The sequence below is a fragment of the Diuraphis noxia genome, unplaced genomic scaffold (genome assembly GCF_037042655.1).
Source record: "Diuraphis noxia isolate RWA-SAM2 unplaced genomic scaffold, SU_Dnox_SAM2 contig0001, whole genome shotgun sequence".
NCBI classification, from domain to species: domain Eukaryota; kingdom Metazoa; phylum Arthropoda; class Insecta; order Hemiptera; family Aphididae; genus Diuraphis; species Diuraphis noxia.
In genome coordinates, this window is record NW_028301711.1 from 76203902 (window position 1) to 76348080 (window position 144179).

The 144179-nt window shown below is 29.2% G+C and overlaps 6 protein-coding genes and 1 pseudogene across 10 annotated transcripts; 4 read left to right on the forward strand and 3 right to left on the reverse strand.

The window, feature by feature from the left end:
• Positions 1-21199: 21199 nt before the first annotated feature.
• LOC107165792 (uncharacterized) lies at positions 21200-91382 on the forward strand. 2 transcript variants are annotated; one of them, XM_015514187.2, is made up of 22 exons: positions 21200-21713; positions 51920-52110; positions 58058-58519; positions 59307-59445; positions 59514-59686; positions 59834-59991; positions 60057-60285; positions 60431-60608; positions 60691-60839; positions 60900-61066; positions 61929-62130; positions 62229-62384; positions 62990-63160; positions 63258-63475; positions 63594-63705; positions 63772-64005; positions 64075-64239; positions 69307-69388; positions 69512-69587; positions 70496-70777; positions 74542-75087; positions 88301-91382. In XM_015514187.2, the coding sequence occupies exons 2-22, from the start codon at positions 51966-51968 to the stop codon at positions 88766-88768; spliced, it is 4512 nt and encodes a 1503-aa protein (XP_015369673.2). In that variant the 5' UTR covers positions 21200-21713; positions 51920-51965; the 3' UTR covers positions 88769-91382. The 2 variants fall into 2 exon arrangements, with proteins under 2 accessions (XP_015369673.2, XP_015369674.2); XM_015514188.2 differs by having other exon boundaries at positions 74542-75120; positions 88301-88439.
• Positions 91383-96590: 5208 nt separating this feature from the next.
• LOC149061729 (zinc finger BED domain-containing protein 5-like) lies at positions 96591-96977 on the reverse strand. Its single transcript, XM_089215090.1, has one exon. The coding sequence runs from the start codon at positions 96975-96977 to the stop codon at positions 96591-96593; it is 387 nt and encodes a 128-aa protein (XP_089071216.1).
• Positions 96978-109391: 12414 nt separating this feature from the next.
• On the forward strand, positions 109392-114909 carry LOC149061730 (uncharacterized). Of its 2 annotated transcripts, none has more exons than XM_089215827.1 (9): positions 109392-109944; positions 110073-110165; positions 110904-113135; positions 113196-113306; positions 113362-113672; positions 113734-113866; positions 113926-114102; positions 114196-114300; positions 114357-114909. In XM_089215827.1, the coding sequence occupies exons 1-9, from the start codon at positions 109785-109787 to the stop codon at positions 114836-114838; spliced, it is 3804 nt and encodes a 1267-aa protein (XP_089071953.1). In that variant the 5' UTR covers positions 109392-109784; the 3' UTR covers positions 114839-114909. The 2 variants fall into 2 exon arrangements, with proteins under 2 accessions (XP_089071953.1, XP_089071955.1); XM_089215829.1 differs by having other exon boundaries at positions 109394-109944; positions 114350-114560.
• Positions 114910-117306: 2397 nt separating this feature from the next.
• LOC149061731 (uncharacterized) lies at positions 117307-122825 on the reverse strand. Of its 2 annotated transcripts, none has more exons than XM_089215825.1 (9): positions 122274-122825; positions 122053-122145; positions 119083-121314; positions 118912-119022; positions 118546-118856; positions 118352-118484; positions 118116-118292; positions 117916-118020; positions 117307-117859 (listed from the first exon to the last, which is right to left on the reverse strand). In XM_089215825.1, exons 1-9 carry the CDS (start codon positions 122431-122433, stop codon positions 117378-117380), a joined length of 3804 nt encoding a protein of 1267 aa, XP_089071951.1. In that variant the 5' UTR covers positions 122434-122825; the 3' UTR covers positions 117307-117377. The 2 variants fall into 2 exon arrangements, with proteins under 2 accessions (XP_089071951.1, XP_089071952.1); XM_089215826.1 differs by having other exon boundaries at positions 117656-117866; positions 122274-122824.
• Positions 122826-123635: 810 nt separating this feature from the next.
• On the forward strand, positions 123636-126360 carry LOC149061732 (uncharacterized). Its single transcript, XM_089215091.1, has 3 exons — positions 123636-123711; positions 124901-125116; positions 125195-126360. The coding sequence occupies exons 1-3, from the start codon at positions 123636-123638 to the stop codon at positions 126211-126213; spliced, it is 1311 nt and encodes a 436-aa protein (XP_089071217.1). The 3' UTR covers positions 126214-126360.
• Positions 126361-130488: 4128 nt separating this feature from the next.
• On the forward strand, positions 130489-132237 carry LOC149061733 (uncharacterized). Its single transcript, XM_089215092.1, has 2 exons — positions 130489-131977; positions 132046-132237. Exons 1-2 carry the CDS (start codon positions 130489-130491, stop codon positions 132195-132197), a joined length of 1641 nt encoding a protein of 546 aa, XP_089071218.1. The 3' UTR covers positions 132198-132237.
• Positions 132238-140355: 8118 nt separating this feature from the next.
• Positions 140356-143825, reverse strand: LOC149061734 (uncharacterized; annotated as a pseudogene). Its single transcript, XR_016189309.1, has 9 exons — positions 143354-143825; positions 143189-143216; positions 142885-142943; positions 142750-142824; positions 142551-142682; positions 142121-142246; positions 141066-141328; positions 140811-140972; positions 140356-140507 (listed from the first exon to the last, which is right to left on the reverse strand). The product of XR_016189309.1 is annotated as an uncharacterized LOC149061734 (transcript).
• Between the last annotated feature and the right edge of the window lie 354 nt (positions 143826-144179).

Here is a 144179-nt window from a genome sequence, read left to right on the forward strand (position 1 = left end):
CCATGATGTTTCTGAAAACCATTTTGAAAAAACATTTTACGTATTATCAATTATTTGTAGTTTGTAGAGGTTATTATGATTAAAGTAATAACGACATAGTATACCTATAAGGTAACGGATATCAAATCCTGATATTATACTTAGTTTGGCCCTCCTCCTTCAACTGAAAAATCTTAGGAATTATGGCAGTAATGCCACTGAGTCTGAGGATTTTTAAGACCAGTCGTTAACTGAGTTCAAAACTTCATTAAATATTGTATTTTTATTTTGTTTAAAAAACTTCAAAATTTGAAGTATTGCTTCAAAAATAAAAATTACATTAAGCCGTCAATACAGTCAAAAATTTTTCGTGACAAATAAATACTTGAATCCTTTGATACATAAGTAAGATGGTTATTACAATGATATCTACGTTGTCTGCAATAATTGTTATATTTATAATATTATATTGTATTATAAAATATATTAGATAATAATTACATTCATGCTTTTTATCAGAGTAATGACTAACTGAATTACTTAAAAATAATTATTATCGTTGAGTATGAATGGGTGATTGATAGAACAACTCATATTTTTGAACGTATATGTATATTATTGTCAGATAAAATTGTATAAATAGCTAAATACTCATAACGTTATACCTAAATATTACAATAAAATACACAGTTGAAAAAAAAAATGGGCAAGTAGATTACCATTCTGATATGTAGTGGAGTTCGAGTGAAAGTAAACTGTCATTTAGTTGATCATTATTCATTACTATAATGTGTATGTTCAATTTTATTCAATAATAAATCATTGCAAATTATGAAAGATTCTATGTCAATACATTCATCACACCACTTAGAATTATATAACTTTATACCTAATAAACTAAAAGAAATGTTTAGTTTTAGGTTTAAAATATTAAGTTCTCGGATAAACTTTTAAAATATTCATAGTACGTAAAAAATAATGTATTATAATGTTATGATTATCGGTGTGAAGTCGGGGAAAAGCGGACTCAATTGAAGTCAAATTGTTTAATTAAAACTTTAAATATTTATGAGTAACAAAATAATTATTTATTTAACAATTTTTAGTTATAATAAATTAAAACTGTACATTTAATCAACATAAGATATCTATTTTAGTTTGTATGTATACTTTGACCAAAACAAAATTATTTTTGAATACGTAGTTGTTTTAAAACTGTTTTAAAAAATTCTCTTTCATTATTGCGATAGGTAGGTAAGTTTTCATTTTAAGCATTTTTTACATTTTAATTTAAAGTAGATACCTATACAATTTGTAAAAATATGTACCTACATAATAATAATAAGTAGCTAATAACAAATAAGTAAGCATGATAATAAGTAGGAAGAATATTACTAACATGGACAAACAATCGTGTTTAGGAGGTCACTATTAATACCTCTAACACCACGCGCGATATTGAAAGGGATGTATAGTATAGATGTGTTGTGTTGTGTTTTGTATTGTTTTTATTTTAACGTTATATTGGTAATTAAGTTAAAGCCAAATAACTTTGCACAGTTTTCCTAATTTTAAGTTTTAGTCCTACGGAATGGAATTTTGTAATCATACATGCGGGGAAAACCCTTAAAAACAGAAGAGCTATCAGGAGAACCCGTCTCTTTAGGACAAGATAATATTATATAATATCAAAAGTACCTTCTGCTTACTATTCAAAACTAATTTCGAGTATACGGGAGGCAACTTTCGACACGTACATACATACATTTCGTGACACAGGTCATGATGAAAATGTACAATGATCGTCGCTGCTCATCCGGACACAAACTATAGGCAAATCATTCAACTGTGTTAGACCATTCGTTATTAGTTTTATTTTTATTTCTCATATTGGTTATACATTGCTTAGTCAAACATCAGCTATAGGTACTATAATAACATAAATAACCAATAAGCGCACAGCATATAATATACTTGTTAAATATAGTAAAATTCCGTATTTTCGTATTCCAAATACATTTTAAAACTTAAATATTTAGCTGTAGTATGTAATTCAATAATTAAAAGTTTAAATTAATAATAACAAAATATATACTTTTATGTTAAATTTTGTAAGACTTTATCTGATAATTTTTTTTTTTGCTCAATTTAAAATGTTTATAAAGAAAACATAATTCGCACTTTAACAATTTCCGGTCTGAAGAACTCCATAAGCAAATAGATATTTTCCTATATATTTATAAAATTAATTTGGATATTTCTTAAATATTTTCGTTTAATTTGTACTTAAATTTTATTGAAAAATATTTTTAAGTAATTTTTCATTCAAGCATTTCTATATTTATGTTCAATTTATTTTTAACAATAAATTAGAGATAGCAAAAAAAAATTTCTATAATGTCGGTTACTTGCATGTTTTTTAAATAACAAAAATAATTCTTTTTTTTTTGTCAAGGAAGGTGATGTGGGAGATCGCTATTACCCCTAAGCCACTATTATTATTCGTAATTTATTTGGCGTTAACACGCACCTACTCGTTATTTTATTTAATCATATTTATTATGTGTTAACATTTTCCTCTGAAAATGGAACTTGAGACGACTTTGTAATATGTATATGATAACCAACCATTTATTTTGGTCATTTTTCAAATTACCTGAGTATTGCTTGTATTTGAGTCGCGACGTTTTTAGGTCAATGCATCTAATGGACATAACAAGTAGATCCGTTTCCTGAAATCAAGACTCTTATATTTTATCCCTTACTTTAAATATTATCATAATTCATTAGGATGACTTTGCGGGAAACGAACATTGAAAAATAACATTATGGTTTACCATAATTACTATAAAATATACGAATACAGTATAATGTATAATAGTAGCTGGTACATAAACTATTATATCATCAAAGTTCATGAAATATTAATTCTGTGAAAAGTCAAATTAAACTTTGTAATTATATTTATAATTTACATAATATATGCATATACTTACATAAATTGACGTATATAATATTTACTTTTGAGTTAACACATTAGTATTGACTCGATGATCCAAGTTATTTAATACATATAAATACCTATAAGTGAATAATAAATGGTTCAGAGTCAAAGATAAGTAAAACCAAATAAGAAGACTTATCGTAACACACATAATTATAATAAACATATTATTATGTTGTTTATAAAATAACTATACTAAATAATTTACTAAACTCGTATAAAATATTTATTATGCGGTGGTACCTCCTTACGAGCTACAATTATTTTCCTAAATATTGGATAACACTACCTATATTATGGTATACAGTTATATCCTTGAAAATTTTGACATTATATTTTGATATTATTTCAGAGATTTATAGTTGATAGGTTCCAACTAAGATAAACTAGAGTGACGGGTGAGTGCAGGTTAAGTCGAAATCAAATTACACCTAGGTACCGAGGTATATATTGACTAGATGGCAAACTGTGATTTTTTTATAGGTCTATTTGAGAAAAATGAAGGTATATCAACTATATATTATACTTATGTCCCATGTATACTTAAAAAAATTAATCAGTAATTTTTGTCAAACATATAATAAGATATTATGATATCTTTAAAATTAACTATGTACTTCAAAAACACGTATATGGTAGGTACCTATATTATTGCTAGTAAATTTCCTTAAAAAAAAAACAAACAAAACAACATTTTGAATATTTTGTTATTTTATCGTTGTATAGGTGTATAGGTTGTTTGTATATTATGTATTTAATTTATAAATATAACCATATAAAGTAATATAATCATAAAAATAAATATAATGAAACACATTATTCACATAACTATACCTATAGCAGAGGTTCCCAAACTTATTTTCCTCATGGCACATTATTATTATTAGGTACGAGGTACCTCCTAAAAGTTATGAAATACTTTCATTTCACTTTTTTTTCTTCTCGATAACAAATATTTTTAGGTCCGGAAAAAAACGCTGTAGACCAAATAAGCATTAAAATATTCACAATAAAATATTAAAGTAGAAATTTGTATTTTTATTTTACAGTTATTATTGTTTTCATAAAATAGTTACATCTCGAATAATATTTATATTTATATTATATTGATATATAAAAAGTTCAAAGTATAACAACGGCACTTCCTTTGGAAAATATTGATACATAATAATAGAAAATAAATCAATATTTTATTGAAAACGTAAACAAAAAAACAAAAAATAAAAAAAATAAATATTTTAAACAATTTCGAAAATTAAAATATCAATTACTATATTTTATTGTCCAACTACGCCAAGTCAACAGAATTCATACAAATGTATGCACCTAGGCTACCTATCAATCAAATAGTATGACATTGCTTTGCGTATAGTACTGAATAATTTTAGTAATTCTAATAATAGTTAGTAAAGTTATGAGTTAAAATTATAATTTTACATAAATAGCAAATATATTTTCATTAATTAAGCAGTTAAGGCATATTTCTTAATTTAATCTTAATTTACGTGCATATAATAATAAATAATATTTATTTCACGGTAATATAAAATATTCAAGTAATACAATATTTAAGTAATCAAACAAACTTTTTTGAAAACAATAATTCACCGTAAATTGATCAGTAAAAAAGGCTGTATTATTTTATCTTTTATTAATTATTTACAATTTTATTGTATATATATCAACTCCGTTGGGTCGTGACTGTTAACATTATTTTTATTATTACTCGTTTTATATGTACGCCACAGTGCAATAGGATTATATTATATCACTGTATTACGTGCACAGTTTATCAATTTATTTGTCTAATTTTGGTCAAAATATTATATTACAGACTTGACACTATTCGTACCTACAATATAATATTTAACTCTTTTTACTAGTTCTTAGTAGGTGCAGTTTATATCAGTTTTTGTTCCTATATAAGTATGTATAGAACTTCTGAGCCTAGCAAAAATTAAACACCGAACATAATGCCACAATAATTCAGAAATTATCATAAATACAATATTGCAATATTAGTTGTAATTATTATAATATATCATACACGCATGAATGAAAACAATTGGAATCTTGACCTTTTAAACATAAAACAAGAATCTCCTCGTTAGATGCGCATTTGGACGAATTTGCAGCGAGTAAAATGATATTGCATGTGGAAGAGGACAGTTGATTGAGTATGGTGATCGGGATTAGGGATTATTTAATGAACGATAGAAGCTCATTGCAATCAATCAATGTTTTCAGATAAAAGACTGAACAGAAGGAAGATGTATACGAACTATGACACGGGTGCAAGAACTTTAACTCAAAACCGCACAGGTGATTGAAAGTTTAATTGATTTCTGATTCAACGCTAACGCAAAAGAGTACAGATTTCGCATTAAAATAATTAATAACGAAAATGTACAAATTAATTTTTTATTTAACGACAATGTAAAGATATTTTTTTTAAAGGGTAGTTTTCCCATCTGAAAAGTAATGTTTTTTGTCAATCATTAAAAGTTAAAACATAACAAAACGATTAACACGCTATACTCTATAGGATATTACTATAAAGTATAAACTACTTAGTAATGTTTATTTAGTATAAGAAATTTTATGAGAAATCTTGTATTCAATTTTAAAAATTTTAAGAAGAACAAAAGGTTTTTTTATCAACGTTCATCGTAAAAAAAACTAAAAACTTTGAAAATTTCAAATATTCGTAAATAGTCCAAGAGGGGAACCAAAATATTTTCGAAATTTCGTAGCGTTTAGTAAGTGCTAATATAATGAGTATTTGTTAATAATATATAAATAGGTGTAATTTCGGATTTGTATTTCATACAATTTTAATTGAATTTGATTTTTGTTTAGTTTTGATTATCATCTGGAATCGTAATCAATTTTTCACGCTTAGACCATCGAACACTTTCTGGTCATATTGAACCAACCAAATTATATTACGCTATATACACTAAAACTGCAGGGCGCAGGCTGTCTATCATAGTGGATAGAATGAAATATTTTCGTTTCATATTTGATGGGTTAGGTAGGTATAACTTATAGCTGATGGTCCTCCGTACTGATGTTATATATTTAAAATTATTAATTAATGTAAAATACTAATTATAGGCGTATAATCAGACATCAGAAAACAATTTTAGACATCGGAAAGTGTATCAAATAAATAAAACTTTCCTAAAATGGAAATTATGCATTATATGGTTATATTAAACGTGAACTCGTAAGAGTTTGTTTTAAAAAAAAGAAATCTACAAACTCTTTAACATGGTGGAAATAAAATATAAATGTACCTATTATGAATTTTAAGTGAACAATGAAATAATACATAATAGTGTTCATATAAAACTCATGAAATACTATTATTAATGTCAACACAACCAGACGATCCTGATGTAGATATAAGAAAACTAGGTATAACTTATACAATTTTCTTAAATTATAAATGTATAAATACTTCTGCACGTTATGAGTTACTGATTTTTTTGTTTACATAATTTAGTATAATTATGAAAGTAAGTACCTATCCTAAACACAATACCTAGATATTAATTTTTCAATAGCTCTTCAGTGCAATTTTAAATTGGTTTTTCAAGTGAAATTATCTAAATAGTATCTAACTAATTTATCTAAATATAGTATTTTTATGGTTTACTTTTCATTTTATTATTCATAGTTATAGGTATTGAAATCAATAAAATATTGAATCGTTACCAAGATAAAAAATAAATATGCACTTTAAAAAGTACTGATTACTAACTAGGAGAATATATACAATATTATACATTAAGACGTATAAAATAAATAATTTATGACTTATGTGATACTGAATTAATAAATAATTATGATATTTTAAAAAGTAAGAATTTATCTATAAACTATAAAATAAATATTATAATAACAATCCAATTCTTCCAAAACAATTATTATAATAAATCGTAGTCAATCATAGTATAATCGCGATTCAAGGAACTCCTGTTACAATGTTATGTTATAACCCTTCTATATAAGATTAATATAGAGCGCATCGTATTATATATGTGTACACAATATTATATTTATAATGTACAGATAAATTTTTTTTTTAATCTTTCAAAGATGATTTTTTATAATAAGTTTACTGTGTACTGTTAAATAATTTATAATAGTATGTGTATGTTTAGATTATAAGTTTAAGCCATCACATCATGTTAAAGTAAAAACGTCAATGTCTGCATGTCACGACCGCTAACGTCAGTAGTATTTTAAATAATACATAAGCAATATTCGATCGTCACTGAAGCGACTATAAAATATAACGTTGTCTACATTTATTACTATCAAGACCCCCTGCACATAAAAAGTACAACCGATTGTGGAACAAAAAGTGTATATAAATGCTAACATAGCCATCGATCTGTTTTAATAATTAATAAACAAAAAACAGTATATAGACCTTTAACAATACAAAACAAGGGGGGGGGCTTTATTGATTTAGAAGAAAAAAATGAATACCGTACAACCATGATACTTCTAAAAGGATAGCAAATAAGTTGTAGTTTGTACTGTTTACTTTTCAAACTATCAGATTCAATTTGTCTCTACAACCATTTAAATAGTTAAGATACAATAATAATAATAGTACAATTAGTTTTATATACCGAACAGGGCATGAATGCATATCAGATAAGTCACGAGTTTATCATAATTTTATAGATCGTACGTCATTTAAATAGATTTTCTCAGAAAAATCATCGAAAAAATTGCTTAACTTGATAAGTTTATCACTTCAAGTCATCTGCCCAAGAAATTTATACTATAAAGTATAAATCTAATAATATATAATGGAAAAAAAGTAAAAACAAATATAAACCCTTAACTTTTTTTAAAGTGTCCCACGCGTTTAAAACATTAAACGTTTACGTCCAACAAGTTTATGCATTTAATGTTTTGATAAATATTTTTTACTCAATGAAATGATACATCCAAAACTTTTAACGTTTACAATATGACAACTACACGTAAATATTGTGATTCCTATTTATTTCAAAGTGATAAATACCTTTCGTATATCACAAATATTCAACTCGATATATAAAGGTAAATGCTGTACATATTTGTACATAATATACTGAAATATTTTGAAGTACCGATGGTCTAAGAAGAATAAAAACAAAATAATTACTTATAGCACTTTTTTTAATATTACACGGTAGATTAACTTTAGTTTTGATTTTAACATTTTTACCGTTTTTTATACATACATTTAATTTATTTATGATTTAAAAAAATACCAAGATACTTTATAATTTTTTGTGTAACTTAAATTTAGTGATAAAACTAGATTTAAAATGTTTGAGAGGGGTCTGTAGCCTATACCCTACCTGATATAACATGATATGTAACCCGTGGGGGCGTTAATCCCAAATTCACCGTATATATTTACTTAAAAATACAACAAAATTATACAAAAACAAATATTTATCTAGGTACTCGTGTTTTATTTTTCACAATTATAATATTGCACAGTTTGAGTGCATATTATACTGTAAGATTATGTATGATACTCGTACTATTGTACTGACATAAATAATTTTCTTAAAAACAAACATTGACATACAGCTAATGATATTTACCATATTTATCATAAGCAATAGAAAAAAATTATAAAATTGAATTATTTACCGAAAAAAAATAAGAATTATAGTTGAATTTTAAGAGGTTATAGTTTTAGGAAACAATTGAATAGTTGATTTTGAGGCCTAAGTCTCTTAAGCCTCCTAAGCTTCCCTTTAGTTCATACTTATACCCAAGCTTATGCTTAAATTAGTTGTTACGACTCTAAACAAATATATATATTTATATATATATATCCTGAATTACAGAGTATTTATTAGCTGTAAATGCATACATAAATCTTAAAACATTTTTTTAATAAAATAGTTGAAACGATACTCAGACACACTATTGGACTAGTCGTAGGCCCTAACAAAAAATCCTACTTTATTTTTTAATTTATTCACTAATTCCGTGTAATATATACTATATAGTGAACAGGAACATTTATAATTTACCATAGATACTACTAATAGTACTCAAGAATCATATTATAAACTATTTGTTTGAAATTGTTTGAAAAGTGAAGACAGCTATATTGTATTACCTTCTTTGAACTCTGAAGGCAATTGTTATGATTTATGCATTATGACTCATGAGTCATGACTGTCAAGAGGTGTCAATCGCTTTAAACCGTTTTATATTCCTCCTTCTAGTGTCTACGTTCAAAATCGAAATATAATGTTTAACAAATACAGTAGAAAATAAATTATCTGAATTATAGGTACATTGATATATAAAGTGAATGTTTAGTAATATTTAAATTTAAGATAGTTTTAAGGTATTTGAGTTTCATAACAAAATACTGCGTATTTATCCTCATAAATTACTAAACGAACTAAAAAATTTCTGCAGTCCACTCAACTAAATTTTTTTTATTTTTTCTATCTAGGACTTTAATTTAATTTAATACTTTTTCTAATTTCTCCAAGTGTACTTTAATACTGAGTATTATTATTTAATCATGGTTGTATTAAAAAAAAAGCTGTTACTTAATATCATTTTTCATTTACTTCACTACAAAGTTGGGTCGCTATTAAATCTTTCAATAAAGTTGTTAGGTATTTTAAGTATGTACTAATTTTAATATCGATTGAATTTGAATACTAAAATTTTTTTTTTATTCTTATACTAAATAGTAAATATTATGGTAATATATAATATACACATACCTTAATGCTTTTTATGTTTATGTCATGGAAAATTCTCAACGAGTGTACACACTATTTATTTTCACCAAGATAATATAAAATATGCACCCCTGTAATAATAAATTAATAACTAATAATTATTTAAATTTTATAATAAATAAACCACACTTCATAACACTTTCTAATGTTATGATTTTTAATCTTATTTATATAAGAACAAGGAATTTTAAGAGAAAAACATTTACTCTTGAGGAAACGTCTTCGATAAAAATGTTATTACAATATTAATAACAATTATTGTTTTGTTTGATGGCAATTCCGCTATATAAAGGTTATTAATCATAAACAAAGAACAGTAGCAATTTAATGATATAATATCAGGAAATTCGTGGAGACGCCCAAAATTAATGATAATAAATAATAATATACATACACCATTATACATAATTGTATAAGGTGCTTCTGCTGTCGGCTGACAGATATAATATAGACAGCTATAATATGGAGTTATCTGTAATAATTAAGATTAACCACATAAGTACGACAATTTATTATTATATTTATTATTTTAACCGATTGGCCGAAATGCCATAAATATATTAATCAATAATATTATCGTCATAAATCTTTTCTAAATAATTTAGAATATCAAACATTTTACCCGGAAATTGATTAGGACACATATGTGAAAGTATAACCTCGTAAGAAAAATAGCGATTCTGATAAATATTTCATTTTTAATATAATACATTATGCACAATGCACCGACATTATTAGAGGATAATCTGAAATTCTGGAATATTTTAATTATTTAAAAATTTATTTTTTTAAACACATAAAAAATAGGTAACCCCATTTTACACCTACCGACATTATTACGTAGGCTCGTAGGCATATAATAAATAAATCATATTATAAATTTATTTTTACATGCATATTTTTTTTTTACCTCGTTGTAATGACAATTTGCAGTAGCAAAATAGACTTTAATTAAAATAAATATTAATTCTAACCTAATAAAGTACCTACTTGACAATAAAATATGAGTAGACACCTACAACTCAGACGCCGCGATAAGTGTAAAAACGCACGATTTTCTATAAAACTGTCATCAATTTAATATGATAATTAATGCTCTCAAGTAACTTAAATGAATATAATTATGTTGAATCAAATATGTCAAATTGATAACGGATTTCACTATAATGTCGGTAACTACTTTATAAAGTACCTATAAGCACGATTTTAGTGTTACTCATATTGTCTAGTTGCGCGTCATAATGTTACATTTCTAAAACAGTACTAATATGGAACCCTTTTAAATAACAATTATTCATTTTTAAACATTTTTCTAATGGTATATTGAAGTAATTATCTACATGAACGCCGAATCACAGTACCATGGGTCCTTCTGAACCCAAGGGGGCCTTGTGGGGCCCTGATATTTATAAATATGTATGCATGATATTATATTAGGTATATCATTATTATTTTTTGTTTGTAGATTAAATTATAATTTAATACTTATAAGTACCAACCGGTACTTGATTGTTAGTACCTATTTCATAAGTCAGGTAAACGATCAAAGTATAGCACAAAGTCATAATATACATATAAGTATTTGTATATAAATTATTTATTTGCTTTGTAAGCTTTGTTTACACAATTATAACCAGGACTTAAATTGTGTGCAGTAAAAAACTTTACATCATTAAAAAAATATAAAAGCCTACGTTTATTTTAATCGTATACATTATGAATAATTTTGTATTAACTACTATAATAGTTATTTTTATTATTACAATAAATAATTTCTAATTCGATAACAACGAAACAACCCACATCCATTTTATAATTAATTAAAATACTTTAGGTACGTGAACGTACCTACATAGGTAATACATATATTTCCTTCTTTTTTTATGAAAAGGAAAATCAAATTTGTATAGCTATCTACTTGTTTTTATATTCTATAGGTGCCATGCGCCTACTTATATTTATTTTATTTCAATTAATATTTTATGTTTGTTGATAAATAAACAGGTGATCATTTTCTCACGAACCACTATTAAAACATTAATGTTTTTCGAAATATTTTTGTTACATGGTTTCAAGTCGTTACAAAACGATACATATTTTTAACCTTATGATTTTTTTTAAGATTTTTACTTTTTAAACTTACAACACACAGTTTTTATTTTTTATTCGAAAACAGAATATTTTTCTGAATATTTCGATACATAAAAATTGAATCTAGGATTAATAGTTTATAAGTTAAAGTATTTTAAAGTTTAGATGAGCGGTGTATACGGTATACCATACCAATCCACTCATCATCGGAATTAGATAATTATAATTTATACACTACTCGTAATTCAATAAAAAGTATTAAAAAAATCTAATTTAATAACATAAATAATCAAACAAATAAATTATATTTTCTATCATAAACATTAACCTAAAATCTTATTCATGCAAGTCCTTGACGTGAGATTGTTCATTTTCAGAAAAGCTACGTACGACTACGTAATACGTATTACTAAATGTTACGAAAGAAGATTCACTTCATGAGCACGTGCTGTCACCCCACGTGGTTAATATAAATATATAATTCTATACATTCATATAGTTTACATTGTTATAAAATGTTGAACCAACGTCCAACACTGACTTACCGTAGCACAGTATATTTCATGGCATAAACGAGATAAATAAAAAGCTTAAAATTAAAAAAAATGTCTAATATTTATTAATGGGTTAAAACTAGTGTAAGTATTTTGAAAATTCTATTGAGTATAATGAATGATAATTTAGGAAACAGTGGAATGTTTCAAGTTTCTTGAATTAATACTTTTTGAGATAGGTACATTGAAAAAACTGACGAGAAATTGATAATTTATGCAAGTAGTAGGTATAGTATACTAATTCGACAACATGTAAACTTCAGCTAATAATGTTCATAAAAATATTTGTGAAATTTGCTAGACTTTGTTTATTTTTACTTTTTATAAGAAAAACTAATATAGAATCTTGTATTCAATGTTTAACCTTTTTTAGCCCAAAACAAACATTTTATCATACCTAAATCAAATATTTTGAAAATTATTTTTTAACTATTATATAAATGATAACATGAATATTTGGTAAAAATTCAAGTCTCTACAGTCCTTTATTATTAAGTTAGGTACAGAAAAGAAAAGAAAAATAATTTTGTCGAAAGCTGATTTTCTGTAGTACTTCCGGTTTTTGCTTAATTTGTTTTTTGTTTTTTAGAATAATAATTTTACAATACCTAAGTCATTATGAAATCACTGAGAATATTTTAATTTTTACCTCCTAAATTACTAACTAGATACAATTTGGAGTCAGATACCAGAATTATTGTTCTACTATTCTCTTCAAAAACAAAAAAATATAAATAATTATTTAAAATAAATACACATTAATATAAAATCAACAAATTCTGAGTGGATCGATAAAACAATATCTTATTATTCGTTATTTAATCAAATGTTCATTGTTAAAATATTATAGTTGGGTTGTATAATTATAAATTATGATTAAATACTTCATTGAAATTTAAACTTTGTTTATAAACCACTTCAATACATAATTAAAACCATACTGTAATTATTTGGTGGTAATAACGATTATTCCACTATATAAGATATTATCCGTTAAGTTAGTCACCTAAATTCAAATTTTTATTTCAAGTTTTCTAAATAGTCACTCTTTCCTTATTTATCTATAAAAAATAAATTAGCCAGGTTGCACAGAGCTCTTATACTACTCTTAAAACTTTGATAACGTTAAAATTATGTTTTTGACGCAAAGTATCATGAACTTTGTAATGTAGTTTTAAATTGTATGGAATTTTAAATTATAGGATTTTTATAGTAATTATTAATTCATCATATTTTTTTCGTAAATCGCATCACTATATTTCCTTTGTGTTTTCTTTTAAGAATATACCTGAATAATTCTGAATTAATTGAATGGGTAAAAAAAAATAACTCTGTTATTATTATATAATTTAATATAATTTATAATGTCAAATTTTAAATATTATATACCTAAAGTACATACAATATACATATTATACGTGCCAATTATGTGGTGATATATTAATAAGTTTGCTTTCATTTGCCCATTTTTTCCCGCTAATAAAGAATTTATTAAAATTCTGGTATTTGGAATATTCAAGGAGGTGTATTCTAAGGACAATTTTCTTTAAATGAGTCATTATTTTTTCCTATAAGTTATTAATCAGATAACATTTTAAAAATGTTTATGAATCTAAATCGAAATTCAAACTAGATTTTTCATTTAATTTTATATACTAAGGACAATCAGCACATATAATAACTATAGGTACATATTTAGGTACTTGTAATAGCACCATGTGTGTTGAAACATTTTATGATTATAATAAATAAAAAAATAAAACCATGCATATTAAAGATATGAAAGCTATTATGCTTTGAACATTTTAATAATTTATTTATATTAATCTATCAACATTCGTATAAACAATATAATTTGTAAAAAACCTCTGAATGACTGAGTATAATGAATACCTACTATTCAAGTATTCCTAATTAATATTCTTGTAAAACCAAATTTATTAAGAATATTATTTTTAGAATACCTATTCATTTTAATAACTCAGAAACTAATCGTTCAGATTTTATAGTCTTAATCATATAATTAATATATAATAATAATAACAAATTATCTAATTAATTAACACTAAATACGTTTGGTTTTCATTTTAAAATGTACCTATAATATAAGCTTGTATCTCGATCCACTCCCCACAGTACCATTTAAGGTTATATACTTCATAGGCGGAGCCAGCCTTCACGTTCAGGGGGTGCGAATATTTTTGTCCCTCTCCCTCCAAAAAAAAAAATTAAAATTAATACCTACTATACTTTATTATATTCATAATATTACATCACAATAATAATTATATACAATGCCAAATCAAAATATCATACGACGTTTGAACTCCAAACTAAATTGTCTATGCGTTTAGGGAGTGCCACTGCATACCCAACTCATCCCTTGGCTCCGCCTATGATATATCTTAGTCCTTAGGGCCAAAATTCCGAATTTAGATAAATTCATTATTAAAGAAAAAAATTCGGAACTTAACTTGCTTGGTAAATCATCCTGAATAATCACTTTTTAATTCTTCATTACTATTACGTTAGTATATAGATTAGAAAAAAATAAGCACCTATTATATTTATTGGATAATTTCCTGATACTCTGATTATAGTTGGGTAATTGATTTACTGAATCAATTACTTTTGCATAACTTGAGAATGATATGAAATCCTCATTAGATTACTAAAGCTTGTAAATACTATTGTAGGTATTCCTGGTTACTACTCATAACATTGGTACTATAGTAAAATTCTATAGTAATTTATACTGTCTTCATCATTTACACTCTTACAGTCTTCACTTACTTGTGAAAAATCATAATATTACTTTACTGTTCAACGTTCGGTGTTCCGTTACTATTAGATTTTAGGTAGGCATTTGACGCCTGATGCTAATCAATTATCGATATTCAGCAGTCACCAATATACAATATGTTTTGATTAAAACTATATAATAATTACGTAAATTATCAACTTAACGTTAAGCCACTAAAAAATAAATATTATTTCTGTCGCACTCTTATTATTTGTTGTTAGATGTATTGTTATTTATTTTTTTACTTTATATAGATATCTACTTAGAAGGAAGTATTACATATTATTTATATTAAGGTACACATTATGTACAAAATTAATTGTTAATTAATCGTTAATTAACCTGATTATCTGTTTTTTTTTAAATTAATTTTTTCCTAAACGTTATCTTGTTATAAAAGTCAAAAATAAAAATTGTAAATATCATCTCTAGATATAGATAGCCTACGGTTGGCTAGGAAGGTCTTATAAAAAAAAATAAAAAAAAAAAAAATTATATTAAACTAGGGGACATCACTTCGATTACCACTAAGGTTTGCCCATTGAGAGCTTTATCACAAAACTTAAAGGCTCATTTATCAGATAAACAGATTATCTGACCCACCCTTTTTGCGTCTTGAAATGTAGTTTCTGTAATTTAAAATATATAGAAGATAAAATATACAAAACTTTTTTCATAAAAGAAAGATTATAATAGGTATTATTCTACTTATAGTTGTCATAGTAAATAACATACAATATGTTTTAGATATTTTTTATTGATTATTTCCATTTCTACATGAAAACGTATTTTATATTCAAACTGAGAATTTATTTTAGTTGATAGAATATCAAACTTTTTAGGATAAATTACACAAAGTTTTGTTTCAATATTTAAAATAAAATATATACAATAATTTTAATTATTTGAATAACTTACTTTTAGATAATTTGGCAACAAAATAATATATTTATTATACAATGTCAATTGTCGGTTTTATGAATAGATTTAAAATAAGTCTCGGCAGTTGGAATTATTTATGATTATATAATATGATATGCTAGCTATTATAATATATAGTTATTCACATGACTCGATGGCTCACGTGAATCATAGCAAATTAATTAAAATTATTGTTATTGATACATCATTGAAAATTGAAAATCCATAAAAAAAAATATGCTGAATAGGAAAATATTACTCTAATCCCATCCAAATTAGTACAGTAAATTGTTCGCTATCAAGAAATTCTGGAAAGATTGGTATCTCTGTAGTGTTTAATGAAAAAAACTATCCTACGATAACAATTAATTGAATTCTACTCTTTTAATTTTTTTTTTTTTTTTGTGGCGTTGTAGTTTACATAGTGAATTCAGACAGAACATTGTGAGTAATAGTATAACAATCGCGAATTAATATTGACTAACCTATATAGGTTAGTTTATTATTAAATCTCTGGTTGAATAAACTAAAAGACAGTCTAAAGTACATACACGACATTTTATAAGTATAACTATATTACTATATTACTAAAACTTTGAATTTTGATGGTAATACATATTAATTGTGTATAGGCCCTTAATGGAAACTATTCAACATAATTTAATAATAGATTCAAATGCAATATATTTAGCATTATAATATGTTATACAGTATACATTAAATTTTATACTCGTGCAATGAAATATTTTTATTTTTTACACAGCTATATATACGTTTGCATTTAACTATATTTGGTTTCGTATACCTCGCGATTTTATAATATGTATGTAAATAAGTTTGTGAGTTTATGTGCATGGTTCAATACACAACAAAATAACTTTGTGAGTTTATAATTAACAATCTCTATTCTTAATCGTACCATTCAAATTTTAGTACAAAACAGATGTATAGGAAATTCAATTTCAGTTAAATGGTACGACAGTGACAGTTTTAAATACATTTATCAAGATAAAATATTAAATAAAATTTCATTTGTGTTAAACTATAAAAACTGCAGATTATGTACTATGGTGTATTATATGCCTAGTGTAGTATTTTATTTTAATTATACGCTACAGTTATTTACAATTTTCTGCTTAAATCAGCACAATATATATTATAGTCCTACAGGATTTTAAATTCTATAATCTTCACATGATATATCATTATTCAATATTTATTATACATTACGGCCTATTTAGTTAGGTAAGTAATATGCCATTTTAATGTTTTTGTATTTATTATCTATAGAGTAATTTTATGAATTGTAAGTGTTGATTTGTAATTAAAAATTTAAATATACATATTGCATTTTATAGATAAATAGGTTTCAAATATTTTAAAGATATGATCATCTTAGTATTTGACTTGTTATACATCAAATTTAGCATTAAAAAATATGTATCTTAAAAATTATATATTTCTTTTTTTGATAATATTTTTAAGCTAATCAAATATAAATCGTTTAAAATTTGCTATGATATTGAATGCTCCATACAATCGTATACAGACGTAGATTGGCTGAGATGCTCGGATGCTACAGCATACCTATACAATAATCGTATACAATGATTTATTGTTAAATCCATAAATACATTCTTCAAGCTAGATCTCAAGATGACAAATATGTAATTTCGAAAGTCTGATTTAGTAATATTAATTTGATTTTTATAAAATATGTAATTTTGTACAACCTTTGAAACTATAGCAAAAGGTCAACAGTTATTATGATTTAAAGCATCTCAGAAATATTCTACAAATAAAAATTTAATTCGTGATTTAAGATAACATAGGTACAACTAAATGTTTTTTAAATGTTTATATTAAATATGTTAGAGCCAATAAGGTTAATAATTGACGCATTGTAAATATTCATACTTATTAAACATTATTGTGTTATAACGGGATATTATAACATCTAAAATAGTTATAGGTAATCTATACTGATAAACATTGGTAAATATTACTAAATATTAGAAAGCTTAATTTAATTTAGAGTTATCTTTTTGAGCTTGATGATTTATCATTGCATTTAAATTTATAATGATATAGCACCAAACGTCCCCCTACGACGAGGTGTTATGTATTTTTTAGTATATGTAATTAGATTTTTATTTTTTAGTCGACTAAAAGCCTCCCACTGCAGTTAGTATTACTTATCTTATACGCAAATAAGTTGTAAATAGGTAACCCATTGTGTAGTGAAATCATCAATATATAAATATGAACTAAATAAATAGTAAATCAACTGATATCTATATGAAAAAGAATAAATGCATGTAGTGTTTTGCTATTATTTACATAAAAATATTTTGTATACAAGATAAATGATATTTTACAAGAAAAATGAACTGTGTTTTAATAATTTTTATAAGTAACTAATTTTCTCATGCATTCGTCAACAATTCAGTACTTATACTATTTTTAATTTTATGTTTGAAACTACACCTTAAATATTATAATATAATAAATAATACTTAATGACCAATAAGTAATACATGTTGAAAATCAACATAACAACGTAATGATATTTATTACTTTTAACTCTATGAATAAAATTTAAAAAAACGATTTATATAGGAATTATTAACTTACTTCGTGACTTATAAGGCATCAATAATCTAGGTATTTATATAATTTATAAAAGTATGTTAGCTATTAAAATGATTATGATTTCTGGTGGACATGAGTATTTTACCTTTTGTGGATGAAAATGTCTGCAAAAACGAACGAATTATACATTAGGTATTATTAGTTTTACAACACAGAAAAAAAAAGTTATATATTAATATTTTATATATTACATGCATTTATTGAATGAAGCCAATGTAATCAATAACCTATATTATTTAAGAATAATTACTAAAACGTTATTTTTGCCAATTTCTGACTATAACTAATTAAAATAAATACCTAATTATAATTGTTGTTATTGTAAAATATTGATACGATGTAGTTTAATTACGTATGTACAATCTTAACAATTAAATAATTTTAGTACAATGTTATCTAAAAAAAAAAATAGTTATAGTTTAATAATTTGCGTTTTTTAAATAATTTAAATAAAAATATGATTATATTGTAAACTTCTTTGTTTTGTATGTTATTACGTTGGTTTATTTGTCAAATTAAATACGTTCATATTATATGAAATTGAGTGGTTAAATATAGTTTTAAATAATTGAAAAGAATGAATTATTATTTTATATTAGTTAATAGTAATTCTATGGTGTTCTATAGGAAATGGGTGGGCCCACAGCGAAAAAAATAGTTTTTAGTAATATTCAATCACCTCTGAAAGAAAATTGTAATCCTTATGAAATCACAATCATTAAACTTGAAATTTATGTGTAGAAATTAATAATAATGCCTTTTAACGTCTTAAACTGTGAAAATAGTTCAACTATAAAAATATGTTTAGTATTTATACCTATGTGCTATAACATAAAAACAAGTATTCAAGCACAAATAAAGGTGTGCTTTTCAAAAATATAAATTCTTTTAAATAGATGTTCATACCATCGCGTTAGAAATGTTTATGATTACCATTTTTTGATATTATTATATTATCTTCTTGGTATATAGAAAATATTATACTTTTTTATTTTAAAAATAACCCGCGCGCATACTCCTTGTACCACCTAGCTATTACCTATCGTCAAATACCACATACATCGTCAAATGGTTAGTAATAAATTATAAAACTGTGCGAGTTATTAAGATATAATATACCTGATATAGGTACTTACCAATTTATGAGTAAAATTGTTTTAATATTGGTAATAATTAATGTACAGCTATAATTACTTCGAGACCAGATAAACTCAAGCTAGGCATGTTTGTAGGCATATGATTTTAAAAAAAAATCATGCTCATCATCATCACACAAGATTGGCTGCAATTAATATATTATACAACATAGGTATAAAACAATTTTAAATATACATTCCGCTTTGCTACAGGCGCTACAGCACATTATTGGATAAAAAAATTTGCCCTTCTAAGAATTTATGGTGAAACCTATGTACGAGTAGGTATTTATATTTATTTATTATTAATAGTGTAGGTACATATGACAAGACCTATAATAAAATAATTATGTACTTAGTATCTGTAATAAATGATACCTACATGACACAATGATAACATTTTTGAAACATCGATACATATGTGATCGGTGATCATGTGCGTGCGCAGAGGGTATGCAGCTGCATACCCTGAAGCTCTTTGAGGGTCGAAAATCGACAATAGAAAAAAACATTTTTGTGCAAGAAAAATAATTAGTACGTATATTAAAATATTTATAATGATAACAAATTATTAAAAATGAGAGAAATGATATCAGACTAACGGCAGTGACAACGTTTGATTCACGTATAAAATCATAATTAGGTGATTGCTAATAATTGCTATGCTAACCACGCATCACAAACATACCTATGGCCGGGTGTTATTAGCAAATTATTAGTTACTAACTACCAAGTATTTGCGAAATACATACTTTTTGTATTATGTCATGGTATTTGTTACAATGTTTTTTTAATTAAACAGTAAAAATTTTCAATATTTGTGTATAGTGTAGGTTTATAAATTTAATTATCAGAATTTGACATGCTTAAAATAACTTTCGGGGCACGCCAGTGTCAGCCCTGGAAAAGGGGCCAGCGCACGCCTATGATCGGTAGAGGGCGCGTTTAGTTCGCGCGCGCACACAAACACGTACATACGCACCCATACATATGAACGTAAACATAATGATAATATAGCATAATAATATTACATATATTATATACAATATATTAGAAACGTTTTGTATAGATATGTATGTATAACGTGCATCTCCTCACCCAACCTGTCGACCGCCACTCACCTGTTTACAATCCCTACCACGTCGCACGGCTCGTTCCACCCGGCGCGGCGGCGGCAAACAACCCCCACCACCGCGGCAACAGCACCGGCGACAGCGACGACGGCGGCAGCAGGTGGTTTTTTTTTCGTCCATCCATCGACTACAGACGACTGCCGTGCCAGTGCAACAGTTTCGTTTGTTCAGTCTTTCTCGACTGTAGTGGTTATCGTTATTGTTATTTCCTCGGCTCGCGATGAGTACATCGTATCGTCGTCGTGTCTTCAGCTATTCACTCACGCATTTGTCTATCCAATCCATGCGTCTTGTCATTGTTTCATTTTGATTTTTTTTCTACCCGTCTAATATTAAATTTATTTATTTTATTATTATTATTTTTTTTTTAAATTCAATTTAAACCGTCTTACTTTTTGACGTTTCTCGAGGGTCGCCTGATTTTTGATTAATTTATTTATTTATCACTAAAACCGATTTCAATTAATAACCACCAAATTGTTATATAATAATTGTCTGGTACAATATCATTATATACTGGAGATTGTGAATCACAACATTGTATGATATATTATTTACATTTGACTGGAAGCGTGCCGAATTACAAGAACAGTATCGTTTGCTGCCAAAAAACCGAAAACGAATTAAAAGGACTATTACAATATCTTAGGTAAGTTTATCACAGTAAATGCTAGTTTATCGCATTGATAAATCGCCGACGATAATAGTAATATTAACATGTGCGTATGCACCACAGATAGTGGGATATATACCTATATTCGTAACTATATTATATTAAGTACTGTGCTTACACAACTACCTAACTGTAATATAGCAGACCTCCGTGGTTAATATTTTTGATTGTATCGAAATCATTTATTTATACCGTTGTTGTACCGGTAGAGATCGTCCGATGTATCATGTACACCTAGTCGTAGTGGTGGTGGTCGGGCACGGGTTTCGTATTATTATTTATTTTGCCTCTAGAATTCGAATTCGCGCTGACACGTGATAATAATATTGTCGCCGTGGTTTGTGCCGGCCGTTATAACGTGCCCACTAAAGTGATTTTTAATCTCCGGGATGTTCAAATGTTCTGGAGGTCGGTCGGTACGATATAGTTTTTTTTTTTGTAGGCCGTTAGCTAGCCATCGGCAGCGACGGACAGCGGAAAAGAGCGAGCGCGCGAGAGACAATGACGGGTCTGGCGGCACTTCCGAGAAACGTCGTCGGGCCGGCCCCGACTACTACAACTCTCGTCGCCGACTGGCCGCCGCCGTCATCGTCGCCGTAGTAGTCCTCGACGTGTAATCGTAGTAGACTACTCGTATTATTATTATTATTATTACTATTATATTTTTAATATTATGGTCAGCACTATGTTGCCGGCGTCGCTGTGGACGTCGTAAAAATCGCGACGGCGGCCGTCCGTGGCGCCGCTTATGGTAATGCGATTTGGCAACGTCGAAGGAAAGTAGGTGGACGATGAGTAGGCAAAAGGTGGAGGTGCTTGTGGAGTTGGAGTAGGAATAAACATCAAAATACGACTGACCCGTCACCCGCGTTTTCTGCGCGTGCACAAATCGTTGATACATATTATTATTTTTATTACCGTCATATTATGGACACGATAGTAAAATGTGCATTGTGCATAATGTAATGTAATATTATTATTGCCGTCGTCAGATTTCGATCGCGAAACGCGCCCGGCTGGTGAGTGGTGACGTCCGCCGCCAAAAAAAATTTTTTTTTCTGACGTGCGTTAAGTAATAACAATTTTTGCTGATAAAAAGGCACGAAAAATACGTTGCGTAGGTAAAAAAACGTGTGCATGATTTTTCATGCCCAAAGATACATTAGAAATTATAAACGTCATCGTTACCTATAAACTTTTTTTACGATGGTTAGGGAGTCGGGTTTTCTGATCTATTGGTTCCAATAATTGTATTCTTTAAAAAAAAAAATTACCCACGAGTAATATTTCCCTCTGTTGCCGTTGCCATTTACGATTAAAGTCGATTTCACGATTGTTTTTATTGCTGTTATCATTTATTATTATTAGTTATTTATAATCATTACTATTATTGTAAGTTACGAGCTACGACCTATCTAACTTATAAGTTAATAACATTCACACACCAAACTGCGCATTCATTTAGCCGCCATACACACACGGGTACGATTACGTCACGCACTCACGCGTTGCTGCTTAACAATATCGTGACGATATTAATAATATGGATTGTGATTATTATAACTTGTGTTTTGCTGTTCAAAATATTTTAAGTACAACAATTATATATAATTTCACGCGTAAACATATTTACTTCCAAACGATCATCTCCATAGTAATCTGTGAAAAATATGTTTTGATTATTATTTTATCTTATTGTTTAGTGCAGGCTTATTAGGTATTCATATAATAAATTATAGGTACTGATCTTTAATTTAATTTAATATAATTCATAATATAAAATATTCTTAAAATAGACAGTAGACAAAAATATGATAGATTTTAGGTACCTAGTTTATAGTATACTGTTTTCTCTCGAATAATAATATTTAAGAACATGTTTTTCTTTTTTAGATTAATTTTTTTAATAAAAAAAAAAAAGTACAGATTTTATATTTTATAACCACTTGCTAAAATTGAAAACCGACAAAAATATCTATTCTGCTCTTTACATAGTATAATGTCCGCGTAACACCCACTGATCATGGTTTAATCAGATTCTGTTTGTTGGTTCTGCTGTAGTAAACTTTTGTTATGTGAACGGCTTAAAGCATCTTAGATGAAAAATATCTACGTTTGGAAGAACGCAACGAAATAATCGAAGAATACGTTTTGCTAAAAGGTTTTTTTTATAGAGTAGTTTTTTGTAATGAGCGTTTCATTTAAATTGTTTGATATAAATCATTGAAGTCGAAAAACGATTATAAACGGCGACGGTTAGCACTGCACAGCTAATGATATTTTTTTTATAAAATTGTATTTATTTTTCTGTTGGGTACTTATTACTTATTACTTTATTAGTAAGTATTAAATAGTAGTAACACCCGTGGGCAAAACAAAATTTTCCCAAAAGTCAAAAACAGTACTATTTATCGCTGTTTATTATATTACTATTTTAATACTGTATCATATTATATGATTATTTTTATTAAAATAACAGTGAAGGATATTTTATTTATTTTCATTTTTGTTACTTTTTTGCTGCACTGCAATTATAACAAAATATGAAGAATTTTTTAAAATTATTTAATTATTGAAAATTAAAAAATTATCTTAATGTAACGGTAAGATAGATCGACGATAAACGATATGCGTATCATTAAATTTTGCCTTTTGGCAATCAGAACATTAAAACAAAAAAAAACAATTTCAAATCTCAACGAAAAACTACTTTGGGTAGGTCATGTAGTTTGTATCAGGCGTTTCTCTCGCGGCGTACTATAACTGCGTTTACAATTGACCTTTGTTTGTGTCACGCTCTCTATGGGGTTTCTGACCGCTAACTAAAAATGTGTGCCTTTTTTTTATTATACTACAATAAGAATCATTGTGTTCAGGAAATCGCCAGTCTTAAATGCTAAATCCGTAATTGAAGTTGTCGATGAAATATGAGTGTAAACTGAAGCGTAAAATAAAATGTTTTATGATAAATATGTCAATACGGATTACGGATAATAATAATATATTAATGATATTGGCACGATAATAATTTCATATGCGTATATTTTTTTCTAAAATCCAAGTTTTAATAATTTGTATTAAAGTAAAATTATTTTACTTGTACACATGTAATATTTGAGATTATGAATTTATGAACAACTGCAATAAGCCAATAAAGATATGGAATTATTTTTCTTTTATTTAACATTGGATTGTATAAGAAATTGGACGCACACAAATAACAAAAAACCATTTCATATTAGATATTCTCATATAAAATCATAAAAAATATTTTCCAGTTTTATTTCATTATTGTAAATCTAATAACATTTGTCCAGTGGCGGGTCGATGAGTTTTCGAATAAAGAATGTGTCTGAGTTCTATAGTTTAGTCAACGATCCAATTGAGATTGTTCTTGCTAAATTCTTCATTAAATATCAAAACTTTTCTCTCGTTCTGTGAATGTTCGAAAAATACAATATAATAACTGAATAACAGTTTCTTGATAATTCAACAAATATGCTTTTACACAGTGACAATAGATATTAAAATAGTATTCCAGGAAACCTTAACGATCACAGGTACACATTACCTATACAAAAAGTATGTAGTATGTAATATATATATATATTAATTTATGGATTTTTAAAATAAACTACAGAATACTCGATATGAAAATATCTAATTTTTCAAATTTTTCAAATTTTCTAAATATTACAATTAAATTTAATCATCATAATATAATATATTTTATAATAATTATATGACTGTTAATCATAATTCATAATAATATTATGATGTATGAAAATATTAGTAGTTGCACTAAACCAATCATACGCATACCCATATTCATATGGCTGTATATTATTCTTTTATTAACAAAAATACGCGTATTTTTAATTTTTCCAGACAACAATATTATAATACCGCATATAGCATAAAAGCGCATTCCCTGCTGGCCGAGACGCACAAAAGGATGAAAACAATGTTCTTGACTTTTTGTTATTATTATTATTACAGTTGTCATGCAATGCATATTTCGTGTGTGTACGTCGAAAATGAGTTTATGCGACCTGACCGACCGAGAGGGAAAATAAAATTCACTCAAAGAGAATGTATAAATATTAGTTTGAAAACACCATGTGTTTCAAATGAGTTTGTCATTTTTTTCCCATTATTATTATTTCTACTTGAATTGAAAACGTGTGTGTACGTATACAATATTATGGTTTATCTGTCCGTACAAGATAGCCAGCATTCGAGATTAAAAGCGAAATGCTGGATACTGGAGACTAGTCGTTTAACCCTTGTTGTGCCAGTCGCCGGACATGTGGTGATCACGTTGAACGTACGTGGTGCGTATAAACGGATCGCCTCTATTTTATAATATTTATAATATATCGTCTTAACATACAAGGTTTTTTTTTTGAACACCTTAACTCCGCACACATCATAAATTTATTATATTTATTTTAAATACAATATAATTGTATTATGTTATTAAAATTAAATAAAAATAATATTTTAGAATAAAAAGGTAAAACCGGAAATGGCTAAAACAGACTAATCTAAACAAATAATAATAATCATGATAAAGACAATTTACAACAAACATTGTCGCCGTCGGTAAAATAAAATATAAAATATCTAATGTAAATTAAAATTAATTTGGTTGTCGTTATATAATTCTATTTTTTTTATTTATATTATATTATTTTTTTGTTGTGTTCTAATTATCCTACTTTCATTATTATTGGCGGAATTCATTTGTATATAAGAATCCGTCTGCATGGCTGATAAATAATAGTTGATGAAAACTCCAATATTTGAATGTGCTGAAGTAAATAAATTACCAAATTTGGCATGAAAAGACTCACAGTTGTTTATTAATTTTAACAATTATATTTTAAGCTACCTACTACTACTCAGAGAATGTATAAAGAACTGAATTAGTCCCGTAAACGTTACACACTAGGAAAAAAAAAATTGGATATTACCTATAGGCTATAATATTCTATCAATTTTATATTATATCAGTTTTATGGCATATTGTGTACTTTTGGGGTTTTAAATATTTTTAGAATGCGGAGTTACGGTGCGTTCGTTTTTTTCGACCGTGCTGAGATACGGTGCATGCGGAGTTACGGATTCACAAAATATTTTTATTTATGCGGAGCTACGGTGCGTCCGTATAAACATCTCAACTGTATTTTATTATTTCTTGTGGTCGGCAATTAATATTGGCTTTGCTTAAATAATAATGTACTCACTGTGATGTTATATAGTTATTTCCATTTCGTCGAATTCTTCACGACAATAATATCGTATTATGATACCATGATAAACAAAACGTACGTGTATTTATAAACGTATAAAATAATAATAAATTTGTTTTGGAGAGGGGTGGTAGAATTTTAAACCGCACCGGGAACCCGTGTCTGGTTGCTTTCTAATTCCAGTTGAAGACGGGATATTATGATAAAACAGTTACAAGCAATTAGATATAATTAGTATTTTACTATTTATACAATCGAAATTATTTCATTATTATTCAATATAAAATAATGCTGTAATGTATTTTTTTATCTAACAGTTTACTCGGATTTCGTCAATATAACTTATAACTTGGCGTATCAATGATCTTAGTTCATGCAGGTCATTTGGTTCGCATAGTTAATACGTTATATTGTATATTTATCTATGAGTTTATGATTACCTCCTCGATCTCTCTCCGATACTCTTCACCTTTTATACTTACTATTTTTAAACAAATATTTTTCCTACGAAGTACGAACAAGATATAAAATTCACATTTGTAATTATTACAGACAGTCCTTTGATTGAGAATAAAAATAAACAGTAATCAAAGAAAACGCTATGCTCGACTTGCAGTCGTCGCCGAGATCAGGATTCATGAGAGTTTATACGACCAATGAGTATTATTATATATTTATATATATCTATTCAATTACGGCTACATTGAAACTCTAAAAGTTGTACGTAGTAAATCTACGCTCGTTTTTCAAGTCGACAAGAAAATATTCAAATAACGTAAAAAAATATCATTTTTTGTATTTACAAACGACATTTTTGATCTAAAACTGAAAAGTAGAAGAAAATGGATATAATTAATTTTGTGAATTATTCTGAAGTGGTATAATAATATAACATAGTCTTATTGTAATATTGTTGTGTAGGATAAACAATGATAGGCGGCGAATGCTGGTGTAGTAATATTTTTTTTATGTATCTATTACTTCGTTTATATGATGGCGTTAAAACGCTCACATTATGTAGTTTAATAATTTAAAACCGATTTAATTTCAAATCGTTTTAACGCCATCATATAAATGTAGTTATGGTACGTGATATATTTTATTTTGAAACATGAAAAGTGGCAGCCCGGGCACGGCAATAATATACTACACCACGGAATGAATGACGAAAACGGGCCGCCGCCGATCAAATGGTAGAGGATAATAAGTAATAACTAGAGACCGGAATTGTATAAGTGCATTAAAAAAATGTGCTAAATATGATGAAAATTACAAAATATTCGCAATGATATGCACAAAAACTTTTAAAATATATGCAATAGGTTAGTAAAAGTAATTAATAAACATGTAAACAAGACGATTAAACCAGATATAACTTAACGTCTATCATAAACCACGGCTATAGCTATCTAATTATTTATTTTCTTTGATAACAATTAGCAGCATATTAAATATTAGTTAAGTATATTATTTATTAACAATTTTTCAGTGATAATTTCAAATGAATCGTTGTTGATATTAATTATTGTTCATTCGAAAAGCGATTACAAGCAAAATGCCGCAGTCCGCGTGTGTGGAAAATGCTGTCATGTGAGGTTGTAGTTGTAGTCGTATTGTTGTGATTATTATTTCAATAATCGACATGACATGTCGTTGTCGACCGTCGTGGTGAATTCAATTGTGTACATTGTGCAGGTTCTTTCTCATCGATGCTCTGGACGTGTAATACTGAGATTTCGAGGGGTCCCGAGTATAAACGCGAATATTGTTGATAACAATAATTTATGGGCATACATTTGTGATGATAATATGTGTGCGTTAAACATGTTATTCGACCAAGATTCTGATTTTCAGACACACGTGTATGTATCGGTTAGACTCTAATGTATAATCGTTTAAGGTAATGTTGCTGCCGCCGGAAACGGTTTTTGTTTTTATAATGAAAATACTTTTTTGTCCTATTAGAGGCGTAGATCCATAAATCGTTGTCATTTTTCAGAATTTCCAATAGTCTTCGTCTCTTGTCTTCGATCTAGATCACTATTCACTACAGACAAGAGCACCGTAACACTGGACTATACGGTTTGAACACCAACCGAACCGACTTATAATCTGTACCTGCGTAGATCCCGGAATCTTTTTCTTTTATTTAGTTTATTACGCTCTGGCACATGTGGGAATTCACATAGCATATGTTCGGGTGTCCTATTAATTGTGCAAGAATACAAATATTTTTCAGAATATTTGTTATTATCGAATCAGCAGCTATACACAATACAATAAAAAAAGGTTCGTTTTGCCTGAAGAAAACGGTCTATTTACGATGATCCTACTACGAGTATATAGACGTCGAAACTCGGCGTCTCGGTGTTCTTTTTATGTGTATAGCTACGTTTCAATAGTGAAATGGATAATAATGGCTTTTTATAATTTATACGTTATTTTTATCCAAGCAATTTTTTTTTTATACGTTTACCAAGGGACCGAATTCCATGGATTTTAGACATTTTTTCGGTTATTTTATTATAGGTAGTCGAAGTAATTTTATATAGTGGTCGTCACGAGTTTCAGCCACTTATAGGAGGGTGTGTGTTTGGTTTTTACGGTTCTACGTGCCTGTGCGTAAACTGTGGTCAATTTTCGTCCTTGCAGTACGTGTTCTATAGATGGGTCGGCTGGGTGTGGTGGTGATTTAGTAAAGCAGTGCTTCTAAACCTGTGGGCAGGAACGGCGCTAGGATTTGCGGGGCCCCGGGCAAAATAAAAAACAGTCACATTACATATTATCCAAACTAACTAATCTCTGAACAGTATAAAATATCATTTAAGAACTGCGGGGCCTTGATTAAAATTTTAAAATCGCGGGGCCCGGGGCAACTGCCCCGATTGCCCCCTCCCTCACGCCGTCCCTGCCTGGGTGCCTTGGCTATATGGCTGGGGGGGAGGTTAAAATATTTATTTCATTTAAAATATTTTCATTTATTTATCATAGTCGACAATATATTATGATCAATCATTGCCGATGATGTCTAATGTTAGATTACTGTTATTAAATAATAATAAAACTGTTAGGGTGGGGAGGGTATTGACAGTTTTACATTAAATTTGGTGGGCGTGGGCCCTATAACAATTAATAAGGTTGAAAAGCATTATAGTAAAGCATCATAATAATTATCGTGTGTGTGTGTGTGTGTGTGTGTGTGGTTTATCTCGTTCTCTCGAAAATCGCAATTCGTTTCTCCCCACAACGTGGTGTGTACCGTGTATTTGCTATTCACTGCAAATCACCGGTGCAGCAGTCGTATTATAGGTATTCATTACAACACTATAATATAGCGGCGTGGTGGTACACAATCTGAGGCGGCGGCGGCGATGCTTGTGCCATTGTACACGACAACAATAATAAATCCGCAGTTTCATTGGGGTTTGCGGTCGGTCATTTTAAATGCTAAACCTATATAAAACATTATTGTTGCCGTTGTATTATTGCCTAAATATTATTGTCATACAGCGTTGCAGGTGTATAAATGCACGAGTTTCATGGGCATATACGATTACACTCACTGCCCCGTTGTAATATTGTATAGGTACGGTGGCGGTGTGTGCAATTATGTAAATCGTATTACTGCACACGACCACCCTGCGAATATGGCGTCGGCAACGGCGGACGCGCTGATGCGCTTTTCTACTCCGTTGTGGATTTCTATTATGATCAAACATTTTTTTTCTCGTATAATATATTAATATAATTGGCGACACGGGGCACGTGCCAACCGCAGTCACATGACGCTCGGCTCGCCGCCGACCCGCCGACGCCGCTGTGTGTGCTGACTGGCGGGATGTGGGGAACGGCGGTCTGCGGTCTGCGATTCGATGCGCGGGTGGTGTGGGGCGGCCCTTTCCCGTTTAATTTCGCACACACTTACCCCGGCCCGCCGGATCACCCCTTCCCCTTTCACAACCTCCCAGCTAACCATCTGATAACCCTCCCCTCGACGCACAAACTCGCGTTCCCGTTCCAGAGGTATTTTTAATAATATCATTGTTGATATTACCGACGATCTTACGCACGTAGGGTAACTAACGGGCGATTGATTGTGAGGAACCCTCTCGCGTGACGTAGAGATTAATTACTGCATCGATTAATGATAATATTGTTATGCCGGTATTTGGCGACGGCGGTGCAGCGCGATGCATATCGCTGATGCAGCGTGTTCACCTGCATCCAGTGTGTCGCGGTCGTCGTCGCTACTGCCCGGTTGGATGACTAGGGGACGCCGCGTCGTCAATAATTTTAATAATATTAAGAATAATACTTAAAATAGTACTCTTATGTAATATGATGTGCCACTCACCTGTCATCGTGTTCCTCGTATAGACAAATAAAAACACCTGCAATCAGTTCACTACATCGTCACAACTATCGGTTGTGTGCAAAAATAATACGATATGAACTGGAGTGCAACATTGCGACCAAGTCGAGCAGTGCGTAACAATTTCGTGACTGTATTCACCGCGGAACGACTAACGGTGGTTAGAGTTTGTAGATCAGTAGAAAAAAACCGAACTACAAGACGACAATATAAGTCAATAACCATCAACCAATTGTTATATTTTACTGTCTTTTGTTTGTCGGCAGTGGCTATAGAAGGAGTGGCGGAGTGGACTTCTGAGTGTCCGGTGCTAAATCGCATGCATCGATAAAATATCATATTAGAACCACGCGAACATAGGCGCAAATACGGGGGCTTAGGGGGTATTAGCACACCTAATTTTAGAAATTAGCACCCTCAAATAATGATCTAATGTTCTTATGTATCAAAAACGTCATCTTTAGAAAAAAAAAAAAAACTTAAATGATAAAATGCATAGCATGAGCACCCTTAGTTATTTTTATTGAAATTGCGCCTATGCACACGAATGTGCCGGAGTGTAGGCTCTCGGGGTCTGCCGTCTACAATGGTTGATAATATAATTATTCATGAAGATAATTCGTAATGCACGTGTCACAGGCACTCTGCGAGGTTCACTCCCGTTGGTGCGTTTGATGTCCCGTTGCCGTCGTCGTCGACCGTTGCGGCGGATATGTTTGGCTGTCGGGATGCTCACCGTCCTGGTTGCTATATACTTACTGCCGAATGGACGAACGAGTGCGTCTGTGTGTGTGTGTGTGTGTGTGTGTGTGTGTGTGTGTTTTGTTTGACTTTTCGCGATATCGATTCAGCGCGCGTCGTATACTCGTTTGTCCACGTTATTGTTATATAATATTATTAGCTTATATTATTATGTAGGTATATCGCATTACCACCCTGCACCGTAACATCTTTGTTTTATCATAATTGTTATTAGGATGTTGTGGTGGCAGAGGGAGAGGAGGAAGAATAGTATTAGTAGTAGTAGTAGTGCATAGTATATTTTTCGCCCTTCAGGTATGGTGATGAAGCGTATTAAACAAACCATCGGTTTTTGGTATATTGCGTGTTTCCCCAATGATTTATAAACTACCGATGTATATTTAATTACCATGTGTACATAGTCCGATGTATAGTGTAGGTACCTACCCAATAATGTCGGCTATTGATGTAATAAAATAATAATAACGTTTTTTCATGTCGACGGCATGCCAAAAAAACAAACCATGTTCATGATGATAAAATTATATGTGTTTTATGAAATTCTTGAATATTTTATGAATTTATGATTTGATATTTATTGTTATCAATTATCAACCATCATTATAATTTAAACTTATAAATAGAAAATTAGGAAATGTCACGCGAAGCTTTAAAATCATAAATTTATAAAAACGGTATAGATGGTAATTTGTCTTTTATACCTTGGTATAACCTCAAAAAAGTAATAATTATCCGAAAAATGTTTACAATTTATAACGCGCATCATAATTTCATAACACAAACCATTATTTCATAACGCCCACCACTAAAATTCCCGAGTCGGTACTATAAGGTGTTATTTATTTTATCGCTGTGTAATATGATGTGGTAACGTAACGTAAATTGGCGATATTTACCACATCTCAATACTAGCCACCCTGCATCGTAACATCATTATTATCATCATAATAATTGTCAATAGGCAGTTGTGATGGCAGAGGAGAGGAGTATATACTCTTCGGATATAGTGATAAAGCGTGCGAAACTTACCATCGGTTTTTTAGTATATTGCGTATTTTCCCAAAGATTTTTTAAACTACCTATGTATATTAAATTACCAGTGTACATAAATCCGATGTATAGTGAAGGTACTTACACAATAAAGTTGGCTATTGATGTAATAAAATAATAATATCGTTTTTTCATGTCGACGGCATTATGTAACTCTATATATATATATATATATATATTATTTTGATGATCGATAACTGTCGTCGGTATATTTGCAGTTAGACAATATAATACCATTTCCCAACGAATAAAACATCGGGTCTATACCGTTTACGTGTCTTGCATGTTACGTGAGTTTTAAAATTAATATGTGATTGTGTTGGTAGGTTAAGGTAGGTAGACTTTTTTTGTGAGTTAAGATGCATTTTTATCTCTAGAACACTTCCTCGTCTTTATACTACCATGGTAGTATAAACAATCAAGATATCAAAATCGTGAAGTATAAAAAGTTCTCATTAACATTGAAAGTGGCGTAAGTTTTGAAAGTTAAATTAATTAATGCTTTAAGAGGCTGGTGAAGTGATTTTAAAAGCAGTTGATTTCAGTACCTATTTATTAGTGTTTAGATATTATAGATATGGATAGCACAACACTGCTATAGCTCGTCGTTATCTTGGTGATATCGTATAATCGTTTGGCCACCAATGTTTTTATTTTTATTCAATACAATTTTTTTCACGGTCAGGTGAATAAGTTAGTTACTGTGGTTTTGTCATATTGAAAAACATAACAATTGATTACTGATATTATTTTATTTAATAATATCATGGTGACAATATGCTAAGCAGTGATATAAATTATACGCATAATTTTATCAGTTTATCACTTATAAATTACTAACGTAGTTTATTTCAACATTGTATGCCGCGGTCGCTCTTTTCCTGTTTGTACGTTAACAACCGCAGAAATTTCACTGACTAGTGTTGAGTGAATGAGTGACCAATTAATTAAGATAAAAGACGAAAACCAGATTTTGATTGTTTCTCTAATTACTAAGGTTTGATTTATCATTTAATTATGCCCTATATAAATCCAATGATGAGTAGTGCAGCCTGATTATGTCGATCCGATTAGTTGTTTTTAATTTAAATCTGTTGTTAATACTTTAAGGTAAATATTAAATTAATTAACATAATTAAATATTAAAGTGTATCAAAAGTGACCGTACCATCAAGTACAGGCAGTTAATAATGTAAAATTATATAATTATTTTGTTTTTAGATATAGTGTCTGATGTCAGTATCATAATATCAAAACTATAACTTTTCTCTGACCATCAGATATAATAGCTATATACTAAATAGTATCCACTATTATATTGATGACTATTTTTTGTAATGAGGACGTTGAAAATTTCAATAATTGTTGTTCCACGGGTTGTGCATGCACTTTTAATCCGACATTTTCGAAATAAGACTAGGAAAATTCATTTTTACCTTATTATTGACAATAATTGCATCGGGGACTAGGGTCATTGACTAGGTACAAGAAATTTATTAAAATTATTACATTGTGTAACAGTGTAACACGTTGAGAAACATATAACTATAGTAATGGAAAAAATAATGCATATTAAATTAATATTAATACATTATAGGGTGAATACATTGTTCAATATTTGAATAATAATACATTTCCAAATTGTATTGTGAAGTTCTGTATGGCTAAGGAATTTGAGAACATGAGTAATTAATGATACTAGTGTTAACGTTTTCAGCTAGATGTTGGTTTAAATTATACTTGAATCGTTGTAGTTCTTTTTCAGGCTATTATATTGTGTTGTAGCACGTGTACTACATTGTGTGTGTAATATATCGCCGCCCATCGTATACATACCTACATACCTACCTATTTTTCGCTATTGGAAAGTGACGGGGTTGTAAAGCCTACCGACCAGGAGTATAATATGTACGGTTGTTTCGGTTTAGAAATACGGTCATTGTGTTGGAAGTCACCAAAAAGACAGCTTTTGTGATTGAAATCTCTATACGCGTTCGGGTTCCGTCCACACGGGGGGTCTTGCGTGTAGGTTGTCGAATCCCGTAGGGACGGCTCTATTATACGCCTTTTCGGTAGGTAAAATATACTCTGCAGTGGCGTAGACGATTCAATGGCATATACGATATATATTTACGCCCATGGATTGTAAACCTTATTCTTATATGTATATACAATTTTAGTACGTCAAATAAGTTAAGGTTATGGTGGTGTGTGTTTCTCAGAATATTAGGAATATAGAAGTACAAAATATAATATAGTTGGTTATAGTAAAATGTAATAGGAAAACGAATACGATTTAATATTTATTTTTATTCCATATTGTTTATATGACTAATCGATTGTATCGTATGTATGCGTGTACGATGTATACGGATTTTAAAGTACTTTAAATGACTTGATGCTAAATTAATTATTACACCAGTTCGCAGTCGCACTGCCGTGAACGACTAGTGCGTGAGTTCGGACTATACAGCAGGCCACTGTGGCAGGATTTGACTCTACCAGTGTATACTTATTAATTATATTATTATTATACTCGACGGGAAAGACCTGATGGTCCTGGATGTCCGTGGACCCCGCCGCCGGTGTCCGATACCGAAATGCCTGCGGAAATCCATTTGTGTATACCCTCGCCATGCTTTTGGTGCGGACGCCATGTTGGCAGATGGCAGAAAATAAATTCTGCGTGTGTATGTGTGAGTGTGTAACGTGTGTGTATAGGTATACAATATAATAAAACATAATGTATCATTTAATCATTTGTAAAAGGTAATTTATATTTACCCGCGGGACGACAGCATATATAATATAATATGACGTAGCGTCATATAATAATATAATATCGATCCTTGCCAATCGAAAGAGCACATCCACGCGCGTGCATTTCAGCATTTGTATCATTATTTATTTTTCCTTGAAACTTTATCTCGTTGTAATAGATGTAAAGACACGCGACGGGGAACCCGCGCCATCAGAATTCCCGAATCTGAGTAGGATCGAATTACGCACGTAGTTTTGCGCGTGTGTCGAGGTAGACTGGTATAGACTCGTGTCATAACGTTTGAACGTCTTGACAAGGGATCTTTTTCGTGCGACCGATTCGACAGTGCCGAGTCGATGACGGCCGTCTTGGCTTCTTGCAAAAACATAATAATATATTTCGAAGAGTTTGTAGTCGTAAAATAATAAATCGTACATGTTTGTAGTGAAAAACTGTTTTGAAACGAATTCCGGAAAAAATACCTAGATATTTTTAAATAATTAATATTAATTGTTTTGGCGTGGCCGTGATTAAAAAATGATACTATCTCAAATATATTATAACTTATAAGCTTCAATAATGTACACTATTAAAATGTGCACTATGAGATTAACATTAGGGTAGATAAAATAATTTTTGTCAGTAGTTTAAAAAATTAAAAAAAGAGTGATGTACCTTACCTATAGTGATATTCATTTAAATTAGTAATAAACTACTAAAAGTTGTTTTCTAGTGCATGTACCTTCATAATATAAATCTAGTCTAGTAGGTACGCCTATAAATACTGTATACTATATAAAATATATCATAGTTAAATATAGTCACTTTTTTAGGGGCCGGGGGGGGGGGTAACGGTTGGTAAATTTTGAAATATATTTAAGGAAACTAAATTATAGGTAAGGTTATTATTAGTATTATGAGGTTCCAACTAATATAATTTTTAAAACTGTTAATGCATCATATTGTGAATATTCTGCTTTGACAGTTATTTATATTAGCAGTTTACGTATGTATTTTTTTACATATTATCATTGTTTTGTATCCCACGTTTATAACTAAAATTCAATTATCCGTTCAAATGACATCATTTTAAATTTCTTATATCGCTATTTTTTTATACTAAATGATGTTGAAATATTATTTGATTTGCAGAAAAACATTTTGATCAATGTTAATTTGTTTTTATTTCTTAAAGACTTAAATAAATTATTTATTTATTTTAATAATAATATTTTAAATAATTATAAGCACTAATGAACTAGGTAAGGTTCATGCATAATAAATAATAAGCTACCCCCTAGTCGCTACCAAATAAAACAATATGAATCTCGGTCCATGTATTTTGTTTATATTTTTTTTTCCTGGTAGAGGAGGGTTGCAGTTTTTCTTTGATTTAAATATTTTGAACAGTAGATATCATTGTTTTAACATTAGTAAAAAAAAAAAAAAAAATAATCACTTAACTAAATATCCACACAGTCATATCAAGTTTGAAGTAGTGTCACTGGACACCCTCTTCTATCACGACATCAAGCCTTGTAAAAATCTAAAACCATCGAAATTACTTATTGTATATATTTATTACAGATTGTATATTTTATCGTTTATAAAGATATCATTGTAATAGTTACAAATTAAATACAGTGAAAACTCTCTATAACGAATCTGAAGGGACCATGTGATTTCTTTGGTTATTGAGAGTTTTCGTAATAAAGAATAATTAATAGGTTTTAAATCAAACCAACCATTATAAGTTAATTTAATGTTATTTACGTAGTATAGAGTTTTTCGTTGTAACGAGTTTCGTTCTAAAGAGTTTTACTGTATATTTATGAAAAAAAAAACTGCGTTATCACCAGACTTTACATGGCCATAGTCACATATTATTATGATTGGTCACGATTTCCATTATGATAGTTGATAAACTCAGATAAAGTATTAACATATAAACGTGATCGATGCGCGCCCCTGTTTCCTAAAGATCGACAATAACTTTAATAATTACAGTTTATCGTCCCCATACGGCCATACGGGTCGTAAATATTCAAATGTTTTTGACGTACCTACGCATGTGTTTTAAATGTCCTTGGTATTGATGATGGTCAAGACATCTGACTAATCTTAGTCCTCGATAATGGTATTTGTATGTAGTTGCAGCTTAGTAATTTAATTAATAATGGTAATCACTAATTATTAACATGTTGTAAATATTTAATGCCTAGTAATCATAATTAAAACAATTATGTAGGGACTAATCAGTCCAACCCATTGGATATACAAAAATGTACAGCCTGGGTCAGTGTGGGTTACAATTACAATTGTCTCTAAACAGTATACGGCAATATGAGTAAGTAAATACGAGAACATTTAAAAAAGAAATTTTTTCTACCCGAGTTAATAATAAATATTAAATATATTGCTACATGGTAATAATAATAATCGATAAAATGTATGCTTACGAAAATAGCTCTTTCTTTCTCGAGGGTTATAATCGGTTTTTATTGTGGTTATTGTTTTTTGTGTTACCTTTTCGATTCATCGTTATTTTACACCCCTTCAATATTTAGAGAAAAAAAACTTTAACTATTTACTTCTATATTTACTGTCTATATCTGATATTATATGCTTGTTTTGTATGAGATTTACTTAACTCATTTTTATCGATGCGTGCTGTATAAATATTACTAAATTATATGGTTTTTGCTTTGTCCAATATACGGTAGTCGGATATCGTCATATAACTATCAACAGAAAACCTAATGTATTTTACATGATTATTATAATTAAATTTGAGCTATTAAAATAAATTTAGAAACGGCCACTCATGCCTCCTTGAACGTTATTATCAGCTTTGAATAGTTTTGATGATTGCAAATAATTTGAATAAAACCATTTCATTTTACGGAAGTTTTTCTTTAGATTTTATGCATAATAATTTGAAGAAATTTCCCTTGCACTCTACCACATGGCCACATTATATTCTAAACAGTTAATATGGAATCTTTGGAATTTAGATAACCATCAAATTATGTACTTTTGGCTTTTGAGAATTTGTTTAATTTTATTATTCGGTGTAATTAATGCGAATTCCTTATAATGCACCAGTCTCTAAAATTATAACATTTCATTTTAAATTTTTGCGTTTATTAGAACTGAGCTCTATAAACTTGGTTTCGGTATCTCGATTTATCGGAATATTGCATTGTTCCATTTAGCCAAATGTTACTGGTGTCAGTTCCGCTTAACAATTATGAAGTTCATGTCTGTTAATGGAATTACGTAATAATCAATTACAATATCGACGCTTGGTATTAATATATTACGTTTTATTGCTTTGGTAAATAATCGAATGGCATTGGAAACTTGTGATTTGAATTTAAGTACATCGTTTTGTCATAATATTCCATATAAATACTCTTAATAAATCTATACCGATATTTTGCTATTATGCCCAAGTAAAATACTATGTACTATGATATCCGTTGAATCGTGGACGCAAGCCTGTTTCTTATATATATATATATACATATATATTTATCAAATATATGAAAAAAACTGTCCGATTACGTTTGATCGGGCGTATATCGATTGCGCCGAAATGACCTTTTTACCTGTGAAAAATCTATTGATTCCGCCGGCTATCGACTCCGCCGAAGTTTTCTTTTTATTGATTCCGCCGGTTAATATTTGTAAATTATTTATTTTAATGAAAACAAAATATAAAAGGCTTAAATTAATATACAATTAATTTTCAATTCACTCGTAAAAACACTCGTAGTCTTAGAGCATTACCTAAATATATAACTTGAATTTTGAATTCTCCAACTATACTAAACGTCTTAATCTCCCCTAACATATTCTATAATAATATACGTATAGCTATCGCATATTATCGTGTCGGTTTTATCTTAATCAATATAATCTATAAAATTGTATCGAAAAGAGACATATTTTATTACACGTAGGTACATCGGTATTAGAAATAAAAGTAAATATTGTACAATATGTTTTGTGTCCAAATGATCAACATTTAGTGACAGTTGTAGTCTTCTTCGCGTGTTGCATTATACATATACCAGATACCTCGACACCTCGTGTTAAAAATGAATTTTGAAATCGTTATTAATGAAAGAAAAAATCAATTAATATCATATAAAAGTTTTAAATTTTATAACAAAGCGTACGTAAAATATTTAGACGCCTATAAATGGCAATGTGTCAATAAAAAGTGCACTGCAAAAATTTATGTTGATCGTGATATGAAGATGATCGTAAAAGATGAGAGCTTACATTTTACTTACAAACTTTAAAAAAATTGATTTAAAAATACATAGTCGGCGGAATCGATAGCCGGCGGAATCAATAAATAAAAAAGTTCGGCGGAATCGATAGCCGGCGGAATCAATAAATAAAAAAGTTCGGCGGAATCGATAGCCGGCGGAATCAATAAATAAAAAAGCTCGGCGGAGTCGATAGCCGGCGGAATTGATATTAAAACGGCGGAATCGATAAAACCCCGTTTGATCGATCATAAATACTTTTCAATGTTTATATTATACCTCGTATTATACCTATCATACCTATTATAATTAATTTACATTGTACCATTGTATACATTTTTTTGTTTAATTGGGCTAGGAGTAATGACACTAAAATATGCACCTTCAAACAGATATTTTTTTTTAACGCTTATATTTTTTAATCATCTATAACAATATTATAACAATAGCGATTGCATTTATTTCGATTGTACTTTAAACTTACTGTGGTTGTTAATTCCGTTAAATTGTATTTTTGAAACTATAATAGGTACTCGTTAATGCATTACTCATTAGTAATGTTACTACTTATAATTATTATTATTGTAACATAAATACTATAATGTACGAATAATACCCGCCACTGCGTGTACCACTAACGTGATAAGGAAATATCTGATCGTTCTCAAAACCAAGATACGGTTCACAAACACTACACAATTACTTATACATTCTATTATGTAACATAATGTTAACATATCAGATTTCAGTGCTTTATGTCGTGTGTATTATATTGATTTTAGTGACTTATATAAGAACACACCAGTGGCATGTAAGTAATAGGCAAACAGTTTTATTAGATATCTTCGAGTCGTCCATGCAGGAAACGCGAAAATTAAAGAAAATCGATGTACCTATAATCTATATAATATACGAACTCAGTTGCTATTGAAAAATATTTATAATGTCTGCGTATATTTGAATTGAAATATTTTTCACCACGTATTATTGTATAAACCAAGTATAAACCCTTTCAAAAAACATACAATTTGTTAATCTCTTCCATTGAACGACATTTTATACGAAAATCATTAAATTCCGTGGCACATTTCATATTATGTTACATCGAGTACCTATGCGTCTTTTATTATACTTTGTCGTTCGTTCCGTTGTCGGTCGCAATGCGATTTTATTTTTCAGTAGAAACAAAAATTTTATGCACCGTTGTAGGTTTTTGTGTACTACAATAATGATGTAATACACGGAATATAATTCCCCCACGCTTACATTACTCCATAATATACGTATTGTATAACAATAATTATAATATTATCGACCGTCGAATATGATAATTCGGAGTGAGCACTGAACAAGAGTAGTGTTATAATTCGTAATGGTCGTCCATACTGTATTTGATATCTTGGTAATAATGATAATAAGTGTTTTATTTTATTTTAAATTTTGCCGTACAAAACACTGGGCTGCAAATTGTCTCGACGAATCGGCAACACCGCATTACTTATACCATAATATGAACACAGTAGCCGGTTATAACAACAGCGACACACTATAAAATATAATATTTTACGAGCGGCCTCCCCGACGGAATGTCGATCTCGGTAGCTGTTGGTAATCTCTGCGCTGCACGTCTACAACAGAACGACGATCGTTGCACCTGCTGCTTTTGACCATATCTTTACCTTTTATTGCTATTTTTTTTTAGGGTTCCTATTCACTTATTATTATCGATTCAATTTGATTTCGTTTTTATATATTCAAGGCTGCACAAAAACTACCTATTGACGTAGATATTATCGGCAACCAATAAACCTGATATTATTTGGGTACACCCATATACCTACCATTATACCCATATACTCAAATTTATTATTTAGATTCGTTTAATATTGAAAGTAATTGATTAAAATTGTTTCTTTAAAGAACTAAAATGCGTGCATTATTTGTCTCCAATCAGTCGATAAAACAAATAATATAATAATGGACGTTCCGAAAACTGTTAATTTATGCCAATGGTTGTAATTTTATTTGATATTACCCCGTTTGCGGTCGCCTTCGCATATTTTTACATTACATCGATAAGTAGGTATGCTTACTTTTTACCGCTCTTTACGCCGAAATTGCAATTATTTGCTACAATGTTGTTTTTTTATTATTCATCATTTTATTAATATTATGCGTATAAAATATATATAAATATGTATATAATAAAATATTAATAATATTGTGCCCAACCCATTGTTTGCTCCCATCTAAACGTAAACCATTAAAAACAACAATAGTTGATGATGATAAGTTATATTATAATATTATATATTTTGTAATATAATCATTAATAAATGATTCATTATGATGGATAATTTTTTCAGAGATGGTGGATGATGGTTGGGGCGCTGTAACTACGTACATTATATACATTTTTTATAGCACTGAAATGCAATTGTGTGTGTGCGTGTGTATATTTATATATATATATATATTATATTAATGTACTTATTGCATAATATATAATATTAATAGTAATTTTAGAATACACGTTCATGGCCTCATGGGGTAATAGGGGTGGTGGTGGCGTCAGCATCAATGCAGTAGGGGTGGTTGTGTACCTTTGTCGGTGTTGGCCGTAAATACAAATTACACACACAGACACACACACACACATATATATATATATATATATATATATTTACGTGATGCTGAGGGAAGAAATATGCTTGCAGCGGTAGTAGCATTGGTGCAGGATTCAACCTTGCTAATGCAACTCCCGGTGTGACCTACATAAATCAACCCCCTCGACCGGCCTTTGCTTTCGTCACTTGTTGCTTTAGTAAAGACTACCCCAATATGAAAAGGGCACCGGTGGTGTTGAGTGCAATTACGGATGATGCGATTATTAATTTTAGTGTTCAACCCATAGTGGTAATAATAATAATAATTATTATTGTTATAACAATAATCGTGTGCAATTATAGTAATATTTATTTGATACAATTTTGTTTTCATTTTTGATGTACATACCTACATGTTTCGTATTTGGTAAAAAGTAATGTATGATATTAAATCTGAAACACAATAGGTATTAGGTAACAACCCCACCATGATGTCATTAATGTAACGAATGATAATATAGTACATTCTCGATATGTGATCCTCAATGTATAGGTAACGTCGATGTGTATTGTAATAATATTATATCGTTGTAGTTTCTTAACATAATTAGTACCTAATAACGGCAAAAAATGTTTACCTCTGAAAATGCCTATTACCATAATTTTGTACTCTAGCCTCTAGGGGTATTTTTTCAATAACATAATAAAACAACGGTTTTTGCTTAAAACAGTTATATATTGTTTCTTTTATTATATTTTGTGCTTATTTATAAAATAACTTGCTATAGAGTATAGACTACTGTGATCCTAGAACTTTCTGTGTATTCAGTGTATTCGTCGATATTTTATCCTCGTGTACTCATACAGCTGTGTTATCAGAAAAAATCCCACTATTCCCTGCATAATAAAATATTATAATATATTATGTTGTACCTATATTCTATCGCTTTTATTAAATTTATATTGAGAATTTTATTTTTTCATATTATAGGTAAGCATTATAAAACATTTTTGTATATTATCTATTTAGTATAGAATACCTATAGTTATTCAAGAATTTGACGATGTGTACTTATACATATTAAATTATTATCGTGTTCACAATATATTAACTTTTACTGTGACGCTATATGATGTATAATAAGTAGTACCTAACTACCTTTTTTTTTTTTTTTTTTTTTATTAAACAACTATCCGCGGCGTCTATGGCCATTGGATGTAACAGTACATTATATATTAGTATATTTACATATTACATTAATATTTAAAAAGATATACAAAGTGATTTAGTATTTAAAACAAGACAAAGTAGTAATAATTAGGAGTTAAGTGAATAGTATTATTTACAATTTACAGTTTGTTTATAAGATTCGTTTGTCTGAGAAACAGTATGATCGTGTGTATATTGTTGGGGTCCGGGTTGAGTGCTTCAGCAAGGTGGTTGGATATTTGATATAGCCTTCTTTCTTTGTCGTATATTCTGCATTCGGTTAAGATGTGTTTCACAGTAAGTAGTGTTCCGCAACATGTGCAAACTGGGGGGTCTTCCTTCTTCATTAAGTGGGAGTGTGTAAGGTGTGTGTAACTACCTTTTTTTAAAGAAAAAAATAGGGCCTGGTGGGAACTGACTATCACACAATTATACTGCCATCACCCTGTACCGGTTGTATCTTTCTACCTATATGCAACCGCCAATCATCAATACATCAATACAATATACAAAATAATAAATTCATTGGTACGTATGGAAAATTGGTTGTGTTAACATTTGATGCAAAAAGAATTATTTCAGTCCTAAGGATGTACACTAAACCAATTGCTTCCGCATCCCGTATGCATGTTAAATATTTTGAATGTACACATATTTATATTATACTCAAATGTATTATTTAGATTCATTAAATAATCAAAGAAATTTAACTGGATAAAGAGGCGGTCGGGTGTTGTATACTCGTCTGGCTTCGCTCGCCCTGAATCAAGCCTACGGATAGTTTATAGTGTGGTGTTTAATTTTCGTAATAATTTAAATGCAACTTTTTCGCTGGTTTTTTTAGTTCTTCTTTACGCTTGGAGTAACTTTCGAGAAAATTGTTTCAATAGTATTTTCATAATTCAAACTTACTACATAAAGTTTTTGATTTCTTGTATGCGATTGTTGTGCACGATACTTTTAGACCTATTTTATTACTAAAGTAATTTATTCATATCACTTGCAATTTACTACGTTGACAATTTATATCACTTCCTACCTATAAAATGTGGAATTAATAATATTTTATAATTTATAAGACGATATATTAATTTTTCTACAAATTCATTATAATAATTGTTTTTCAAATTTTCAAATGGAAAATATTACCTTGTAAATAACAAAGAGATATGTGTACAGTCGAAATTTGATTTGTTTTTATTTTGGGAGGAGGACTTCAAGTTAATTTATAAGTAAGACTTTTAACACGTCTAATTGATCACCACTTGAATCTGCAAATTTTAAAGTAAACTATTTCATTGTACACACATTATAATATAAATATATATATTTTCCATTATAGATGGTATATTTATTACTTATCTACTGCGATCATATTATTTATAATAATTTTTCAAGGAAATCTTAACAATAATAACTATTATAACCTTTGTTTGTATAGGATAATAGTGATTAATAACTAGAGTTTACGTTAAACAGATAGGCGTTTGGTGGCTCCGCCCACCACGCAATGCATACTGCAAACATAGTATTTTTTTGGTGCACTATTTCAAAACAGCTGGTATACCTCGTGCGTTTACCGAGTTTTTCTTTATTATTATTTATTCATAATATTAATATTATTCATATTATTTAATATAGACTAAAATATAGAAAAGATAATGATATTTAGTAAAATGCTCAGAAAACATAAATGAAGAATAATTATTATTTTCCGTTATTAGATTACTGTATACAAACTAAAAACTAAAAGTACCTACATTGCAATAACTTACAACGTTTGATAAATGTTCGGAAAATAATTTGACATGAGTGATGAGTATATTATTCTTTACTTCTTTATACACTATTTGAACATATTGAAGCATATCATATAAAAATATAATATAAATACATTTTAAAAAGAAAAGCAAGTTATTATTTAAGCCTGTTTTCTATGGTTTATTGTAACAATAATTTTGTTATAAAATATAGTATATAAATCAGTGGTTTTTGTTGTTCGTTTAAAACGTTTAAATCGTAACATCTAAAACTTAGACACTATATTATAATATTATTTAATAAATCTAAAATTATGTAGTATTGTATTTCCGTAAACGTGTTTTACATAGTTTAACTTGTAGCTTTAGTTCACCTATAATGCCCTACTGATTATCGGTGATAACAAAATAATATTTAACAAATATGCCCATTACACAAGTTCATTAAAAACAAAACTAACGCATAAGGAAAATTAAAAATTGACCGTAGTAAGCATATTTGCATTATACAGTATACCAACAAACATATGCAAGTAATAAATATGCATGATTTACACAGATTTGAAATTTGAAACCCAAGTATTTAATACCAACATAATAAGTTTATGTTTAGTGAGTCAGATTTAATATCGAATATTCACTATGAAAATATGCGTTTATCAACATGAAGTCTGAGAGATCTTTTAATATTATGATTACCGTAGTAAAATGTCCCTATATAATATACTACAGTTGATGACTAATGTTAAAATAAATATTTCTTTATGTTATTTTTGATTTATATTATTATTTTATATAAATTTCAAACTGTTCAAAGTTTCTACAATATATTTCTAGATGAACATTTTGGTTCATTACCCACCTATTTTTTTAAACACTGTAGGTGTAATTTTAAAAATGTGTATTTATGGTGGGGATGGGGGCAACTATTTCATGTATAACATTTCCTATCTTACTGAACGGTTTTTATAAATATAAATCAAACACCTAACTACTTCAAAATACATTTTTAATTACAATATTGGTATTTGTATATATTTAAACTAATTTTTAAAATATCAAGTCGCTACCAATTCACAACATTTACAAGATGCTTTTGCGAAGTATTATTAGTTAATTAATAATTAATGTACGATTTTGATTAAAAAACGGGAATAAACTAATCTTACTATAACGCCCAAAGTCTGCTTCATTAGATTTTCTGATTTCAATTTAACAGTATAGCTAGTGCTTAACTTAATTATTATATAAAAACAAATTAAATGATCGTATATAGTAAATTTCAAAACTACGGTTTAAACTTTTAAACAACAAATTACAGGTATTAAATTAGTTACATTTTCACTTGAAATCATGCGTATAATCGTATAAGGTCTAATTTTAACATAACAAATTTAATACATAGAAAATGCTTTTAAATTTGTTTCTATATTACGGATTGTTTTGATGTTTAATTTAAATTTTAAGTTCAGTATTAAATGCTTCAATAAAAATAATGAGTACCTATATTAGTATAGTATTGTATATACTATACTAAAATATTTCTGTTAGTTCTCGTTGATGACTTTTCTAATTGTTATTTGAAAAATATCATTTCGGACAATTATTGCTGAACTATATATTATATTATATATACCATAAATTATTTTGAACTGGATAATTATTTTAACACTAAACCCTAATTATTATTTCAAAGAGTACAAATAGTTTTATGTATATTATTTTAATTTATTATACAAATCAACATTTTTGAAACTAAAAATATATTATTTCTTTTTTATCTAATCATGCATTTAGAGTTACGATTAATCAACTTTTTGATTCTTCCTGTGACACTGGATACTTACTCATCTAAGCTCCTGGTAATGTGTACTACAATCCACAAAGTAATTTTTCATGTTATTTTCTTCACATATTTCAATTATTTTCATGCTATTTACCTCTTTATTCGTTGAAACTTTTTGGATGAATTAAGTATCTGCACATTTTTACAAAAATATTAAGCTGTATAGGTAGGGTACATAAACTAAGGTTTTGGCACTTGTCGCACTAAGATATTTTATTTGCAGAATAATGGGATAGGTATTATTATTTTTATTTGCCGTACATTTAAATCTAATGTACGTGTACGATTCAATAATAATAATTTATGAATAATGTTTTCCATTAGGTTATTTTTTATTGAATTGTACTATAATAATAATTATTCTTTATGTTAAAAATTCAAATTATTATTTTTTTTTGAGGACTGTAAAATAGCAATTATGTTACCCGATTAAAATTCAAAACCCTTATGCTTATACAGTATACACACATATTATTTTCATAATACAGTTTAAAGGGTTATTGAATTTTGATTGTGCACTTTATTAAATTTTAGATTATTAAAACAAAATTGATTTTTTTATGAATTCTAATTAAAAACACCCTCATAATTTGTAAAAAAAAATATTATTTTAATTATTCAAACCAAACTTGATTTATATACCTCTATATAAATTATTTTTTAACGAGAGAAATCGTATTTTTTTTAAATATTTTAATCTTATTTTAAGTTATTTATACCACGAACCTATTTACATCGTTCTATATTATGATACTTGGGTATTGACTTAAAAGCGAACTCGAGACTTTAGCACTATAAATATATGCCTTAAAAAGTATGTAAAATATGCGCTATAATATGCCTCAGAAAAATTTTAAATATTAGTTATGAGTTATAATATACTTTATAAGCATTATTTGAATATTCAAATAATAAATGTAAGTATTACAAATTTTAAATATAATTCTGTACAACAAATACCTATATTTTTGACTTAGATTCGTTTTTATTAAAAGATTTTTACTTGAAATCGTATGGCATTGTTTTCTTGTTGACATTTAACTTTTATGTTTTTCCATGTCTAGATATCGTATTACTTTATTTTTCGTAGTTTGATAAAAACTACTATGATACAAGGTTCCTTGTTTTTCTTAGACCAATTAACAAAATATTGTAAATACATAAATATTTTTTTAAATTAAGCTTTGATGTTCAAAATAATGAAAATGAATAGGTTACCTACCTTCATAAAAATGTTACTTGAGGTACAAACATTAAATTGATAGGTAATTACGTTGTATAATGTATATTATATGTTACTGAAATTTTAATTATTAGCATACCTACTGTACAATATTATGATGATTATATTCTGTATAGTATTGTTTAATTTATTACTTAGTCCCGTTATTGTATGCATTTGCATATTTTTATTTATTAAATTAAAAAGTAGCTAGGTAAGACACAAATTTGAATCTTAACCTAATGTGTTGATATTATGCGACATTTGCATATTATATTATATCAATATTTTTACGTTTGGTATATAATATTAGACCTATGTGTTTTAAGACTAAATACTGATGAAGAGTTTGGAAAAAATCTACTTTTGGAAAAAAAGATTTACAGGTAGGTACTATTATAATAATTTTCTTGTGTAGATATTTCTAATGAATCAATTTTTAAGGGCACAAATGACAAAAGTATATCTTTGTACCTAGTGTGTTATATTTAAATATAAAATATAAAATTATTACATAAAATAAATTTTTTTATGCCTCCTATTTTTGAGTACATATTGTATTTAATGTGAAAAATATTTAACCCCCCCCCCCCCCCCCCCCCGAATTGATCAAGGACCGCCACTAAAAAACATAGCCATGCATTTTTTTATTTTTTAAATTTCATAATTTAGGTATGGGTGGGGATAATGTATTTACTTCCTAAATTTGTTAAATAACACATGGACTGATGATCGCAGTATTGATTTCTGTAAATATTTGGATACATTTTTAAATAAAAGTTGAATTGTTCTCATTGTTCTCAACGTAGTTAAGTGTTATAAATAATTTGTTAGGTATTTCGTGATGTCGTTTTTCATTTTGATCTCGTTTTTTTTTTATTTATAGGTTATATAAATTTATGAAAACTGAACGAATTATTAAATAAACTAATGTTATCTATAGTTTTAAAAGTGAATATTTAAAACGTTAAAAAATAACATAAGCTACAAGCCAATACATAATTGGCATACTGTACACAACAACTACATATACTTATTATATTATTATTTAGCTTATTATATATTATTATATTGCAATACACGTGTCCTCGGGATGGTATAGTGTACGGACAAATATACGATAATATAGTCGATAAGACTTCTCGTGTAATAGCTATTGCAAAAGTAAATCTATCTCAATGCTTGCTGAGTTGAAAAATTAAAAATTAAAAATGTTTTACCAAGCTAAATATTAATTGTTGTTAGTTTTTGTTTTAATATTATAAATTTATAATACAAGATAAAATCAAATCTACTTAAATCAGTTCAATAATAATAAGCATTATTTGTCGCCCTTTTATCCACACGAAAAAAGTCAAGTTTAAATTCCATTCAAATCATACATAATTATGAAAATTAATAGAATACAATGTGTTATATTGATTGGCGCACTGCAATTATAAATATGATATATACGTCTATGAAATATGATTTGTTTGAGGAGGAATTGTCTTGTCATTTTGAACATGGGTTAATTTGTTTGTTTGTAATCGAAAGTGTATCAATGTAACCGACCTTAGCATAAGTGAAATATTAATCGTCTCTGAACGATTAAATCAAATTATATGTTAATATTATTGAAAATTGTACACTTTTTAAAGTATAATATTATGTTTTTTTTATTGGTACAGCGTTTATAGATTAATGACCCTATTGAATACTTGATGTCTTAGTTATTAAATTATTCGTTGTACGGTTATAATTCATAGATATTATACAATTTACTATAGCTACATAATATTGTGGCGAATAAATGATTTGATTACTAAAAAAAAAAATTAATTTACGAGTGGTAGTTTACACAAACCGTGTAGGTATATGTATACTGACGTTATTAATTTACTTGTGAATTGTAGTTGTTTACATACATTTACTTTTCAATTTGGTTGGATTGTCACAAATTTCAATATAATATCTACGTACATTGGTGGTTTAGATTAATTTATTGTTAATAGTAAATAAACGTCAAACTATCAGACTTGGAAATCATAAAATACAGTACCCGATATTTGTGTAGGACATATATACATGCCACCAACATAATATGTTATTACCAAAACTACAATAGCTGTTCTCACAAGCCTGTCGCTTTGATTACATTTTTACAACTATGCCGCTTGTTATGTTTTTACTACTTCGTGATAAATCCTCCAAGAAAACTTTTAAAAGTCGGAATGGCATTCAACTATACTTTGCGATTCATTAAACATAAATACGTGACGGACTTTTTACGACAGTGGAGTTTTAACGTCAACGTGACGTGTTGACCCTCCGCATAAAGTCGGACATCCGTTATAAAATATTACAATATACTTATATATGACCTATGTTAATAGGTAGGTATTATAGTTGCAGTATTTTATTATTTATTTTTCTTTTTTTAAATCGTATATAGTAAGTAATAACACACTAGATAGCAATTAAAAACTAAAACTGAGTCCAAAAGTTGGTTAAAATTATTATGTCTGAAAATGTTGAGTAATATTTCAAAGGTAGATAATTAAAAGACAATTAGTTATAAAAGAAATGTGGGTATAAAGTTATTAATTAACATAGTTATAAATTAATTTAACAAACCATGCTTTAACTTGCTTTGTTTATTGATAAATCAAAAAGGCTAAAGGATTATTTATATAATAACATTTCTCATTCAACTATTTAACGTATATATTATATTGTAAATATATACATATACATTTATTGTGTTTAGACGTAACTCGGTGGAAGGATGTTTGAAGTAAATACTTTATGATTAAAATTAAATTGATAGTCCTCGTGGATCTTGTACATTGATATATGTATATATTAACATGGCAGACGTTTTTTTAAACAATTATTGAATGGGTTATTAGCTATAATTAACTCATTGGTTCGTAAATATATTTAATATAAATATTGTAGTTGTCTTTGTATTTTGTAAACATTTCGTTCTGTGTAGACACAGATTTCTCGAATATTGTAATAAGTCAAATTTATCATTTTTTTTTTTTTTTTAAATGTAATTTATTATTTATTGCAGGTTTTACTGAACGCAACAATACATTTATGGTAATGGAGATGTAAACATGGGGGGACGACAGTATATAAGAAGTCACCGACACAGTTGGTGGCCTCCAAGACCGCCATGGATAACACTGATGTCGATATCATTATTCGTTAATTTGGCATACACTTCAATAACCTGTGGACCGGGTATTAAATCAGCTGGAGGTAAGAATACGAATTATTGCATTTATACGCTAGCTGTTAAACATTTTTTAGGAAATAATAAATTATTCTAAATCTTAAAATCTATAAAATTATTTGTAATGTGATTGTATCAGACATTTTCTGACAGATTACGGTGTCTCAGTATTCTATAAAATTGGCAATATTATTCATACCTCTATGGGAAAAGTAATAACTACCTAATATTATTTTAGTTGGCCTCTTCACATAAGATACTTAGCTAAACTTGATTAATAACATTTCAGCTTATTATAGATTGTTTAACTGAAATAGAATTAAAAAATTTAAATCCATTAAAAAAATAACGCGATGCGATTCTTATAATAACGGAAACTATTTAGACTTAATAAAATAATAATAAATGTATGATATATTATTATGTAATTTTATTTTATGTATTTTATTGAGTAAAAAGGCTTTAATATCTGAGGCTATTAGTCAGTTTTTTTACAGTAGGGGAGGGTACGGTTGGTTTGGAATACGTGTATATGGGGCGAAGTTTCGTTACTAAAAGCCCGGACGATAACCCATCCGGGAGTTAGCTACGTCAGCCGATGCTTGACCTCAGAATGCGTTAATTACTGTGGCCATTCACTGTACCCTCCAGGTCCCAAAATTTATTTTATTTTATTATAATTTAATGCATACCTTAAGCAATTATACATTCTAGACTGAATTTCGGCAGTACCCTTAGTCGTTTGTATTAAAAATATTGAAGTTCACAGTTAAATTCATCAGTCTTCCACAATCGTGACTTAATTCGCAAAAAATAATTAATTGATTAATCAACATCTAAAGTATATACTTAAAATACAAGAGCTGACTCAGAAATATTCATATAATGTAAAACTATTGAAACTGATATTTTAGAAGTGAATGTTTACAAAATAAGACAATGATCACTTGAAAAGTTGACTCAAAATTCTTTTATTTCTATATAATTCAATTAAGGTATAATATGTAGATACCTACTTACAACTTACTTAATACTTATTTAATAATTTATATTTTTTTTTTTTTGTTTTATCATAATATTATTTAATATGTTGTAGCTATCTAAACTTACTTTATGTTAATAGTAATATTATAATACCTGTTGTACAATTATTTAGTTGTAGGTATACTTATTGATGTTATATGCACAAAATGTACACGGGTATTTAAAATGTTTAATACGGTATATTTTTTTATGTGTTTGACAGGGCAACAGTAAAAGATTTGCAAATATTGATATTCTCTTTTTCTGTTTAGTTAATCTTAATTTTTTTTCAATCATCACAAATCGTTCTCTATATTTTTTATCAGTGTCATTTTTCGTAGGAGAAATTACAACCGTTTAAGTATTTTGTTTTTGATAATAAATCTATTGTTTTGAACTTTATTCAACATTTAAAGAGAAAAGGGCTGTTTTTATTTATTATTTTATCTAATTGACAATAGTAATTAATATGTTCAGATAAACTTTATAAAACCATCATTGTTTTTAATCGATGATAATAATAACGATATTGATTTACCAACACCAACAAAAACCATAATCATAAAATATTAAATTAATAATATCCTTATATTAGTTTTCTATCTATTATATTATATAAACAACTGTAAAATATCATGTATTATCTTGTCCAAAAATAAAAATATCAAACTGTTTTTAAAATTGGTACCTAACAATGATAGGCTATCATTGGGAATGGAGTCATTGAGATACTGTAAAAAAAATAAGTCTTTTATCGATATTATACTAAATTAAAAATGCAACATGTAGGTAATTTATAAAATGAAATTCCTAGGAAACAATGCAATATATCTCAAAAGTGAATTTTGAGATTTTTCTTTCTAAACTATAGGACAAGTAGTATAATAAGTAAAAATACTTTTTACTTTAATAATTTGTGAAATTGGTAGGTACTGATGTTTTTCGTAGGTAGTTAAATATTTCTCAATATTTTGGTTGATACTTATTCATTTTTAATTCATTTAAAAATGGCGACGTTAAAACTTTTTTAATTTAAATACACGGATGCTCGTTTTCTTGCTGATGTGTTTTGTTTTCTAGATAGTAAAAATCTAAAGATCTTAAATCGTTTTAACGTCATCACACCACACACATAATATATAAAAAGTCCGAATTGAGTATAAACTAGTAGACATAAAATATTATAATACATTTATTTATTATTTATATTCAATAGTATCAATATTATACCGATAATTCACATTTCACTCGCCATTAACGGATAATATTTCAACAAATTCATCGCCTGTATTGTGATTTTGGATAATTTTCAGATATCGAATCGGTTGTTTCCCGTATGTTTTAGTTATTTTGTTTGTTTTACTATAGTGCGATTGCGTGCGAAAGATTTCTTCCTCTTATTGGTGCTGGTAAAAGTGACAACGTCATGTCCGACTATGACTACACTACAGCCAGAACTACAGATAGAATATGTTAGAAAAAAATATTGAAACCATTATAGCTTTTGTAGTTTATTGCAAACATAATATAATACGTAGTATACTTGACGACGCCATTTAAACACTTCCAACTGGCTGGACTCGTGGCATATTTTTACTACTCTGGCGTATGATACTACTAATAATTATTTATGTTCTAATTTTAACACCACAATATTATTGTTGTACAATATATTTTATAACGTACCTAACGTGCTGCAGGCGGCATGACGAGATTCTCTTTGTTTGAATTTTGGTTTGGTCGATTCACGCGAATATAAAAAAAAAAAAACACCGTAAACATCTGGAAATTGAAATAATTAGAAACGCCAATTTTAAAAACAGCGAAGACCATTTCGTCACTAAGTATGTCATTTGAGATGTGGATGGTTCTCAAGAGTTTTTTTCCTGAACTGTGTTTCGTTCGGATATTGTGCAGAGTTTGCTGACCTGACTGCATACTTTGATTGAACACAATTTTTTTTTACTAAATCTACGCGTGCTACAACTGTTTCGATAGTGGTCTGCATAAATGGCTTTAAAAAACATAGATTGATAAACGCCAAATTTAAATATTATCTTATTCGTCTTTTGTTGCCGGTTGAATTTCACGGCATTATTCATCAATATGTTTTATGATTGTAAATTATTTTGAACAATTTGTACATAATTCATTTTGAAAACTCTATAAGGGACCTTGGCACAGGTGCTTGTTAAAATTCACACTATACCTATACTTAAAACATGTATAATAAATACGCGTTTTATTGGTCTCGTTTTATTTTATTTGATTGTTTAACAGTTCATTTTAGATTCAGAGCGGAGCGATAAATGTATTGATTTTACAATGGTGTTGGTGTTTTTTGTTGTATTTATACTCAAAATGTATTTTGAAAAAATGCTCTCGACTTTTAGCATGGTTTCTGATAGAAATTATTATTTTTTTTGGTACTTTGGAAATGTCAAAATTAAAAATTACCATTATTTAATAAATATTAAGTAATAATAATATTTCATATTTAATATGAAAAGCAAGAATATTTACGCAATACTAATTTTTAATAGAATCGATTTTGTATGTTTGGTGTCACCCATAAATAAACAACCGAATTTATTTGAAATGTTTACTAAATTTTTTGAGTATAAAATAACGGTTCTCAATAGACGGTTTTCATATTTCGTTGTAAATTTCGTTCGTGCCATCGAGCAGCGCGGAAATTATTGTGCCACGACTGCGCTCGTTGTCTCTATGTCGGCTATGATATTAGTGATATGCTCTTATCAAGCTAATAGTGAATGGCGTGAGTAGCTCTAAAAGCATTTTTAAGTATTTTTAAGTATTTTCACTCAATTTCACTTATTTTTGTTCAATGGTTTTTGTATCTATTTAATGTATTATATAATTTTCCTCAGTGCCACCAAAAGTCGGTGTTTTTAGCTCTTTTATTTATTTTAAGGCGATACTGCAATGAATTATGCTTTTCGTTCATTGGTTATTATATTTTCATGAGAAAGTTTGTCCAAAACCTCAAACTTAATTATTTTTCGTGTTCTTTCCCGCCTCTTCGAACTGCGTGGTCTTAATTCCCAGCCAGTGGTGTTGCATTAATTATAATCTATTATTAATTCGTCCGTGTTACCATTTTCACTTTGAAGTTCCTTTTTTATACTTATATTCGTTCATTGTATTTTATTTGTCATTTTCAAAGTTTTTGTATACTTCATTACTGGTGTCAAGGTTCTGTAAGTATAGTCATCATTATACCATAAAATTATTAATTATTATTCCCCAATTCAGGGTGGTCAAGACATACTTACAGAACCACGTGAATGTTAATTGTATACCTTTTCGTTGGTTTCGTTGTACGACGTGGTTTGGTTTAATCGTCTGGACTGGTGGCCCGTTGGTCGTACGCTCGAGGGATTGTCACGCATTTTAATTAATATTGTATTACTTTCATTGTGGAAGTGTGGGCATCCCGAGACACGGTAGTGTTCCGGTTTGAAGCTACCAATGGACACCAATTCCCAGATAATAGGCTGACGAGTCTCATTATTATATTATACGGTTTTTGCGCCGACTTGGGTCAACATCGCATTTATTATTTATACACTTGTATTACCAGCTTAGGCCAAATTTATATTATTATACATTTTTAAGCCAATATAGGCTCTACTTCATATTATTGTACATTCTGAAGCCAAAAGGCTCTATTTCATATTATTACTAATAAGCCAGCTGGTTTTATTTTTGTGTATTGCTTTGCTGTTATATTTTATTTTTTATACTATTATTGAGCTGGCATAGGCCAACAATATTAAATAATTTTATTATTATTATTTACCTATTGTAGGCCATTGATTATTATTATTTTTTATTTTATTGTGTCGTACCTATATAAGAACAAATTGCTATTATCAAAAAGTTGTTTCTTGATTTAATCAAATTATTATTATATCATATTCTACAGCAGTAAACTTCTGATTTTAATATAGCGTAAAAGACATATCGGTGCGCAAACAAGTTTGTTGTAAAATAAAAAGTACTTGAAAATTGCAATACTCATATTATAATATAATTTTTTACATTTCGGATTTTTGTTTTGCAGTGATTTCTACTTCCCTTTTTTTAGTTATTATAGACGTATAGCTATAGGATCGATTTGATATATATTTTATATATTATTATCCTGTTACTTACCAAACTATCATTGCTTATTATGATATTATATATACATTTTTTTATATAAGCGCAAAATAATTCTGTCATTTTTTACAGTTTCGATAATCGAGATTTTTTTAGAGAAGAAAAAATAACCAAACAATTAATTTATTATGGTATAAGAAAGCATTCTAATTATTAGATACGTAAATTGAGTGTTAACAATAAACGTAGCTAAAATTGTTGCCATCAACGATGAATAATAAATTATAATTAAATTATATTATACATCCGGAGAACATGGTATTTTTAATTTTTTATATGCAAATCATTAGAGATTATCTATTGTACAGTTATGCAATATAGGTAGTTCGTCTGCATATTATGATGTAGGACACAATTCGCTATATATAGGTATGCACATCTTAACGAAACGACGCATTGTAAGTGAAAAAATGTATTTCTATAAATACAGACTTATTATAAATTTGGTATTTTAATGAACTATTAGTCAGGTATTTTTATAATTTTTATATATAAATATTAAATTATTCTTAGATCGATTTTAATATATATGCATACCTAACTTATTGTTATTATGTGCATACAATTATTTGATATAATGCGATTTTCTATTATATTTTATGATTTATTTATAAAGAATAATTGTTATTAGAAAATGTCTATTATTGAGGTATATTTTGCTGGATTATGACGAAACTGATTCAAATATTTATTCAATTTCACTATGCTAAATTGCTATAATTCAGGCTTTATATTGTGTTAATCGATGTGTGTTGATAATTTTAGTAACCATTCCGAGAGGTGATATTGTCATTGAATACGGCTCCGGCACACCCTTGGAAATCACGTGCGTCTTAGATCCCGACAATGAACAAGTGCAAAGTTTGTATCGAAATGACACCTTCGACGGCAGCGAAGCCAAAACGCCGAGCCAGCGGATCATGTTTTACAAGAACGCTGAACGTGTTTCCAGACAGTACATGACGATTATAAATGAAACGGCGGCTCAATTGCATATCCCCGATCCACCGGCTGGACGAGATACCTATTATTGCACGCTGTTACTTGACGACCAACCGGACCCAAACCACAGCAATGATAATATCAGTGGTGCTCAGTCCACACCGTCAAATGATTCGTCGACATTTCCCACACCTCCGCCGACGAGCTTGGAAACCAGCGGACCACCTTCGCTGGTGTCACAGTCCTCTGAAGTCGGGGTGTGTCTCAACAGCGTTGCCGTTGGATGTGAGTTAACTCTTTATTCGAACCCATTTTTCTTTAACTGATGATGTTATATTGTCTCTATGTAAAATAATGATTACATCGTATGGTTATCAAGTTAAAATGTGAATAAATATCTGTAATAATAATCGTTCTAAACTGTATAATAATATATGTGTATTGCGTATAAGTATTTAAATATAATACCTACTTAAAATGATTTCATTGAAACACATGTTCCAAGTGTTAGAAAAATCGCTCATGATCAAAATGTTTTGGACTAAAATATTAAAATGGCACCTATAAATTATAGGCTAATATGATATAATCAATAAATACATAAATTATTTGAATAAACGTTTAGCTCAGGATAAATTATTGTAACCAAGAGTTCAATTGTGTTGTTTAAGTGCTGCAGTAAATAAGTTCATTTTAATTTTTTAATTATAGCTAAAGTGCTGCAATCGTTCAAACTAATTTTCTTATCGGTCTGATATGTTGAAATTGATATGCTTTTTATTTAATTCTAATAATTCTTCTTGATTTGATTTTTCTGGAGTTAAGTGGATTAATAGCATTTTCTGTATGAGCATAACACTTCGCTAAGTACATTGTTTGATTTTAAAAGCTTTTAAATACTTGTAATATACATTAAAAACATATTACTTTGAGTTTATCAGTAAAAATCGAGTATACTTTTTATTTTATTAATTTTAATTTTTTAAATGTTTATACGTATGTAAATTATTCGTTACCTATACATAAATATATTATTATTTTTTGGTTTTTCATTCGAATTATAATTTTTTAGATAAACCCGCAATGATTAAAAATTTCACTTGTATATCCGACAATTGGGTAAGTTTGACATGCAATTGGACTAAACCACAGAACCCAATTAAAACAACCTATAAGTTATTCTTCAGATTACCTGGTCGTGCTGGAGGAAGGTAATGTATATTAGTTGTTTGTAGTTGGGGTTAATCACTAAATACAAGTATCCTTTTTTTTTTTTCAGAACTATTATAAATTGTCCTAAGGATTCAGATTCCAGAGAAAATACTTGTTATTGGGATTTCTCTACCACGCCAATATATAGACAACCATACGAATATTATTACTTTACATTACTTGGCGATAACGTATTGGGAAATTCGACTACATCTATTCGTTTTCATCACTACGCCAATGGTACGTTACATATCCTTTAGATTTTATTTAACTAATTACATGCGTTTGAATAAATAACGAGCATTTTACGTTAAAATAATTACCCTGTATAATATGTCTACTTATTATAACATAAAAAAATAAATATTGTTTTTATATTTTATTTAGTTATCCCCGCGAGTCCTATTAATATTACAGTGGTGGATAAAACACAATCTAGTGCCATGTTAAGGTGGTCTGTAGGCACAATGACAGCCTTTCCGCGAGAACTAATTCATAAGATCGAATATAAGTCTCAATGGGACTCCAATCCTGAACATTGGCATGTAAGTGCTCATGCATTTTCCAGTAAATTAAAAATCATAACATGGTAATCAATTATTTTTTGCAGTCTGTAAATGTGAGTGATGTTTGCAATTCGTCATCAACTTCCAATCAAACAAATAATTCTTATTCGAATTGCCGTGAACGTGATTCTGACTATTATTATTTTAATGTAACTGATTTAAAATACCCGTTCACGCATTATGATTTTCGCATATATGTACGTTCTTCAGTTGCTCGTGGGGAGGATAAATGGTCTCCTCCTGGTTGTATAACTTTGAAAACCAAGCCTTCAAGTAAGTTTATTTATAATATATTGTTATACATGTGGTTACACATACTTAGGCTGCACAGTCGGTTTAACTCAAACAATTAAAAAATAAATATTCTTTTGTAAATAATATAGTTTATTTAATATCTAATAATAATAATTACCTATAGTACCTAGGAGACCACCACGGACTGATGTTGGTAGCTTTGAGTGTGTTACGTCACCAGTCGACAAATCTAAAAGAGACGTCTTCATTTATTGGCAAAATATTGAAGATAATGAAAAATGTGGTGACTTATTTGAGTATCGTGCCTACTATACTTCTACAACTGCAGATAACAAAACGATGTTTGTACTATTTTTTTTTTTATTTTAATTTAATTTATTACTGAATTAATATTTCTGAATTGAAATTGTTTTCACGATATAGTATTCACCGCAGTAATGAAACATATAAGAATTATGCCAAGTTTGAAGGACTCAGTACCGACATTGGGTACAATTTTACCGTGTATTCATCAAACAAAGAAGGTTTATCAACCGAGTATTCAACAATTTTTGTTCCCAGTGAATCAGACAGTATGTTTTTAAATGCTATTCAAAATTGTTTGAATAAGTTTTAATGTTGACTGTTTTTAGAACTTGACGAGCCGTTATCATTTACAAAAATGGCATTTGATGAACGAGGTGTATTTGAACTTTCGTGGAAAAATTCCAGTAGTCAAAAACTATTAGCAGCCAATCAAGTCAACGATTATACTATATTTTGGTGTGAAAATGATAAGGACCGGCCATACCAGTGCAATGTTTGTACAATTTAAATATTATGCAAATAATAGCTAAGATTTTAAAAATTCTTAAATATATAATATTTATATATTGTTAAGTAATGACGGGCTACGTGTCAAATGCTTTCTGATAATCATAAAATAATAATATTGAAGTAAGCCTAACGCAAATAATATTTTGTATATTGTTAAGTAATGACGGGCCACGTGTCAAATTCTTTCTGATAATCATAAAATAATAATATTGAAGTAAGCCTAACGCAAATAATCAAAGAACCTACATTAACGCGATCTGCTGATGTTACGCACATGTTGAATATAGAAAACAAATATTTTGCTGATATCCTCTTAATTCAATTCGATTAAAAAGAAGTTACTTAATTCGTTTCTTTTTTTAAATAACAACAAAAACCTGTTTTTAAAAATATATTCTTCTATACTTTTTTAATTGCGTACTAGCTTTAGTGGTTTTGGAAATTACACATTTTCATCAATCAATGACATTCATTTATTTATTTTTTTAAATTTAAAATCGGTGTACAACGTGGTGATTTAACTAAACAATAAGTAAATAATTCTTCTAACTGCAGTTTGATGATATGCACCTATTAACATGTTTTTAATTTAACTGAATTTATTTAATTGGTTACTTTAACTAGTTAAATTAAACGGTTGGAAAAAATACAGTTACTATTTATACCACCTTTATTTAAGTTATTTTTAAGTAGTTTTTAATAGTCTTAAAATATACACTTAAAATTGTCGAACAAAGGTGTAGCCCTTTTCCTTGCAAAAAAATTAAAAAAAAAATACTATATAATATAACGTTATATATATATATATATATAATTTTCATCAATTGTGTTTTTTGTATATATAGGGTTACATGAACTGGATGCATATACCAAGTTCAGAATCTTGCTATAATATTACTGTATCAGATCATATGAAAATTTATCAATTTGCAATAAGTGCTAACAGTCAGAGCTCACTAAAGACCACAGATATTACTGGTTTTTATCAAACACCTTCTATTAGTAGTGGGATGGTATGGGCATCGTGCACAGTACTACATAATAAAAGTATAGCATAATATAGATTATTTTATTCACTGAGTTTTTAATTGTTAGATTTCAATACTGTATTAATAAATTGTTTTATTCGTTTTTTTAATGATTAGTTGTCGGAAAAATAAAAAATGTCTGGGTAAATATGATTAGCTCAACATCTATGGAATTGAGATGGAAACTTGACTGCTCTGATAGAATAGGCGCAGTTCTAGGATTTCGTATATTCTACTGCCCCGTAGTATCCATAAATAATTCTGCTTGTAAAGGTAAGTCATAATTTTAATTATTTAACTATCCAATTGAATATAAAATACATACAACACATAATATTTCAAAACTAAGTTTATAATCTTGTTCGCAATGTTTGTTCTATAATAATTTAGTATCATACATCGTATATGTTATGTCTTAGTTGGAACAACAAAATATAGTTCATTATAAATATTATATTCTGAAGTGTTCAAGTGTAAATTAAATGTTCAATGTTTGTTATTACGCCTTTAATTCTACATCAGTGAAGGAAATTGTTTAATAATTATTATAGTACCGAAAGTATTGACATTCTATTATAAAAATGTGTATTTAGTTAATTTATAACATGTACTGATTACTGAAATTCAAAGTTTAGCTTTAAATACTCTTTATACTATAAACGTTAATATAATATAATATAATATGTAAATATATATATATATATATATATGGTAGTATATGATGTTATGATATATTTTAAATTTTGTTATTAATTGAAATTTTAACTTTAGAAAAATAATTCTTTATATTATTATTATTTATTTCTAAATGATAGTTGTGAAAATGATTGTTTTTTTTTGTAAATAAAAATAAAAGTTAACATTATTTTTCATTTTAGAACCTATGTTAAATAAGACCGTTGGTGGTGAGATGGCACAAGATAGTAGAGGAATTGCAAGCATTACAGATCTCAAGTCATATACTACATACATGGTTACCATTGCATTAATAACAAAACATGGTGAAGGGTTACATAGCGATCCTTTGCTCAACACCACTTTAGAAGGAGGTAAATTTGCGTATATGACATATTGGTTTCAACCAAATTTGTACACAATTAGTATAATATTATTCTTAATTATTAATTATTGCTATTTAATACTCAGCACCTGATATTCAAAACCTAACAATAAATGTCACGAAACTGACCAATACGACTGTGTCTCTTCAATGGTCGCCTCCTAAAGTCGCCAATGGTATTGTCCGTTACTACCATATTCATTATTATTTGGACGATACATTACAGCAGCAGGATTTGATTGATTCAATTGACGAACAACAAATCATAAATGAACAACGTCGTATTACGGTTCACGACACAAAGGTTATTCTTTTAATATATCTGAATTCACATGACATATAAATTCATTATTTTTACAATTTTAAGTAAAAACCCTGATAAGTATGTAACTATAATTTAACATAATCATTGCATTTTTCAGTGTCGTCTGGAACACCTTGAAAGTTATAGAAGCTACACAATTACCATCACAGCATGCACAACAGTTTGTTCAGAGCGTTCACTTCCCATAAAAGTTCGAACAGCTGTAGGGCGTGAGTTAAAAACTTTAAAATCATTTAAATACAGTTCAATGTTGTAACATACATATTTTTATTTAGTGCCAGGAAGGGTTTCTCAACCAAATTTGTTCTACGAAAACAGCACTAGGATAGCCGTATCTTGGCCAAAACCCATGAAACCGGCTGGCCCAGTTGATTATTACGAATTGATTGTAGCACATCACAGTGGACCCACAAACTCGCAAACTACAAACAGTGGTTCATCTTCACCTACTGCTTTGGCTTCCACACAAATACAGGAAAATCCGAACAATTTCTTATACCATAGCAATTGTAAATATCCACTGTACAATATTTAGAGTTTTATAGAATTTAATTGTTTTTTTCTTCTTATTCACCTAGCAAACATGTTCCGTGTACCTGTTCCGGATTGTAATAATGAACAGGATAGGGGTCAACAAACTTTTTCATTTGCAGTTCGAGCTGTGAACAACAATCCACTTGATCCTCATAGGCCGTATTATGGTCAGTGGTCTGTTCCTGGGTCGGTCAGTTGTGTGTTACCAGGTAATTTTCTGTTACAAATTTATTTTAATATAGATTTAAAGGTTTTCAAATAAGGATCTTTTAGAGGACGCATGCACTTGATGACTCCATTTTATTATGAAAAATATTATGTACTTATTATGTAAAAACAAGTTACAATATGTATTATTTATCAAGTTCAAAAGAAATCATAACAAGCACTGTACTTTTCGAGTCATTGAAATAACAAATCTTGTAGCCAAATAAATTTCATATGAAGTAAGAAATGGTTAAGTTATTAAAATATAGATGGTTAACAAATATTCACTACGACGCAATCTTTTAAAAATAACGTAATATTTGTAAACAACATTCTAAAAGTTAAACAAATTATGTAAAAAGTGTATGTATTTTGTTCTTGAAATATTGTCAAACTCAAAACGTCTATCATCAAAATTAAATACAATAAAATTGCATACAAGAATTTTTTCCTCTTATTAAACTCTATTTTGAACGATACTGATTCAGAAAAAGTTATTAATTTTATTATAGTCATATTATTAGTAATAGTACAATTGTAGTTTGTAGCATACATAATTACATTATTTTTTTATAAATATTCCAAATTAGTATGTTGATGAAATTCGTCAATATCACAAAAATGTCCAAATTATTTTGTAAATAAAAATGTATGTAGATAATCCCACATGTATAACATTTTTAATATTAATAGTGAAATTAGTAAAAGAATTTTCGTAAAATGTTATTAGGTACTAGAATTAGGTATATTTTATATACACGTATAGTACATGCCGCATGTTGATTTTTAAGCTTCCTTATACTTATATCTTAATTGTTATTATGGCCATATAAATATATTCGGGCATGTTTTTGTCTATAGTCATTTGAATTTTAAAGTTAGACAAAATGCATGAATATTTAAAAATTATTTTGTAATTACAATTTATAAAATGTTCAATTTGTATAGTTGAAGTTTGAAAATGTATAACAAGGATTCTCATAAGCAACTTTCGCCAAACAATCTGAAAATTGTAAACAACTTTTTTGTTTAGACATCTTACATCTAGGGTTAAAATTTTGAAAAAATTTGATATTTAGGTGAAAAAATAACGATTTTTAAAATGTTACTTAGCTGCAGTTTAAAAATATTATTTGTGGGTGATTGAAACTTACTTTTTATATAATTTAATTACATTTTCAAATTCAATTTTTCAATAAAAACTAATTCAACGTACTATATTACCCATAGTAACATCATTTACTTTATTAGGAATATCATAAAATATAATTTACAGATCGTGTTTGTTCAGAATCATTTTTCGTATGCGATGATTTATCATTGAATTCAAATTCAACACCTATTAACAGTCGCTTACTCAATAACAAGGTACCTTCACTTGGTACTTATTGTACAGCAAAGTTACTCATATATTTCTATTTTTTTTTCTAACCAAAAAAAACAGCACTTGTATATAGTTAGAAGTATATTTCATGTTTAGATTTAAATCTAATGACTAATAAAGCATGCATGAACTAGTCTAGGTATTATACCTATAATATTTACATTGCATAAGATTTGAATTTTGAATTTCGAGTTGTGGGTTTTGGTATCTGGACATCTGGTTGATAAACGCTTTATACATTTAAAACAATAATTAACTATTTTAATCATTATTATTTTTAAATCAAATAAGAAGTGTATAATATTGTATGTTTAATTTTGTTTAGAAAAATATTCTGTTAGTAATAATTTAACCATCTAAAGTGGACATATAGCTTACGGCCAATTACTTGTTAATTTCTGTGATAATGAAACTTTTTGAAATCATTCTGTTATTTTCATGTTTATCATTATCTCGTTATATAATATAATCATCGGTGTAGAAAGCCTTTGTAACTAGTTACAACTTACAGATTTATAGTAGTAGTGCCCAATTTATAAATAATTTTATGGCTACCTGATAAAAATAAATAAAAATGTTTTTCTATTTATCATACATTGGGTTGTGAATATAATAATGTATATTATGTTATTAAGTATAATAAAACCCAAAAATGAAATAAAATGTAATAATAATTATTTGTAATGTCTTGACACATGATACATGGAGTATGTGCATTGCATAATGATTTAATTGTGGCATTTTTATTAGTTAGTAAATATTACCAATGTTATGATTAGGTGATAAATTACACATTTTCGTATCTAAAAATATGCGCATATTGTTGTGGGGATGAACGTAAAAGACTTTCGGGTCGTTGTGATGACTTATTTGTTATTTATATAATATAGAAAGGATGTGATGCGTAAATAAAAAAGTTTTATATTTTTTTAATTTTGTGAACAGAAATGGTCTACAGGGTGGGTGATGGGTGATTCACACCGTGATTCTGCAGGGTATCACTTCACTTCGGTGTGTTGCTGTAATAGTATGTATAAACCCCGGCCAGTTAGTTTTGTACGATAGTAAAGTATGAACACGGGATGAGATTACAAAGGCACTTACTTTTTTTCCCCGGTTTTGGCCAAGAGCTATTCACAGGACTGTCACTCAATTTATGTGACATTATCGGCGTAGTTGTAACAGTTGGCTTTAATTGTAAACTAAAAATTATTAAACATGAAATGTCACTGTGGCATATCTATTAAGCCTCACATCTATAATATAGTAATATTTAAAACTACTCGGCTTTGCTTTCGTATATTATTCTAAAAAAAAATTTAAGTAGTTAATATTCGATTGATAAAATAATAATTTTAATAAAATATTATTATGTTCAACTGTCTGCATTCTTATTTCAAAAATTTTCACATTTGATTTTAATTAATATATGCATATATACATACATAGCTTCATAGTTACTAATTTTAACAGATATTGGCAAATCAATAGTATTGTATGTTCAAATAAAAATATATTTTCATCATATTTGTTATAAATCAAGTGCATTAATTATTGTATATTAACGCTTTCATTTACAAAGTGCATAATAATATGCATAGTTTTAAAGTGCGTTAAAGTTTTCACTAGGACGAATCATTTTGAATGGCCCTTGAAATAAGTTTAAAGATGATTAATCTAAGTGCTGCATTATTAAATAGTAAGTACCTATATCTACTCTAATAAATGCAGGGTGGATACTATTTTTCAATTGCGATCGAAATGTAATTATTTTTTATTATTATGATATATTATTTTGAGCAACAATTATTCAATTACTTTTGAATAAGAAAAAAGTAATTACGTCATTGATTCCACAGTATATTTTTTATTTTAGATATAAATATCATATAATATACAACGAGTTATATGTATATAGGTAAATCATTATACTATTACAACATGTGTGTATAATTTCACTCGACGGTAGCAAAATTCAACATTGAAAAAATTTACAGTTTTAGAATTTAGGAGATTAAAAATAAATTCAGTTGTAGACGGCACAATAAACAAAAAGATAAAATAAACAAATAAAGAACGACCGAGAACAACAACACACATTTTTAGCGTGCAATATATAATGAATAATGTATTATTAACGTATGTCGTATATTGTTTATATTATCCCTGGTAAAAAATCTAATCAAATATATTTTGTTTATTAACTTATAAAGTTATAATTTACTGACTAAGCATCTCATGGTATAAAATATTACGTTTGTCTTTTTACCATTTTAAATGCATTTGGAAATTAAAAATGATACTTTTTTTTAAATGTCTACCAAGCTATTACTTTTTGTTGGATCGTCTCCAAGGCGTAGGCGCTGGAGGTGAGATTGTCTATCCGTTGTAAGCTTAAAATTATTGGAATAACAAATTAACACAGATATTCATTAGAATAATATTTCTTAAATCCTAAAATGAAATATCCTTAAGTATTTTTTAAATAAAATCAAGATTTTTGTATTCTTTCCGGCTGATAAAACTACTATATATATATTATAATTATGTGTCTCAATTATCTACTACATTATCGAAAAATATAGGGACGTAAAAATGGACACAAACATGTTCCACTAACATGTTCGTATACAAATACTATAGTAACATGTGCTTGAAATTAATTATTGCCGAATCATGACCAAATCATTTCGTTTTTATAAAATATTAATGGTAAATAATGCACTGCTGTGTGTGTGTCATGAATTCATGATATTTAAAATGAAATAATACGCCTCGGTCTTCTCGATATTATGATTATTATCTTTAGTCAACAATTTTTCATTACCGTTCGTCACAGTTGCGTGCGCAGGGGGGGATGATGGGGGATATATCCCCCCATGGGCTTTTTTTTAGTCTTCTAACGAGTGGATTTTGGATCTCTAGTTCATCAACATAAACATAATACATTTTTATTTATGACATCCCCCCATACCAAATTCTTGCGCACGCCACTGGTTCGTCATATTGATCAGCCATTATTTTATTTCGTCTATTCTTTAATATAACATATTCTTTAAGCATTTATAATTATATTAATGCCTCTAATTATTCAATGGTAAACGGACACTTTGTACTAGGTATCTATTGTTTGATTTGCATTGACACTTTGTACGGTGAAAATAATTTGATGAAAAACTGTCCGCCATATTATACATTTTATTACTATCTGCAATAGTACAAACTATCCGCTGTTTTCATTTTTTTTTAGACAACCGTACAAAGTGTTCTACAACCTTATTCAATATCACAATATTTAAGATATACAATAAGTATACTGGGTTTTAAATTCGTTTTAGGTACCTTATTTTACCATCAATAGAATAATATACTTAATGCTATACACGGTATAACTGCGCTATTCATGTATCCAAATGTTTTTATTTTTATTTGTAATTGTAATGAAATACAGTGAGTTTTAAACTTGTTGTATCCATCGAGGTATTATGTTATGTTGAAGGTATTATTAATATTATTGAAAAGCAATAATAACAAAAATATATTATTGTCACTAGTTTAAGCCATCATTACACTGCGGTGAGCATTGATCATTGTAAAACGTTATGTACTCGTATTGTGTAGACCTATGTGCTATATATAATGTTATTGTTTCACATCTCTACCAATAATTTTTTTTATTCTCTAGGTCTTCCCCTAGCACTTCATTTAGTCATATGGTCATGTTTGTTCATCGTTTTGTCCACTGTTTCCACGTACTGGGGTAACAGGTAAATTTTATATTTCATAATAATACATTTTTATATTTTATATTATTTTCAATAGCGCTTCACATTAATATTATTATAATGTATATATATATATATATATATATATATTTTTTTTTTCATAAGGCTTTGGAGGAAATACAAAGTAATGCATAACGTAGAAGTAGTACTACCACCCACATTGAACATAAATTTTAAATTTGTAAGTATTTGTCTATATATTATTATTAGCAGCAAAACTATCGTTATCTTAACCTCTATATAAATAGCATTCATTTTTTTGCTGTTCCTGACGTGCTTTATTAGAAAATAAATTATATATCATATTCGTTCTAAATAATTGGTATAGAAGCATTTTAAACTTTTTAAATTCATAAGGTAGAAAATAAGAAAATTACCGAGTTGGATGCGGTTAACTGGATCAACTCAAATTTATATATTTATTTATCGTCAGTATTAGAACGCTTTAAGAAGTATTCCACAAAATTCATATTTGTGGTTTGTCAAATATAGTTTACCCGGCAAGATTTGTATGGTAATAATGCTAATGGCAGCATAGGTAATAATTATAATATTGTACGGGGTCCCAGAAAATTGCTGCCTTCAAAAGGTTTTCACGGTATATCGCAACCACAAGCCAAACAATAAGGGCGATATGCTTTATTATTATAGTTTGACCAAAGCAAATTAATGTTTAAATAACGACAGCGATGTAATATTACCGTCGTTATGTATTTCGTAAAAACTCTGTTGTCCGTATTTCCATTGCCGGGCATCATATAGGAGGTATGTATGGCGGGAATTTTTTTAATGCAGAGAACTGCAAACCGTCCTGTCATTATCTGAGACCCGTGAACACATTTTAAGCATATCAAGTGTTTTTTAATCAATTAATACATACTTTATTATATTCACGAATGTGGCCCGCCAGATTTTTCGAAAAAGTAGGTGGCCCGCTGCCTAAAAAGATTGAAGACACTTGCTCAGATTGAACACACACCCATCGATATTTTTTTTCCATACATTTTTTTTTAAAACCCTTTATTGGCGTTTCACAAAGTATTAATTCATCGTTACCTATTATTTTATATTAATCGTGCCAATCTATAGGACCATTACAACAACTTTGGTGAAAACGTATTGGACTCGGGTCAACACTATTACGTAGAGGACGGTCACATCATATACGACAATGCGCCGGCCGATGTTGACGCCACCACCATCGCGTTCTACAACGGAAATTCGAACGCGTTGTCCGGGTCGAATCATCGTAAAAATAGCAGTGCCAATGCCAGTTCCGAGCGTCTGCCGTCGTCCCGGTGGAGTCCTGCGACGGCTTCGACTACCATAACGGCGGCCGACGACGATGACTCTTCGTCTAGCAAACACCAAGTGATTAAATTAATATTGTTAGACATTATCAGGACTTTTTATCGAATGTATTGAAAACCCGTTGAATAGGCTTGAACTTGCGCATTGAAAATTGAGTAAAATATTCTCTAAAAACAAAACAAGTGCATTAAAATTTAAAATATTTTTAAAAACGTATAATTTTCGTATATAATTGAGCTTATAAAAACGTAATTTTTTGAAAATAATTTTTACAGTTTCTCTATAAAAATCAGTTTATTAGGATAATTATTGAAGGGAATAACATCTAAACAAATTTTGATCGAACTTAATTCCTTCTACAAAAAGAAAAAAAAAAGCAGTTACATTAAATAAATAATTATAATAAGATATCGATAATATTTACAACTGAAATTAGTGTGTTTTATTATTTATCTTATTATAAGAGTGCGGGATGGTTGGCTATCATAATATTCTGAAAATGTTTCAAATCTTTGATCAATTCCGTAATTTACACAGGCTATGTTAATTTTAGCTCGTACAAAATGTTCGTATCTTCTAACAGTTAGTCAGTTACCGCAGTTCTAGTATACAAAAATACTAGCGTATTTTAAATACCTCAAACCTACATTGCTTATCATAATACGAGTAACATAAAATACATAATTTGGATACGGTCGTCAGTATTCCATAACTCATAACAGTTGAAATATTTTTTGACAGCTTGAGTTAATTATTATTATAGATGTTTTTAAACTTATAGTTGGTATATTATAATGGTATCTACTAACCAGTGGGTAACTTCAGGTCTACTACGTTTGCTTAATAAGATCTGTTAAATTAATCCTTCACAATTCATAGGATTTTATTTTATTTCATGCGAATAAATCCCAAAGGTAATGTTACCTACTGGAAACAAAATTCAAAATGTTCAATGTCAAAATTAATGAATCGAAAAAATTCCAGGAGATAATACATAAATGTACCACAAATATTAACTCTCAATCAGTGGATGTAAAAAATTCACGTATAATTATCTCTGTATGTAAAATGTCGCTACAAGCCCGTAGTACAAGGTGTAGGTATTTATGTAATTGTAATATCTTGGTAATCTATAAATTTAAAATAACTTTACAAGTTTCCATCTTAAGAAAATGTATGAACTTCAGTGATTAGAAAATATTATTTATAATTTGATATTATATAGGTACATAAAAACATGATAAATGTGTGTATAAAAAAATCGAATTTGATCCAATGTCAAAATATCTATCCGTATCAGGATCGCTAAAGACAATTATTGTTCTGTTTACGAATTGCACTTTTTGTTAAATTTGATGAACACTGGTGTGTTATGGCCTTTTAGTTTGAAAATCAATTGTAAAAATGTAGGTCTTTGTTCTATTTATTTGTTCTACTCATTCATTATGTTTAAAGAAAAAACAGTCTGCGGCATTTGTGGTCATTGGACGCAATATTACATTTTTATTACTATATATATAAATTACATTTACAGTTGATTATTCGTAAACAATCAGAGAAAAGGTTGAGTATTCTGACTAAATTATCTTTTCCAATCCGGTTTTCTGGAGAAATGATATTATTATGTTGAAAACCGACAGATTTGATCTAAGGCTTTCAAATATATCTTCAGATAGTTGGTTGCGATCCCTTACTTCGTCGTATATGTAACACTCTGTCATGATAATATGTTTGATTGACAAATTGAAACCACAGTATGTGCATGTGGGGGTTCCTCTGGGGACATCAGGTAACCATGGTTGAGTCTGGTGTGACCAATTCGGAGTCTGTTAATAATGGTTTCAATTTTACGGGTTGATTGGTTATTCGGCCAATGTAGGGATTTTTGCTTAATTTAATTTAGTTTATTTTTTCCTGTTGACCATAGATTTTGACAGGATTGTGCTGAAATAAGTTTGATTTTGCGTTTTACATCTTGGACGGATATGTTTTTGATATTAAATAAGTGAGCTCCTACTTCCTCGGAGATTACTTTGCACACCCGTCATCGTCTACCTGAAGGTCCTTGTCATAGAATGACAACGGATTATTACTGTATTGGCATCCAATACCAAGGTCTATACCAATTTTCAGAATTTTTCATCGTCAAAAAGTGCCTCAAATCGAGCGCGCAAGATTTGATTACAGACAGTCAAACAGACGTGAAAGCGACTTTAAGAAAAGTGTGTAATAATATCAAAAACCAAATTTATTTATTTTTTAATAAGCTGTTATTACATACGATTTTAAAAAAAAACCTAATAACAACAAAAAAATCTTGGAATATTCCATGGATTTCGAAAAATAAAATTTAAAAGTGAAGATGATAAGTTTTCAAAATGAAACTAGAAGAGTAAAACTTTTGATACCAGAAACATATGTCTTTATAAACAAGTTAAACTTAAGCATAATACGCATTAATTATTATTTGACGTACTATAGTTACTATTGTATGTATAGTATGGAATATGTATCTATGTGTAACTGAATTAAGATTTGTGAAAAATTAGATTAGTACGAATTTAATAGATTTTATTCTAGTTTTTAACATGATTTCGTTCAATGCAACATCTTAGGTAGGTATTACACACGATACGAATACATTCTACCAAACGATTTGAATACAAAATCACTGTCAATAACTTAAAATACAACTTAACATTCATAAAGCAAACATTACATGTACATTTATTACAAAAAAATATTTGCAGACTACCTATATTATAAGTCAGAAACTTTTATAAAAAAAAAATAAGGCTTCCAATTGTTAAATATTTTTCTTTAGTTTTTCGAAACTGTTTATAGAAGAAAATAATGATTCCACCATTATCTTTAAAGTGGGTTGTTGGAGTAAAAACTAGATTTATTCAGTAGTTAGTAGGTATTTATAAATTTTAGGCAAATATACTAGGTCAGTAGCTTTAAAAATAGAACAGAAAAAAGCATTAAACAATTAGGGTAGATGGACATTTTCGAAAACATCGATTTTGTATCTGGTTTAATATTACAATATGGATGAGTAGTAGATTCCAGGCTACTTATTGATAAAATGCAACGAAAAAGCCTGACACGCTTTCTAAAATTTATTTAATTTTATTCGTTTCTATGGTGATAAACAAAGCGTTATAAAAACAGCTTAAGAACGATTTATATAAATAGGTAATTTATATAACTATAATCTATAATAATTAGGAAATATCATAAAAATGAAAAATGAAATAAAAAGTTCAAAAGTCGCTAAAATGTTATGAAATTTGTACCATCTCTTTGATAAGGATAATATAAGTAAACAATCCTAATTTCAAGTTTTTACGAATGTTTTTAACCGAATTACAACAAAAAACTCCCAAAATTAAAATGTCTATAAATAGCTAACATTTTCCGAACTTTGAACCGTAAGGAACAAAATCCAAAATTTAACACAAAAGATCTCTTGTCATTTTTCATTTTAAACAATATTTCTGGTAGAAAATGTCGTCCGTAATTATTTAATATTATAAAATCATGAAATCGTACGTTTTTTCTCCTTTAACTGCTTTTATTTCGAGTACCGTTTTGAAAATCGAAAAATGACCTCTCTAAACTAGGTACTAGCTCAAGAACATTACCTTTCAGAAAAGATGTTACACTTGATACTTTTGAGCAAGTTTAGAGGGAGAAAAAGTGTTTACAGAATAAAAAAGAAAAATAAATAAATATCATTGTAAAACCAATACATTACTCGCTCCGTTTAGAATCTAAAATGGCCATTAACTCGTTCTTGTTTGGTTGTTAACTTTTTACAGCTCATTATGCCATCGGCATTGCCAAAAACGAAGAGTGAGAGTCTTAGCGACGGAAACAGCGTGAAATGTGATGAAGAGGAAATACTGGAGGTAGCTCCTCCCACGGAACCAGTCTTGCCATTCTTTTCGTTGCCTGACACGCCAACGATAACAACCCCCGCGACGACCAGCAGTATCATCCCCAATGGTAACGGTTACCAAAGCACCGGTAAAAGTTATCAGAGCACCGGTAACGGCTACCAGAGCACCAGTAATGGCTACCAGAGCAGTGGTTATGGTTACCAAACCAACGGCAGTGGTTACCAGGAGAGCAACATCTGTCAGGGCGTCGCGAAAAACCGATTCGTTGGCGACAGTCGCGGTGACGGCGTTGTTGCCCCCGCGGCGGTCATTAGTTGTTTTGTGGGCGACCAGCGGCAGTCGAATGACAAAAATCTCCGTCGGTGTGGTGGCGGTAACCCATCGCCCGCTGCAGATGTGGCAAGGGAATTTGTATTTCCCGCCGCGGAAACCGTCACTGACGAAAACCGCTCACATCACGAACAGGCGAGTGAATAATTTTCGCTATGACTCTTGAAGGTATAGCTTTTAAGTTATAATATTTAGATTGCAATAAAAACGCGTTGTCTCCTCTTTCTTTTCCACCCACTACCTCTTGATGTGTTCCAATTGAGTCGCTAACCTTAACTCAGAAAAAAAGTAATATACCAATCGAGTCCGTAGATTTTATACTTTTTATGTGTTACAACGTGCATTTATATATATTTATACTTCTATTTGAAATAGTAATGCTAAAATTATTATACACTGAATTCATACACTAACCCAGTATCGATCCTAACTAAAACAAATATCAAAATTAAAGAAAACTTTAGGCACGCTGCACGCAGCTTTTACAAATAATACAAAAGGAGATTTGAATATATAAGAAGTTAAACAATTAAGTTTTTACCGATATAATACAATAATTAATGTATTTATTTATTATTTTCAACAGCTTATTAGTAAAGTATGCTCCACACAATCCATATTATTTTTACCAAACTTATCAAATATATGTCCACATTAACAAAAATAAAAAATAAAACACTATACTATACTGAGATGTACTTTTTCTTATAAACTGCAGTATTAAGTTTGTAAAAATGAAAATATTTTTTAAAAGTTTCGTGGGACTCAGTTAGATGGTACATAAATAATAATACATTGACTAAATTAGCCTATAAAAAAACCCATTACCCAATTAGATCGAAAAGGTTTTATTGGAACTCAGTTATGCACTCCCACTAACCGCCATTACTGTTATATGTTTCGATAGTTAGCGCTCGAATAAGAGGTCGTGTGTGAGGATAAACCGTGGCCTCAAGCTAATCTCAGAAATTAAAATAGAAATTGGATAAGATATAACGAGATTTGTTATCTCAATATCGGGAGATTCTTTGGCATTACTCGTGAACATTTCGAATACACAAACCTATAGACTATTATTAATAATATTATATTATCAATAATTTTTATATAATGTTATACAAATTCCCGTGCTGGAATAGTATTGCCGGTTTATAACCAACGGCTGCGTTTTATGCAATAAAAATCCTACTGAAATATAAACATTATAATTATAAATTTATATAATATGCGATCGAGGCAAAACATTATAAATCGTATTTTTAAACAAAACTATTGACCCATTTATACCTAACTGTGAATTAGAGTACTTTCTTGTTTTGACTATTCCGATAATCGACTATAATAATTAATTAAAATTAAATAATTAATTTTGGTTTCTAATTTATTTGATACCAGGGAACGGCAAAACCACAACAAACTGTGTGCTTATTCCTTTTTTTTGTGACGTATGTACCTAATTGTGTTTTATGATGTTAAATATTCCATTTTGGTATATAGTATATATTATATCCAGTGATGTATTGCTAAAAATATTCGTGGGTATACGCCTTCTAGATCTTAGGTGTCAATTACTTTATACTTACATGATAACTACAACATTAAATCAAAAATATATTTTTCTCGCTTCGCTGTATTAAAATAACATCCAAATTATCAGGTAACAAATATACAAGTATTTTTCAACAACTTAATTGAATGAAAAACAGAAACAAATTAAACCACAAAATGCCTTTTTATTTTAAATATACTCTTAAAATTATTATGGCTCTAAAACCAAAATATTTAAAATATGCACTTAAAATGTTGAGTATTTTATCCCAAATATTGTGAATTGTATTTTGTTACTCACATCACAAAATTAACCATGTAAACTACAAAGTGTGCAATGAATGAAATTCCTTGCCCTACACTCAACATTTCAAAGTATCTAATTATTATCAATTTGTAAAATATAAAATATTTAACTAAAACAAATCAATTATAAATTTATAAAAAGTTTTCTTTATTAGTTTTCTTTATTCATTAAATAAATAAAATGATTAAACATTTTTTTACAATTTTAATATATATTATTATAAATTATATTATTTCCATAAACCTTTTTTTTCGTCTCTTGTTTTTGGTTCCTTGTTGAGGTTTTTTTTTGTTCTAGTATCTTCAGCAGTATTATGATTTACCAATCAACTAATGGCATAATTTGATGGTTTCCATTCATCTAGTGGAGGTCCATTTACATTTATAAACATAAGACTGGCTAAATGTTTAATAGTTAATAGTAAACGTTGAACGTACCTTACGAGTAGTGTATATATTGTTCATTAAACTGAATCCCCATTCACACTTTGCTGTTGAACAAGTAAAGGTTTGTATCAAGTTATAAAATTCAGGCATAACATTTTGAAATGAAACTTTTTGATCGTCTATTATTTGTCTGAAACCATTGATAGCATCATTCTTATTGATTTGAAAACGTTTACGTAATCGTTTTATTTCATCTTCACCATTATGTATATTTTTATAACTGATGTCTTTTGGCCACTCACTTAATCTATAATTTGCATATCTTGGAATATTGATATATCTTGTTCATTATCCGAGAGCCTAGTTTTTAAGTTATCGACAAGACTGGTTAGAAATTGATCATGATTAATGTTTATTAGTTTAGAGTTTTTTCTAATCTAATATTTTTCAAAGTTATGTTGTTTGTTGCATTTGTTGCTTTAGTCAAATATTCAACTTTCAAGTCTTTAAACGAAATCAAAACTCTTATTCTTCTATTTATATGTTGCTGAGCTTGAATTAAAGTTAAAGAACGCTTCTGGAGCATGTTTGACAAAACTGTTTGTTCATTAAGACAATCATACATTAGACCAAGATCCAATAGGAATTCAGGACTAGCTAGCCTTTTTCTTAATCCAATGTACTTGGCTCTTGTTTGCAGATTATCTCTATTTCAGACTAATGATGCATTTAATAAATGGTTTCATAGACCTTCATACATTTTCCTACCACTTTCTGCCCTTGAACTAGATTTTCTAATGCATAATCTTGTTCTTTGTTTCTACCTAATGGAATCATTTTTTTTTTTCATTAATTTAATGAATTAATTTAACAAACATAATTGGCCATTTTTTTTATGAGATGGAGGTTGTAATTCTGCTACAGATGTCTCACCATATTTTCCTGTGGACACATTCTCGACATTTTCTGTAGTATTCTTCAACAAAACATACAATCAATTATCAATGTGAATAATAAAAAAAGAAAAAAGTATTAAAATGTACTAAAAGAATTAGTTTACCTAGTCAAAAATTGGTCAATTTTTACCAACAACAATTAGGAATGAAAATATGAAATTTTCAAATATTTATTACTTAAAAGGTACTTATATAATTTAAGTATACTGCAACTGTCATATATATTGTTTTTAATGACAAATTATTAATTAAAACATAAAAATACTAAAAACTATAAACCACTTCAAAATTATAATGAACATTTTTCCAGTTATCAATAATTATCTATGATATAGTATATTACAAAATCAATGGTTATAAATATTCAACTATATATAAATACAAATATATATAATTATAGACTATAGGTATATTGCAACTCTCAAAAGTAAAAAATTATTTAGTTTTAAACATAAAAAAAAAATAGCTGTCAATGTTTATATTTGTGGCTACTGATTAGTGCATTACAAATTACAATTACAATTAAAAATACATTCATCGCTCCGCTCAGAATCTAATACTTACCTTTGTGTTTGATTTTCTAATGACAAATTTGTCCATTTTAACTTCAAATAGGTATAAAACTCACAAGAGTTGTGAATAGCAATTGCCCAACGAAGAACTAAAAACAATTAGTTGGTACAGACGGTACAGTTACTACCTGCCAGGAAACTTATTGGTTACTGATTGGTGATTACTGTTTATAATGATTATAGACGATAGTTTTTTTAAATAATTTTAATAAACATTGTTATAAATAATAAATATACACGATTCAGAATTGAAGTACGGAGAATATTATATAATATATGTATACTTATATTATACCTGCATAATATATTATGACATACCCACATGCTCACACACTCATGTACAATATACATTTACAACCATAACGAGTTGAAATAGACATATTATATTTATATCGGTATCTTCTAAGTAATACTGGTAATTGGTTCTCAAAATGTGTATTGATTTATAATATTATACTAAAATAAAGAAAAATAATATAGGTACTATCTGAGAAATGAAAATTACAAATATACCAAACATTTTGTTTTTATCACCGAAAATTCTTATAGGTTTACGGGGCTATATGACCGTATACCCGAGTATCGCCGTTTATTTAAAGAGTATATGCTAAAAAACAAACTTGAAAATTCAGTATACCGTATACGCCGTATAACCCCCCCCCCTCCAATACACCATTGATTACATCAAGTACAAACACGGATTATGTCAGAAGGAGTAGGTAAAAAATTGAATATTATATTCCTTTATCTTTCTGAGATGATACGTCTGTATTAGAAAAACTATTATTAAATTACGCCTAATGGTCACCCAGTGTCAAACTACATATTTTATCAGAAATATCAATTTACAAATTATTAATAGTTGTTTGAATTTGGGAAACATCATATTATAAACACTGTTGTGTACTCATTTGTTTTAATATTAAGTTTAAATAAACTGTAGAAAAAATCCGATGTACCTACCTACGTAGATTTGATATATTACGTATATGAAAAGACTAGATACGATACGCATTCAACTTCCTCTTAACTGTCATTAATGTTATTGGCCCATTGCGCTGATTTTTTTAGTCCTTTATAATGATTTCGTTGAAAGTTTAATTTATGATTCGAGAACATCCGGGATTAAAATATATAGTCGCCTGTTACGAACCTCCAATGAGGTTTGTGCACAAATAAAATAACGAACACTTCCGAACTAAATATTACTTTCTATATTTAAAACTCGAAAAGAAAACTTACAATTACAATAACTGAATTAATATTATGAATAAAATGGTCTGACAATTAATAAGGTTCTGGTGAGAATAACAATGTTCTGTCTTACTACTCTAGAATCCAACTGCCACGGCTTGCTATACGAGCCGTGACTATAGCCAGCGCTTGCCTGGAATTGCTGACGCAGCCATCCTTCCAGACAGTCGCCGTCTTACAATATTATTATCTACTATTATAATATAATATATACTAACCAATATAACCAGGGGTTCATAACAACCCCTCAACTTAAATGGAACTTAGGGACCTAATGGTTCCGAATGTTCCGTGCATTATGTGTTCAAAACTAAATGTATGATTATTATGTTTACCTATCGTTCAATGATAAAGTATCCGGTAAATCCGGAGAATATATTTTAATAATTCTATTTCTAAACTTAATAGCTAATCTGCTAGCCACGGATACTACAGTTAGTATTAAGATACACACCAGTACCATATGAAATTCCATGTGAAATATTATTAAAGAATCTGTTGTTACCTTTTGTAACTCATTTAATTCTACTAACTTTCTGGATAGAGAATTGAAATCGTGTATGATCGTTATGTCCTTTAGGTTCTTAGGAATTATATTCTTAAGATTTTCTGATAATAAAGATTCATGTTTTTTATTTCTTGGGATTAAATCTGTATAAATACCTCTATTAGATCTACTTATTAGAAATATAGTGGAATTTTCTGTATGGATTTCACAATCTTGCGATGTAGTCAACATTCCTACGCCTGAGATCTCAATTGTAGCTATTTGTGAAGGTACCGAACACTTAATGGTCACTAACGTTGGTTCTGTATAAAATAACCATGCATTAGAATCCATTAATTTATCCCAAATAGGTGTGGTTATTATTACGAATTTTATTTGACAAGTTTTTGGAATTGTCTGATTTGCTAAAAATGCTACTTCACAATTGTTCGATCTCGATCGGCGATAAAATGTTTGACCACCTTTACATAATTTGTAGGTTCCTAGATTTACACATGTTGCCCACTGTTTTTCAGTTAAGGGTCATTATCATTGTTAAGTACTGAATAATCGATTTCTGGTTCAATTAAAATTAATGTATGGGTAGAATATACAATTGGTAATGAAACGAGTCGATATACGTTATATTCTTTACTTGAAATTAAGGGAATTTCAATAGAAAATATTAAGTACTCGTCCTGTACGAAAATCGTTATTTCAGAGATTTTGAGAAAATTGGGAATGGACTCCGGTATTACTTCTATAGGGAAGTTGTTTCCCATAGGTAAGATAATCCTTTGTGATCAGGAAAAGTAGTGACTTTGAAATTTTCTTGAGCTACTGTTGTACTATCCCATATCCACATTATCAGGATTACGATTTTCGGGAATGATGGATTTTTCTGAAAAACTCCAAAGAACACCATGGTTTGTTTTCTAGAACAAATTAATTTTCTGATTTCATTTCTCATGAAATAATTTCAATACATTTTGGTGAATGGTCTGGCTTTTCTTATTACTTTTTTTAATGGTTACATTTTTATTTGTTGGATTTACATCTAAAATTTCATATGGACCCAACCACTTTGGGGCCAGTTTGTTTTTACGGCTTTTTCTTGCAATAAAACCTTCTGTCCTATTTCAAAAGTTTGATGTTTTGCTGACTTATCGTAATGTTCTTTCGACTTACTCTTTGCTTCTAGCAAATTACTTCTTGCAAAAGCTTAAGCTTCCTGCATTTGCCTTTTGATTTCGTATTGGTAATCATTTTAATTGTATTGAGGTTCTGGATTGTTAATGAAAGATGTTGGAATTTTCACAGGATTTCCATAAACCAAATGATATGGCTGGAATTTTGTGGCTGAATGAATTGTGGCAAAACATTGCATAAGGAATTTTAGTATCCCAGTTTAGTTGATCTCTTTCGACGAAATTTCGTAGATATTCTGCTAAAGAGCGATGGCTTCGTTCAAGACTGCCATTGCTCGTAGGGTGGTAAGGTGTGGTCGACGTCTGCCGATTTTTGAGGAGTTTACACACTTCTTTAAAAACATTGCTTAAGAATTCCGTACCACAGTCTGTCACCAGAATTTGCGGTATTCCCTGCAAGCACACGAATTTTGTCACAAAATATTGCGCTACCGTATTCGCTTAATTCGCCGATTCTCCATGAGGGAAACCCATGCGAATTTAGTAAGGTCGTCGTATAACGTTAAAATGAAAGAATTCCCATTATGTGAACGAGTTAGTGGACCTACGACATCTAGGAATATCTTTTCGAATGCTCTGGTCGCTGTGCTAGTAATTACCATAGGCTCTTTTGGTGTTCTTGTCGCTGTTTTATTCTTTTGACAAGACTTACATTTTTTTATGAATTGTTTGATTTGCTTCCTCATACCTTTCCAATTATGTTCTTCATACATCTTATTAAATGTTCTGGTTAATCCATGATGTCCTCCTAGAGGGTTTTCATGGAATTCTCTTATTTTCTGTATTTTCTGATCTGTTAATCCATCTTTGGTGTATACACAGACTTAGATGTTCGAATTTCCAAAGATATTTCCGAAACATGTTTCGGATGATTTCCCATTGTAATCCGTCTGATTCACTTCCAATTCTCGGACAAGCGAGATTGGTTATTTTTAATTCTATACACAATTCCTTAAGTTTCTGCAAACAAATATAGATCGATTGATATGTAGACTTTTGCCAGTGATGCTCTTTCGTTAATAAATAAAACATTGTTCGTTCTTCTAACTGAATAACGGCTACCTCTGTAACTGATTTTTGTTCTTGTCTCAATTGGTTAACATGTCCGAATTTTCGTCTCATTTGAAGGGCGTTACCTCGAGACATATTGAAGTCAGTAGAAACGCAATGTGATATTGATGTAGTAGGCTCTGTATCGAAAATATCACCGGTTAGCTCAATTACATTGGTAGTAGGTTTGGTTTCGGTGTTGAGTACGAATTGATAATCATCAGAAAGCTCTGTATTGCATAAAGATTCTGAAGGATTTGTGATTTCCGGAGGTTTTGTATTTTTTTTTTCTGTCGAAATCGTTTGAAGGCCTTATGCTATCTTCTAATCCTGAATGTTCTGACTTTGTTTTGGATCTAGTAGTGACGGTTCTGATTCGACTTAATGCGTCCGCGTTCGTGTTGTTAACACCTGGCTTATAATGGATTTCATACTCGTATTCTTCCAATTAATTCATTTTTCTTTAATTAATCGGGACCCCGGGTCCTTTACGTTGAAAAGCCAGCTTAACGCTCGATGATCTGTAATAATTTTAAATTTCTGTCCATATAAGTACGGTCGGTATTGCTTAACTCCCCATACTATTGCGCAAAGTTCCTTCTCCGTTGTATTATAATTTTGCTCTACTTTTTGTTCAGCGTACGCGACGCGTAAGCTATTGGTAAATCTTTCCCGATTGGTCCTTGAGACAATATGCAACCAATTGCAAAATTACTTGCGTCACATGTAAGATTGAACAGTTGTTCAAAATCAGGGTATTGCAGGAGAGGTTCTTTTGTGAGAATAGATTTTAACTTGTCAAACGCTTCTTGGCAAAGGTCCGACCAATAAAATGGGATATCTTTTATTAATAACGACGTGAGAGGTTTCGAAATATGCCCATAATTTGGAACAAAACGGCGGTAATAACCGGACAGTCCCAAAAATGATTTGATCTCCTTAGTATTTATTGGTATTGGAAATTTTACTACGCAATCAATTTTCTGTGGGTAAGGCCTTACTCCTTTATCGGTTATGACATGTCCTAAATAGTTCACTTCTTTACGCATGAATGAACACTTTGACGGCTGGAGTTTGAGGTTTGATTCTCTTAATCTGTCGAATACTTCCTTTAATTTTCTTGAATGATCCTCCATGTTGTGGACATAAATTATAATGTCGTCCAAATATACAAATGCTTTGATCCCATTTAATCCCGTTAATACGGAATTCATTAAACGTTGAAATGTTGCTGGAGCTCCTTTTAACCCGAATGGAACTCTTAAAAATTCAAAATGACCTTTGTCTGTAGAAAAAGCAGTTTTTCGGCAACGGTCTGGGTGCATTCTGACTTGGTGGTAACCCTGAGCCAAATCCAAAGTAGTGTAGTACTTGGATTTTCCCAATTGGTCCAGGATTTCTGTAACGTTTGGTAAAGGATAAGTGTCTCCAGTCGAAACATCGTTTAACTTTCTGAAATCCACACATACGCGATACTTCATGACACCGTTTTCATCAGGCTTCTTTAGGACTACGAGTAGTGGCGCATTCCAAGGGCTTTTGCTTGGAGCAATAATGTTGTCTTCTTCAAGTTTCTGAATTTGTCTATCAAGTTCTTGTCTGTGCTTGAAAGGCAACCGATATGGACGTACATTAATCGGTTGTGCGGCTTCACTTGTTTTAATCTCATGATAAATTTGGTTATTACAAGTTAGTTTGTCTCAATCTAAATGTAAAATATCGGAGTATTGTTCACATATTGGCATAAGAGATTCTCTTTCTTCTTGGTTTAGATGATCCAAATTTACTTTCTCTCTTAGAGCATTTAAACGGTTTTCTCCATTGGAAGTTTCTGGGACGTTCTGAGTTGTAAAAACATTTACTTCATCAAACTTGTAAATAGAGATTAATTTCGATTGCAGTTGAGTGAGTACCATGGAAGATTCTGTGGGATTAATAACCGATACTAGTATCTGATTCTGGTGCACTTGATTAACCGTATTGCTACATAATATGATAGACTCAGCAATCTTTTGAGCTGGGATTAAGAGTGTTTCACCTTCTTGATATTCTGTAGTAGGTATAGCGATTAGAGTTTCTGTACGAGCTTGAATTTTTATGTCACTGGTATCTGGTACTATTAATTCGTTGGTTTGATAATAAATAATCATATGATTCCCTATTATAATAGGTTTCCCTAAAATTCCATCTTGTGTAATGGGAAACAGAATGTACTACTTGAAATTCTGCTTGCATCATACGCGCTCCAATCTGAATACTTATAGTCGTCCGCCCTAATGTTGGAACTAACTGTTCGTTGATGCCCATTAAATGGTAAACGGTATCTTCATATACCATTACCTGATTCAAAAGTGAACAAATTTTAATTAGATTGAGGTCACTTCCTGAATCCAGTAGAAATTTAGCATTGGGATTAATTGTCTGGGAGGTTCTGCATATAAAAGTATTATCTGTTAAATTTGCCTTTAATGTGAAGATTCTGGAATGATATCGCGGCGTTTTTTATGTTCCCTACCGGACGTCCGCTGGAAGCGCCCGGTTGATTTTGGTTTTCTGAAGTCTCGGGTTGTACTGCTTCATTCCTTTTTCCAGTAACATATTTTAATTTCTGACATACATCTTTCGTGTGTCCTGGCTTCCTACAGTACTGGCACGTGATAGTGCGCACTGAGGCTCTGGAGGTTCCTTGTGGCGTGTTCGAATTTGTTGGTTGATTTGTATTGTTACCTCGGTTGGATCTACAATCTCGAGCCCAATGTCCTGGTTTATGGCAAATGTTACATGTACCATTTATCATTTTTGTGGTTGCCGAATTGCCTTTATAAAGTTTCCTCGATTCTTCAGATGACAACCTAATCCGCTCCTCCTCTCTGGCGGTTTGTATGGCCTTGTCTAGAGTAAGAGGATTTCTGGCCTTAATGTAGTCCTTTAGGTTTCCCAATCCTTCCATAAAGACTTGAATAACCTGTCTCTTAATAGAAATTTCCATCGCCTGGGCAACTTCTGGCGAATATTCGGCAGTCTCCTGTTCAATGATAAGGTTCTGTAAAGCTTCTACTCTCATCGAGTAGGTCAGGATACCTTCACCTTGTTTTTATTTGATGGCGTATAATTCTAAAAATAAATGTTGCGTTGTTCGCTGGGGTTCTAAACTAGTTTTAAGTGTTTCCCGTAACTCTTCCTATGCATCGAAGGTTTTAAACTTTGTTACCTGCCTAGCTTTTCCTGTTAACCTGGTTTGGATTGCCTGAAGTAGACGTGGAATTGCTGGTTCCACCACACATGACACGACAAATTCGCATTTTTCATGGAAAATCTCTAAATTCTCTGTATCTTTTCCATCAAATGATTTGGGTAATAACCTAATTGCATCCTGAAGTCCTATTTGGTTATTTGATATTGAATCTCCTTGTATCAGACTTGCGCTATCTCTTGTCCTCATAATTTCCTGAATCTTGAGATCAATTAATTTACTTAATTCTGGAGTATTCGAATTGTCTATCGTCAGCTGCTGTCCAGGTTCACCACTCGATGTTGATTGATTTTGACCCTCCATTATTTTCAATGACTTTTGATTTAAAAGAAACTTGATTCCTAGGTTCGTTGGTTCAACTGCGTCGTCAGAAGACCAATCTAAAAGTTTTTCTTGCTTATTCTGTAGAACTTTTAATCCGGTATTTGGTAGGTTTTGGGAATTTTCTGTTAAAATGGTTTCTTGGGTGACGTGAATTAGACTTTTGTCGATTTCATTAAGTCCTTCGCTGACTTTGGCTAAAAGACTATCAGTTGCTATGGTAAAATCCGCTTCTCTGGTTAATAAATGGTCGACGGAAAGCTCGTCTACTTGTCTCTCAGAATTTGGATTGTCGGGATTGGAGCACATTACAGGCAAACTTACTCTAGGTGTAGGGGTAGGGGTATCAGTACTGGATGTGTCAGCCCCCATTGGTAGTTTGACCCTTCCCCAAATTTTTACTCATTAATGTGTGTTTATGAGTTTTTTGAAGGGTTTATTCTCTTTAAAAAAAAAATAATAAAACACTGAGAAACATGCGTTCACAATGAAAGATTTTTTTTCTACCCTAAGATTACGTTAATGTACAGTATATACTAATTATCATATGTTCGGAAGAAAGAAAAAAAAATAATGAAAATATTTAATTATGCAAACAGAACCGAAAACTTAATGCTAAATACTCACAACTACCACAATATTGTTGTAGCATGATGAAATAAAATGTTAGGTGGTTGTCTGTGTATGGTTGTTTGAATGACTCTGGATACTCTGGTATACGACGTTGGTTTGATCTCGGAACAATAACACGTCGAAATTCCTCTTCGACACCTTTATTGCTTCGGAATGACGGTCTACGCCCCGAAACTGCTGGCGCGAGGACGAATAACTAATTTTAATTATTGGGTTTCGTTTCGATGATCAAATAACGTACTATATCGTAATGTTTTGATATAAATTCGTTACGGCAGCGTTATCGTGTTTATAAACAACGACGGCTATGATAATGTTTTATCGTAATAGCTATGCTGTTGTCAGATTTCACACGTCGACGGTGGCGGCGGCCTGTCGTCAAAATATGTTTTTTTTTTATAGAGTCGACGATGTATGTGTGTATTACACCACACCGGGAATTTGCTGATCACGCGTTTATAGAGACACGTTCACACGCTACAGTATACATGTATATGCATACACCAGATATATATATATATATAAATGTACGTCTGCGTATATCATATTATAACATTATAATATCTTATATTATTAATGTTCCCTTACGTGATTTGTGTACAATGTTCTGTTTTCAGCTGGGTCGAAATTTAATGTATGTCCGTTTTACTTTTCTTCCAATATACTTCTGAAAGTCTCGTTCGATTATTGTCCGTAGTAGCGAGATACTGATCTTAGGCGTATCCCACCGCTGCCACCAAAAATGTTACGAACCTCCAAGGAGGTTTGTGCACAAATAAAATAACGAACACTTCCGAACTAAATATTACTTTCTATATTTAAAACTTGAAAAGAAAACTTACAATTACAATAACTGAATTAATATTATGAATAAAATGGTCTGACAATTAATAAGGTTCTGGTGAGAATAACAATGTTCTGTCTTACTACTCTAGAAACCAACTGCCACGGCTTGCTATACGAGCCGTGACTATAGCCAGCGCTTGCCTGGAATTGCTGATGCAGCCATCTTACAAGTAGCCGTCTTACAATATTATTATCTACTATTATAATATAATATATACTAACTAATATAACCAGGGGTTCATAACAAGCCTATACGAAGAGGACCTATTATAGTACATAATATCGTTCAAGTTGTACATAAATGAGGATTAGGTAGGTATGCCACAAGCCTTCATGTAGTCTCCAAGGATTTATATTCGTCAAATGTAATTAAACCACATTTTATTCTTTAAAAATTCGGTGGCAGAGAGTGTGGGTAATTTGACAGCAAATCCTTAGTTGCTTTGCTCATTAGAACATAATATCTTATGGGTTCTAATCTTAAAAAAATAGTTTTATTTTTCTTAATAATTTCGAATTATTAACAGGAGGGTGAACTGCTTCCTTATTGTGTCGATGATAAACAACAATCCCAACGACTGCCACAAAAAAATCGAAACGACGGCTATTGTGGCAAACAAATGATGATCGCATCGGCCACGGTCGCTGGTGTTCCCAACGATCTTGGCAGAGTCAACGGCGTTGGAACCACAGTCAGCCAACAACAACAGCTACCACTACCGCCGCTTCCATCAACACCGCCGCACCAGCAACAACCAAAACGGCTGCAATCACCACCACCCACGCCGCCGTCACAACAAATACCACCTACGACGACGCTTCTCGCTTCGAGCACGGCGTACGTCATGTTAGATATGGTGACCGCGGAAGCCGAGAAAAAACGACTCTTGCACATGGGTGGTGGACGAATAGACTTCGGAAAACCCGTCGCCGTTATCCAACAACCGACCGTGTCGGTGGATGCCGGTTGCGGTACTTCCACTGCTCAATTATAAACTTAGTTGCAGTTATGACGCCCTATTTATAATAATTATGTTTTTATATGAAATTAAAATCAATAAAAACATTTCTGTTAGCTATAGTTATACATAATACATTGTACATTTTGATGTGATTATTATAACAATTATTAATTATACTATCCAAGTAATTCTATAAACCCAAACGGTTAAAAAAACAGACTTGACATTGTAATCATTTACGGTTTCCGAGTTCAGGAGATTAAAAATATTAAATTCCAACATCTAAGTGACCACATAGTATTATAATATACTTATGATACCGACTCTTCTGTTGTAGATATTATTTTATTATTATTTTTTATAAAAATATACCGCCACCGCCCTAAGTGTACATAAAAATATTATTATTTATTATAGTTAATTATAATAATATAGGCTGGTGAATAAATAAACAATTAGATATGCACGCCTAACACACATGAATTATGTGAAAAATGCTCAATCATTTTTAAATATATACGTAGGTTAGTGAGTAGGTAGTTAACAGCCGTCTATCGATGTATTATAATATTATGTTTGACAAATGCCCGCGCGTTCGATTAGTGTTGTTGAATAATTATAGCAATCGGTTATGATAAAAATGTTGAATAAACCATGACGAAATTAATTTTGAAACACGCCCGAATTGATTGAACAGTGTCAGTGTTTTTTTAAAATTTATTTTCATTAATATCTTAACGTCCTATCAGAGCACTATAATATGCAATTTAATCATAATTGTAGTTATTATATTATATGGTTAATAAATACTTAATAGCTTTCAAAATATAAAGTGGTGTATACGCACACATACACACATATATATATGTATATATACTGTATATGTGTGCGTATATGCCAATATAATAATTATCACCTACCTTTGTTCTTATGAGCAAGTACATCATATTTTGTTATGTATAGAAATTGATATTTGGTGGAGGGTCTCAAATGTTGTACATTAAGTTAAATAGCGCTCAATTAATTGTGTTCAGTCAGCGGTATTAGTACTATAGTAGTAGTATACACAAGCACTAATTATATGAATTTAAATTATACGGGGTTTTTTTTTACTGTGAGATTTTATATAAGTCTTGTCAACGACGGCTTTTGTTGGTCCAATCGTTTTTGACGAAAAGTGAGAGAAACGTATCAGTGTTTGTTACACATATAGGCACATACATACTTACACATATATACATTCAAAAAATGTGTTACCTTAAAAGATTATCTTTTGTACTTTGAAAAAAAATTGTTTTTATTTTTATTTTTTAAAACTCACCTATTGTAATTTGTATTTCTTTAAATGTTCATTGTTTTATGATAACATTATATTTTATTTTTATATTTATTTTATTTTTAGGTGCATATTATATTTAATATATATATATATATATATATTTTTATTATTTGAAATAATTAGAATAGTATTTTGTTTTTGTTTATACTTTAATATTTTATTATACTATACTTGTATAATATACATGTAGAATTATTATGGTGCCATAAAAATTGATATTGAAATTAAATATTGTCTATTTTTTTTTTTTTATGATTGTTAACATACGAGTAACTAGCTTCAACAAATAAGTCAATAACCTATAATTTAATTTAAACATAAATTCTTAATGCAATGGTAAAAAAATAGCTAAACATTTATATTTTACAATTATATTTAATTAACTACATACCTTAACCAATATTGTTGCTCTTGGCCTCAAAAGTAAAGTTTTGGATGTAGTTAACGTGTTCATTTATCTTAGTGATTCCAAAGGGGGCAGATTAAGATGTTTCTTTAATACATTTTGTACGCTATACAGTGTTATGTTAGATAAGATACTTATTGAGGGAAGTTTGTTACATTGATCAAACATTGAATTTATCCTTGTTTTTTTTTTATTCTAGGACATTGTTTGAAATGTAAATTATTTCTCTAGTCGTTATTATATAATTTGTTTTGAATAATATATGAGACAATGGATGTAATAAGGTTAGGTTTATTTAAAAAAAGTGGTAATTTTGACTAAATTGCTTTCTACGTAATCAATTTATATTTGTATGTTATATAAATTATGTTATGTTGATAAATTCATTAATCACAAAAAAAGAATGTCAACTCTTACATAATCTGTAGTAGGGTACTAGGGCTTTTATGATATGGGATAATGCTAGTAATATGGATCATTGTTGAAAATATAATTTATATTGTCCTCTATAAAGGGTGACACAAGAAATGTCAACAATGAGTTTTGGTATTAGTCAATTTTCAGCAGAACTTGAGCATGTTACCAGTAATTTTCCATTTTACTAATGCTGTGACATTTTTTCACCACTCATATCTTAAGCCTTATTATTGTTATTATAATAATTATTTTTATTTTTTAAATTATATTTGTTTATAAATGAAATATAAATTGGTGTTGTAATGTTTGATTATATTATTATTGACCATATTGATGTTTATAAGTTTATAACCCAATTTTAAGAATTGAAAGTGTTACATGTATGATTGTTAACACATAAAATATATGAAATAATCTTAAAACCTTTAAAATGTATTAACATACTTTTTGTTACAAGTAAAAAATAATAAACAAAATTACTGTTATTTCGTATTATTCATTGTTTGTGATACCTAGCATAAATAAGTACAATTTGGAATATTTTTTTTTCATTGATAGGTTACTATCATTTTTAATATTTTTGTGAATGAATATGTTTCAATAAAATTATACAGTATTTAATAACAACTATTTTTTTTCATCCAACATCAGCTTCTAATAAAAATATATTTAACGATAGGTATTGCAAACTTAATCATGAAAATGAATAAGCATATAAAGTTATATACCTAATTGCTGTAAATATGCTATAAAATGTAATACCTAAGACATTAACACCTAACCTATAGAATAATCGGAATAATAAAATAACTTTATTTATAATGTCTCGAATGTAATAAACAAATCTGAATGATTTTTAAGTATCGAAACAATACTTTTAAAGTATATTTCAAAATTATATTCAAATCTAACATATTATGTTAATCAATTAGGTACTAAAAATTGTAATATTTTATTGCATTAGTAGGTTAAGTATACATATTTTGTATTTTTTTCTCGTAATAATATTGACAAAAATAAAATTTTATATAAGATTAGGTTAGTATTTAGCGACACGATAATGTTGTGAGCTAAGTAAAAAAAAAAGGCTTTACGACATGAGCGTGTACCTATATTAACAGAAATCTAAACGTTTCCGTTTAATATGTGTTAAAATTTTGGTATTCTTTATAAAAGGATCAAATGAATGGACCAAATCGTTAGAAAAGGGTATCAATTGATTGAGAAAATGCTTAACTGCTATTATAATTTTCATTGGGATTGATGATTAGTAATTAAGTTATGTGCAAAAAATAGTAAATATTTCATATTACTTTTGCCACTGTATATGCTCAAGGGCGCATTTAGGGGGGGATGGAAAGGGGCAAGGTGGCAAATTTACAATAGCGGCAGTTTTTGTACCTAAATATTTATTAAAAATTATGATAATATATAAAAATAATCTCCTTACACTTTACAGTATACACTATAGTGTTGGCCAACGATATCAATAATTCGATACGGTATCATCGATATCCTGGGTATTTTCCGAATAATTTCGATATCGATATCTAAAAATAATTATCGAAAATATCGCGGTATCGGCTCTGAACAATGAAGTTGACGGATAACTAGATAATAAATTATAACAAATTGCCATTTATTTCAAAGAAATAGTTCACCACACTAAACAATTTACTCTAAATTCAGTGCCGGTTGTTAACTTGCGGCGAGACCTCGTAATCAGGGGCGTCATTTGGGGGTTGGCAGGGTGTGCGGTTGCACCCCTTACTTTTAGAATGTTACAATTGGCCTGCGCCTTGCTGAAGCCTAAAATAATGCACGAGCCACGAATGCACAATTATTTATATGATTAAAATCAAATAGTAATAACCGGTCTATGGAAATAATTGAATGCAGGATAATATACATATACGTATGTAGGTATCTATATCTGTTTTTATATGGCCTGGTGATATTTCAAAATGGCCTGCTTGAAACTTCGCACACCCGAAAAAAACCTGAAATGACGCCCCTGCTTGTAATTATTTTAAATGAAATTTATTATTAATAAATTATTTATTTATTTAAAATAAATACTCAATGAATACTTTTCAGTTAGTACAAAATAATTTATAAATGATAATTAATTTACAGTCATAATATATTTATATATTAATATAATGTATTATATACTTTTAATATTATGCTTTTAATAAACTAAATGATATAAAATGTAACTTGTAATTATTGTATAAAAATTTAAATAAATATGATATCGATTATTAACAATATATTGTTGGCCAACACTAATACACTAACACAGTGGTCGGCAACCTTTTTTGACGGAAGAGCCAAAAGTTACAATGTACAAAAATTTTCTGACTTTAAATAGCCACTAAAAATTGTCATAATATTTTTAAAATAATTTTATTTTTAAATTTTAATTGCTATAATAATACAATTTCACAGTTATTAATTAATCGGTTTCATCAAGAGCGATATATTAAGATCAATATTTATAAAGAGTTACATCAATGGGAATATTGGCTTTACATGTCTTTTGAAAGTTTTGTTAAGTCTGGCTCATAAGTTGTTGTTTTAAGTATCAAATTATTGTTATGTATTATTTCATATTTTCAAAAGCACCAAAACTAATACAATATAAATTATATTATAATATTATAAAATATTGTTTTTGAACATAATATATTAATTTTTTTATGGGTACTGGAGAGTTGCGACTTAAGATCCAAAGAGCTGCAGGTTGCCGAACCCTGCACTAACACTATACAGATTGTAGGTATATAATATTTTGGATTATAAATTTATAATTTTGTAATTTGTTCTAAAGTAATGTTAGCCGTTAGGTACGAAGTTCAACAAACAATTTCAGGTTTGTTATGTTATAAATACCGACTACCTATGAAAACCCAAATCTATTATAATTACGATGGCGAGAAAATTGATATCGTATTACGTATGTAGTAGACATCAAGATAGAGAAGAATACTGGAGCGCGTACTAGACACCAAAAAAGGTCAGCTGGTTAAAATGTTATCCCCACCACCGTACGGCAAAAAATAATACACTAATGAGTAGTGACTGAGATGGAGGCCGATCTTCCAAAAACATACTATGTGATAGTGGAACTAACCTAAAATTATTTCTTTTACAGCTGTAAAGATGCTATATTATCAAAAGGTATACATTTTAGCCGGTATTTGAAAAAAAAAAGGCGGGGAAAAAAACCTGAAATGAAATCTCCGAAAAAATATTATGATCTTTAATTAGAATATTTAATTTGTATGTACATATTGATATTATAAGCCATACCTATACCATAGAATATTATAGAAGCGACACTCTCGGGTGGCCAATTTTAATGAGTCTAGAATATTTCATGACCTTGAAGTTGTTCGTAACTTCTTATCTTACCGCCAAGCTTACAACATCATTCCTGTTGATAATTGTAAGACATTTCAGTCAGAGAATTCAGTACATACCCCCAATTCATCATCAATTTTTTAAAAACTTGACTAATAATCCTATAAACACTAAAAATAATGGTGCTCCCAGAGAAGATGATCAAACAGAAGATAATGTTGAGGCTTCTGAGATAGATTTATGCAATTTGTATGACACTGATGAAGATTGAAAATATTTAAAAAATATAATATGGTAAAAGACTGACATGCAATTAATATTGTGATTAATAGTGTTATAATATTAATTTGTTATTTTTATTTTTAATTATTAAAACATTACCTATTATTATTATTATTTAATTTGAAAAAATGGTTTATTTCTTAACTACTATGGTCAAAGACTGACATACAATAAATATTGTGATTAATAATGTTATAATATTAATTTGTTATTTTTATTGTTTTTATTTTGTAATTATTAAAACATTACCTATTATTATTATTATTATTAAACTTTAAAAAATTGTTTATTTCTTAACTATGGTCAAAGACTGGCATACTAATATTGTGATTATTTAATATTAATAAATTTTATAATTCTATACATTTAATTACCTTTAGTCTTAAGTTTTTATATTTGTTTCACTTATACCTCTTTACTTCAAAGGAATTATACAATATTGTGCATTTGAAGTAAAGGGGTATAAGTGAGATCAAAGGTCAAACAATTGTCCTTATATCAAACATTTTTAGTTCAAATTTCACAATATCACATAAAATAAACTTTTATATATGTACAGATAACAATTTAATCATTAAATTAAATAACATCCTTTATTGCGATTTGAGAGAATGTGTTAACTTTGAACTTGATTATTACGAAATACAAATAATGTCAATACACCCCTTGTGTTCTAGGTGCCTCATATATAATATATAATATTATAATTATTTATTCTAAGGTAGTATGCAGTGACCTTTTTTTTAAACTTTGGCGGGATGGTGACCATCCGATGGCCTCGAGCGGTCCGTTTCAGCGATAAAAGCGTTCCTAACATCATGCCTTACCGCCGAGCTTAAACATCAATAAGTCCGCCCCGAAATAAAAACAATTAATGTGGAGGGGCGAGTGTCGCTTCTATAATATTCTATGCCTATACAGTTGTCCCAAATATTTTGTATACTTACAATACTTACATAATATATACTTTATTAACTATATTTTTAGGATGTTTGTAGTACTTCTAATTTCTATCACGATTTAAGATATACTGATTACACATCGAATAATGATAAGGAGACCGTCCAAATGAATTACTATATCAGCTGTGGAACTACTGGCGCAATCTAACGATAAATGTATTCAACCGATATATAGAAAAGTATATCTGTATATTGCGGGACATCGTTATAAATGTTACAAAAGTACGTTTTGGATTGTTGAGTTTTCAACTAAATTCTGCTAGATGGCGCCAATCAGTAGTTCCACAGCTGATTTGGAGACTGTGTTTATTTATTTATTAACAAATCGTGTTTAAAATTTCCACTGAATTTTTACGTATATGGGTATTTAGAAAATAATATATCTAAAATTATAAAACCTGATTTTGGTAAGAAATTCAGAATCCTACTATTATTATATGTTCAATAACTATTAAGATTATACTATTATCCCAATTCCCATTGAGTTTTTGTTATAGTAGAGTAGCATAATACGTGGTAACATTCAATTATTTAAAGTTAAAGTATCTCCATTGTTCAACACGACAACACGTACCAGTGATAATTTAAAATATTGTTTTATTATAATGAAAATAATGGAGAGTTACAATGAAGATGTGTTGCATGACCATACATATGTTGATACTGGTCTAATTGCATTAGACCGTCACATAATTGATCTCAATTATTATATAGCACAGAAGTATTCATACTTTTCCATCCCAAGGCCCCTTTGAGTCTTCACAAAATGTTGACGGCTCCCAAATTAAAAATGACAAAAAAATCAATGTTTATATTAATGTAATTTATATTTTATACTTATTATTTATTTACCATATTAAACACACCTATAAAAAAATTATAAATAAGTAGTTATTGTGGAAAAAAATATAACAAAATATTTTATGTTTAGTCTTAGGAAATATAACTCAATAAAATAACAAATCAATATTACTTATTACTAGATTTTTAGTGAGATGGATGCGCTTGCTTATGCTTCATAATATGTTCAAATCATGGCTCAAGCTTGGAAATATCTCATCTCCTTCTCAACGTTCACTTTTTTCAGTTTGTTTTAATTACAGCTAACGCAGAAAACCCGTTCTCACAGAGGTACAAAGTTGCAAAAGGTGTTAAATTTTTCAAAGCATTGGTGGCCAATTCGGTGTATTGTAGTTTCACATGCGTCCCAAATTGTGTTAACGACGATGATCTGAACATGGTCTTCATTGTGGAATCTGATGTTACATCGATCCACTGTTCTTGTTCAATAGATGACAAATTTTTTGGAAGGTCAGCACTGAAAGGATCTTTGGTCCAATTTTGTTGTTGAGTATTTTGTGGAAAATAGTGTTCGAAATGAATTTTGAGGTTAGATAAGTGGTCAATGAACTCATTTTTGACGATATCATTCAAGTTAATATAATTTTCTTTTAGAAATGTATAGAGCATAGGAAAGCAGTCATTAAAAGTGTTGTCTTCTATTTTTGTCTTCCATAAAACTAATTTTCCATATTTTGGAAAATATTTTATCCAAAAAACCTAATAGTACTTACTTTATTATTAAAACATTTTAACAGCCGGATGCCGAATCGCCTTGTCAGTGGATTCCTGTCGAAGAGCTGTCGACCAACACACTATTTCTACACTGCTAATTATTCAAGGGTTCACAACACATCACACACTAAATGAGACACGGGGTTCCTATGATCACCGTGTTTCATCCAATCTAAAAGAGTCTGTAACTTGGAATGTCGAAGGTCAGTTCAGCATAATTAAAGTAAAATATTATACTCTAGTGTGTTCTTGAATACCATTTAACTGTAACTCTGGTATCTCAGGATTGTACAGTCTTATAAATTTTTTCCTTAATTTACTTATAAATATTACTATTGTTATTCAAAAAAAAAAAAATTACATAAATAATTATGTATAACATAATTAAATATAACATTAAATTCTATTTTTAGAATGAACATTGAATTCGGTAGTACATGTATAAGTTTACTTAATTCTACTGCTTTGCTAACAAGAATATTTAAATTTTTAATACACTTTGTATTTGTGAGGTTCTGAGGTACTACTCCTTTGTTCTCGATTTGCTGTTGTAGATGTTTCAGGTTTTCCTCAATTCGCTGCTGTTGTATTTTAAACTTTTCAGTGTACGATTAGTTTCTGTTGTCTCCATTTCCGATATTCTCGTTCTATCGTGTATAAGGTTCAGATTTTTTAATTTGTTTTTACCTAACTCTATTATATTATCTACAATGAAGTCAATGTTAATTCTTGAGCTCATTCCATTAATTACGTTTGCAACGGTTAACAGCACTTCCCAATCCACGTCGACTATTATTTGCTGTCTGTTGATCATAGTCAATGGCTATCATCAAACTTCAATAGTTCGATTCTATTTCATATGGGTATTGTAGTGTTGCTCTGTAGGCTGTTGTATAAAAGGTTTACATATGCTCGAGAATACTTAGTTTTCTGAATAATCTGTACAGCACTTTGCTGTTTTTTAATAGTGAGACATTAATGTATCGTATTCTGCTAATTGTTCGTTTAGGTTCACGTAAACTACTAAATCCCTAGTGAAATGATATAGACCAACTTGGGCATAGGACACGTAATAAAGTTCTTGATGTTCGGTGTTGGAGTTATCGCCAACTTAGATGTTGATGGTTTGTCTTGATTATCTGATTCAATTGTTCTTTGTGGTTGTGCATGTCCAACCGTGGTAATTGCAAAGATCCTGAAAATAGTTTAACAAGAACACTTAATTTCTTTCGTAGAATGGTTTTAATAAATTTCTGTGCGGAGTGACTGGTCTGTTTTTCTTCAATATCGTTATATTCGGAGAATCCTGGTTAGTTTCTATTACCTAATAGGGTCCTTTTTTCTTGGATAAGAACTCGGTCACCTATACTTATTGTTAGAGGTGATATTTTCTGATCGTAACGTTCTTTGGATTTCTGTTTGGAATCGTAGAGGTGTGTTTTTGCTTGAGCTTGAGGTTCTTGCGTTTTCTTTTTTTTTAACTTGAAATAGTAATCGTTATAATTGTATTGAGGTTCTGTATTTTTCATAATTGAATTTGGTACTGTTATTGGATGCCCATATACTAGTTGGTTAGGTTAGTACTTTGTGGAAGTGTGAGTCGTAGAGTTAAGGCAGAACATTTCAAATGGGAAACGTGTGTCCCTGCGGGTTCTTTTTGACAAAACTGCGTAAGTATTCTGCTAATGTATGGTGACCCCGTTCTAGAGAACCATTACTCTGAGAATGGTAAGGACTGGTGGATATCTAATTAATTTTTAACAGTTGACACACTTCCTTGAATCCTTTGCTTAAAAATTCGGAGCCACAGTCTGTTATGAGGCTATGAAGAAGACCATGTAGACACACAAATTGAGTCACAAAAAACTTAACAACTGTGTTTGCTTCGTGATTCGGCATCGGAGCTACTCACGCGAACTTCGAAAAGTCATCTTGTTGTGTAAGAATAAATACATTTCCATTGTACGATTTCGTTAGGGGTCCTACAATATCCATATATATCTTTTCGAAGAGTCTGGATGCTGTAGTGGTTATCATCATTGGCTTTCGGGCAGTTTGATTGGATGACTTGTTGACGCATTCCCGAATATATTTTTTTATTTGTTTCCGCATTACCTTCCAATTATGATATTGATAGATATATTATTTTAATAGTTTTACATAAATATTTGTACAGATTATAAAATAATTATGTTAAATTTATTTATTTACTTCTCAGATTAACTATATTTTTTTTTTTCTTTTGACGTGTGTATAAAATGTAATGAAAAAGAGTATATAAATTAATAATTAGTGATTGTCAGGTAAATATCATCATCCTGAAAGCAAATAATATTATTAGATAACTGGAATGTAATATACTTATATAAGTTTAAAATACTTTACTTGTTTATTAAAACCAGCTATTTTATTTATATAAAGGTGCATTTCACGGGCTTCGACTAGGTGCTATAATATTATCCTCTTCAAGTTGCTTCATTTGCTTATTTATCTCTTCTTTATGTCGATGAGGTAAATGGTACGGCCTTTCGTGGATTGGTTGGGTGGTAGCTGGATTGTTTACCTCGTGAAAAATGTGGTTTTGTACGAAATGGAACATACCTACGAAATTGCCTTGTTGTATAGCATTTAAAAGTGCAAAAGTATATGAATATGGCAGTTATTATATACCTGTAGATGGTAGATGTTTTGTGTGTGGATCAACTTTTAAAGGGATTGTCTCAGATAAACCATCTGCAAATTCAAGGTAATTTTATTTTGTTAAATATTTCTATTAAATAATCACTAATTTCCTAAAACAATTTTTTATCTCATTAAGGGTTATTATGCAATGTACATTTTCTGGAAACTTTGAAATACTCGTAGAACACAGGATGTTAAAAAACGTCGATTAATAGGCCCTGCTATAGATTAAGCATTGAAGTCAGTAGTAGATGATAAAATTTCTTGTGAAACATACAGAGAGAATGAAGCAGTGCGCCTGCTGAATATTGGTGAGTGTTAGAATTAAATACTTGTACAAATTGGATCAATAAACTATTTTTTTAAGCACTTTTAGCCCTCTTTCATTATTTTAAATACAACTGTTGGATTTTTTTATTTAACTATATCATATTGGTTTTATGGTTCTACGACAATTGAGCGAAAGAAATTGAGCGAACGTAAATGAGCGAATGAAAAAGAGCGAATAAAAATATGAGCGAATACATATTGAGCAAAAAAATAAATATTATACACAGGTTTTTGAAATAATGAGTGTTGTTTGATAAAAGTATCACCTTGTGTATATTATATACACATTTTTGAAATAATGTGTGTTGTTTGATAAAAGGATGACCGTTTATATATTATATACGTTATATATTTTCGTCTTTAAACATTTTATACCAACGTTTTACTAACAATGTGAAACTACAGTGAAATATTTTTGGATTCGAAAAGTTCACGATAACGATTCAATAAGATTATGTTTATGATAATGGGTCGTTATAAATACAGTCGATTACAGCACCAAAGTGTTATCATTTTTATTTTATCAGTGTTATCACAATAATATGATAGTGTCACCAACATTAATATAATACTATAATTATAATTATAATCTTAGTTCTCAGTGGTTCTAATTCGTTAATTAACTCAATTAAGTATAATAAAAAATATAAAATAAAAAATCACAATAATAAATACAAATTAGGTTAGGTTTAATTAGTCTTTTGATTTAGGTCTTAGGTCTTTTATGTGTTTTCGGTAAATCTAATAATACTGTTGAACTACGTTTTTTAGGTAGCAGTGTTAAACCATTATGCTTTATAACCATTTTATTATGGACATTATTTAAAGTATCTAGTTCTTTTGACAATTCTGGATGTTGTTTTTCGTCTATGATGTAAGTTAAATCAATCATTTTCTTAAGTAATTCTCGACATTGGGCTGGTATATTTGAAATATTTTCATTGGTTCTATTAATCATTGGATTAATTGAGGTAATGGCATTTTCATTATTTTCATTTAAAACTGTGACACTGTTTTGAATTTTGATTTCATGATCTGTATTATTAGTAATTGAATACCGAGGATCAGATGATATGAAAACATTATTTTGAAATTGTTGTGGTAAATCTTCAAACGAACATCCTGGTACATAAATAAATAATGCAATCACATGTTTACATGGCCAATGATATTTTTTAAAATCTAAACATGTACAACTGGGTAATTGAAAATTTACTATATATGAGGAAGAGTCACTTTCACTCTTTACTTCGAACAATAATTTATCCATCTCTAATTTTTTAATTTTTTTTTCATTATAGATATTCTGAGCTGTAGCATATCGTGAATATACATAAATAATGGAGTAGAATCTCAAAATAAACTTTTAAAGAGTTTTTATTTAAAAATGCAGACTGACAAGTCTTTAAATAGTATGTATATTAGAAAATATAATTGAACAGTTTTTACCACAAAGTTTAAGTAAATATCAGACAAAAAATTACAAACTTTCATCATATTATAAACAAATATTGTTCGCACTAGGAGCTCCTGTCTCTGCGGTTAGCACCTAGAACTCGCACACCCTGGACTAGATACAATGAGCTAATAAATATAATAAATGTACAAGATAATTATAACAACAATATACAAATGGTTTATTACACATGAATAACAATATTAATTTAACCGAGGGTGGAGAGGAGCGTCTCTCCGGCAGTGTTACCAACCTGGGGCAGAGGGACATAACAGCGTGAACAGGTTGACGAAGTCCGAACAAATATCAAATAAAATACCTTCATTTTTACACGGACGACCAGAAACGTTTGTTAAACATGTATATTCACGATATGCTATAGCTCAGAATATCTATCATGAAAAAAAAAATTAAAAAATTAGAGATGGATAAATTATTGATCGAAGTAAAGAGTAAAAGTGACTTCCTCATATCTAGTAAATTTTCAATTACCCAGTTGTACATGTTTAGATTTTAAAAAACATCATTGGCCATGTAAACATGTATGTGCATTATTTATTTATGTACCAGGATGTTCGTTTGAAGATTTACTACAAACATTTTTGAAACAGTGTTACAGTTTTAAATGAAAATAATGAAAATGCCATTACCTCTATTAATCCAAATTCGAGTACCAATGAAAATATTTCAAATATACCAGCCCAATGTCGAGAATTGAAAATAATCGATTTAACTTACATCATAGACGAAACACGAAAAACAACATCTAAATAAAAAGACTAATTTAACCTAACCTAATTTGTATTATTATAATATTTAACATGACAAAATAAATTTTGTAATAATTTAAAAATAATTATTAATAATAATTTAATAATAATTTATTTTGTCAAGTAAGATTTAGGTATTTAGATATAGGCGACACTATCAGGTGATACCTTATTATGTGATAACAATGATAAATAAAAATGATAACACTTTGGTGCTGTAATCGACTGTATTTATCGGAAGCCGATAGTTGTTCGAAAAATGATAAGACATTTTTATCATTAACCTCCTACAATTCCTACATGTACACCAACGTAACCGAAAAAAATTTCTCAATTTGAATTTTGAATTTAGTGCAATAAATAAATACTAATACCATTGATTATATATAGTATGTATATATTATATATACTATGTATAATCAATGCTAATACAAAGAAATAAAAATAAGGTACATTACGTGTCAAAATGTTAACTTTAAATGTTAATTTTTTTAATTTGTGTTTTAACATTCTCTTATTCTACCTTTCTACCTATTACTCAATGGAAAGTGCAATTTTTAAATAATAATTTAAATGTATAATATTATAATAATTAATATTACCTACCTAATATGTAACTTATATATATATATATGTCAATGTGTGCATGTTGGAAAATTAAGTATTAAACATTGTATAAAAATTTATATTACGCAAACTTAGCCTAATGATGAAAATACCTTCTAATGCGTTATAATTTTTTATTTATTTAAATGTAATGCGATAATTTATAAAATAAAAATATATATTTCACTAAATGATATTGATTTTTAATCTTTTTTGTATTATAACGTATAATACATATACCACAGGTTCACAGCAGTACCTACAGATTTGAAAAATAAAAACTATAAACAGAGTAAAGCTCTGCTGTAGGTACATAGACTTTCCTTTAATTGTTTTATTTTGATTTTCCTGAACTATATTAACTAATAGTAATTTTTTACTTTTGATCCCCCAAAGTACCAACTAGATTATTATTATATGATGCATATAATACATATTGTAATATATAGATCTACTTATTTTGAAAAGTATTTAAAATATGTACTTAGTAAATAAAATCATTTATTTTTATAAAACATATTTTACACTTTATAAATTAATTGAACAATGAAGTTAAACCTAACTGAACTGAGCATTATTCACTTGTGTTGTAATGTAGAAACTACAAAATTACAAGTGTAAACTTACGGTAAATTAAATGAGATCATTTTTAATAAATCTGGACTATCTATATGGTTAGGTTAAGTGCTTTTACTTAAGTAAAATAATCAAGACAGATTATTAATTTATTTTTACATTTAAAACTAGGAATAGTTTTTCAAGATATACAAACAAAAAATATACATAAAAAATAATTGACACGGAAAAATATTAATAAAATACTATGATATCTCTGCTTAAAATCTAAAATGCTGTTTCATATTTAATTAATTTAATAAGATAGTAGTTGATAGATGTTCAGACAGTTCAGTGTTATTTGTTACATAATTTGTATTATGTAATATTAATAATATATATTATGGATTCATACTCAGTGCAGCACATATATGAAATGTCAAATTAATTACAATGTAAAAAAAAAATATTATGTTGGTAACATGAAAATTTCAGAATTATCGTATCCGAGGCTCTTATCATTTTTCGAACAACTACCCTGCACCCTGTATTTATAACGACCCTATGATAAGTATGTCATATGTCAGTTTTGACAAGATGTTCTTTAAATGTGAGCGTACGATCCAATGTTATTCCCAAGTATTTCGGCGTGAAGTTGTGCTTTAATTGTACTCCTTGGAATGTCACTTTCAACTCTTCTCTAGCCTTTTTGTTGTTTAGGTGAAAAGCACATACTTCAGTCTTGGTAGGGTTTGGTTTTAAACGCCATTTGGAGAAGTATTTGTTCATAGTGTTGAGGTCTTCAGTAAGTGCTTTCCCGCCATCCTCTAAATCAGTGCTTTGATAAGCAATAGCAATATCGTCCGCGTATTGGAACTTAAGCCCTTTCGTAACAGGTAGTTCATATATATATATATATAAGTTAAATAGAGTCGGAGCAAGTACCGAACCCTGGGGAAGACCATTGAGTACTGTGCGCCAATTGCTTTCCTTATTACCCAAAAATACTTTGAAGCGGCGGTTCGTGAGCATTCTATCTAGGAGTGTGAATAATTTCTTGCATGGGATGACCTTGGCGAACTTATTCAAAAGACCGTCTCTCCATACTGTGTCATACGCCGCTGACAAATCAATGAACGCTACACTAGTTTTAAATTTCCTTTGGAATCCAGATTCTATCAGAGTTGTGAGCGCTAGCACTTGCTCCTCACATCCTCGGTATTCCCTAAATCCAGCCTGTTCTATTGGTATCACGTCTTCAATATATGGTTGTATACGTTCTAAAAACATTCTTTCTAAAATCTTATACGTAACGCTCAGTAATGATATAGGTCGGTAATCTGCGGCTTCGTGGCCATCTTTCCCGGGTTTTAGTAACGCAATCACTTTCGCTGTTTTAAATTGTTTTGGTAGTTTTGCAGTATCTATAATATCATTATAAAACATAGTTAGCCAGGTATAAGTTCTCGGTCCTGCGAATTTAAAAAACTCAGAATATATCCCATCGAAGCCCGCAGCTTTGTTTATTTTGGTTTTCTTTATTGCGTTGCATACATCATTTTGTGTAAAAGCAGCGTCCAGTGTTGGATGCGGCATTAGCAATTTCCTGTGATTTCTTAATTCTGTTTTTATTAATCGTTTATGCTCTTTGTCTACTGGAAGTTTTCCAACGCTTTTTAATCTGGTTGCTACACTATTTGGTCTTAAGGTATGCTGACCTTTCGTGGTACTATTTGAGGTGCCTAATTTTTTCATTAGGCTCCATGCTTTATGGCTGGAGTGGGTAAAGTCTAGATTTTCTGTCTTTTCATGCCATCTTTGTTTTCTTATTGAATTTAAGTTGTTAATTAATATTTGCTTTGCTTTTAATTAATGCTATGTTATTATCTTTTGACCTTTGAAACTCCGCATACAGTTCATTACACGTTTCGTCCCAGCCTGGGATGAACTGCTTCCTGAAGCCCCTAGGAATATGCTTTTTCGCTATCATTTTTATCGCTCCCACGAATCGATCATAACATTCTGCCTTTGCTGGGATCCATTGTATTAGGTGATCTAGTTCCTTGGCGAATTCAGTCCAGTTGGCTTTCCTGAAATTCCATCTTGGTTTTGGGATTGATCTAATTATTGGTATTTTTAGGCCATATTCTAAGACCACCGGTCGATGCTGGCTGTGAGGAAAATCACAGAGAATACGGCGCGATGCCAGTTGTTTACTATCATTTGGAGGTTTCAATATTATGCTTAGATCTGGCGTGTACTCCTTCAGCCATCTTGCTGATCGAAAAGTTCCCTTATCCTTTATGCTGAAGACAAGTTCCATATTCATTGTGTCTAGCCATTCATATAATATATCTCCGTTTTCATCATTTTCCTCGTAGCCCCACGCCATATTATGGCTGTTAAAGTCACCCACATAAATAGCTGGGTGTTCAAAGGTTTTCATTGGATTACTCTCCCATTTGTTGTTTGGAGGTTTATACACATTCGTTACAGTAATACTACCTATTTTCGTGGATAGTACTTGGGTGTTTCCTGAGTTGGCTTTGTGAACTACCATCGTATCATCGATGTTTTCTTTTACATACGTAGCTATGCCATACTGCTTGTGGTGTATCGCTCCAATTACTATATATCCTGCGATGTAGCCTCTTTTTTGAAGGTCATTGTCATCTTTCGTGTGTGTTTCTTGCAAGGCAATTACATCTATTCTTTCCTTGTTCATGATTTTAGTTAGAACTTCACACTTCGCTTTAGAAATTCCTTCAATGTTGAAGTGACAGATCCTAAGATCTTCACCAACATTAAGCGTCAAGTGGTCCTTAAAAGGACCGTTTACAGTTGGCATTACTGCCGTTTGCTGCTGATGATTTGAAATGCTGGGCATCAGCGCCTGGTGGTGGTATTGATACGTTAATTATTTGCTTGATCTCGTGGATTTTAGCAAATTAACGTATGCAGGGAGGGCTACGAGCAAGCTACCACCTTCCTCCCCAGTTTTTGTATTAATTGAATGAACTAAAATTAATTTGATATTTACGCGAGTTAGATGGATGGTCATTTGAATGAAGTTCATCGAAACTTGTACTTGATGGAAATTTCCTAAAATATTAAATACAGCTTAGATAATTATAATTACATAGATTTTATTTACTATATTTATTGAATTATTATATATTATTATATCTTTACTTGAGTTGATTACGGGATGGCTTGCACTAGAAGATTCATTATCACAACTTTTATTAGGACGTTCTAAAATAATAAAGAAAATTATACAATAATACATAATTTTATTTTTTATATTTATTGAATTATTATATTGTAATATACCTTTACTTAAGTTATTTACACAATGGAAGATTCATCATCATAACTTCTACTAGGCTGGATACGTTCTAAAATAATAAAAAAATTATAAATTATATAATATAGATTTTATTTTTTTACTGTCACTAAATCATGTAATATTATATATTATGGGATCTTTAGTTGGATCAGTTTCATAGTCAGTAGAAGATCCACTATTATTGTAGCTTAAACTTCGACAGACCTATTCTAAAATGTTAAAATATTATATGATTTTATTTTATTCTTATACTTATTATTGAAATATAAATGATATATCTTTACTTGAGTTAGTTACACAATGGCCACTGATGGAATGTTCATCATAACTTCTACTAGGCTGGAGATGTTCTAAAATAATAAAGAAAATTATATAATATAATATAGATTTTATTTTTTATATTTATTGAATTAATATATATTTACTTGACTGAGATGCAGAATGGCCACTGGAAGGTTCACAACTTGTACTTTTTTGGGAATGTTCTAAAATATTAAAATAAATTATATAATATATAGATTTCATTTTTTTTATTGACACTAAACTATGTAATATTATATATTATGAGATATTTACTTGAATCGGTTTCATAGTCAGTAGAAGATTCACTATTATTGTAGCTTAAACTTCGACAGCTCTTTTCTAAAATGTTAAAATATTATATGACTTTGATTTTATTCTTATATTTATTACCTATTGAATTATAATAAATGTTATAACTTTACTTGAGTTAGTTTGATGACCTTTAGATCGTTCGTCATAGATCGGACTTTGAAAATGTTCTAAAATATTGAATTTAAATTAAATTATCAAGATTATATAATTAGTATAAAATAGATTTTTTCCTACCTTCATAGTCATATGATACAGATTTGTTTACAGATGACCTATTTTTTTCATGTTCAGTTTTAGAAGTTAACTTTATTTGGTCTATATCTGCAGATGTATTGTTTCCACTTGAAGGTGGTTTTGGTATAGCAGGTACTTTAACTATTGTTAGTTTAGATGTTTTATCTTCATCACTCGACGACGATGAACTTAATTTTCTCTTTTTGTGTCTCAAATTTCGACTGAGCTTTTCTTGTTCAGCATCTGTTGCTAAGTCTGTATGAGTTTCAGCTTTTTTAAGTTTTTTGAATGCAACATCAAAATCATCTGTAGATTATTAACAATCAATGTAAAAATGATTAGTTTAAATTAAAAATACTTCTTTAAATTATTACCATAACTAGCAAGTATTTGAGTTTCAAACATAGGCCAGTTCTCATCAGGGATAACCATTTTTTTTTACTGCTTTTGTGTATGCATTTATTGATTTGAATGTTCCTTGAGTAGGCCAATAGCATTTTGTTTCATTTAAAAACCAATTTTTTGGGATAATTTGGATGCTGCCATCATAATCAAATTCAACTACGCTCCACATAATTTGGTTTTTTAAGATTGAGCCATTGAAATTATTGATGTAGGAAATTAGATCTGATAATAAAAATGTATTTACAAAATCAGCATTTTTTTTTGTACAAAGGGTATTTTTGGGTGCATATATTTAAATGATAATTGGAATAAAAATCCCCGGAAAAAAAATCCCCGTAAAAAAATCCCCGGTAAATAAAATCCCCAGAAAAAAAATCCCCGGAAAAAAAATCCCCAAAGCAACTATTTAGTATTTAAATTATAATAATAAAAATAATAATATTATCTTTATATACCTATATTATTAATTAACATATATCATTAAAATACGCAACAAATATGTAGTAAAAATCATTAATATATGCAACAAATATGCATTTACAAAATTTATATTTAAAAATTCAAAGTTGTACTTAGTATGAAAAAAATATAAAATAATAAAATATAAATGTATAAATAAATACATAAATATTACTGTTACCGTCCAAAATTTTCGCAAAATTTTCAATGAAATACGCAACAAATATGCATTTACGGTCAAATATGCAATATAAAAATTTAACAGAGAATACCAATTAGTAGAGCCCAAATTTTTTTGTTACGCCACTGATCCGGGATCTAATCATAAGAGTCGGAATGACTATAATACTATATAATATATATAACTTGAGTAGTATGTTTTGGGGCATTCTGGAGCTCCTCCCCCTTAAATTTTACATGTAAAAGCATAGGCTCCTCTGTATAGGCAATTCGTAGTACATGCTCCTCCCAAGCTCCTCCGAAACCGACAATAATTAAGCAATATAGGCAACCCGCAACATACATAAATTCATCACACGCCGCCAGATCCTACACGTGACCAACACATATTTTTCCCCTTCCCACATTACTTCCCCTTTTATTTCCCCTTATGAAATTTTTTTTAAATATAATATTCTGGTATACTATTATATTGATCCTTTGTGGTATTTTACGTATGAAAATATACACGATACCATATAGGAGACATTAGTCCACAATGACACCACCGCCACCACCGCCGCCACCACCATTGTTCGTTCATGCCACACACACACACAAATTCGCACATAGTTACAAGTACACACATTCCATTCTATCCATACCACCCTTTCTCACGCCTTTACCTCATTAACCGTCTACACACCTATAGAGACATATCTGAGTATTGTCGATGATTACAAGACAAAAAGTAGTGCATTAAGTAAAACGAAGCCAGTCCGTGTATTACCGTCTATGTGTATTGTTGTGTTTTGTCGTCTGAGTTCTAAAGTGTTTTTAAGTGTATTCAAATATTTTACAAATATTATAAAAATTTAATTATTTATTTTTCTTAAGCAAGCGCCGTAGTTCATTTTTCCACCACTAGTTTGATATTAGCTCATGCGTCAATAATTCGCTTAGATAAAACTATTTCACACTGTTATTTAAAGTACAAGATATTTGTCTATAATTCATTACATATCTATTCGTTGAAGAGTCAAGTCGTGTATAGTATTCTTCATTCCTAATCATACCTAATCATGTTCTCGTGTAGTGTATGTGATAAAACATTTACATTGATTAAAAATCTACACAGACATACCAAGTTGCATGATGTACCTAATAAAATTTCGTGCAGTATATGCTCAGAAATATTCACACGGAGAGATAACCTCATCAGACATAGGAAAGAAAAACATCGTAAGTATTTAACAATTTAATATATTTGTAAACAAGACGACTAAGTGTATCTTAGTAAAACTTAGTTTCATTACACTATCTAAATATAATATTATTTTAAATTATTTAACTATTAATATCATTTCTAGGCTCAAGCATTGTAATTCAACAAGAACCAACCATAACCAAGCGAGAAATTCAAGATTTCTTTAAACCAGCTGAACATATTTACGATTATAATGGTAAATATATCATTCATATGTTTATTCACCTCCTATGATATAACAATAATATAAATATATATATATATAATAAAATAATATTATGAACATCTCTCATATATACATATTTACCTACTAGTACTATTATTTCATAGTGTACAATAGTACGTATATATCTAAAATAATCTGATAATATTTCAAATAAACATATTTAAAGTTATAATTAGTTATTACTATTATTACGAACGCCAGCATGTGTAGGTATTACTGCTATAACCGAGAGCTCTATATCATTTTTGTTTTTGCTTTTACATATATAATTTATTTTTTATTTTTTATTTTTTATTTGAATTAAGCCTCGGCAACTATGGCCATTGGCAACAATGGGTTTAACTCTAAAATATTTACATGGTATAAGTTACATATTATATACTATTTATAAGGTTGGACTTAGTAATAAAGGTTATTATTTGTCGTATATTGTCTGGGTGAAGGGCATCTGACAGGATGTTTGAGATGCCTGCATAATATATTTATATTACATATAGCTTCACAACTATCTCCTTTTATTAATATATATTTTTAAAAATCGTATTTTCTATAATATGTTAAACATATCACTAAAATTTTTTAAATTCCTAATGTTTCTTTATAAAATTTTACTGAAAAAAAAAAATTTATTTATAACCATTTTATCTTTACACACATATTTTCTATAATGTTTATCAATACAATAGTAAATTATTTATTTTATTTCAGTTCCTTCGGCTTCAAATCGCAATGATCTTAAGCGTGTACATGAGGAAAATTCGAACGAAGCAGTAAATGCTAAAAAAACACGCATGACTATCGTTAAAACCCCCGGTTTTGTTAAGACTGGTTCATCGCTCTCTAATAAAATCATTTGGTATTATAAGAAAAATACAGATAATTTGAACAACTTCAGCGCATTTTTAGTATCATCGAAAAAAGACTTAATTCAATTACTTAAATCATCGTCGACAAAACATCCAATTAAATTCAACCTGAAACTGGAAGCAACGTACAGCCGGCCAAACGTAGAGAATTCAGCTGAGAACCGTGCGTTTAAAACTTCAGCTAAAGAAATGTTTATGAATACGGATATTGAGTCAATAGTAGAACAAGCGTTCGCAAAATTATTGACCGAAGAAGATGTTTATACATCTAAAGGAAGTGGATTTACTTTGGAAGCCATAGACGGCTTGTTATTAGGTGTATATAAATATACACCTATGGGTGGCTCATCGTTCATTCCGTTACCAAATTACATTAAGAATAAAAAAGCTGTTATCAATCCACAAAACTCAGACCAACAGTGCTTCAAGTGGGCAATCTTATCAAGATACGTTTCGGGTAAGGCCAAAAATCAAGTGGCTGAAAATTATACATCGCTCGAGGACAAATATAATTTCGATGGTTTAACATTCCCGACACCCATCACAGAAATAAAAAAATTTGAGAAAAATAACATGAACACGTCTGTCAATGTATTTGGATTAAAAAAAGAAAAGAATAAAAAACATATTATTTTCCCACTTAAAGTTGCGGATGAAGAAAAAAAAGATCATTTCGATCTACTATTAATTACCAACGGTGATAAAAGCCACTACACATATATATCAAATTTCTCACGACTAATACGCTCACAGAAAACTGCTCATCATGATAGTATCATTTTTTGCAAACGGTGCTTCACATCATTTGACACTCGACCCCGGAAAAATACGCTATGCGGACAAGCAGCACTTGATCAGCATAAATTGATATGCGGATCGCATAAACCTATCCTACCTCAGATGCCTGAGCCCGGTTCAATGTTGGAGTTTAGTGCATGGAACAAAACACAACGCCACCCCATAGTTATATATGCTGACTTCGAGGCGCTTCTAGTTAAATGTAACGAGAAAAAAGGAAAAAATACAACTGTAATTCAAAATCACGAGCCTATGAGTTATGGTTTTTTCATAAAGGCAGATGATCACATACCGAAAGAACTGCTTGAAGAATTTGAAATACCAACATCGCCAGTTATATACCGCGGAAGTAATCAAAATAAAGAGGTAGCAAAACATTTTGTACAAAGTATTGTGGAAATAGCAGAAAAAATATACAAACTGCTCAAAACCAACACACCAATTATAATGACACCGGAACAGCGATGCATACATGAATTATGTAAAGCATGTAATTTATGTAAAAAGGAATTTTCCAAAGAAAACCATAAAGTAGCTGATCATTGCCATCTATCGGGAAAATTTAGACAAAGTTTATGTAATTCATGTAATCTCAAGCTTCAACAACCAAATTTTGTACCGGTTTTCTTTCACAATTTAACCAACTATGATGCACACTTTTTGGTAACTGAGCTTGGATATGATACAAACACAATTTCTGTAATACCAAACAGCGAGGAGAAATTTATTTCGTTTTCGAAATATATCAACAACTCCTTCACAATCCGCTTTATAGATACATTTAGATTTATGTCCTCCAGTTTATCAAATTTAGCCAACAATTTAATAACACCAGACTTGGAGAAGTTCAGAGAGACGAGAAAACATTTTCCAATCGAAGACATGCCACTCGTTACTCGTAAAGGTGTTTACCCTTATGAGTATACGGATGGCTGGAGCAAACTGAAGGAAACACATCTGCCGAAGAAAACAGATTTTTACAGTACATTAACAGAAGAACACATTAAGGATGAGGAATATAAATTTGCAAAGACTGTTTGGAACCATTTCAACTGTCATACGCTTGGAGAGTATTCAGATCTGTATCTTAAAATCGACATCATGCTGTTAGCTGATGTGTTCGAGAACTTCCGAGACCTTTGTTTGACAACTTATAGCCTGGACCCGGCGTTCTACTATACTTGTCCAGGCTTTTCTTTTGATGCGATGTTGAAACATACTTCAATGAAGCTCGAACTACTTCATGACTATGATATGTTGCTGATGATCGAAAAAGGTAATGATATAATATTTTATAATATAATGTTATTATTTAATAATATATGATTTATTTTAGGTATACGTGGTGGTCTCACGCAAGCAAGTATGAGATACGCCAAAGCGAACCACAAAAAGACTCCAGATTATGACCAGGCAAATCCAAAATCATGGTTGATATACCAAGACTGTAAGTTTTTTGTAATTTTAATTTATTCAGTTAAATATATTTTTCTTAATTTAAGGCAATAACTTATATGGATGGGCCATGTCACAATACATGCCATACGGTGGGTTCAAATGGGTTGAACCAACACTCGACAAACTGAACAATTTGACTGATACTTCACCCATAGGAAGGATATACGAGGTGGATATATCCTATCCGCGAGAATTACATGATAAACACAACGACTTGCCTTTTCTACCACAGAACGGTATACCTACTGGTTCAAAAGTGAAAAAACTAATGGCAACATTAGAGTCCAAGAAAAATTATATTGTTCACTACCGTAATCTACAGCAAGCTATTAAAAACGGCCTTAAAGTAGATAAAGTAAGCGTTATTTTACAACAATTCTGCGATGAAGATATTTTTAACATTATAATATTTAAAGGTACATAGAGTCATTGAGTTTAATCAGTCGGAATGGTTGGCTGATTACATCAACCTGAACACTGAGTTACGCAAGAAGGCCACAAATGATTTCGAGAAAGATTTTTTTAAATTAATGAACAATGCAGTATTTGGTATGTTATTATAAATGATCATTTTTCATTTTTCATAACATTTTCTTATGATTTTCCAGGCAAGACGATGGAAAATGTACGCCAACGTATAAAAATTAAGTTAGTATCCAGTGAAAAGTGTTTGCAGAAACTTATAAATAAGTCAACGTTTAAGCACTGTACAACTTATAACGAGAATCTAGCAGCTGTATCGCTAGAGAATAAGGAAATTAAATTTGATAAGCCAATATATATAGGTAACTATTACACACACACACACACACACACACCACAAATATTATATTTTAATGTTATTAATTCCAAATTAATTGATTATTTGTTTATTATAGGTTTTGCGGTACTTGAAATAAGTAAAACTCTTATGTATGAGTATCATTACGATGTCATGCAAAAACATTATGGTAAAAAAATAGAACTCATGTATACAGATACAGGTAAATATTTTAAAACCAACTTTATTTTCTTATACTGACTAACATTAAGTTTTTAGATTCACTGGTGTACCATATTATTACGGACGACTTTTACCAGGACTTGGCAAATAACGTCAATTTGCTAGAACGGATGGACACAGCAAATCTCCCGAAAGACCATCCGTGTTACATTGCCGAGAGGAAAAAGATCCCAGGTTTGTTTTCCGACGAGACGGATGGACTCGTTATGACAGAGTTTTGTGCGTTACGGGCAAAATCATACGCATATATTCTACAAGGCAAGGAGAAGATCAAAGCCAAGGGAATCCGTGGGCACGTGGTCAAGAATTACATGACATTCGATGACCATAAGAAGTGCCTGTTTGATGACAGTGATTTAGACGTTTACCATCAAAATGTCTCCATACGTTCATTCAAACACCAGCTCAAGACCATTAAATCCAACAAATTAACTTATAATAACTATGATGATAAGAGGATTATACTCGAAGACAATATACATACCTACGCTCATGGGCATTATAAATTTGTTTGTTAATTGTATTCATAAAAAATATGTATATATGCAGTTTATTTTATAGTAATAAAAGTCTTATATCTTATTTCAAATCTTGTTATTATTTATATTTCCTTTATAGATTCATTTGTTTACATTTGAATCAACTTACATTGCAAAGATACATAATAGGGTAGAAATTTGAGAGTATGTCACAATGATATTTAATATACATATCATTAAATGTATACGTGTTTGATAAAATAATTAATAATAAAAATGAAACATGCCGAGTTTTTTTTTTCTTAGTACTAGTCGTTAATATAATTACTAATAATCACATACATATTTTATTAAATTCCATAATATAAATAGACATATTATATAAAAAATATATCATAATTTTGATAAAAGCAATAATAATTGACATACCTAGACAATGTTATCAAATTTGAATAAGTATGTTTTAAATTCATTGAAAACATCCTTATATAATACCCATATTGCTATTAAAAACATGCTCAAATAATTGTATTTTAGTAAATATATCGTAAATAACCTGATAATATTACAAGTATTTTTAAAAAACATACTTAAAGTACTCGAAAAGGTTAGTATTTTGAATTAGTATTAAAAATAATATGATACAATATATTATAGATCTATTGAAAAAATATCAACATAATAGCCATATTGTTATTAAAATAATTATATTATCTTAAATAATCTGTTTTTATCACAAATATTTTAAATAGGTAAGCCTAATTAAAGTACTCGAAAACACAAGTATTTTGAGTACCTATGGTAAAATATTTAAGGAATATTTTTAATATTTTTTACTTTAACCATGGCATTTATTTGATCGACATGCAATTAGTTAAAGGAAATGTCTACCATAGTGTTCTAAGTGTTCAGGTGCAAGCTATTAGTATTTCGATTTAAATATATAGTGGCTATTAAGAGTCTGCGACATCCTGGCGACACGGATGATTATTAGGCAGGTTGTATCTAATAGGAATTTATTTGATTGACGCATTGTTAGTTAATTAATATCGATACAGCGTTAAAATGATAATATTTATACCTAATTGCATATATTGTCTCCTAATGACAATACAGCGGCAGCCATTCGTACTTATAAATGTTTATTATGCAAAGAACTACATTTAGGTCAGACTGAGAAAATAAAATTTAAAAAATGAAAGTCCATGATTCATCATGACTACATCATCACACGGTGAAGATGAAGCAATCTTTCATTTTTTTTTTTTAATCACATTTTTTTTCTTTCTCAGTCTAACCTATAGGAGACTTACCTATTCTAACCTACACTAACATAGTGTAGTTTTGGAGGAGAATATATAGACGTAAAAACTTTATCTTCGCCGTGTGATGATGTAGTCATGATGAATCATGGACTTTCATTTTTTAAATTTTATTTTCTCAGTCTGACCTAAATGTAGTTCTTTGCATAATAAACATTTATAAGTACGAATGGCTGCCACTGTATTGTCATTAGGAGACAATATATGCAATTAGGTATAAATATTATCATTTTAACGCTGTATCGATATTAATTAACTAACAACGCGTCAATCAAATAAATTCCTATTAGATACAACCTGCCTAATAATCATCCGTGTCGCCAGGATGTCGCAGACTCTTAATAGCCACTATATATTTAAATCGAAATACTAATAGCTTGCACCTGAACACTTAGAACACTATGGTAGACATTTCCTTTAACTAATTGCATGTCGATCAAATAAATGCCATGGTTAAAGTAAAAAATATTAAAAATATTCCTTAAATATTTTACCATAGGTACTCAAAATACTTGTGTTTTCGAGTACTTTAATTAGGCTTACCTATTTAAAATATTTGTGATAAAAACAGATTATTTAAGATAATATAATTATTTTAATAACAATATGGCTATTATGTTGATATTTTTTCAATAGATCTATAATATATTGTATCATATTATTTTTAATACTAATTCAAAATACTAACCTTTTCGAGTACTTTAAGTATGTTTTTTAAAAATACTTGTAATATTATCAGGTTATTTACGATATATTTACTAAAATACAATTATTTGAGCATGTTTTTAATAGCAATATGGGTATTATATAAGGATGTTTTCAATGAATTTAAAACATACTTATTCAAATTTGATAACATTGTCTAGGTATGTCAATTATTATTGCTTTTATCAAAATTATGATATATTTTTTATATAATATGTCTATTTATATTATGGAATTTAATAAAATATGTATGTGATTATTAGTAATTATATTAACGACTAGTACTAAGAAAAAAAAAACTCGGCATGTTTCATTTTTATTATTAATTATTTTATCAAACACGTATACATTTAATGATATGTATATTAAATATCATTGTGACATACTCTCAAATTTCTACCCTATTATGTATCTTTGCAATGTAAGTTGATTCAAATGTAAACAAATGAATCTATAAAGGAAATATAAATAATAACAAGATTTGAAATAAGATATAAGACTTTTATTACTATAAAATAAACTGCATATATACATATTTTTTATGAATACAATTAACAAACAAATTTATAATGCCCATGAGCGTAGGTATGTATATTGTCTTCGAGTATAATCCTCTTATCATCATAGTTATTATAAGTTAATTTGTTGGATTTAATGGTCTTGAGCTGGTGTTTGAATGAACGTATGGAGACATTTTGATGGTAAACGTCTAAATCACTGTCATCAAACAGGCACTTCTTATGGTCATCGAATGTCATGTAATTCTTGACCACGTGCCCACGGATTCCCTTGGCTTTGATCTTCTCCTTGCCTTGTAGAATATATGCGTATGATTTTGCCCGTAACGCACAAAACTCTGTCATAACGAGTCCATCCGTCTCGTCGGAAAACAAACCTGGGATCTTTTTCCTCTCGGCAATGTAACACGGATGGTCTTTCGGGAGATTTGCTGTGTCCATCCGTTCTAGCAAATTGACGTTATTTGCCAAGTCCTGGTAAAAGTCGTCCGTAATAATATGGTACACCAGTGAATCTAAAAACTTAATGTTAGTCAGTATAAGAAAATAAAGTTGGTTTTAAAATATTTACCTGTATCTGTATACATGAGTTCTATTTTTTTACCATAATGTTTTTGCATGACATCGTAATGATACTCATACATAAGAGTTTTACTTATTTCAAGTACCGCAAAACCTATAATAAACAAATAATCAATTAATTTGGAATTAATAACATTAAAATATAATATTTGTGGTGTGTGTGTGTGTGTGTGTGTGTGTAATAGTTACCTATATATATTGGCTTATCAAATTTAATTTCCTTATTCTCTAGCGATACAGCTGCTAGATTCTCGTTATAAGTTGTACAGTGCTTAAACGTTGACTTATTTATAAGTTTCTGCAAACACTTTTCACTGGATACTAACTTAATTTTTATACGTTGGCGTACATTTTCCATCGTCTTGCCTGGAAAATCATAAGAAAATGTTATGAAAAATGAAAAATGATCATTTATAATAACATACCAAATACTGCATTGTTCATTAATTTAAAAAAATCTTTCTCGAAATCATTTGTGGCCTTCTTGCGTAACTCAGTGTTCAGGTTGATGTAATCAGCCAACCATTCCGACTGATTAAACTCAATGACTCTATGTACCTTTAAATATTATAATGTTAAAAATATCTTCATCGCAGAATTGTTGTAAAATAACGCTTACTTTATCTACTTTAAGGCCGTTTTTAATAGCTTGCTGTAGATTACGGTAGTGAACAATATAATTTTTCTTGGACTCTAATGTTGCCATTAGTTTTTTCACTTTTGAACCAGTAGGTATACCGTTCTGTGGTAGAAAAGGCAAGTCGTTGTGTTTATCATGTAATTCTCGCGGATAGGATATATCCACCTCGTATATCCTTCCTATGGGTGAAGTATCAGTCAAATTGTTCAGTTTGTCGAGTGTTGGTTCAACCCATTTGAACCCACCGTATGGCATGTATTGTGACATGGCCCATCCATATAAGTTATTGCCTTAAATTAAGAAAAATATATTTAACTGAATAAATTAAAATTACAAAAAACTTACAGTCTTGGTATATCAACCATGATTTTGGATTTGCCTGGTCATAATCTGGAGTCTTTTTGTGGTTCGCTTTGGCGTATCTCATACTTGCTTGCGTGAGACCACCACGTATACCTAAAATAAATCATATATTATTAAATAATAACATTATATTATAAAATATTATATCATTACCTTTTTCGATCATCAGCAACATATCATAGTCATGAAGTAGTTCGAGCTTCATTGAAGTATGTTTCAACATCGCATCAAAAGAAAAGCCTGGACAAGTATAGTAGAACGCCGGGTCCAGGCTATAAGTTGTCAAACAAAGGTCTCGGAAGTTCTCGAACACATCAGCTAACAGCATGATGTCGATTTTAAGATACAGATCTGAATACTCTCCAAGCGTATGACAGTTGAAATGGTTCCAAACAGTCTTTGCAAATTTATATTCCTCATCCTTAATGTGTTCTTCTGTTAATGTACTGTAAAAATCTGTTTTCTTCGGCAGATGTGTTTCCTTCAGTTTGCTCCAGCCATCCGTATACTCATAAGGGTAAACACCTTTACGAGTAACGAGTGGCATGTCTTCGATTGGAAAATGTTTTCTCGTCTCTCTGAACTTCTCCAAGTCTGGTGTTATTAAATTGTTGGCTAAATTTGATAAACTGGAGGACATAAATCTAAATGTATCTATAAAGCGGATTGTGAAGGAGTTGTTGATATATTTCGAAAACGAAATAAATTTCTCCTCGCTGTTTGGTATTACAGAAATTGTGTTTGTATCATATCCAAGCTCAGTTACCAAAAAGTGTGCATCATAGTTGGTTAAATTGTGAAAGAAAACCGGTACAAAATTTGGTTGTTGAAGCTTGAGATTACATGAATTACATAAACTTTGTCTAAATTTTCCCGATAGATGGCAATGATCAGCTACTTTATGGTTTTCTTTGGAAAATTCCTTTTTACATAAATTACATGCTTTACATAATTCATGTATGCATCGCTGTTCCGGTGTCATTATAATTGGTGTGTTGGTTTTGAGCAGTTTGTATATTTTTTCTGCTATTTCCACAATACTTTGTACAAAATGTTTTGCTACCTCTTTATTTTGATTACTTCCGCGGTATATAACTGGCGATGTTGGTATTTCAAATTCTTCAAGCAGTTCTTTCGGTATGTGATCATCTGCCTTTATGAAAAAACCATAACTCATAGGCTCGTGATTTTGAATTACAGTTGTATTTTTTCCTTTTTTCTCGTTACATTTAACTAGAAGCGCCTCGAAGTCAGCATATATAACTATGGGGTGGCGTTGTGTTTTGTTCCATGCACTAAACTCCAACATTGAACCGGGCTCAGGCATCTGAGGTAGGATAGGTTTATGCGATCCGCATATCAATTTATGCTGATCAAGTGCTGCTTGTCCGCATAGCGTATTTTTCCGGGGTCGAGTGTCAAATGATGTGAAGCACCGTTTGCAAAAAATGATACTATCATGATGAGCAGTTTTCTGTGAGCGTATTAGTCGTGAGAAATTTGATATATATGTGTAGTGGCTTTTATCACCGTTGGTAATTAATAGTAGATCGAAATGATCTTTTTTTTCTTCATCCGCAACTTTAAGTGGGAAAATAATATGTTTTTTATTCTTTTCTTTTTTTAATCCAAATACATTGACAGACGTGTTCATGTTATTTTTCTCAAATTTTTTTATTTCTGTGATGGGTGTCGGGAATGTTAAACCATCGAAATTATATTTGTCCTCGAGCGATGTATAATTTTCAGCCACTTGATTTTTGGCCTTACCCGAAACGTATCTTGATAAGATTGCCCACTTGAAGCACTGTTGGTCTGAGTTTTGTGGATTGATAACAGCTTTTTTATTCTTAATGTAATTTGGTAACGGAATGAACGATGAGCCACCCATAGGTGTATATTTATATACACCTAATAACAAGCCGTCTATGGCTTCCAAAGTAAATCCACTTCCTTTAGATGTATAAACATCTTCTTCGGTCAATAATTTTGCGAACGCTTGTTCTACTATTGACTCAATATCCGTATTCATAAACATTTCTTTAGCTGAAGTTTTAAACGCACGGTTCTCAGCTGAATTCTCTACGTTTGGCCGGCTGTACGTTGCTTCCAGTTTCAGGTTGAATTTAATTGGATGTTTTGTCGACGATGATTTAAGTAATTGAATTAAGTCTTTTTTCGATGATACTAAAAATGCGCTGAAGTTGTTCAAATTATCTGTATTTTTCTTATAATACCAAATGATTTTATTAGAGAGCGATGAACCAGTCTTAACAAAACCGGGGGTTTTAACGATAGTCATGCGTGTTTTTTTAGCATTTACTGCTTCGTTCGAATTTTCCTCATGTACACGCTTAAGATCATTGCGATTTGAAGCCGAAGGAACTGAAATAAAATAAATAATTTACTATTGTATTGATAAACATTATAGAAAATATGTGTGTAAAGATAAAATGGTTATAAATAAATTTTTTTTTTTCAGTAAAATTTTATAAAGAAACATTAGGAATTTAAAAAATTTTAGTGATATGTTTAACATATTATAGAAAATACGATTTTTAAAAATATATATTAATAAAAGGAGATAGTTGTGAAGCTATATGTAATATAAATATATTATGCAGGCATCTCAAACATCCTGTCAGATGCCCTTCACCCAGACAATATACGACAAATAATAACCTTTATTACTAAGTCCAACCTTATAAATAGTATATAATATGTAACTTATACCATGTAAATATTTTAGAGTTAAACCCATTGTTGCCAATGGCCATAGTTGCCGAGGCTTAATTCAAATAAAAAATAAAAAATAAAAAATAAATTATATATGTAAAAGCAAAAACAAAAATGATATAGAGCTCTCGGTTATAGCAGTAATACCTACACATGCTGGCGTTCGTAATAATAGTAATAACTAATTATAACTTTAAATATGTTTATTTGAAATATTATCAGATTATTTTAGATATATACGTACTATTGTACACTATGAAATAATAGTACTAGTAGGTAAATATGTATATATGAGAGATGTTCATAATATTATTTTATTATATATATATATATTTATATTATTGTTATATCATAGGAGGTGAATAAACATATGAATGATATATTTACCATTATAATCGTAAATATGTTCAGCTGGTTTAAAGAAATCTTGAATTTCTCGCTTGGTTATGGTTGGTTCTTGTTGAATTACAATGCTTGAGCCTAGAAATGATATTAATAGTTAAATAATTTAAAATAATATTATATTTAGATAGTGTAATGAAACTAAGTTTTACTAAGATACACTTAGTCGTCTTGTTTACAAATATATTAAATTGTTAAATACTTACGATGTTTTTCTTTCCTATGTCTGATGAGGTTATCTCTCCGTGTGAATATTTCTGAGCATATACTGCACGAAATTTTATTAGGTACATCATGCAACTTGGTATGTCTGTGTAGATTTTTAATCAATGTAAATGTTTTATCACATACACTACACGAGAACATGATTAGGTATGATTAGGAATGAAGAATACTATACACGACTTGACTCTTCAACGAATAGATATGTAATGAATTATAGACAAATATCTTGTACTTTAAATAACAGTGTGAAATAGTTTTATCTAAGCGAATTATTGACGCATGAGCTAATATCAAACTAGTGGTGGAAAAATGAACTACGGCGCTTGCTTAAGAAAAATAAATAATTAAATTTTTATAATATTTGTAAAATATTTGAATACACTTAAAAACACTTTAGAACTCAGACGACAAAACACAACAATACACATAGACGGTAATACACGGACTGGCTTCGTTTTACTTAATGCACTACTTTTTGTCTTGTAATCATCGACAATACTCAGATATGTCTCTATAGGTGTGTAGACGGTTAATGAGGTAAAGGCGTGAGAAAGGGTGGTATGGATAGAATGGAATGTGTGTACTTGTAACTATGTGCGAATTTGTGTGTGTGTGTGGCATGAACGAACAATGGTGGTGGCGGCGGTGGTGGCGGTGGTGTCATTGTGGACTAATGTCTCCTATATGGTATCGTGTATATTTTCATACGTAAAATACCACAAAGGATCAATATAATAGTATACCAGAATATTATATTTAAAAAAAATTTCATAAGGGGAAATAAAAGGGGAAGTAATGTGGGAAGGGGAAAAATATGTGTTGGTCACGTGTAGGATCTGGCGGCGTGTGATGAATTTATGTATGTTGCGGGTTGCCTATATTGCTTAATTATTGTCGGTTTCGGAGGAGCTTGGGAGGAGCATGTACTACGAATTGCCTATACAGAGGAGCCTATGCTTTTACATGTAAAATTTAAGGGGGAGGAGCTCCAGAATGCCCCAAAACATACTACTAACTTGACTAACTCACTGGACAGTGGACACTGACTGATAAACGTTGAGCCTGAACAATGATAGATCGAGGCTTGCAATTTACACGTTACATTCGTACCACAAATTTAGTGTGCAATAAGAAAGCATTTTAAAGATAAAAAAGGTTCGCGGGCCGCTAGTTGCCCACCCCTGGCAATGTGCATAGAGCAAGAAAATGTGAAATTGGGAAAATACAAGTTATAAAATAATTATTTATAGGTAATATTAAGTATCTATACGTTATTATAACGGTTACGGCTAGTACATCTTCAGTTCCTATTCAGTAACTTTGATTTGTGGGACTGTGCGACAATGGAAATCGTTAAATCCAATCAAGGGGACGATAAAATTTGCTTAAATGGTTATACTTATGTACACCAAAAGGACTGTAAGTTTTTCAAAAGATGGAGGTGTGCAAAATATAGTTTATTTAAATGTTTAGCTATTTTAAAAACATCGCTTCAAAATAGTAATCCAAGGGAGATCCATGAACACAATCATTCTGCCGATAAAAATGGTAAGATTTAACATATACCTAATATATAATATTATGTTAGTAATTATTACTAATTACTAATTACTATATAGGGCTAGGATTTTGATGCAAAGGCATATTTTTTTCTGGTAACGTTGCTTTGTTAGTATAAAATGTGTTTTGGGTGCGTTACTGGTTATTTTAAACTAATCTTTTTTTTGCATGTTTTTGCATTTATTAACAAAATGAACCTTAAATGCATTTTAGGCCATTTTTTGACAATTTTAGTGCATTTTCTTAGTTTATAGAGCATTTTTTCCAATTTCATTCATATAAAAATGAACGAAAATTGTTGCGATTAACATTTAACTTTCTGCAAACTGCCGACGGCGACGGTAGGAATCATAAATAATAGATATATTATTGTCGATAACAGTTTTATCATAGGTTTCGATAAGTACCTATTACTGAATTAGTAACCAATTAGTACGTCCAGAACTAAATAAGTAACAAATACTACAGTAACAATACTATAAAAATAAAAAAGCGGGCAAGTGGGTACCGCTCTGCTGTACATTAGGTGCTGTGTGGAAAAAATTTTCATAAACACAGAAAATTTCTATGGTCAATAAATAACTAAAAAAAAGTCAAAATTGTTTGAAAATTTAACTGTATATATATAATACTGACATAAACATTTGGTGAAAATTTCAAGTATTTACAGTGATTAGTTTTTGAATTACAACCATATAAAAAAATCGATTTGGTCGAAAACTGGTATTGCGTAAAATTTCCCGTTTTTCCGTCATTTTTTTTTTGTTTTTCTCGATTTTTTTGAAAACTGTTGGAAAATCTAAAACAATATATACGATTTTTTTTCAATTTTTAAACTATAATAAACATAATTTAAATGCATTTTATAGTGCATTTCTTATAAAATATTATGGTAAATTCCTAAACATGATATAGTTTTATAAGCTCATATAGTTAACTTATAAACAAAACTTCATATTTATTAAAAAATTAAAATGTTTTAAATGTAATTGTATAATTGTATATAAAAATTTAAATTTTAAAATGCGATTATTTTTATTATTTATAGCTATAGCTGCCATAAAAGTTAAACAAGAAATAAAAAATAAAGCTTTATCCTCAAATGATACACCCGGCCAAATGTTTTCGGAGGTAATCGGGAATCTGGATGTCGATGTTTTAGCTGAATTACCCAAGGAAGAATATTTAAAACGTAGTATTAGATATCATCGAAGTGTTCATGATCCGAACGAACCTCAAAATATCAAAGAAATTGTTATTGATGGTATACATTTTTTTTTAAAACTATCTTAATTAGGAAATAAAATCATATACTTAGCAAATTATATCTATTTTATTATAGGTGAATGGGCATTAATAGGTAATAATAGACTATTATTGAGGGATAATGGTCCAGAGGCATCTGAAAGGATAATTATATTTGCAACAGATGAACACTTGCAACTGCTTTCAGAATCAGATACTTGGTATTTAGACGGGAATTTCGGACTGTCTCTAAAGTATTTCCTACAGTTATATGTAATACGGGTAAAAAAAAATAGTGTATTTGTAACTTCAACTTACTGTATTTTACAAAGGAAAACTAAAAATACATACGTAGAAATGTTTCAAATTATAATGGATGAATGTGCTGAACAAAATTTATACCCTGACCCCAAATGTTTACATCTCGATTTTGAAAGCGCAGTTATTGAAGCAGCTAAAGAAGTAATTGGTGTCCATATTGATATAAAAGGCTGCTTTTATCACTTATGTCAATCGACGTTCAGAAAAGTACAAGAATTGGGCTTTGCTACAAAATACCATAAGGATGAAGAGTTTCGAAAACAATGTGGAATGATAGATGCACTTGCATTCCTTCCATTGCACCTCGTAGAAGATGGAATGAAATATTTAAAAAATAGTTTACCTGAAAATCTTATGGATTTATTAGATTATTTTGATTCGTATTATGTAAATGGCAAGTATCGAAGAATTGGAAACGACGAAAATAACATGAGGTTTCGAAAACTGCCACCAATGTTCCCACCAGCTGTGTGGAATGTAAATAAAACCACCCTCAATGACTGCCACAGAACTAACAACATCGTTGAAGGATGGAATAATAAGTTTTCCAAACTAGTTGGTCAAAAACATCCTACAATATGGAAACTTATTAGGAAAATTAAAAACGAAATTGACGCCGATCGAGCACAGTTAGCATTGGATGCTTTAGGTGAACCAAGACGTACAAAAAGAGGACAAAATCAAACAATAAATATCCGCTTGAAAGAGTTGGTTATAAGACAAAGTGAAGATAAATTAAGCATTGGAGACTTTTTGACAGCTGTGTCGAACAATATAAGAAAACGAACCGATTGAACCGTATCTGACTGTAATTATATATATTTATTTTACTATTAGATTACTATAGAATCTGACTATAATTATTTATATCTTTTTTTTGATTATTAATAACTATTAACTAACTAATATTATATTTATTATTATTATTATTTTCTTTTTTTACTATCGAATATACTCTAATATACTAATTAGTAATTACTAATTAGGTATATTATTATAATTATGTAATTTTTTAAATAGTTGCTTTGAGGATTTTTTTTCTGTTTAATTAATTCTGTTCATTAATATTTATGTATTTATTTATACATTTATATTTTATTATTTTATATTTTTTTCATACTAAGTACAACTTTGAATTTTTAAATATAAATTTTGTAAATGCATATTTGTTGCATATATTAATGATTTTTACTACATATTTGTTGCGTATTTTAATGATATATGTTAATTAATAATATAGGTATATAAAGATAATATTATTATTTTTATTACTATAATTTAAATACTAAATAGTTGCTTTGGGGATTTTTTTTCTGGGGATTTTATTTACCGGGGATTTCTTTTCCGGGATTCTTAAATTTAGTACAGTATTTACAATAATATATTATAAAACATAATGCAAGTATTAGACAATTACATCTGCGAACTATCACCATGTAAAATTGGAAACATGGCTAACTGATCATTAATAGGTAAAGCTAGACATTTGCATTTTATTTCTAATATTGGCCAAATTTTGAGATTAGATTCTAAATCTCCAACTAGCCAACAATCAATCATCGAAGAATTACATGGTGTTCTATAAATGTTTGTATACTTGCAATATTTTTTCCCTAAAACTGTCATACACCTAAGAACTTTATCAAATGCAATATTGCTGATAACTATGATAGTTTTATTGTTTAACATGTAATAATTATTAGGGCTACTAATATGTACACAGATATTATTGATTTTAGCTTCTTTATATTGTTTATCAACATCAGAAGTATCAATAACTGGACCTTCTGAATGTTTTTTAGTGTACTCATTTACTAATAATAAGGGGCCAACAGGGTTTATAATATTATTGGATTCCTCAATGTATCTCCTATGGAGTTGTTGAAGAGGTTTATCAGATTTCCGCAACTGTCGGTTCAATAATCTAAGCTTATTTTCAAAAGGAAAAGCGCTAAATTCATCCAAAGTCCCTAATAATTTGGCGTCATTTACAATATGCAGCAATCCATGCACATTATGAGAAACATATTGCTTCCCATATAAGATTATAAATGTATTAATAAAATGTTGTAACAGTTCTTGGGCATAATCAGAATATTTTTGCAAAAGACTCTTACTACATAAAATTCGCACTGCCACATGGATAGTCATAATATGATCCATAACTTGTGGATGTAAAATATCTTTTAGTATTACTGGACAGGTATATAATAGGAACTGTCTCAATTCTGTGGCTTTCCATTTACTAATAAATTCAATATTTTGGGGTTTTCGAGCAAAGTCATTAGTAATATGATGTTTTTTTGATAATAATTTTTAAGTCAACAATAATATTTTAGAATGAGGTAAACGTACAAATCTGCAATCTGGTTTGCCTTCTAACCACAATTTAATAATCTTCTTAAGAACACCCATGCATATTAAATGCATATAATCCAAAGATGTTCGAGTAATAGGTTGTTTAAAATTTGGAATACTTAGTAAAATTGAATGTCCCTGGTGAAAGTCCTCATACTCATATCTTATGAATGCCTCGTCAGTTCTTAAAATATTATTTTTAGTTTCTGGAAAACATATGTGACCATTTAAAAACTCACCTTCTTGAGTACATTTGGTGCAACTAAAATAACTTGTGTGACCCTTTATTTTGAGAAGAAAAGATTTAGCCGGAGCATCACAAATATTGCTATGGATATACACTTTATACATTTTGTCATCAAATAAAAATCCATTGTTAACAATATCTATCATTTCATCCACAAAATCTTGAAAAAAAATATTAGAATCGTTTGGTTTAGTAAGACCATGATAAACATCTATTACAAATATGTATGAACTCCCAGCTAAACAGCCCAAAATTGGCCATAATTGACTGTTACTACTATCAGATAATGGCAAGCCATCAGTTGATATTTTTAGGCCAATATTTGAATTATGACAAGAAGAAAATGTTAAAATTGCCTTTTGCATTGCTTCTCTTAAGCCAACTCGTAAGCCAAAATGGCAATAATTTCCGGGCTCTACACTTTTAATTACCGAAGTTCTAGGAGTCTTTAATAATGTTCTAGAGTCTTTAGGAAGCAATTTACCACATTCTTCATCTCTAAGAATCATTAGTAATCCATCTAAAGCATTTAATTTAACTTTATATTTTACTGCCCAAGTTTTCAGTTTCTCATCAAAAGATTCAGATTCACCCTTGGAGTTATCTATAGCTATGTAATTGTTAAAATTTTCTGGAAAAGATGAATCTGTAGATGTGGAATTTTGCAAATTATCAGATATTAAATTATGACTTACATCCAAGTTACTATAATTATAGTCAACATCTTCAGTAAAGCTAGTGGTATTCCTACATTTGGTAACGGATTTATCGTGAAAATAGTCTTGATGACTATTAGGAATTACAGCTGGTTCATGAGGACTAGTATTCGGCAGATGTGTAGCCAGATCTTCATCTGAACTATTATCATCGTCTAGTAGAGCTGCATTTAAGTCAGTAGCTATCCTACGCCTAAATGTTCTTTGACTAACACAACTTATATCTTTTGTTTTCCGTTTTGACATTTTGTGTAGTTATCTGAATATATACAATAATTATACTACAAAATATACTATATTTGTATAAAAATATAGTGTACAATTTCAACTATACCTATATAATAATATATATATATATATATACAATAATATTATACTATTACAATTTATATATTTGTAATTTCTATTTTATAGGCGAATCATTTCTAGACATCTAAAATAATATGTATACTGTATAATATAGCGACGATCCTACGGATATAGTATAGTATATATATATATATATATATATATATATATATATATATATAGTATCGCTTCACCCGCGATGACCCGTGCAGGCTGAGCAAGCGGACCTAGGTGAACGCTCGCCGTTATTATTTATATTTAATAGTTATATAATATTATAATGTTTTAGTTATTATATGTAAAGTTTAAGAACATACCTTGTATAAATATTGCAGTATATCTACGCTAATTATTGGTTCCACGTGTTCATAGAGTATGTTCAAGAGTTCATGTTTTGCGTTGCGTACTCCGGCCGTGACGGGAATTTCCGCGCGGTCAACGATGAAACAAATGTCTGAATGATGACGCGTGATCGGAAAATGACAATACTATATTATGTACAAATTGTCCAATAGTGTATAATAATCAATAAACGATTAACGAAATAACGAATAAAATATAATATGATGCGAACACTGAAAACACTTATTGTGGCGCGGTGTATTGCAGAATTCGCACATGTATAAAATAATTACGTCGTTGTAGTGAAAATTACAAAAATACAAAATCAAGGATTATGGCGTAGTATTGGTGCAATAATATTTCTACTGTGAGGTTCGACTGTCCAAGGATAAAATCAAATTGATATATAAAATTATAAATATATATAAATTGATATTTTTAATAGGTACGACGAGCGATCTACGAGACTACGAATCTACGATTTACGAAGTACACACTACACACACACTAACACTAACGAGTAACGAATGACGATTGACGAAAGACGACTATACCCGATACCGTATTACCGACTTACCGTGTGCAGTGTTGCCAATTTAGCGGAAAATCCGCTAGACCTAGTAGTGTATTAATATTGATTTGTAATGGGTAAAAAAAATAAACTTCAATATACCCAAAAGTTTAGGCACGAGTGGACAAGTGATAGTAAACTGAAAGATTGGATTGAAGAAGTTTTATTAGACAACACAATGGCAAGATGTAAATATTGCAAATCGTCATTCAACGCAAAGTACTCTGATCTTATTGCCCACAGTCTTAGTAAAAAACATCTAAAATGTTCGGAACCGTTTTCAAGTGTTCGCCAGCACAAATTGCCGTTCCTTCGTTCAACTCCCCGTGGGTTACAGACATCTGTTGCAGAAGGAGCTATGAGCCTGTACGTAGCATGTCACTCTGCAATAAGATCAGTAGATCATCTCTCTGATATGAATAAAATTATATAATGCTGATAATATCAAGTTGCACCGAACGAAATGTAGTGGAGTTATTCAAAATATTATGTATCCACACTTTCGAGATATATTAAAAACTGATATTGGTGATAGTCCATATAGTGTGTTGGTGGATGAATCGACTGATATTTCAGTTTCTAAGAAGTTGGGTATTTGTATTATATATTTTTCCAAAAGTCAGCAATGTAGTGTTTCGACATTTTTAACGCTTGAGGTATTAGAAGCTGGAAATGCAGAAAGCATTATACAAGGTTTAAAGTCGGCACTTCAACTTTATAATTTAGATATTCAAAAACTCAGAGGAATTGGTTGTGACAATGCCTCTGTAATGGTTGGACAACATAATGGTGTTTATGCTATACTATCTAAAGAGGTTAAACACCTAATACTTGTCCGTTGTGTCTGCCATTCCATACAGTTAGCTGTATCTGCTACAGCATCAGAAGTGTTACCTGATCATTTGGAATATTTGTTTTCAGAAACATACAGCTGGTTTTGTAAATCTTCTCAGCGACAACTAAGTTACCATAAGTTATACCATACAATAAATGATGGCATTGACCCTTTAAAAATTGTAAGAGTTTCTACAACTAGATGGCTTTCAATAGAAGTAGCAGTATCAAGAATCCTGGACCAATGGTCAGAACTCAAACAGCATTTTCAAATAGCCGGTTCAATCGAAAAATGTTATAAAGCTAAGACTTTGTACAATATGTATTGTGATACTAACAATGAAGCATTGCTTATATTTTTAAAGCCTGTGTTAGCCGAAGCTCAATATGTTAACAAGATGTTTCAATCTAACTCTGCAGACCCAGTTAAACTGCTAAATGATCTAGTACTTCTTATAAAGTCATTAGCCGGGTTAGTAAGTACACCTGGGAGTAATATAGACATCTTAAACAGTAGTTTAAAAGACAATTTACATCCAAGGCCATACTTGGGTCAAGCTTTTGAAGAAAAAATAAAAAAATTGAGGACAAATAATTGTATGTCGGTTGAAAATGAAAAGAAAATTAGAGGCATATGTGTGACGTTTGTAATTTCTTTAGTCGATCAACTTAAAAAAAGATTACCTGACAACATTGAAACCCTTAAAAATATTTCTCTAATCAGTCCGACTAATTGTTTAAGTGCACAAAAAGGATCACTGACTCCATTAGCGAAACTCATGAATGTACCACATTCTAACTTAAGCAAAATAGAAATACAGTGGAATAAACTACATCTTATAGAATGGACAAATACAAATAGTACAAAAGATTTTTGGAAAGAAGTTGGACAATATAAAGACTCTAGTGGTGAAAATCCATTTTTTGAACTGATTAATCTAACAAAATGTTTACTGGTATTACCATTATCTAATGGTGAAGTAGAGCGATCCTTCAGTCAGTTGAATATTGTCAAAAATTGTCATCGCAATAGAATGTGTCATGACATGACTAATGCAATACTGACCATACGGAGTGGACTACGCCGTGTACAAAAATGTTGTCATAATTATGTGATACCAATAAATGTTCTAGAGCAAATAGGTAAATTAAATATAAAACTATTATACTTCTCTAGCCTAATCTTAATTGTTTTTTATATATTTATTTAGGAACGTTAGAAGCTTATAAACCACTAAATTCTAGCCATGTACATCAAAACATAGAACCAGAACCAGAAGAAATGGTATTTGAATTGGATGATCCAGATGATCCGGAAGAAACAGAAAATCATTACCCTATTATATCTATACCAGAATATTAAATTATTCATTTGATTAAGAGGACTAATTTTATATATTTAACAGAGCTTATATTATTTTTTGTTATTTTTCAAATATTTTTCATGTTATTATTTTTATATTATCTAACAGTCAAAGAGTATAGACTTGTTTCAAATATTATTAATATTCTTATTACACCAAAATTTGTTGTATTTTACATTATTATTTATTAACTACCTAGTCAAGGTTATGTAAGACACTAAGACTATTTCAATCTTTATTATTAATTTTAAGTAAGTATACCTACTGTATACAATGTTTTTCATTTGTTTGTTCATTGTTCTGTAGTAAGTAGTACTAGGAGATCCTATTTAGTATTTAATGTATTTTATTATGTTATTATTTTTATATTATCTAACAGTCAAAGAGTATAAGACTTGTTTCAATTTTCAAATATTATTAATATTCTTATTACACCAAAATTTGTTGTATTTTACATTATTTATTTGTTAATGATATACAACTATAATACAAGACTTTCCTAAAGTTATGTCAACTAAAAATTAAAATGTTAATATTCTACAATGTTTTATATTTTGTTATATGATATAACTTATATCTAGTCTAAAGCAGAACTCAGATATGTACATTGTATAAGACTTGTTTGAAAATTTGAAGAATCTCATTTTAAATTTCATATTAATATTAATATTATATATTGCACATATAGACACATTACAGATGGACACGGTATGTACAAAAAATGTAAAATTTTCAATAATAACGAGTTATTTTGTGCTTTTTGAATACTCAATACAATATGCAATTAATAATTTTGTAAAAATAAGATTAACTAATAACTAGTAAGTAATAACAAAAAGTATATTTAAATAAAAGTTGGTGGAATTTAAGTAAAATCTAGCGGAATTTATCACTTTGAAACTGGCGGAAATTTTAGCGGAATTTTCAGATTGTGACTAGCGGAATTTTTAGCAGAATTTCGAATGATATTAAGCTGATTTCCAAAATCAGAGTTGGCAACACTGACCGTGTGACAGACACAGACATCATAGGACCAAGGTTATTAATGCGTTCGCACTGCGCGGAAACGATTAGCCGCACATTATCATTTATCGCAATAAAATAAATAGGTACTGAAAAACCCGAAAATCATTATCGTCTTTGTCAGATAGGTACCTAATATATTATATTCCACACGATAAAGACTCTATATAATATTATGTACTATATGTCTATATATGGAGTACATAATATGGACGCCGGTCGTCGGCTGCGGTAGTGATGGGAGACAACGCTATTACTCGCGCGCGCCGCGCAGTCAAACACCAACTAAATATTATAGTAGTATGTTCTATTTTGGGAATTAGTATTATTATTTATATTATATTCTTAGTATTATTTGGTATTTCATCCGCCACAAACTACAGCAGTGGTGGTAAACAAGTAATAAAATACTGGATAAATAAGACAGATGTTTTCGGTAGTCTTGAACTTGACGGTTAATTATTCAATAATTATATTATATTATATTATGATAGAATATAATTATTAGGCGCATCTCATCATACCATTCATACCTATTGGCAATACTAATTTCTAGAACATTCTAGAGCGCACCGTGCCACGACCCCATTATTTATTATAGTACCCATATTATATAATAACTATTTAATTATAATAATTAACCTTGTTAATTCGTGATGTTAACCATATTTGGGGTACCACATATACCTATGAAATTATAAATGTATCGGATTTTCTATTAATTTTAGACATTTGGTGGGGGCTCAACAAATTGAAAATCGATCTCCTATTATTATTTGATGGATTATGTTTTATAAAAACCGCTACAGCAGACGCCAACACAACCACTGAAATATATATATATATATATATATATATATATAACATTATAATATATTACTATACAGCGCGGTGTATTTAAAAGGGGGTGAGGAGGATAGATAATGAAAACTATAAAAGGAACTAAAATTTAGTATTTTGTGTGTAAAAATAAGGCTATTCCCCAAGACAAATTCGTAATATATATTATATTATTCTACTATATATTATATATATATTTAAGGTATAACATAAAATATATGCGTGAATCATTATGATATTGTGGATATTTAATAGATGATTAACATATCCATATTAAGTTAAATCCAGAAGTTATCTTGTATGGATATCTATATAATATCTATCCGAAGTAACATAATATGGACTAGATGTAATATGGATATGTCAGCTATCCATTAAATAACCACTGGATAGCATGTGCTGTGTGGGAATGTTCTAGTAAACAATTATGTACAATAAATTCATTTTTTGTTACCAAAAATACATTGGAAAGTCAACAAGTTAATTTGGCGGAAGTTTGTAAAAATTTTCATAATATAAAACATAACTTATCTTATAATTCTCTTGATTGTGATTTTAAGTTGCTTCCTCAAATATTTTCCGATTCAAATAAAGCAAGCAAAATATCTTATGGTCGTACTAAAGCTGAAGCTATAGTACAAAATTTACTTGGGTCGAAAGCAGAAGAAATTATAGTTAACGCCTTACAGAATATTTCTTACTTTTCAGTTGCTACAGAGGGCGATTGTAAACTTCACCGATTTACAGGTAGTCGATTTTAGGGTTGTATTTATAGCATGTAAATTCCACCAATACGTATTTTTGACCTGAAAGCACGTAAATTCCATATAAAAATCCAAATATATATTTATTTACAAAAGCTCTATTAGATATTCAATTATTATTATATTATTTATTTTAATATTGTGTAAAAAAAGATATAGGTAAGTACCTATCTGAATATAAAATATATAAATAATAAATCAGTACATAAATTATGTAGGTATGTAAAGTTAATAATTATATATTTTTCAATTATTTCTATTTGATTTTTATATGATTTTTTTTTTAAATTATTGTATTTAAATACAATAGATATATTATAATTAGAGCCTAGGTTAAATGCACTCAAAACCATACAAATATGCTCGAAAAATTAGCCAAAAATTTCCTCAAAAAATTACCTTAAAAATGCCATTTGTATTTATTTTTTATACAATTTGTTATTTTAATTTGGAATTTATTATTAAAATATATTTATTACTTTATTGAAAAAAAAATTGGAAAAATTGACTTGATGCTGCTATGAAAAAACATACCGGTGGAGTTAACATTTTTTTTTCAGGTAAAATAAACGTACCGGTGGAATTTACATTAAAAAATGTTGCAATCGGTGCGGAGTTTACTACATGCGCCAGCTACAGATACATCTAATAAAGGAAATAGAAAAATGTATCCAATTATAGTTCAATACTTTTGTCTGCAAGCTGGATGTCGAATAAAATTATTAGATTTTTTTGAACAAGCCTGCGAAACTGCTGATGGAATAAGTAATTCGGTTCTATCAACTTTGGAAAAATATAATATTAATATGTCAAAAATATCAGCATTTAGTGCCGATAACACAAATTCTAATTTCGGGTGTTGTAGATCAGCATTTACTCTTTTACAATCGCATAATAAGAATATTTTTAAGTCGGGTTGCTTAGCAAACGTAGTGCACAATACATTTCGAAAAGCTTTAGATGGTCTCGATTTTGATTTAGAAACCTTAGTGCTGAAAATATATGCATATTTTTCTTTATCAGCATCCAGACGCGAAGATTTAAAAGAATTTGTTTTGTATGCTGAGTTAGAATGGCAAGAATTAGTTAGACATTGTCCTACTAGGGGGTTGTCAATTTATTGGCCCAGCAATCCAAAAAATTCTCAAGTTTTATCCTGCCTTGATATCTCAATTTATCTCTCTTGGCGAAGACTGTCCAAAACAAATACAAAACTTTTATTTTTTGAAGAAGACGAGTCAGGAATTGAACTATTGAACATTTATTTAAAAAACCAAGTATTTACTTACATTTTTGTGGCAATGTTACTATTATGTTTGAAAAAAAAACAAGTAAATTACTTCAAAAGTCTGAGACAAGTTCCCCCGAGATATTTTATATTAAGAATGAGTTAAAAACTAATATTTCAATTCGAATAAATGAACAGTTTTATGGCTCAAATTTCATCACACGTAAGAATAAATATCATTATCTAACATAAATAGTATAAAAAAAGACTTTGATATGTTCTACAACACTGCACTAACATATTTATCTAATCATTTTGATTATGAATCTTCACCACTAAAATTTTTGGAACCACTTGCTTAAAATCAAATTTGTTACTTTATCAAGATATTGCAAAAATAATTGAAGTATTTGGACTAGGTAGTTGATGTAATTTCTTTAGATGAAATATTTGAAGAATTTACAATTATCAAGCCTGCTATACCATCTGTTAGCTTAAAAAAATAATTTGACCGTTTATAAAAAATGGTTAGAACTTTTTTCAATTCAGAAATTAAAAAAATTTTGGAATATTATTAGAATTTATTCTAAGTATTCCACTATCTAATTCTCGTGTTGAGAGGGTTTTTTTGATGATGAAACTAAAATGGACAGATGTTAGAAATCGTTGTTCAGTGGACTTAATAAAAAACGAATTGATGATAAAACTAAATCTATTTCCTTCCACAAATAGTTCCTGTACTGATTTCGTGAACTTCGTATCATCATACAGCTTTTTTGAATGCCGTGAAGAGCCAGAAAAAATACAATTGGAAAAATGAATAATTTACAATTTATTATTTATAATACTTTTTTTTTAATTAAAAATTCCGTCTAAAATATTATATTATTATTATTATTATTATTTTATTAAACATTATGTTTGTTATACAATTTATACAATTTATAATAATAAAGTATATACATATAGAAAGCAAATATATCCGTATTATTAGGTACCCAGATAGCAAAATCATAACATAATAATGTTATTATGATATTTCACTTGTAACGTGTAATATTATTTTATCAGTATGAATTCATTATAAATTGAGTACAAAAGTGTGATAAAAATATTATAGTAATATTTTTTGGCCACTATACCATCATTATTATAACATTTGTAGCAGAATATTATAAAAACAATTTATAAATAATATAATTATAATATTCTAAAATAATAATTTTGCAATTGTTTTTATGTTCTCATTTTAACATTATTATAATAATTTGAAAAGGTTTTTAGTAGCTGACAATGTTCCATTTAACAGTATTGAATTTAGGAACTTTGGAAAAGATTGGAACTTTGAAGTGATAACAAGTAGTCCTAATTATCAGCAGTCAAACGGCTTAGCTGAAAAATAGGTATGTGGGGATCTGTAAAAAAATTCTGAAAAAGTGTGTTGAGATTAAGCAATCTCCATAATATATTTCACTGTTGGAATATAGAAACACTCGTATTGAAGGTGTTAGTTTTTCCCCAGCAGAACTGTTAATGTCTAAAAAACTTAAAGAAAAATTACCTGTCTTAGAAAGTCTTTTGAGACCAAAATACATTAATCTCGATAAAGTAAAAAATAGTTTAAAAAGAAAGAAAACCGTGCAAAAGCAATTTTATGATAGACATGCAAAAAAATGTAGCGAATTTAGGCCACATGAGGATATATTATTCTTAAAAGATAATGTGTGGGTCCTGGAAAAATTATTAAGAAAGCCAATGCACCTAGATCTTATTGGGTGAATGATATGTGTAAAAAAGAGTTTAGACGAACAAGTATACATTTGAGGAAAAGATACTTAGGACCAATTAGTATAAATGGTGAAAGTGATGAAAATGTACATCTTAAAGGAAAAATTGTTAAAAATGCAGTTACTAATGAGAGAGGTGAAGAAATAATTGTTAATAATTGTAAAAGGCAGCGTAAACCAAATATAAAGAAAGACTTCCTATATTATTGATTAATAAATTTTTGTAATACTATTATGTATAATTATTCTTATGTTGTATTTGTTATTTCAAAATAATTAATATTTAATTACTTAGCTTCAAATTTTTTGTATCAACTCTATATTTAGTATGTTGTTATAGTTAATATAATCTTTATTGTGAACACACTGATAATGTAAGTTTAGAATATTTATACAATTTGTTTGTGAACTAGAAACCTTAACTAATGATTATTCTCTGTTATTTTGTTAATTTGTATTTATTTAAATCTTAAGTGTAAGGGTGTTATGTATGGTCACACTTCTGTTCAGCAGTTAACCTATAAACACTTATTATTATTATTATTATTAATTGTCAGTAGTCACTTCTCAGTACACACTACACAGTTGTCTAGTTGTCACTATATTAGTATGTTGTCCATGTATTATAATTTATATTCTGTATTATATTATATTATAATTATTATAACAGTATTATATGTATATATATGTTATACTGTGTTTAATAAATATGAAACATAACACTATTGACGTATTTAGGATATTCCTTCGGAAATTAAAGGAACTTCCTAGACTGAGCCATTTAGAGTCATAGGCTTTAAATGGGACATCCGCAAGGCTATTGATTATAGTTATGAATGTCTGCTTCCTAAGGATTGCCTGAAACGACTTGATTAAGAACTACACCATTATTGGGCCAGTAGGCTTCCAGAATAGGTCCAAAAACTTCTATCGTAATAATTTAACTATATATAGTTATAAATATATTTAATTTAACTATGCATAATATAACTTTAGTTATATATATCTGTTCTAGCTATATAATATAATTGTAATTAGTACCTAAACAAAAAATTCAATTTTTTAACTAGGCACACAATATATTCCTGTCTGTATTCAAGTATAATTTATATGTTATATAGTCTATAGTCTATTATTTATAAATGATATAAATACGATAATAAAACACTCAAATATTTTATTATTCGCAGATGACTCTAAAATATTTAAAAAATTGATTCCATTCAAGATTGTATTAAATTAAGATGATTTAAATAATTTAAATGATTGGTGTTGTTTAAATGGTCTGAACCTTAATATCAATAAATGTAAAATACTATCATTTAATATTAAAAAATCTCATATTAATTTTGATTATAAATTTAGTAATGTTTCTATTGAACTAGTGAAATCTTATACCGACTTAGGGATAACCTTTGATTCTAAACTATGTTTTAATGAACACATTGATAAAATTACCAATAAAGCATTCCAAAATCTTGGTTTCATTGCACAAACTTGTACTAATTTTAATAATTTAAATGCCTTTAAAAGTATTTATTTTGCGTTTGTCATATCTAAATTAGAATATGCATCCCTTATTTGGTCTTCATATAATATAGGAGTTACCTATAATCTCGAAGCTGTTCAGAATCGTTTTCTTCGTTTCTTAGCATTTAAATTTAAAGTCGAACGTCCACGACATTCAGATTATAATGGAATATTATCATATTTTAATATACAATCGCTAAATTCAAGGAGAAATATCCTTCACTATTCATTTTTATTAAAACTACTAAATAACTCAATAGACTGCCCTTATTTACTGGAACGATTAAAATTTCGAATACATACTAAATTCACCAGAAATCAAGTAAGTTTTATAATTAATGATGTATATTATAGAATTTTATACCTCATATTTTGTTCTTTATTATATAATTGATTGTGAATTTTTATATTATTTGTACTTAATTTAATTGTATCTGTGTCACTACACGATTTTATTTATATATATTTGTATTGTAAATGGAATTTTTTCCCGTCAATGAAGATAATAATAATAATATATATAAGTTATGATACTTATAAGTATTAGAAGTATATAATATATAAGTAATATATTGTTATTAATAGGCAACTACCACTAAAATATTAATGAGCTGTGCAGTCTGAATAACCTGAATTATAATTTTATGAATGATTGATCAATTCAAATATTTTAATCACCCATAACAATTATATCGGTGCCATAATATAGTTTTTAAAATTCTCCGGGTTTAAAAATGATAACAATATTATATAATTAGGTTTAATATTATTTATTAAATAACCATTCATATACAATATTGTCAATTTAATTAGTAGGTACCTAATTGAACTCATAACAATTTTTTTTTATATAAAATCTTCAGTTTAATACACTTAATATAATAATACGTAAACATATAATATTTCATAATACACTTCAAATAAATCTAATTTTACAACAGTTTATTTCTCATAAGAATAAATAATATATATAAAAAAATTTAAATCAATGGCTGTTTGAAATACAATACATTTTTAGTATACCAGTTGAATTATGTATTTTGATCAATGTAGTTGGTAGATCCATTGTTTTTATGCTTTGAATAGCAAGTTTGACATGATTCTCAGTAGCTGATTCATAAAAGACTCGGGCAACTTCTGTAGGTAAAAAAAAAATAAAAAATGGATAAAATAATTCACACATAGATGTATATATGCAAATGTAATTTCTATTTCTTATAAGTACAATATTCTATAAAATTAGCATAAAGTTTAGCATAAAACATGGTTATAACGAGCAAAAGTAAAAAATGTAGGACTGGTTGACAGCAGGTACTACTTATGTCTATGGCAATGTAATAATACTCGAGTAATATTATGAGATTAAGGGAAATCTGAAAAATCAGTTTCAGTTGCTGCTATTTGATCGAACAGAGCGTATTTTTTTATTAATAAACACACCTAGTAATACTTTAAAATAGTTTGCACGGACAAAACATGTTTTTTTCCCTTTATGACCGTAAATGTAATAAGTCTTGATATTTCATTGCTTAAAAGTTTTATAAGAATGTGACGTGTAACACTATTAATGCTTGATCCACCATACATTGACAGTTTCTTTTTCTGAAATTTGATTTAATCTTAGCTAATTTTTTTATGAACATATGTTATATTATATTGTGCATGAACACCGTTTGCATACTAAATATTATTTACCATAAGACTATAGTATGCTTTATTGTTTAAAATGTCATTAATAATATGATTAAATTGTGTTAATTCTTTTAGTGGAAAATTGTCATTGAAGTGTATTTCAAATTCATCAATTTGTGTCGATGTAATATTTTGCAGGCAGTTATTATTTAAACAATAATTTCCTAGTAATTTGTCCAACTTGTTTAGAATTGTATTTTGATTCAACAACAGTTTTTGAACCTTTACCTTTACTTCAGCTAAATCTTCGAGAACAGATAAATCATCTGAAAACATGATTTAAAAAAAGTATATTCATAAAAATAATACGTTATAATAAAATAAATATTGGAAAATGAGCACCTTAGTAAAAATAGTCTACAAATGTCTCCCTTTGGAATAATATTTTTATTATAAATCTATAATTCACTCCAGGAAAAACAAACTGGAAAAAAATCATTTTCAACTTCTCCTTAAAAAAACCCATCTGACTTAGATACTATATTTTTACGTATATTTTTTCTCAAATATCATCCAAAACGCTGGACACACACAACCAATGTCTAACCCTCACACATAACACAATTCATCACAGAAAAGTGTCGAGCCGCCATACATGGCAAAGAACTGACTTGCCAAGTGATAGAAGACATTTCAACATTCTCACTAACTCCTTAAAAAATATTCACCAAAAGTTCAACTTAGACAACTTTCAAAACTACTTGGAATCTCTCTCTAATGCATACAACTCACTTTGAAAGCCACTAAAAATATCTTAAAGGAAAAAGGTAAAATACCTGCCGTACAATCCTCATATTTACTTATTATTATAATTTGTATATAGATTTTAAATTTCTTTAAAATAAAAAAAATCTATAATCAACTAAATTAAAAAAAAATATTAATTCAAACCTAAAAATCTACAATATAAAACTTGCAAACTTGTATTCTAGAGTTTAAAAAGAAAAACGGTCTATGTGGTTGAAGTTAATAAAAAAAAAATAAAAAATAAAATTATTTTATACATAGTTGGGCATATTATAAGGTGTTATTATAGTTATAATTTATATTAAACATACATTTTCATTGACTGCTAGTTTCAATCATTTTTTGACTTTTGTTTTTTGATGAAAATGGTTTATTATTCTTTATTACATCATCAAATTCAAGATTATCATTTCCTTCACTATTCATTATATCTGAACCTACAAAAAAATTGTCTATAAAATGCATAATAATAGCAGTATATTAAATAATTAAATACAGTTTCCCTATAAGAATTGACCCATTTACCCATCTATAAAATAATAGAGATATCATAATTCTGTTTTTTTAAATATAAATATAGGGATATAGATTCATCCGGACAAGAACTACTAAAACATTGTATGTCAATGCATACATTTACAAACCCTAATACTACATAGTAGGTATTATATAATGTTATATAGGTATATATCATATCAAAAACAATTAAGTCGCAATAGTTATAAATTTATAATAAATTACTTTTTATAGTGGTACGCTGATTAGAAATCTTCGGTATGGATTGTGTTGGAAATAGTGCATCAATTTTACTTAATTCCATGCTTAAATTGGAATGTAAGCTATTATCTAAATGCTTATTGGTTAAACCTGGAACTGATACATAATTTATCATTATATTATATAACTATTATACTACAAATAATTGCAATAAAAAAATTACTTGTATTGAATTCACTTGAATTAGAAATACTACTGAGGTTCAATAAATCTAGGTCACCATATTGTGCAATATTAACTATTTGATATATAGGATATTATTATAATTAATAAACATATTAAAGTTGCAATTATTTACATTTTGTCATCGTACGTTGAGTCGATGTAGCAGGATTGTCACATGTTGGTGTTATGTCATAGTTATTACATGGATTATATATTTTTGAACTATAAGATGTTGAACATACCACTATAATAGTAGAATGTATATTAACATTTTAGTGAAATAATAAAATAAAACAAGTAAACATCTTAGCATGTTAAGCAATGTTAGCATTCAAATCATTTAAGTTCAATATTAAAATTTAACACATAATTATTAATTATACACTTTCTATATTAAATTGAAAAAAAAGCTATTACATTTCATATTCTGGTTAAGAGTTTTCATTTTAATTGTACTTAATGATACTGAAATATAAGAATTTAAGAGGTTCATAGTTATACAATTTCAAATGTTTAACTAATGTAAATATAACAATATATTTTTGAGTAGGTGTTAGTAATATCATTACTAATTGATAAATACAATTTAAAATTATTCATACCAATAGGTTCAGAATGATCTGGATACTTCAATCGCTTTGAAGATGACCTAAGATGATTAAGTTGTGTCTGAGATTCAGTGCTTGAGACAGAATCATACTTTTTTTTTGTCCTTATGCGACGTTGACTTTTGGCATTAATTACATCAGTATCGGTATTTACATCACTGTAGTTTTCCGCAATTTGTAATTTTTGTACAGCCTTTTCAAATACGTCTGTAAAACCATTCATCACAATAATAGGCAAGTGTTTTATTAACAATTATTATATTATTATTTACAGTAAAAAAATGTACATATCTTTAAATTTGATAAATAATAAAACTTTGTAAATAAAAAAATTTTAGTTGAAGTGACCTAAAAGCAATTAATAAAATTTTCCTCATTTGGCAAAAACATAATAAGATCATTAATATTAATTAATATGCTTTATGGAAGGCCAAAAAAAGTAGCATGCTACATTCCTCACTTCATATTTTTCCTCTGCAAAAAAAAATTAAGAAATTATATAAATGATTTTGGTTAGGTTAGTCATCAAGTCATATATACAATTGGTGTCACAGATTGATAATAGAGCGCGCTGCTGTTGTTTTAAATATGTCCGCCCTTTTTGGGATAAAGTTTATACTAAAGACAGTTGACTGATGTATGATTAAAATAAAATATGGTATTTTGATTATTAATAATTATAATTATGCATACATTGATATTTATTTTGATAATACTAAAACAATGATAATACCTGATATTAATCAATGTTTAATGGAACATTATCATTATGAAAATCGTCTTTGATTATTTTTTTTTATATTATTATTTTATGAATAGG

Coding starts and splice junctions, on each gene's coding strand:
- LOC149061731 (XM_089215825.1), bottom strand. CDS start 122,433: ATGTTCTCGTGTAGTGTATGTGATAAAACATTTACATTGATTAAAAAT. Junction 121,315..122,052: donor ACATATTTACGATTATAATG/GTAAATATATCA, acceptor ATTTTATTTCAG/TTCCTTCGGCTTCAAATCGC. Junction 118,293..118,351: donor AATGAACAATGCAGTATTTG/GTATGTTATTAT, acceptor ATGATTTTCCAG/GCAAGACGATGGAAAATGTA.
- LOC149061733 (XM_089215092.1), top strand. CDS start 130,489: ATGTATCCACACTTTCGAGATATATTAAAAACTGATATTGGTGATAGT. Junction 131,978..132,045: donor AAATGTTCTAGAGCAAATAG/GTAAATTAAATA, acceptor ATATTTATTTAG/GAACGTTAGAAGCTTATAAA.
- LOC149061729 (XM_089215090.1), bottom strand. CDS start 96,977: ATGCTCTATACATTTCTAAAAGAAAATTATATTAACTTGAATGATATC.
- LOC107165792 (XM_015514187.2), top strand. CDS start 51,966: ATGGGGGGACGACAGTATATAAGAAGTCACCGACACAGTTGGTGGCCT. Junction 69,389..69,511: donor TCCACGTACTGGGGTAACAG/GTAAATTTTATA, acceptor TTTTTTCATAAG/GCTTTGGAGGAAATACAAAG. Junction 69,588..70,495: donor TGAACATAAATTTTAAATTT/GTAAGTATTTGT, acceptor GCCAATCTATAG/GACCATTACAACAACTTTGG.
- LOC149061730 (XM_089215827.1), top strand. CDS start 109,785: ATGTTCTCGTGTAGTGTATGTGATAAAACATTTACATTGATTAAAAAT. Junction 113,136..113,195: donor GTTGCTGATGATCGAAAAAG/GTAATGATATAA, acceptor GATTTATTTTAG/GTATACGTGGTGGTCTCACG. Junction 113,867..113,925: donor AATGAACAATGCAGTATTTG/GTATGTTATTAT, acceptor ATGATTTTCCAG/GCAAGACGATGGAAAATGTA.
- LOC149061732 (XM_089215091.1), top strand. CDS start 123,636: ATGGAAATCGTTAAATCCAATCAAGGGGACGATAAAATTTGCTTAAAT. Junction 123,712..124,900: donor TTATGTACACCAAAAGGACT/GTAAGTTTTTCA, acceptor TATTATTTATAG/CTATAGCTGCCATAAAAGTT. Junction 125,117..125,194: donor CAAAGAAATTGTTATTGATG/GTATACATTTTT, acceptor ATTTTATTATAG/GTGAATGGGCATTAATAGGT.